The sequence below is a fragment of the Bos taurus genome, chromosome 3, assembly GCF_002263795.3.
Source record: "Bos taurus isolate L1 Dominette 01449 registration number 42190680 breed Hereford chromosome 3, ARS-UCD2.0, whole genome shotgun sequence".
In the NCBI taxonomy this organism is placed as follows: domain Eukaryota; kingdom Metazoa; phylum Chordata; class Mammalia; order Artiodactyla; family Bovidae; genus Bos; species Bos taurus.
This window is the reverse complement of record NC_037330.1, coordinates 31745173-31886484: the sequence shown is the minus strand read 5'-3', so window position 1 is coordinate 31886484 and position 141312 is coordinate 31745173. Positions and strand designations below refer to the sequence as shown.

The following is a 141312-nucleotide window of genomic DNA, read 5'->3' as shown; positions in this document are numbered from 1 at the left end:
ATAGATGCGGAAACAGTGGCTGATTTTATTTTGGGGGGCTCAAAAATCACTGCAGATGGTGATTGCAGCCATGAAATTAAAAGATGATTACTTCTTGGAAGGAAAGTTATGACCAACCTAGATAGCATATTAAAAAGCAAAGACATTACTTTTCTAACAAAGGTCCATCTAGCCAATGCTATGGTTTTTCCAGCAGTCATGTATGGATGTGAGAGTTGGACTATAAAGAAAGATGGGTGCTGAAGAATTGATGCTTTTGAACTGTGGTGTTGGAGAAGACTCTTGAGAGTCCCTTGGACTGCAAGGAGATCCAACCAGTCCATCCTAAAGGAGCTCAGTCCTGGGTGTTCATTGGAAGGACTGATATTGAAGCTGAAACTCCAATACTTTGGCCACCTCACGCGAAGAGTGGACTCATTTGAAAAGACCCTGCTGCTGGGAAAGATTGAAGGCAGGAGGAGAAGGGGATGTCAGAGGATGAGATGGTTGGATGGCATCACCGACTCAATGGACATGAGTTTGGGTAAACTCCGGGAGTTGGTGATGGACAGGGAGGCCTGGCGTACTGTGGTCCACGGGGTCACAAAGAGTCGGACACGACTGAGTGACTGAACTGAACTGAATAGGGCCAGATGTTATGATCTTAGTTTTTATTAATATTTAGTTTTAAGCTGGCTCTTTCACTCTCCTCCTTTACCCTCATCAAGAGGCTCTTCAGTTCCTCTTTGCTTTCTGCCATTAGAGTGGCATTATCCACACATTTGAGGTTATTGATGTTTGTCCCACCTATCTTGATTCCAGCTTGTAACTCATCCAGCCTGGCATTTCTCATGATGTGCTCAGTGTATAGATTAAACAAACACAGTGACAACAGACAGCTCTGTTGTGCTCCTTTCTCAATCTTGAACCAATCAGTTTTTCCGTACAGGGTTCTGACTGTTGCTTCTTGACCTGCATACAGGTTTCTCAGGAGACAGGTAAGATGGTCTGGTATTCCCATGTCTTTAAGAGCTTTCCACAGTTTATTATGATCCACACAAAGACTTTGGCTTTGAAACAGAGATAGATGTTTTTCTGGAATTTCCTAGCTTTCTCTGTGATCCAACAGATGTTGGCAATTTGATCTCTGGTTCCTCTTTCCTTTTCTAAATCCAGTTTGGACATCTAGAAGTTCTTGGTTCGCATAAGGCTAAAGCCTAGCATGAAGGATTTTAATCATGACCTTACTAGCATGGCAGATGAGTACAACTGTCCGATGGTTAGCACATTCTTTAGTATTACCTTTCCTGGGAACTGGGATGAGGCTTGACCTTTTTCAATCCTGTGGCCACAGCTAGGTCTTCCAGATTTGCTGACATATTGAATGCAACACCTTAATGACATCATCCTTTAGGACTGTGAATAGTTCTAGTGGAATTCCATCACATCCACCAGCTTTATTAACAGCAGCGCTTCCTAAGGCCCACTTGACTTTGTTGTCTCAAATATTTGGCTCTGGGTGGCTGACCACACCATCGTAGCAATCCAGTTCATTTGGATCTTTTTTTGTACAGTTCTTTTGTGTATTGGCCCCATCTCTTCTTGATCTCTTCAGCATCCTAGGTCTCTACTGTTTATGTCCTTTATTGTACTCATCTTTGGACAAAATGTTCCCTTGATAGCTCCAATTTTCCTGAAGAGATCTCTAGTCTTTCCCCTTCTGTTGTTTTCTTCTAGTTTTATCCACTGTTCACCGAAGAAGGCCTTCTTGTCTCTCTGTGCTGTTCTTTGGAAATCTGTGTTTAGCTGAATATACTTTTCCCTTTCTCCCTCACTTTTTGCTTCTCTTCTTTTTTAAGCTATTTGTAAGGCCTCCTAAGATAACCACTTTTCCTTCTTGCTTTTCTTTTTCTTTGTGATGGTTTTGTTTGCCACCTCCTTTGTATTGCCACAATATTATGGACTTCCATCCATAGTTCAGTGACTCTGTCTACCAGATATAATCCATTGAATCTATTTATTACCTCCACTGCATACTAATAGGGGATTTGATTTAAGTTGTATCTGGCTGGCCTAGCAGTTTTCCCTGTTTTCCTTAGTTTAAGCCTGAATTTTGCTATGAGAAGCTGATGATCTGAGCTACAGTCAGCTCCAGGTCTTGTTTTTGCTGACAATATACAGCTTATCCACCTTTGGTTAAAAAAATATAATCAACTTGATTTCAATATTAATTGTTTGGTGATGTCCATGTGTAAAGGTTGCTTGGTATCATGGAATAAAAACAGTAAGTGGTGTAGAATGTTTAGGGTGAGGATATTTCACTGAAACTTGGGAAAGCCTGAGGGAATATTCCACCCAACAGAAGCTGTGTCTCCATTTTTTCATCCCTCTTTGCCTGCCTTTATGTATTCAATCAATATTTGTTGAGAAGAGGCCAGGTCCTGATAGACACCCTAGGTACATGCTGATCAAGACAGTTTCTGATCAAGAAGCTTCCAGTCTAGTAACTACATGGATCACCTCTCCCAGAGCCTGTGTTTTCTCTCTTGTTTCTCTTGGAAAAGTGCAATGGGAGACATACAAGTTTTGCTTCAAAACAACCTTGCAATCAGGTTCCTGCTCACAGTATTGTTAGGTCCCCCCTGCATGTTCAATGCTGAACTCCAAACCTCGATCTCATATTAACCTGAATCAGGAGATAATTAAGCCTCCTGAATGCAATACTGGATCAGGTAGAGCAACAGCCTTCACGATTGGTTGGATTACCCCTGATGTAGCTCCTAACTCTAGTGACCAAGCTACTGTTTCCTAATTCCTAGCCCTTGTACCCTAAATCTTATTTCTAGGTCTCCCCTTGGGTTTTTCTTCCTGGTTTATAAACTGCAGGCACCACAGTTGGTTTCTAGGGCCTGGATCCTGACTCACTCTTGCCAGGCTCCTGGGGCCTTACTGCTGGCCTTTAAGACCTCCCTGATGTGAATGTTTGCCTCTTTCTGCTTCTGAGCCTCCTCTCAACCTACCTCCTGCCACCCAGATTCTACATCACTGAGATTTCCCATGAGGTTTGTGCTCTTCCACCCAGACTCCTGCCAGGGGGGCTGGCTGTTAATCCTGCCCACCATGAAGCCGAATCTGCCTGCCAGCTGAAGCTCCTTCATCTGTACCTGGGCCAGTATTCTGGGAGCCTGTTCTGCTGCAGTGGGCAAGACTGGATCCCAGACCTGCCTGTCCCATATCCTCAAAAGTGACTGATGATGCTGAGAAGAATGGCAAGATATAACAATGGACACCCAGGAGTGACCCTTGCTTCATTCAGGGGTGACTGTGCCAAAGAGTGGGCAGCTAAAGCTCTGTGTGTAGCAGATGATGAACAGTGAAATGCTGGGCTGTGTTGAAAACCAGTGTGCCATGTCGCTCCGGTCACTCCCGATCCTCCTCCTTGAGTTCTTGCTGTCAAAAGACAACCACTGCTTTGTATTTTTACACACCCACCCAGATACTTAGAAAACACTCCTTCCCAATGCTTAGCCTGTTCTCATGAAATGAGAAAAGACACGTACAAATGTCTTTTAGTTGACCTGCTGAAGAAATTCAACAGTAAACAGCCCCTCCCATATTCTTCAGCACTCCACTAGATGAGGGCAAGATCACAGATGTGAAGGGCTTTGGGTTTAACAAAGCATTTGGCAACATTTTTCATGATTCTTATGTGGAAGAATTAGAGAAATATGACTTAAACAAAAGCAACTGGTTGAATAATATAAGAACACAAAGAGTGTTGACTACAGGTCAGTGTAAACTTGAAAGAGCTTTACCACATCTCTAAAATGAAGGAGATGAACTAGAGCATTGTTTCCCAATAATTTATATAAAAGATTTTTGGTTGTGCCTTGGGATTTTTTAGTTTAATATTTATGTATTTATTTTAATGTCTACTAGAAAATGTTTACTATCCCAAAGTCCCATGATTTCATAGATATTGTTTAAGTGTAAAAATTGAAGCAATTCAAAAAGGAATATTTTAATAAAGTAGTAAAGGTAAAACCTATTCAATCTCCTTAGAAGTCATTTTGAGAACACCATAATTCGAAACACATCCTATAGCCCAGCAACTTCATTTCTAGAAATTTGCCATATACATATATCTGCCCCCAAGTAGACAAAGAAAGTATGTTCACTGCAGGTTTATTAATAACAACAAAGAAAAAACAAAACAAAATGACCATTATTTGGAGCACATCCATGTTTCTACACATCCATGCAATAGCCTCTTTCTTTGCCTTTTAAGCCAGTGTTCTCAACTGGGCAATAATTTGGTCCCCATAGGACATATGGCAATGTCTGGAGACAATTTTTGGTTGTCACAGTGGAGGCAGGAGTGCTACCAGGACCAGGTGGGTAAAGCCAGGGATGCAGCTAGTCATCCTACAATGCACAAGACAGACCCCCACAGCAAAGAATTATCCAATATTGATAATTAATAATCACAAGGATGAAACATCCTGGTTAAAGTACAATTGCTTTCATTCCTGTTCCTGTTCTTATTCTTTTAATTCCATTACAAAGGTATCTACTAATCCCTTATTCAGAGAAGGCAATGGCACCCCACTCCAATACTCTTGCCTGGAAAATCCCATGGATGGAGGAGCCTGGTAGGCTGCAGTCCATGGGGCTGCGAAGCATCAGACACGACTGAGAGACTTCACTTTCACTTTTCACTTTCATGCATTGGAGAAGGAAATGGCAACTCACTCCAGTGTTCTTGCCTGGAGAATCCCAGGGACGGGGGAGCCTGGTGGGCTGCCGTCTATGGAGTCGCACAGAGTCGGACACGATTGAAGTGACTTAGCAGCAGCAGCAGCAGCATCCCTTATTACCTTATATTTAAACAACAGTTTCATCTGTTGCAAAGTGAGCTCTTTTAGTGAGGATACATGGTCAATTTAACTTTGTAGCCCCAGAACCAACAATGAAGTGGTCTGCCTTTGGAATGAATGAACTAAGAAAAGGCACAGCCAAGGAGCCAAGGAGCATACTCTGGCTTAGAAAGAGGTAACTGGCATTGTTACAGAAGCAGGGGTTGTAACAGGTATATTTTACATTACTTGTTTTTATCTCCCCATTTCCCTCCGGCTACTTTATCTGAGGACACTAATGACGGCTTTAGGTTTAAGGTGAAAGTATGGACAAATGAACACTGTCCCATGATGATAAATAGTTGAGGGAACTTCGGGCATCTCCTGTGTTGAGGACATGAAATTTTACCTGCATCTCAGACAAGAAAGGACACTAGGGGCAAACAGGGTGGAACGTAAGGTATTTCCCGATCATCCCTCTACCCCCCCATCCCTCTCCACCTTGCTCTCCGACCCTGGAAGTCAGTCTCTTTGGACTACATCCGATTAGCTCAGTAGGCTCTACTTGACTGGGGGGTAGAGTGAGGAGGAGAGTGAGGTCAGGGTGTTTACTCCCTGATCTTTCCCTGTAAAGTCCCATCAAGGTGACTATATCCCTCCATCGAGGGTCACTGCTCCTCTCGAGGAAGACTGCTCTATGTGACTCTCTCTTCTTCCAGCGTCAGATAACCTCTTCCTGGAACAGCTCCACTGTTCTAGCCCTGGCTTCCTACACTAGCTCTGTGGTTCCCCTATGTGTGTGCGTGCAAGTTCAGTCTTAGTCGTGACCGACTCTTTGCGACCCCATGGACTGTAGCCAGCCAGGCTCCTCTGTTCGTGTAATTTCCCAGATAAGAATATTGGAGTGGGTTGCCACGCCCTGCTCCAGGGGATCTTTTCAACTCAGGAATCGAACCCATGTCTCCTGCGTCCTCTACATTGGCAGGCAGGTTCTTTACCACTGTGCCACTTGGGAAGCCTGTGGCTCCCCTACACCACTCCCAAAACTCTGTAATTAGTCTCTTTGTAAATAAACCCTCCTCAAATTACCTTAATTTGAATGTACATCTGTTTTCCTTAGGATACCACCTGATATACCATATAACTTTGATCATGTTGCTTATTATTTATGAGCCTGTTTTTTCTATAACATTAAAATAATAACTATCTTTCAGAGTATTGAGATTATTAAAATTCTTACTTTAAATAGAGTGTTTAAAGGACACATACACAAAAATATGGAGCTTCCCCAGAGCTCAGTAGTAAAGAATCTGCCTGAAATGCAAGAGACACAGGAGACACGGGTTTGATCCTTAGGTCAGGAAGATCCTCTCGAGAAGGAAATGGCAACCCACTCCAGTATTCTTGCCTGGAAAATCCCATAGACAGAGAGGCCTGGTGGGCTACAGTCCACAGGGTCGTAAAGAGTCAGACACAAGTGAAGTGACTGAGCGTGCACACACATACTCAAAAATATAATGCAACATTCACTATTTACATTTGTTAGGTGCAACAAAAACTTTACTAGATGCATTCAAACAAAATGAAAACTTATTAACTCACGTTAACAGAAACCCAGAAGAGGTGGATTAATCAGCACTGCTTAATTCAGTTGTTCAGCAGCATCATCCAAGACCCAAATTCTTCTCTAATGTGTTTCTTCTCTATAGGACAGGGCCACCTGCGTCTGGACAAGATCAAAGTTCTGTTAGTAAAGATGGAAGGAGGGAAAATAGATGTTAGACAGCCAAATGCACCTGCTACACTATTAGTAAAGTCCACAGTAATAAGCAGCCTCTCTGACAGCACACAAGAATGGAAGGGGACCAGAACGACTCTCGGGGAAGGGGAGGTGGAATCAGCAGAGCACAATCGGAACGAGAAAAAAAATACCCTTCACAGAAACCAACAAAGAGAGGCTGTTATTCCTGATGACAGTGATGAGCTCGCAGAACAACTCCATAACTCTTGACAACAGCTACTTCACTTCCAACCTCACAGAAAATGCACAAGCTGTTCTTCATGTGGGCCAGTTGTTCCCCACTGACCAAGACAGTAGTTGTCACGGGGCGGTGGAGTTGCAAACAACAGACAGCAACTCTGGCTAAATCATTGCAAACAGGAATTCAGAGGGAAGCCTGTTGGAATCAATGGGCATGTTGTACAACCAGTCTTTTTTTTTTTTTTTTTAAGATATAGCTGATTTATAATATTAGTTTCAGTGGTTCAGTATTTTTACAGGTTAAAGTCCATTTAAAGTTATTACAAAAGAATGGCTCTATGTCCCTGTGCTAATATGTCCCTGTTGATTATTGATTTTATACATAGTATTTTGTGTCTGTTAATCCCATACCCCTATCTTGCCCCTCCCTCTTCCTCCTCTCCATGTAGCCACCAGTTTGTTCTTTATATCTGCAAGTCTGTCTGTTTTGATATTCATGTTTTATTTTTTAGATTACACCTGTAAGTGATAACAAAAGAGTATTTGTTTTTATCCATCTAACATTTCACCAATCACTATTCTCTCTAGGTCCATCACATTGTTGTAAATGACAGAATTTCATTTTATGACTGAGTAAAATTCCATTGTATGTAAATATATCACAGTTTCTTTATCTATTCGGGTTTTTCTGATAGCTCAGACTATAAAGAATCTGCATGCATTGCAGGAGACGAGAGTTCAATCCCTGGATCAGGAAGATCCTGTGGAGAAGGAAACAGCAACTCACTCCAGTATTCTTGCCTGGGAAATTCCATGGACAAATTCACTTGTTGATGGACATTTAGATTGTTTCCATACTTTGGCTATTGTAAATAATGCTACTATGATCACTAAGGTGCAAGATTCTTTTCAAATTAGTGCTTTTGTTTTCTTTGGATACATACCCAGGAGTGGAATTCCTGGATCCTATTGTAGTTCTATTTTTAGTTTTTTGAGAAACTTGCATACTATCTTCCATAACAGCTACATCAATTCACAATCCCACCAACACTGTACCAAGATTTCCTTTCTTCCATATCCTCACCAACATTTGTTATTTGTAGACTTTTTGGGGATAACCATTCTGACAGGAGTGAGGTGGCATCTCAGTGTGGTTTTTATTTGCATTTCTCTGATAATTAGTGATGTTGAGCTGTTTTTCATGTGCCTGTTGGCCATCTAAATGTTAGGTAGGTAGAATAGGGAAAAGGAGTCCAAAATGGCAGTGGCTAAAAGACAAGGAAGGGAAAACCCCGTGAAAATAGAACAAAAGAAGGTCCGAGGACCGGAGTGAGGACCTCAGGTAAAACAAAAAACACTCCTGGCTGGCCCAATTTACATAGGACAGGCCCAGGGAGAGATAAACATATAAATAGAGGAGCCAAAGCTAGCGCGCTCTCTCTATCTCCCGCGCGCTGGGGTGCTCTTCTCCTCGTGTCTTTGGATTGACGTGCCCTCATGCCTCAAAGATGGATTTTCCTGCTATCTTCTAAATAAAACAGAGCTGTAACACTGAGCTGTAACACTGATTTGTCTAAGAGCTATAACATGGTCCATTAGAGACCTGAGAGCTATAACACGGTCTATCCAAGACCTGAGAGTTGTGACACGCCAAGGGCGCTTTAATGTCCGTCACTCCAAATCTGTGTTGTGACGAGACAAAGAACCGAGGAACATACACTCGCGTGACATAAGTATCTTTATGTAAAAATGCCTTTTCAGGTCTTCTGCCCACTTTTAATTGGGTTCTTTGTTTGTAATAATGAAAATTATCAAAGTAAAGAAAAATTAAGGAGAAACAATTCCATTTACAATCACATCAAAAATAATTAAGTATTAATAACTAGGAATAAACTTAACCAGGGACGTGAAAGACATATATTCTGAAAACTATAGAACACTGATGAAGGAATCTGAAAACAACACAAAGAAATGGAAAGATACCCCATGTTCTTGGACTAGAAGAATTAATATATTAAGACGTCCACATTACCGAAGGGAATCTAAAGAAGTAATGCAATACCTATCAAAATACCAATGACATTTTTCACAGAACTAAGAACAAGTAACCACAAATGACCCAAGTTGCCAAAGCAATCTTGAGAAAAAATAACTAGGCTGGAGGTATCATACTCCATGACGTCAGACCATACTACAAAGCTACATTAATCAAAGTAGTATAGTTCTGGCACAAACATAGACACATAGATCAATGCAACAGGATAGACAGCCCAGAAATAAATGCACACACTTTGTCAATCTACAACAAAGGAGTCAAGAATATACAATGGAGAAAAGATAGTCACTTTAATAAATGGTGCTGAGAAAACTGGACAGCTACATGTAAAAGAATGAAATTAGAACTTTCTCAAACACAATATACAAACATAACTTCAAAATGGATTAAAGACCTAAATGTGAGACCTGAGACCACAGAACTCCTAGAAGAGAAATAGACAGAATACTCTTTGACATAAACGGCAATATTTTTTTAGATCTGTCTCTTAAGGCAAAAGAAATAAAAGCAAAAATAAATAGGACCTAATCAAAAGCTTTTGCACAACAAAGGAAATCAACAAAATGAAACAAAAACCTACTGAAGGAGAGAAAATATTTGCAAATGAATATGGAGTTAATTTCCAAAATTTATAAAAAGTTCATACGGCTCAATATCAAGAATCCATCTTAAAACATAGTCAGGATCCAAGAAAGAATATTTATTAAAAACAACAACAACAATTTGGCAGAAAACAACAAAATTCTGTAAAGCAATTATCCTTCAACTTAAAAAAAAACACACACACACAAACATTGCCAGAGTCCTGCCATGGGAAGTCTGGTTAGGAATTCTACTGCTGGCTTTGATGCTGCTGCTACTGAGCTGTCCTCGTCATTGTCAGATAACCATTCTTTAAATCTTTGCAGCTCTGCCTCCAGATTTAAGTCCCAGATGGGAATAGCCAAATGGCCAAGTCTAGTTCAGCTGCCTACACCCTAGTGGCTGAGATCAGAGGAAAAAAATACATAAAAACCTCGTCACCTTTAAGCTTCCATAGTCTCCCCTCCACAAAGCACAGCAATCGAATCCATTTCAAAAGCACTTCCACCGTGTTACTGCTTTGAGATCCTCAGCATGGCTCACAGCACCCACCATCCAGTGGCAACTAGCCTCATCTTTTATCCTGCACCCTCCACCTCCATTTAACCCTAGTTGCAATACCTCCTTCTCTAGGGAACTCCAAGCTCCTTCCACAGCAAGACTCACATATCCGGAACTCTTCCCCAGCCCCAAGCAACAGCAACTCCACATTCAACCTTTAGGACTCAATCCAAATGTCACTTCATCTGGGAAGATTTACTTCTTCATGACTGGCTACAATCTCTGTTTTCCAGCAGTCTTCATTTTTTTTTTTTTTTTTTGGCTAACACTAAAACACTAATTCCATCATGTCTCTTTCTCTCTAGACTTAGCTGCTGGAGGCTGGGCTGACCATGTCTGTCTTGCTCACTATCACGCATCACAATGCCCAAAAGCTTGACACACCAAACTGTTCTCTCATGTATCGCTGGTGACTTCCCTGCCTGGTTCCTGACCATCTAAAATTCTCAGTGGATCATAATCAAAGTTGGTCCTTCTCCAACTTTAACATGCAGGAGTCACTGGGGAAGTTGTGAAAATATAAATTCTGATTTCGGTGGTCTGAATGTTTGGTCCTTCTAACAAGTTTCTGATGATGCCAACAGAAACTTGGTCCACGGACATTTTGAGGAGCAAGGCAACACCTTAGCAAATCAAATGATAAGACACATAGGAAAAACACTGTATAATTCCACTTATATGAAGTACCTAGAACAGTCAAATTCATGGACAGGAAAGTAGAAGCGTGGTTGCCAAGGTCTGGGAGAAGAGTTGTTTAATGGATACAAAGTTTTAATTTGGGATGAGGGATGGTGGTTGCACAACATAAATGAACTTAATGCCAATGAATTATATACTTAGTTTAAAAAACTGAGAGAAAACAAAAAGGCACACATTTATCTTGCCAAGTGGAGTCTGAAACAGGGGTCCAGGGTTGGCACTGGGCACAAGAGATTGTGTCTCTAGATGCCAAAGTCAAGGGTGGCATTAATGCAAACTCTGCCAAGCAACTGACATTAGATAATGGTCAGGGGACTAAACATCAGGCAGTTTCTGACCTAATCAGAGGGCTTCTGAGAGACACAGTTGCTTGTTAAAAATCTGCAGAGCTTAAAGCAGATTTAGCTTGTACACGTAAAGCACGTTTTCTGATTCTAACAAGCTTCACTCCTTTCACCTAAGATCCCAAATAAGGGTTACTATTGGAATGGAAAATTTTACCTTGAAACTGAAGCTCTTAATGCAGATAATGTGTGGTTCATCCCAAAGTGAAGCATACCAGCATCTGATACCCAACATTACAGTGATAATGATACGTCTACATTCACTGAAGGAACTCTCACCCAGCAGTGCCAGCTAAGCTCGCACCAGAAAGTTAAAAGGATGTTTGGAGGTGAAGCCCTTTATTACTGACCTTTCAAATTTTGATGATCTATTATATACTGAAGCAGCAGAACATCATTTACAAGACAAGCAGAGTTTTCAGAATACGTTGAGGACTACAGTAAACCTTACTCCAGATGATACAGATTTTAGGATCACCAATTGTACCTTAAATGCCTCTGTAACTTAAAATGAGTTAACATTACCTGTCCTTATCTTTGCACCTCCTTCACTCTCTGGATAGTACAAGTCCTATAACCACATAATGAAGATGAAAAATTCCGCAGCTATGTGATAGAGAACTCAGTAAGGAAACGTTGGGGTTCAAAACTGGTCTGCTTACTCTTCGAAAATCAAACTATATAGACTCCTGATGCTCGTCAGAAACTTTACTCACCTCAAAAATCAGATTAGAGCTTCCTTACCCTTTTGGGGAACAAAATCAGTTCCCTGCACAAGTGGTTCTAAAGTTCAGTGTGACCCAGATGTATAAACAGCAATTTGATGTGAATTCTTTCAGCTTTTCACACTATGTTGGCTCTCCTTAGATGCCCTAAAACTTCCCTAGACTGAGTACAAATATTTGGTGTATATCTTACTGAAAGAAATGCTTACATAAGAGTTTGGAATGAGCTTTTCTTTTTCTTTTCCTATTCTTTTAGTTTGTAGATGCAAGTCAAGCAACCACAGAAATACTGTTTATGCTGTCCAAATGCCAAAAATCTGCCTTTTAAAAACTCAGAACCCATTTTTAGGCCTAGATGTGGCAAGGAAGTTTTGAAGCCCTCTGTAACTGAGTGAGTGGAAAATAACTATATACACCTTCCCACTCTCGCTCTCCCAATCTTGTGCCCTACCACACTGTCCAGAGGACATATGACTGGAAGCCCAGTCAGAGCCTGGGTGATTCTGCTGCCTCAGTGAGACTGTGAACCAGCAGGTAATGCCTACAGAGCTAATAATTAAAGACAAGCCTCCCACTGTCTTGTGGGGCAGGACAGATCCTGGAGAATGAACCTGATGTCTGGAGCTACCTGAAACAGTACTTGAACTAACCTGTGTCTGTTGTTCTGAGCACTAGAAATCAGCAGTGGTATACGGTCAGCCAGGTTAGTGGACTTGAGTGAGGACAATGAAAACGGAGACAGATTTACTGCAGGTGTTCAGACATGTGAACCAGTGAAATTAAACACAAAATAGATGCTTGTATGGTTTTACACAAAACAAAATGAGCCTATTTCCACCTGTTATCAGCAAACCTGTGCTCCTGCTACTGAAACTATTCTCAAGTAAAAGACTAGTGAATAACCCCACATGTGATAGTACATTTCTGATTATTCTGAGGTCACCTTCTATCTTGAACAATCTTTTTTCTCACCATAGTAGACACAGTCAACCAAAACTGTGATGATCATTTCTAACATGACTTTGATTACATTTGCAAATGTCTTGGTGATGATCGTGGATGGAATTATTCTCATCAGCACAGGTTTATCTGAATCCTAATATTTTTTACATGAAGTAAAGTGGTTCTTCAAACTCTAGGTTTTCTCCTTTGGTGTCATTTTAACCATCTTGACACAATACATTCATTTCCCTGGATTATCTCTTTCACTGAGTTTTCTCTCCACTATTTGAAGTCCATGAGGAACAGGCCTATGCAAATTTAATTCCTACCTACCTCATTCTCTCTAAGAGATAACAAATTTTAAGCTTTTATCTCCAGGAAGAACTTAAAGAGTTTCTATCAACACACCCTATTACCTCTCTAAAGTCACACGGAAGAACAGTGAAGGCTTCATTCTCACCTCTCCCCAAACCCAATAGGTAGACCATCTAATAACAAAGTCCCATGTTTTTACTTGAGGGTAATTGTGAGACCAGAGCTCACGCTTAGCAAGGGTGAAACACAGCAGCTTTACTTACAAATACTTCGCCCATGAAACTACCCCAGTTTCATGAGATTTTAGCTAAACAAAACTTGCAAAGCACAAAAGTACATAATTGATTTAATTTAGTTTCAATACAATCAGTAATTGATCCATAACTTTTAAGTGGCAGCAGCCATCAATCCAGTAAACAAATATTTACCTTAAGTTTCAACTAGCTACTCTGGGGGGCTGGGGAAGCACACGAAAAAGTAACAGGCTCTAAGATAGATACCTTGATGACTCACGTAAGTGACATGTCTAACTGCACATAACACACATGCTTCAAAAGACAAGCCAACGATGAATCAACTTTTTATTTCACTGACCGGTACTTCTCTCTCTGATGCTGTATTTAAACTCTTCAGAGTCCCCCAAAATAGCATCAGGTTTCCTATGTCCAGAGATAGGGACCCAGAGGCAAAAGAGGTCAGGGCCCAGGCTGTTTTCAGGTGGGAAGGCGGCAAACATTCCTATGTAGGTCTATGTCAGTTTTTAACTGAAATGTTTTTAAGCTCTCCATCCTGAACCTCTTCTATGGCATCTATGACAGAAATACATCCATCCTCATCAACACAACTCCACAGGGGTGGCGGTAGTGAGGGGCCATTACATAGGTACCAGCCAAACTTCTCATTCAGCCAGAAACTGGACTTCTGGCTCGGTTTAATAACAAAGAGATGCATAAAACTGCAGTGAGTGTCCTGGCTCTTCCTTAAAGTGGGCTGGACTGGATGTAAATGGAAGTACTGCTCATGATAAAGCTGAATTAAGCTCTATAAAAAAATAAAGTTGCTCCTATCTCTATGAGCAGTTTCCAAGAATCCAGGAATGCCCACATCCCGTACCTCAGACATGGCCAATTCCTAATGCACAGCTACAGTGGGAAGCATAAAAATTCCTTGCTAATTTTTAGGGCATGGGGAGGATTGGGCTCTGGGAAAGACACAGGATGGATATTTTTCTCCCTCCCCCCACCTACAAAGACTACGTATCTACACACACACTCAGACACACACACACATCCATGTTCAAGGGAATTTTTCTTCCCTGACTACAGGACCCCAGGATCCAGCCTCCCCCAGGCTGAGACACAGCGCCTTTTAACTGCACAGATGTCGTGTACCAACATACTGCATAAGGCTCCTCTGTTGTCTCATAAATTGAGAGGGCAGGGGCAAAGGGCGTGGATACTCATAGGGGATTCACTTCTTGTCTGAAATCCAATCTACTCGGCAGCACTCTTAGGTCCAGGCTCTGGGAGAGGTTCTGTGGGCAGGATATGGTGGATGACCTGATGGTCCCAGCCCACTGTGGTAAGAAGGGAGTGATTGAGTGGAGACCAAGTAGCATCTCTCACAAAGTCTCTGTGGGCTCGGCTTCTAAACCTACAAGAGAACAAAGAAAAGTGGGGGCTTGGTAAGAGACAGAAGAAAAAAAAACGGAAAGACACTCCACTTCACCATATATGACCTAGTCATCAGGCTAGCAGTGTAGCCACACAAAGAAGACTCCATCATCCAACCCAATCCTATTTTCATAGAAGAAATGACAGCTAGAGCAAGGGTATGATGTGAGTCAGGGTCAGACAGCATCTTGTGGCAAAGAAGGCAGTACCCTCAGATCTTGGGTCTGGGGTCATTTATCCTATAGCAGGCTGCATTCCTACACGTGGTACTTTGTGCAAAAAGCACACAGTGTTCCTTTCTGAGAGATCACTGGAATGCCAGGCTCAGGAATCCCACCTAACACCACATTCCTCTACCAGGCACAGAGCTTGGGAGTCAGTCCCTGGAACAGGGAGACAGTCAACAGCTAGCCTGCTTCCATCACCAAGTCTCCCTGAAAAGAGACAACGTGCTTTTCCAAAGGGTAAAAAGACCCAGCCATCTGCTGGTCCCTCCATGACTCCTGATCATAGGGTCCGTGTCACACTTACACCTCGGAAAGGCCTGAGTCCAGCACAGCAAGTGAGCAGTCCTCACTGACAGAGGCCAGGAAGGGAGCACTAGGAGAGAAGGAGAAGGTTGTGAAAGATCAGTCCATAAGTATCAGGACAAAATTTGACTGGGCAGTCCCCAAACCCCTCTCTAAAGTGACCAGAGAAGGTAGCTTGATCCCCACTTTGGTTTAAAGCCTGACTACCACTCAAGTCTACAGTACAAGTTCCAAGGGAAGATGAGGAAGATGGAGCAAAGCTAGGGCAGAGAGCCATCCCTGCAACTAACCATCCCATCTGGTCCCTCCCTGTAGCTTCAGCAATAACCCAGAAACACAGGCTTTCCCAACCACACAGCCCAAGAAGCCCATAGTATAAGTCATTTGGGGTGTTGAGCAGGAGCAAGACCATGTTTTAGCCATTTGCAGTCAGAGATCATACAACCCAAAAAACGGACTACAGTCTTAAGAGATCTTTTACTAATTAAGGTCTTTAGCTAAAACAGTGTCTGTTTTAAGGAACCACCCAATCAGCTAATGCTATGCCAACACAAGTATTCTCCCGCACTCTTCCCTTTCCTATCTCCCAGGCCCTTGATGAAAAAGAGTAGTACCTGTGTGGGGAGAACACCAGCCCAGTGACACACTGCGAGTGCACAACAGAGCTGACGGCACAGCCTGCACTCTTGGTGTCCACAAGGGAGACAGTCCCATTCTCATCACCTGAAGGAAGAAGAGGGAGTATGTCAAGGGGGTTAAGAGAATGGGCTTTGAACTCAGCCAGATCTATATTTGAATGCTGGTTCTTCAATCTTGAAAAAGTTAACTGTTCTGAGCATTCATTTCCTCCTTGGTAAAGTAGGAATAATTAGTCATTTGAGGGTTGTGGAAATTAAAACTATTGGATGAGATAACTGTTGTGTTAACCACAAACTACATCACAGTATACACAGCCAGATCACCAAGTTAGCACAACTATTGCCTACTATGCAATAGGATTCCCTATGTAACAATCCTCCTGCTTTGTGGCCCACTGACTTCTAGCCATGAATATAAGAGCCACACCAAACAATCAGGAATCAAATCTTCTAGAATAAAAATTATCGTGTTCTTTAAAGCTAAACTAAAACTAGTTTTGGATCATCCTACTTTCGCACACCCCCATTAGCATAATTCACTGAGTGCTCAAGTGTGCTGACAGACTGAGCAGCCAGAGCCTCGTGTACTATGGAGTGAGCTTTCTTGCTTATTCTCCCCTTCCCAGAGTCAACACACAGTTGGACATGCTGCCTTACCAAAGACAAAGACTTCACTCTGCTGAGGATGCCAAGTCAGGGAGGTAGGAAGGTAGCCAGAGGCACTGCAGCCTGTGAAGGAGAGAAGAAGGGTCTGGAACAAAACTCTGACCTCAGCTTTGAGAAGAAGCTTCGGTGGCGAAGTCACTCTAAATCCCAGGAGCACCTTTATTCAGTTTCCCAAGTTCTGCTAAGGCAGTCCCATCCTCACTCTTGATCCTCACAACCTATCAGCCTCCTGATCTTTCCAGACCTGAGTCACAGGCAAGTTTCAACATAAAGCATGAAGTTGAAAACTCTGGCCCCTTTATTTGCCCATCCAGGAAATATCAATTACCCCCACCCTCAGGAATTAGCCCCTCCTCTTGGGACCCACTGCACAACATGAACCTCAGTGGGAAAGAAAGCAATTAGATCATTCATGTCAGTGACTGGACATCTGGTAGCTTTGCCTTTGACTCTGGCCAAGGAAAGTCTCTTCCAGATGGGTTCCTAGTACCATCATCCCACCACCAGCTCTCAGACTCACCCATCTGTGATGCTGGCTTTGGACAGCGGGTATCCCACAGTAAAATTCTATTGTCCTAGAAGAAGGAATAGAAAAAGGGCTTCACAATCCAAAAACAGCTGCTGGCCAGAAGCCGTCCGTGCTAGACTTAGGACTAAAGGGTTTGGGTGTGGTCAAGGGTGGGGAAAAGCAGCTATATCTTACCTCACCGCATGAAAGAAACACAGAATCCTTGTGGGGAGAGGCAGCAACACAGGTGACCTGCCCAGAGTGAGCTGTAGAGGAGAGGGAACAAGAAGTATGACAGAGGAAATGAAAGCAATCTTATCACGAAGCCCAGATACTATGAAGGGGTAGGAGGGAGGCTGTAAGAACTAGTCCTAGCTAGTCTTATGACGCAAATGAACAAATTCCGTGAGAGTCTGGATGAGACAAAACCTAAGAGGAAATGTTGATAGCATTATAAAACCTCAGTAGACTTGCAGGAAAATGAACGGCTACAGACACGAGTTTGAGTAAGCTCCAGGAGTTCATGATAGACAGGGGAGCCTGACTATCATGGGGTCATAGCGTCGGACATGACTGAGCGACTGAACGGAACGGAACTGAAAGACATGAATGATAAAGGCTGAGTCCGATCGGTGGAGGGATTTACAATAAAGACAGCCTAAACAGCACAAGCACACATGCCTCCAGGTAGCATACAAAGACTTCCAAGGGAGTCCTGGACACTCGGGAGTTTTAAGGGCATTTCTCCAGTGTTTTCTCTCCACACCAAACTAAGAAGCTGCCTGTGGTCTGCCAGCACTGCAGACCTCTACTCTCACAGTCATCCTTCTCCCATGTGTAGAAGAAACACACACCTCTCCTCCACCCCAAACTTTACCATGGTGTGATGTTCAGAGCATAAAAACCTACATAAAACAAAAGAGGGTTTTTGTAAGAGCCAAAGAACAAAAGAAAGAGCATCTGGGTAAAATTCTGTGAAGGAGGCTGACCTTTCTTGGCCACACCACGAACACAAGTATTTAGGTACTAATTTAAAAACATGTGAAAGGGTACAGTTTTTCACAATTCTTTTAGGGCTGCACGCTAAAAATGTTAAAGGTCACTCTAAATGTTAATTACAGGCTGTGGAAACCACCTTCTCCAAAGTGATTTAACCATACTCTAAGATAGATGTGGCTCTGCCTTGAGATAGAAAGGTGGGTTCAAGCCACCTTCCATAGAATCCACGGAAAGCCAACATTATGAACAAGAACATACTGCTCACTTGAAAGAAAGCTTTGGGGCAGCACCATGGTGGAGGATGAAAGATGAAAAACTACGTGAGGCCTCTGCCTTTAGGGAATTTGAAATCAGTGGGGGGAATACGAATAAACACAAAGAACTGTCACAACACTGTAAACCAACTATACTTCAATTTTTTTAAATTTAAATTAAAAAAAAAAAAAAAGAACTAATGAAAAAGGCTGAAAGGGGCAAGTGTTTATTTAGCATTAGCCAGAAAAACATATCATATGTCTAGGAAACAAAAGGCTAATATAGTAGACTTTGAACACTGGCATTTTAACATTATTGTCTAACTATCTGAAACTCCAGGAGACGTGTTAGTCTGTGGTTTTGCTTTGCACATATCTGAATCATACACTTTGCAGTTAGAATTGGCAGAGATAGGCAGTGAGGGAACCAGTTATCACCTATATCTACGTCTTTCAGTCACACATACATTAATGCCCTATACGTTATCTTCATTAAGATCTGGTATCTTCATGAAGAATGGCTCCCCAAACAAAGTTAACTGCTAGTGCTGTTAATGAAAGTGAGCAAAAAGGGGAAAGTTAATAGAAAATGATGGCTCTCATCTTCTAAAAATGAGATTTTTATGGAGGGGAATAATCAAAAAGTTCAAGATTCATGAGTATCAGAGTTTATACTTGAAGAATGCCTGAGATGTACTGTTTAGATAGCACGATATGCTTGAAGGAGGAATGACAGTAAAAAGGCTTGAATGCCATGACGTGAACCTGAGGTATTAACCTGCAAGCCACAAGAAACCAATGAAAGACCAAAGATGATGGGTCAAGAGATGAAATGAGTGCCACGGTCTAGGTGAGCTAAAGACTGAATGTAAATGGGAGCATAAGAAATGAAAAGGAAGGTCACTGACCAAACGGAAAAAAATTCCAAAGAACTTGGGGACCAACTGATAGATGGAAAAAGGAGGAGTGGAAGAGGACTGGGAGTTTGAGCCTCAGGTGATCAAGAAGGTGATGAGCCTGTCAATTAAAAAGATATAGGGAGATTAAGAGCTAGAGTCAACACTGGGACTTGACCATAGTTTTGGAAGAAAACTACCAGGCAGGAGAGCAAAGAATTGGTGTCCCTGCATCCAAGGAAAGCTCAAAGAGCACAAAGGAGAGAATAAAAACAAAATAGCTACAACAGGAACTAAAAAGGAAAGAAGATGCACTCACCTCGGTATGAATTCAGAACCATCTGCTGAGCAAGGTCCCAAACCTTGATGCTAAGAAGCAAAGGAAACAGAGACTTAATTTGACCTACACTATATATATAAAAACATGTATTCAAATGTATATTCCTACATCTTTGTCATCTACTGGACTTCTGGTACAGTCTACTTTTACAATGGACTGCAAAATCTCTAAGAAAACCTTGTAAGAAACCTTATGAAAGTGAAAGTGAAGTTGCTCAGTCGTGTCCGACTCTTTGAGACCCCATGGACTGTAGCCCACCACACTCCTCCGTCCATGGGATTTTCCAGGCAAGAGTACTGGAGTGGGGTGTCATTTCCTTCTCCAGAGGATCTTCCCGACCCAGGGATTGAACCCAGGTCTCCCGCATTGTAAACAAGATGCTTTACCATCTGAGCCACCAGGGAAGTCCAAGAAACCTTATAGGTATGCCGTAATTAGTCACTGGGTTCTTATAATGAGCCCAAAACATTACTTAATGAGGCTAATGTGACATCTAAGACACCCAAAGAAGGCCCAGAAACAGGAGCAATGAGAGCGGGGACCCACCAGAAGTCTTTGCTACCACTGACAGCATGTGTGCCAGAGCTCAGGACACTGACTGTAGACACGATGTCATCATGCTCATACTTGCAGAACTTGCTGACAATAAGCGTCTCATTCTCATCCAGCTCCCACAATTCAACAGCACCTATTGAGGGTGGGGAAGACGGTGAAGGAAACAAGCTGGGGTTACATCAAGACAGCATTTCACTTCTAGGATGCTAAGTTCTCGAAAGACAAGGATGACATCTCCATAATGATATGGATAGCAGACAGTTTAGTATGATTAAATAGTCCCAGTTATTTGGACATTAATTGTCCCACCTTTATCCTTCCATGCAATACCTGCCAACACCTCTATTCTTTTTTTTTAAAACATGAAACCCTCCACTGGTTTGTCCACTAAGTCTGACATTCAAAACAAAGAAAGCAGAATAAAGACATGTAAGAAACTGGGAAGAGATGGAAAGAGCATAGATTGGTTTCAGCATCATCTTTAAGATCAACATCATTCTTGATCTTGGGTGGATACAGAGAAAAACAGTTTCATTCATGTCTTAATTTTGTTATGAATTTTGCTAAAATGTCCACCAATTTAGAATCTTGGGACAGGTATATCCTACCCACACAGTTATTCTCCTTTGGGACCAAAACCTTCAAGCTCCCCCAAGCACGAAGTATGTTGTTGCTACCGTTCAGTCTCTAAGTCACATCGAACTCTCTGTGACCCCAAGGGCTACAGCATACCAGGCTTCCCTGTCCTTCACTAACTCCTTGAGTTTGTTCAAACTCATGTCCATTGATGAGTAAGTGATGCCATCCAACCATCTAATCCTCTGTTGTCCCCTTTTCCTCCTGCCTTCAGTTTTTCCCAGCATCTGGGTCTTTTCCAATGAGTTGGCTCTTTGCATCAGTTGGCCAATGTACTGGAGCTTCAGCTTCAGCATTAGCACTTCCAAAGAATATTCAGGGTTGATTTCCTTTTGCATTAACTGGTTTGATCTCTCAAAAGTCTTCTCCAGCACTGCAGTTACTAAAGATTAATTCTTTGGTGCTCAGCCTGCTTTACGGTTCAACCCTCACATCCACACATGACTAGAAAAAAACGTCGTTTTGACTATATTGGACCTTTGTGGGCAAAGTGATATCTCTGCTTTTTAATACTCTGTCTAGGTTTATTGTAGCTTTTCTTCCAAGGAGCAAGCGTCTTTTAATTTCATGGCTGCAGGCACCATCCACAGTAATTTTGGAGCCCAAGAAAATAAAGTCTGCCACTGTTTTCACTGTTTCCCCATCTATTTGCCATGAAGTGATGGGACCGGATGCCATGATCTTCGTTTTCTGAATGTTGAATTTTAAGCCAGCTTTTTTACTCTCCTCTTTCACCTTCATCAAGAGGCTCTTTAGTTACTCTTCACTTTCTGCCATAAGAGTGGTGTCATCTGTGTATCTGAGGTTATTGATATCTCTCCTGGCAATCCTGATTCCAGTTTGTGCTTCATCCAGCCTGGTATTTCCCATGATGTACTCTGCATATAAGTTAAATAAGCAGGGTAACAATAAACAGCCTTGACATACTCCTTTCCCAATTTGGAACCTGTCCAGTTCTAATTTTCCACATCCAGTTCTAACTGTCGCTTCTTGATCTGTATACAGGTTTATCAGGTAAAATGGTCTGGTATTCCCGTCTCTTTAGAATTTTCCACAGTTTACTGTGATCCACATAGTCAAAGGCATTAGCATAGTCAATGAAGCAGTAGATGTTCTTCTGAAATTCTCTAGCTTTTTCTATGATCCAGCAGATGTTGACAATTTGATCTCTGGTTCCTCTGTCTTTTCTAGATCCAGCTTGAACGTCTGGAAGTTCTCAGTTCACATACTGTTGAAGCCTAGCTTGAAGGATTTTGAGCATTACCTTGCCAGCATGTGAAATGAGTGCAATCGTGTGAATCTGAACATTCTTTGGCATTGCCCTTCTTTGGGACTGGAATGAAAATTGACCTTTTCAGTCCTGTGGCCACTGCTGAGTTTTCCAAATTTGCCAGCATATTGAGTGCAGCACTTTAACTACATCATCTTTTAGGATCTGAAGCAGCTCATCTGGAATTCCTCCACCGAGTATGGGACATTAAAAGTTGAGCCCAGCCCGAACCTATACCCCAAGCCTCCATTCCACCTGTACAGCTGAGGAGCAAGTGACTCACCTGAATCAGAAGCCACTAGGATACCTCGGTCCCCTACCCAAGTGAGGTCAGCCACTCCGGCCTCCGTCTGGACTCCAGCAGAGCAGAAACCTTCGTTGGGGGCGGCACAAGGGTCCTTGAAAAGCCAGAGAGAGCCAGCCCAGCAGCGGCCACTCAGGCTAGAAGCCCCGAGCAGGAGCGCCCCATCTAAAGGAGATACCAGATGTCAGCATGAGGAGTGGAGAGGCTCGTTTCCCTGGTAACAGCCCAGCAGCCCGCTAACTGGATCTGGACCCGAGCCCGGGAACGCGGGGCACGGTTGGGGTGAGCTCAGCGAAGCGAAGCAGGGGTCAGGTTGGCAAGCGGGGAATCGAGATGCGGGCTGGAAGGTTTATTCCCGGGAAGGGGCACTTCGGGGCGGGGTAAGGAAACTCCCCGGCCTAGGACCCAGGCTCACCAGACCGGTACCGCGCAGCCTCCAATTGCCGCTCCATACAGGCGGGAGCATTAGGGGGAAGGTTCCACTCCCGGGCTGCCGGGGGCACTAGGGGAGGCGGTGTTTCCTTCCGCATCTCCACGGTTCCAACTTCAATCTAGACCCAAATTGGATGCCCGCCTGAGATTCAGCTCCAGGAGTCCCCACGTGGTTCCTCTCGGGCCTCCGCCCCTCTAGACAAGCTACAGCCTCCCTACATCTCGCGAGACCTGCTTCTAAGAGCCCAGCCGGCTTTCCCGCCAGCACCTTCCCGCAACCGGCTCTCTGCTTCTTATCGCGAGGGGGAGAAAAGACCGGAAGTTGACGGAAAGGGCACGAAGTTCTCTTCTCGCGAGACTTCTGAGCGTCCATCTTGCTTCTGTCCCTGACAGATTCTTCTGTCGGGGTCACTGGGGCGGGAAGATTGCTGTGTGAACGCTACCTGACAATGCTGTCCCGGGTGGTACTTTCTGCCGCCGCCGCAGCAGGTGAGAGGTACACACCCTGGTCCTGGATAGCAGAGTGATCGTAAAACGAGGCGTCTGTGGTTGCTTGGAGCGGGTGGGAGGAAAGGGCGTGAAGAAAAGCGCAGTGAGACTTGGGGCCGAGGAAGAGACAAACCAGATTTCATCGTGACCTTGCTAACCTACGCTTTGTAATTTTGTAGCCCCCTCTCTGAAGAACGCAGCCCTCCTCGGTCCAGGGTAAGTGTGAGGGATGTAATATCTCCTTTGGTCCTTGCTTTATCACCTCATTTCACTTCTGGGTTAATCTGCCTTTAGCTTTAGGCCAGTAATTACCTTTGTTTTGGTTATATTGGAACGCTTAACGTCTCGTTTACGTGTGATCCTGTAACTGCCTGAAACACCATTGTATCATCTAATAGTAGAGGTTAAGAGAAAAAGTAATGTGTTCTAACTAAACTGTTTAGAAACTGCTTTTGGTGTCTCCTAAGCCCCGCCCCTCTCCCTTGTGACCTTCAGCTAGACAGAGCTGCCGCAGCCTGTATCGGGGTTACTAGATTGCATACCCAAGGGCAAGTTTTGTTAAATAAAAAAATGAAACGTGTAGTTTTTAATCTGTCTCCCAGATTCCAAATTTTACTGTCATATCAGAGAAATTATTCAGTGTTTCAGCAAATATTTATCTTGCACCTCCATAACCAAAGATAAATAAATGAGTATGGATAAGTACCTACCTTCACATAGCAGAGGAGATAGCTATGGAGTAGTTTACAATGAGGACTCCGAAGCTGAGAGTAAACTTGGCTCCTCTACTTAACAAGCTGTGGGACCTTAATTTCTCCATAGGCAAAATAGATATAATAGTACGTTATGGATTATGAGAATTAAGGGACGTTCCTGGGAACTCTAAAAACAGTGCTTGGTACATAATATGTGCTTATTATGTGCTTAATGTTAGAACCTGTTACTAATATTATGTCATAAAACGTGTCAGTTTTCTTTGTAATTTCTTTTTACTTCCGGACTTCATCCTAAATCTTGCAAAATTTGATAACAGTCCTGTGTCTTGAAAAGGTGGTTTAGGTTTATCTGTAGTTAAATAAAGTAAGACTCATTGGTTGCTTCCAACATTTCAAAGAAGAAAGATTCCATACAGACAGACAACTCTTTGTAGCATAGGTAATAAATACATGTATAAGATGTGAGGAACATCCTTTTTTTTCTCATTCACATTTCTCTAATGCGTTCATAAGGCACTTCTTTCTTCTTATATCCAGACTCTGACCATTCTTTCACTACCACTACTACTGGAGTGTGAACCACCATTACATTTCACCTAAGCTATTTCAGTTGTCTCCTATCTAGTCTCCTTGAATTTATATTCTTTTCCCATTACAGGCCATTCTCACAGGAGTCACAGGGATTATGTCCTTTCCCCACCCTTCCCTTGCAAGACCCTCCAGAGCTGCCTGTCCCACTTGAAATAAAATCCAAACTTAAAATAACCCAGAAGGTTCAACATGAGTTGACCCCATCCTACCTCTTGATTTGTCTTCTTACCTTCTGTTTTTAGCTCATTCTCAGCCATACTGATGTTCTTGCCATTCTTCCAAAAACTGCCAAGCTTATTGTTGCCTCAGGATCTTTATACTTGCTGATCTCTCTTTTCCCGGTCATTAGCTCAGATGTCACCTAATCTCTCCCAAAAAAGCCTCTCTCCCCACGACCCATTGCTCCTTAGCCCTTTCCCTTCCTAATTTACATGGAATTTACAGTTGTCTGAAATTGTGTGTGTGTGTGTATATACATTCTCACACTCCAAACCCCCACTAGAATGTCTAAGGCTGAGACTTTGCTTATTGTTATACTGTTGGTGCCTAACATAAGTAGAGAGTCTGTAAGTGTTTTGTTGAATGAATAAATGTTGGCCCACAGTTGGAGAAGCCTTTGTAAAGGATATATTTGAGATATTCTAAAGGCTGGTGGGTTTGGCAATCCTTAAGGGAAAGGCATACCAAGTTGAAGCAGCATCAGGCAGTCTTTTTTATTTTGAAAACTGTGCACGTTAAGTCTCTTCAGTCGTGTCTGACTCTGCAACCCCATGGACTGTAGCACACCAGGCTCTGTCCGTGGGATTGTCCAGGCAAGAATACTGGAGTCGGTTGCTGTTCCCTCCTTCAGGGGACCTTCCTGACCCAGGGATCACACCTAGGTCTCCTGCACTGCAGGCAGATTCATTACCATCTGAGCCACCAAAGAAAGCTGTCAGTTCAGTTCAGTTGCTCAGTCATGTCCGACTCTTTGCCATGGACTGCAGCACGCCAGGACTCCCTGTCCATCACCAACTCCCAGAGTTTACTCAAACTCATGTCTCGAGTCGGTGGTGCCATCCAACCATCTTGTTCTCTGTCATTCCCTTCTGCCCTCAATCTTTCCCAGCATCATGGTCTTTAAATGAGTCAGTTCTTTGCATCAGGTGGCCAAAGTATAGGAGTTTCAGCTTCAACATCAATCCTTCCATTGAATATTCAGGACTGATTTCCTTTAGGATGGAGTGGTTGGATCTCCATGCAGTCCAAGGGACTCTCAAGAGTCTTCTCCAACACCACAGTTTAAAAGCATCAATTCTTTGGCGCTCAGCTTTCTTTATAGTCCAACTCTCACATCCCTATATGACCACTGGAAAAACCATAACCTTGACTAGATGGACCTTTGTTGGCAAAGTAATGTCTCTGCTTTTTAATATGCTATCTAGGTTGATCATAACTTTTCTTCCAAGGAGCAAGCGTCTTTTAATTTCATGGCTACAATCACCATCTGCATGATTTTGGAGCCCAGAAAAATAAAGTCAGCCAATGTTTCCCCATCTATTTGCTGTGAAGTGATGGGACCAGATGTCATGATCTCAGCCTTCTGAATGTTGAGCTTTAAGCCAACTTTTTCACTCTCCTCTTTCACTTTCATCAAGAGGCTCTTTAGTTCTTCTTCACTTTCTGCCATAAATGTGGTGTCATCTGCATATCTGAGGTTATTGATATTTCTCCTGGCAATCTTGATTCCAGCTTGTGCTTCACCTAGACCAGCGTTTCTCATGATGTACTCTGCATAGAAGTTAAATAAGCAGGGTGACAATATACAGCCTTGACTTACTCCTTTTCCTATTTGGAACCAGTCTGTTGTTCCATGTCCAGTTCTAACTGTTGCTTCCTGACCTGCATACAAATTTCTCAAGAGGCAGATCAGGTGGTCTGGTATTCCCATCTCCTTCAAAATTTTCCACAGTTTGTGGTGATCCACACAGTCAAAGGCTTTGGCATAGTCAATAAAACAGAAATAGATGTTTTTCTGGAATTCTCTTGCTTTTTCAACGATCCAGCAGATGTTGGCAGTTTGATCTTTGTTCCTTTTCTAAAACCAGGTTGAACATGTGGGAAAGCTGTAAGTAGTTGCATATGGCTGGAAAGTAGGAGAATGAATGAAGAGGAGGCTATAGAACTTAACAGGTGCTGAATCATGTATACTGTATTAAGTACTTTGTTTACTATGGCCAGAAGAGAGCCTGTTGGAGAGTTTTAAAGTCACATTTGTATTTTAAAAACTTTAAAAGCAGCAGTGAGGGACTGGGTTGAAGGGGTATTTGAAGAGAAGCCAAGAGACCAGGTTTTGATTGTTAGCTTTCTTAGGCAAGAGTAGCTGAGGGCTTGAACTAAGGCAGCCAGTTAGGGAGAGGATTTGTGTCCAACTATTGTGAAGTCAAGTGGGCCTTAGGAAGCATCACTATGAACAAAGCTACTGGAGATGATGGAATTCCAGTTGAGCTATTTCCAATCCTGAAAGATGACGCTGTGAAAGTGCTGCACTCAATATGCCAGCAAATTTGGAATACTCAGCAGTGGCCACAGGACTGGAAAAGGTCAGTTTTCATTCCAGTCCCAAAGAAAGGCAATGGCAAAGACACTCAAACTACCACACAATTGCACTCATCTCACATGCTAGTAAAGTAATGCTCAAAATTCTCCAAGCCAGGCTTTAACAATACATGAACCATGAACTTCCAGATGTTCAAGCTGGATTTAGAAAAGGCAGAGGAACCAGAGATCAAATTGCCAACATTGGTGGATCATCAAAAAAGCAAGAGAGTTCCAGAAAAACGTCTGTTTCTGCTTTATTGACTAAAGCCTTTGACTGTGTGGATCACAATAAACTGTGGAAAATTCTGAAAGAGATGGGCATACCAGACCACCTGACCTGCCTCTTGAGAAACCTGTATGCAGGTCAGGAAGCAACAGTTAGAACTGGACATGGAACAACAGACTGGTTCCAAATAGGAAAAGGAGTACGTCAAGGCTGTATATTGTCACCCTGCTTATTTAACTTCTATGCAGAGTACATCATGAGAAACGCTGGGCTGGAAGAAGCACAAGCTGGACTCAAGATTGCCAGGAGAAATATCAATAACCTCAGATATGCAGATGACACCACCCTTATGGCAGAAAGTGAAGAAGAACTAAAGAGCCTCTTGATGAAAGTGAAAGAGGACAGTGAAAAAGTTGGCTTAAAGCTCAACATTCAGAAAACGAAGATCATGGCATCTGGTCCCATCACTTCATGGGAGATAGATGGGGAAACTGTGGAAACAGTGTCAGACTTTATTTTTTGGGGCTCCAAAATCACTGCAGATGGTGATTGCAGCCATGAAATTAAAAGACGCTTACTCCTTGGAAGAAAAGTTATAACTAACCTAGACAGCATATTAAAAAGCAGAGACATTACTTTGCCAACAAAGGTCCGTCTAGTCAAGGCTATGGTTTTTCCAGTGGTCATGTATGGATGTGAGAGTTGAACTATAAAGAAAGCTGAGCACCGAAGAATTGATGCTTTTGAACTGTGGTGATGGAGAAGACTCTTGAGAGTCCCTTGGACTGCAAGGAGATCCAACCAGTCCATCCTAAAAGAGATCAGTCCTGGGTGTTCAATGGAAGGACTAATGTTGAAGTTGAAGCTCCGGTACTTTGGCCATCTGATGCAAAGAGCTGACTCATTTGAAAAGACCCTGATGCTGGGAATGATTGAGAGCAGGAGGAGAAGGGGACGACAGAGGATGAGATGTTTGGATGGCATCACCGACTCGATGGACATGGATTTGGATAGACTCCAGGAGCTGGTGATGGACAGGGAGACCTGATGTTTTGTGGTTCATGGGGTCACAAAGAGTCGGACATGACTGAGCAACTGAACTGAACTGAATTGAAAGCAAGTTCTTTTTTAAAAAAATTATTTATTTTTAAATGAAACAAAAGATGAATATTTTAATGATAAAAGGTAAAATTCACAATAAAGCAAGTTCTTTAGTGCTGTAATTTAAATCTGTACTCAGCCGGGGGCAGTTTTGTTCTCCAGGGGACTTGTGACAGTGTCTAGGGATGTGTTTGGTTGTCAGCACTGGGTAGGAGGAAGGATGCTACTGGCACCTGGCATATAAAGGATGCTGCTAATTACAGTGCACAGAACAGCTCTCCACGCAAAGAATTGTCAGTTGTCCAAAATGTTGATAATGCTGAGGTTGAGAAACCCTGATTTTCCTAAGAATCTCGAGCATGACTCTAGGATTCCAAAAGTCAGTATGGTAGCTCATAATACATTAGGAAGCAGCAATAATATTTGGAAGACAAGCAATGAACCATAGTCTGTGAAATAATATAAACTCTTACATTGCAAGGAGTCGAGATAGAATGGGGAGGTGAGGAACAAAATCATACTGATAATCTGAAAGAGACTAAACTTGACAGCAGATATGAAAAGACTGGAGGATATTATTTCATCAGAATCTTAATAAGACACCAGTATGCTATAACTGTTAATCTTAAGTTACTTTAAGACCGGAATAGTTGGCAAATTCATGATAACAGTACAGTAGTTAAAACCCAATAATAGCAATAGCAAGTTCTCAGTATGTGTTTGTAGAATGAATGGATTGGTCAAGCTGTACTTAGAGTATCATGTTCAGTTCTGTATACTTCATTTTTTTAAACAAAATCAGATTGCTGCTTGTAATGGACAATCAGGTTTGTGAAGGAACTGAGATGTTTATTTAACCCAGATACATGGGTGTTATCTTACAAAATAAATGAATAAAATTAGAACTAATCAATAGAAGTTTTAAGGATGTACGTAGCAGTTCAAAGGATGAACATAGAGATATCCAACACTGCAAAAGCCTGTTTCACTTAGTGGTTGTTTAGCACCCCGTCACAGAATATTCAGAATGGTCAAAGTTCTTGCCATCAGGGAGCTCACAACACGGTAGCTATGTAATAACTAACCATTTACATAAAACTTAACATATGCTGAGCACCATTCAATATACTTTACTTTTTTAACTCAGTTAATCCTCACAACAACCTTCTAAGGTCATATTCTTTGTTTTACTTTACTTAGAGAAATCACAGATTACAAAAGTGTAAATTAGAATTTGAACCCAAATAGCCTGGCTGCAGAGTCTGTGTTCTTACATATTTTAGTGCTGGTAATAGATGTGTAAGGTGCTAGACAGATTATCTATGAGATTTAACAGAGGAATTCTAGTATTAGGTAGAAGATTACATAAAGCTTTAAGTAAGTTGTTTCCCCTTGTCACAGCTAATTATTGGACCCTGGCCGTCCTGTTCTTGGTTTGTTCTCTCTCCATCAGGACAGTGGGAAACTACCTTAATCCTCATCCCTATCCATTCTTTCTACAATTGTTCATATGTTGTGTTCTCTTTAAAGAATAAGCTTTAAACTTGTATAATTCCTACCTATAGGGTATTGCAGGCAACGAGGATCTTTCACACAGGGCAGCCAAGTCTTGCCCCTGTACCACCTCTTCCTGAACATGGAGGAAAAGTTCGTTTTGGGCTGATCCCTGAGGAATTCTTCCAGTTCCTTTATCCTAAAACTGGTGTAACAGGTGAGCATTTGCCCAGTGTTTGATAGTATGTTTGGATGCTCTGGTTTATGTTAATCTAGAATTTATAGTGGCTTCTTACCTTTTCCACATACACCAGAAAAATCAAGTCAGCTGTTTTCAAAAGTAGAGTGTGGGAGTGATTCAGTGTAACAATTGATTTGATTGCTTTAACTTGTCTTTGGAGTAATTTTGCTGGGGATTTTAACTTGATTTTATAGCATTGTCTCTATTTGTTGATACACCAAATTTATTGAATGCCTGCCCTATCCTAGGCACTGTTCTAGGCATACAGTGGTGAACTAAAGTGCCTGCCATCATGGAACATTCTTTTGTAGGATAAACAATAAAGAAATGAGAGTAACTGGGGAATTTTTGGCAATCCGGTGGTTAGAACTCGTGCTTTCACAGCAGGGGCCCAGTTTCAATCCCTGATTGGACAACTAAGATCCCTCAAGCCATGTGGAGTGCCCCCCCCCCCCCCAAAAAAAAGAATAACCATAAAATATACATTTCAGATGGAAAGAACTATGGATAAAAATAAAGCCAGGTAAGGCAATAGAGACTATGTACTGTATGTATAATTGTGTGTGTGATTATGAAAAAAGAACTGGACCGGACTTACCAGTTTTTTCCTTTTAAAAAGGTCTAAACTGTCCTGAAATCTTTCATTTTTGTAACGCCATATGCTTTCACTTTATTTAATCCGTAAAACAGTTCTATGAAGACATTTTTATTACCCAGAAGAACTAGAAGACAACTTGCTGAGGTTTATTCTCTCTTTAGTGACTGAGTAGTACTTAAACATGGGTCCTCCAGTTCAGTTTAGTGTACTTTTATTATACATGCTGCTTCTCTTGCTGTATCCAAATATAGCTATGACTGTGAAACACTGGATATCAAAGATTTTTTTTTTAATCTCTCCAAGGAATGACGTAAAATAGCTTTTCCATAATTAAAATTGTGAGAAACATCAGATCTCCATAGGTGATAAAAATGCTACATGTGATGGGCCTTTTTTTTTTTTTTAATAAATTCACATTTAAAATGTATACACTGAAGACAGGTGTTTTTTTTAAGTGAACTGTGTAAACTTTGTGTGGGAAACTGGGTAAAACACATTTGAGAATGTAACCCTTTTATTCTTATAGTATGTCCTAACATCCTTTGGTACTTGTATTGCATAGAAACACTGTAAACTGCTTCCCCTAAAGACCTGTCTTAAATCCTGCATAGCATCTTGTGAGTCACAGAGGAAAATCCTAAAAGGTACATGATGGTTTGTATCCTTTCAGAATTCATGACCTGGTTAAAGAAAAAGATGGCCATAATAGAAGCCTTATAATAAGGTACTACAGGAAGTGAAAGTCCTGTTACTTAGGTCTTTTACTTATATGTTGCTTTATAATTGTGTCTCTTTTGTTTTAATTGTTTATTACCAGTGTCAGATTCACATTGAGTAAATCGGCAAGAGTGGATAAATTTTATTCTGACCAGTGTCCCCCACTTAATAAATAGTGTATTTTGCTACACAAATTATTCTCAAAGTAACTTGACATTTTTATAAACTACTTCCCGTTTGTTAAGCAGTTGTACTAGACACTATATACATTGTTTTTCAGTTACATCAATTCTGTGAAGAAGGTACTATTCCCACTTGACAGTTCAGGAAACTAAGCTCAGAGATCTTCTGTATTGTCCAGCGTTGCTAAATTGCAAAGTCAGATTTCCCTAAGTCCAGATTATCGTCCTTTCAGTTGTACCTTACTGGTTCTCATATAGGCTTTGATCTTTGAATCTGATTATTTCAAATCATTATTAACTTTGCTTAACTGGATACATGTATATATATGGCCTATTCCCTTCTCTGTTCACTTGAAACTATTACACTGTTGTAAATTGACAATCAGTTCAGTTCAGTCTCTCAGTCGTGTCCAACTCTTTGCGACCCCATGAATCGCAGCACGCAAGGCCTCCCTGTCTATCACCAGCTCCTGGAGTTCACTCAAACTCATGTCCATTGAGTCAGTGATGCCATCCAGCCATCTCATCCTCTGTCGTCCCCTTCTCCTCCTGCCCCCAATCCCTCCCAGCATCAGAGTCTTTTCCAGTGAGTCAACTCTTCGCATGAGGTGGCCAAAGTACTGGAGTTTCAGCTTTAGCATCAGGCCTTCCAATGAACACCCAGGACTGATCTCCTTTAGAATGGACTGGTTGGATCTCCTTGCAGTCCAAGGGACTCTCAAGAGTCTTCTCCAGCACCACAGTTCAAAAGCATCAATTCTTCGGCACTCAGTTTTCTTCACAGTCCAACTCTCATCCATACATGACCACTGGAAAAACCATAGCCTTGACTAGATGGACCTTTGTTGGCAAAGTAATATCTCTGCTTTTCAATATGCTATCTAGGTTGGTCATAACTTTTCTTCCAAGGAGTAAGCGTCTTTTAATTTCATGGCTTCAGTCACCATCTGCAGTGATTTTGGAGCCCAAAAAAATAAAGTCTGACACTGTTTCCACTGTTTCCCCATCCATTTCCCATGAAGTGATGGGACCAGATGCCATGATCTTAGTTTTCTGAATGTTGAGCTAAGTTTAAGCCAACTTTTTCACTCTCCTTTCACTTTCATCAAGAGGCTTTTTAGTTCCTCTTCACTTTCTGCCATAAGGATGGTGTTATCTGCATATCTGAGGGTATTGATATTTCTCCCAGCAATCTTGATTCCAGCTTGTGCTTCTTCCTATACCCCAATACAAAATAAAAAGTTTTAAAAAAGAATAAAATAGGAAAAAAAATTATAGCATATCTATCATAAAATAACTTTTTCTTCCTTTTAGGACCCTATGTGCTTGGAACTGGGCTTATCTTATATTTACTCTCCAAAGAAATATACGTGATAACTCCAGAGACCTTCTCTGCCATATCAACAATAGGGTTCCTTGTCTATATAGTTAAAAAATATGGTGCTTCTGTTGGGGAATTTGCTGATAAACTCAATGAGGTAAGACCCATAAATCTTATTTCCTGTTTTAGACAGTACTAGAAACATCAAAGATATCAAGTGATAGGAACAAAGGATATAAAAATGAATCTAATTATAATGATTTCAATATAAATGTTAATTACTAATTTGAGATAAATTTTTTAAAACTACCAGACTTTCTCCAGCTTTTCCGTTGTTTTGTTCTTTCAGCAAGATACTGCATAGCTACTGTGAGCAACTCTTGTTAAGTATTTGTGCAGTTCTTGTGTGTGGGTATTTTCACATGTGAAGAAGTATAAAGTGAATCTTTTTATTACCCTAGATACCTTCACTGATCTTTGTTGTAAATATCATAATTGCAGCAAAAAATTGCCCAACTGGAAGAGGTGAAACAGGCGTCCATCAAACAAATCCAGGATGCTATTGATATGGAGAAGTCACAGCAGGCACTGGTTCAAAAGCGCCATTACCTTTTTGATGTTCAAAGGGTAGGTTTCAGAACTTTCTCAGAGGAGTGAAATTACTCATTTGTGTATATTTAAAACAAAAATTTACAATCATATGAAGGTTGTATAGTTTGAGCATATTTTACTTGGAAAAAGGAGTATTTGGGTGGGGATTGACTGTTAAAGCTATTTAGATATCTACGACTCCTCAAGTGGATAAATAATTAGAATTATTACTCTAAAACTAGAGAGAATAAAAAGTATAAAAGAACATATTTTTAAATCCACACAGAAAGCCAGTTTAAAAATGACATTCACTGTAAAATACAGTAGGTAAAATACATGCTATGCATTTCAAACATGCATGTTATAAGAAAGTCTTAAAATAGGATCCCTAAAGATACTTGGCACATTATGTTTGAAATCCTCAGAAATCTATTCATGCATAGGTTACAGCCGGAGAATTCTTCCTGCATCATAACTAATATGTCACACAAAACCTGGCTTTTGAACATGTAGCTTTTTGTAAGAATCAAATGATAGTGATTAAAATTTTTATTTATTCATGAAATACTTAATAGATATATTTTAAGTGTGGACACTGGTCAAGGCAGGGTGCTAGGATTACAGCAGAGAACAAAACCAAGTCTGCTTTCTTGGTGCCTATTTAGCCAAGGGTTGAGAGAAGGAAAAGAAAAAAATAGTAATAAGCAGATATGAATGTCAACTTGTGTGAAGTACCTGTAGAATAATGAACTTATGTTAAAGGAAAAGAAATTTTAGAAGGAGGGAGTTAACTGTTTTGTTCAGCAGTTTAGAAAAGCTTCTGATGTGATATTTGAACCTGATGTCTGAGGAAATAGTATTGCAGACAGAGGGAAGAACAATCACAAGGGCCCTAACCCTGGAAGCTTACTTGATATAGACAAAGGAAAGTAAGAAGGCCAACGTAGCTGAAGTAGAATGGGTGAGGATGAAGGTAAGAGGAAGCAAGGCAGAGAGTGGCCAAGGGCTGGATCATATGAAGTCTCATAGGCTTCTGTGAGAACTTTGACTTGTACTTAGGATGAGAGAAAGTCATTGAATCTTTTAGGCAGAGGAGTGATATGATCTCACTGATGTTTTAAAGAGTCACTCTGATGGCCTTGTTGTAAATAGCCTTCAGTCTTGCGTGTGTTGGTTTGAAATGCCTGTGAATTAGCCAAATAAGAGTTATTAGATACAAGAGTCTGGAATCACCGGGGAGAATTTGGAAATCATGAGCTTACAAGTGGCACTTAACAGCTGTAAGACCAGAACAAGAAGGAAAATAACTGGTGGAAACAAGGATTAATTTGTAGTTGCCCTGCTTAATGGTCAAGTAATAAAGGGCCTAAGAATTTGGCATCGGATTTAGCAGTATGAAGGTTGGAGACCTTGGTTAAGGGCTGTTTTAGTGAAGTGGTTGGAATAAATTAAAGGAAAAAAATGGAAGAGGAGAATTGGAGTCTGGGTGTAAATCACTGTCAGAATTGTGAAGGAGTTAGAATATTGTTGGGCAAAGAAATTAGTAGCTCGGAGGAGAGGATTTAGTAACCAAAAGATTTTTTAAACGATAGAAAGTATAATTACATGTTAGGATCTGATAGAAATTAGTAGAGAGAAAATTTGATGCAAGAAAGGGGTATGCATAGGGAGGAATTTGCTAGAGCAGTGTCCTTCGGTAGGGCTAGAGGGCTTGGCGTACGCAGGTGGAAGGGTTGGCTTCAGGAGCATCAGCAGTTCCATAGTTAAAGGAAGGCAAAGTATGTATGGGTTGAGGTAGATTAGCTGATAGAGTGGTACAAGTTTGTGAAGTTCTTTGTTTCCTTTTTCTCAGTGAAATAGGAAGTTAGGTCATTTGCTGAACAGGAAAGTAGTCAAGGCAGTATTTGAGATTTGAGGAGAAAGAAGATAGGGCCTACTTGAGCTTAATATCTCAAACCTTTATACTTAACAGGGAGATGTATAAAGATTCTCATTACAGGCTAGAAAATGACAATATCCCTGTTGCTTTATTGATTATTATTCTGGATACAGTAGCTAATATTAGAGAAGAAAAAGAAATAAGAGGTATAAAAACTAGAAATGAAACCTTAAGAAAAAGACAACATGAAAAACAATACAATACCTTTGGAAAGACAAGATGTTTCCAATAAGACAACAAAATCCAGAAACTTGGGTAGTGATGGATGTTAACTAAACTCATTCTGGTGATCCTTTCACAATATATACAAATACCAAATCATTGTGTTTGTGTACCTGAAATTAATATAATATTGTATATCAATTATACCTCAGTTTTCAAAAACCCAGGAAACTATAGGAGGAAAAATTGTTAAGTTAATCTCATTTTTAAAAATTTAAATTTTGCATGTAGAAATTACCATAAACCAAAGTTAGAGATAAAAGGACACTTGCATTCCATGTGATACAAAAGGGTAGTTACCTTAGGATAGACCAACATTCCAGTAGAAAACTAGGCATAGGACATGAACAATTTATAAAGATATAAGTAAATGTAAATGACTTATAAGTATATAAATTTTCTCCTTATATAACAACAATTAAAATTGATCATTTTTTTCTGCCTATCAGAATAGCAGAAAGTAAAGGTTTTATAAACACTGTTGATCAGGCTGTTTGTGTTGCTGATGAAAGAATGGAGCAGTACAACTTTTCTGTAGAATTTGACAATGTTAATCACAATTTAAAATGGATCTTTAAGAGCATGGGTTTTGTAGCCTGACCCCTCATATTCAGGCCTTGGCTTCATAATTCAATGACCCTGTAACGTTAGACAGATTCCTTGGTTTCTGCCTCAGTTTTCCTCACTGTAAAATGAATATAGTAACTATCCTATGGTGTGATTTTAAGATTTAATTGAATTGACACAGTGTTTAGAAGATAGTAGATACTCAACAGATGTTAGCTATTATTTAACCCAGCAGATATTCAGACATAAATGCAAAGATGTAAACTGCAATATGTAGTTGAAAGAATTAGAAGCAACCTAATCTGTTAATAGAGCTTAGTTAAATAAATTATGTGTTGTGAGACACAAAAATAGTAGAATCCAATATAAGTTTTAAAACTGAGATGGGTCTATATGTCATAACCAGTAAAAGTGATGTTTATGTGTGTACAATATGTATGTTTGTTGGGAGAAAATACAAGAAATATAGGAAGATGATAGCCTATGAGGGGGCTGGAGAGGGCTTAATTTTTTACGTATATACTTTTAAATATATTTTTACTATATGCTGTTAGATTTTCTTTTAACCCAATAGATGTATTACCTGTTCATATTAAACAAATGAACTTTGCATAAAATACAGTTAAGTGGTAGCTGTTCTAAGAGGCAGAATCCTCAGAATGGAAGTAATCCTTTGTGCAAGCAATTTTTCATCACTTCTTAATTTTGCTTCAGAATAACATTGCTATGGCCTTGGAGGTTACTTACCGGGAACGGCTGCATAGAGTATACAGGGAGGTAAAGAATCGCCTGGACTATCACATCTCTGTGCAGAATATGATGCGTCAGAAGGAACAAGAGCACATGATAAACTGGGTGGAGAAGCGTGTGGTGCAGAGCATCTCTGCACAGCAGGTACATGATGTTTCAAAGCTTCTGGAGTTGTATTGATAACTCTGATAGTATAGGGATAGCTGGCAGGGAGTCTTTAGCCTAGCAATAATGGGATAGCCCTGGTTCGTTTTTCTGGTTAGTGGTAACCTAGAAAGTGCTGCACAACTGCCATGGTAGGTTTCCTCCTTCCTCAGAGTTTGGTTACCAAAGAATTCTCACTCATAGTGGAAAGATCATTGAGAACACTTGTTATGGCCCACTTATGTTCAGGTTCCATCATCTGGGAAACATTAACCAACATCAGTTCAGTTCAATCGCTCAGTCATGTCCGACTCTTTGCGACCCCATGAATCACAGCACGCCAGGCCTCCCTGTCCGTCACCAACTCCCGGAGTTCACTCAGACTCACATCCATCGAGTCGGTGATACCATCCAGCCATCTCATCCTCTGTCGTCCCTTTCTCCTCCTGCCCCCAATCCCTCCCAGCATCAGAGTCTTTTCCAGTGAGATGGCCAAAGTACTGGAGCTTCAGCTTTAGCATCAGGCCTTCCAATCAACACCCAGGACTGATCTCCTTTAGGATGGACTGGTTGAATCTCCTTGCAGTCCAAGGGACTCTCAAGAGTCTTCTCCAGCACCACAGTTCAAAAGCATCAATTTTTCGGCACTCAGCTTTCTTCACAGTCCAACTCTCAACATCCATACATGAGCACTGGAAAAACCATAGCCTTGACTAGATGGACCTTTGTTGGCAAAGTAATATCTCTGCTTTTCAATATGCTATCTAGGTTGGTCTTAACTTTTCTTCCAAGGAGCAAGCATCTTTTAATTTCATGGCTTCAGTCACCATCTGCAGTGATTTTGGAGCCCAAAAAAATAAAGTCAGCCAATGTTTCCACTGTCTCCCCATCCATTTCCCATGAAGTGATGGGACCAAATGCCATGGTCTTAGTTTTCTGAATGTTGAGCTTTAAGCCAACTTTTTCATTCTCCTCTTTGACTTTCATCAAGAGGCTTTTTAGTTCTTCTTCACTTTCTGCCATAAGGGTGGTGTCATCTGCATATCTGACCAACATACTTCTCTGTGAAACAAAAACTGGGCAAGTCTATTTCTGAGCCTCTTCCATTTTCTAATTCTGTGATGTCCATTCCATTTCCTCTCCTCAGCTGCTAAATTCATTGAACTTTAACAGAATGTTTTCTATTTTCATCTATTTATTTATTTTTATTTACTTGTTTATCACTTGATTTCTTCTTTCCCAAATAAAGAGTATACTTAGGCATTTCTGGTCACTTTCAGCATAACCATGCAGGGCTGGAGAAAAACAGGGTCTATCAATATTTGATGAATTGGTTTTTTAAATTACATGTTTTTATATAGAAGTGATATACTTGTTTAAGAAATTTGGAAAGTACAAAAGAGACAAGAATTATTTTTATTCTTAACATTGTTTATTACTAATGTTTGTTAGGTTGGTCCTTTTCAAGCAACTATTAGCTGTAAAATATAACATCAGTGGCACATGATTACAGGATTATCTAGCTTCAACCTCTAGACAGGTTTCACTCATAAAAGCTATGAGCCAGGGCACTTTACTCCCTGGTTTTGCTTTATTAAATAATTGATTATCCCCTTTGTAAAGCTGGAATCAAGATTGTTGGGCGAAATATCAGTAACTTCAGATATACAGATGACACCACCCTTATGGCAGAAAACAAGGAACTAAAGAGCCTCTTGATGAAAGTGAAAGAGGAGAGTGAAAAAGTTGGCTTAAAACTCAACATTCATAAAACGAAGATCATGGCATCCGGTCCCATCACTTCATGGCAAATAGACAGGGAAGCAATGAAAACAGTGACAGACTTTATTTTCCTGGGCTCCAAAATCACCTCAGATGGTGACTATAGCCATGAAATTAAAAGACGTTTGCTCCTTGAAAGAAAAGCAATGACAAACCTAGACAGCATATTAAAAAACAAAGACATTACTTTGCCAACAAAGGTCCGTATAGTCAAAGCTATTGTTTTTCCAGTAGTTATGTATGGATGTGAGAGTTGGACTATAAAAGAAGCTGAGCGCCGAAGAATTGATGATTTTGAACTGTGATGTTGGAGAATCCAACTCTTGAGAGTCCCTTGGACTGCAAAGAGACCAAACCAGTCAATCCTAAAGGAAATCTGTCCTGATTATTCCTTGTAAGGACTGAAGCTGAAGCCCCAGTATTTTGGCCACCTGATGCAAAGACCTGATTCATTAGAAAAGACCCTGATGTTGGGAAAGATTGAAGGCAGGAGGTGAAGGGGACGACAGAGGATGATCTTTAAGCCAGTAATTCATCTTGAGATTCTTTAGTAACCTTAGTATCTTATAGGAGGTATCTTTTAGAATGACTGTTATTAGACAAGGTGATTAGACAAGGTCTAACCAGCTTTCTCTTGCCTTATCACAGGAGAAGGAAACAATCGCCAAGTGCATTGCAGATCTAAAGCTGCTCTCAAAGAAGGCTCAAGCTCAGCCAGTTATGTAAACACATCTATCCCTATTAAGACAGCTAGAAACAGTTGACTGACTAAATGGAAACCGGTCAATGTGATAAAATCTTTCTGTATTGCTATCTACTGAAGTTACAGTTTACCTTTCCTATAAATGAAAAGTTTTGAGTCTGATACAAGGAAAGAATTGAAACAATCTGTTGGCCAGTAAGATCTTTCTCTAATTCATCTTGCTGTACATTTTGAGTTGTCCTGTGACCACTTTTAAATAAGCATTTTCTTTGAATAAAATTTGGTACCTGGCTAAAAATTGTCAAAGTTATAGTTTAAATTTGTAATTAATTCAGCCATCTTAACAATAAAGTGACAATTGAAACAAAGTTTTTCAAGATGCATAATTTTCTGAAATACTATTTCAACATTTATTGGTAAAAATTAAAGATGTCACTGAACTGATAATCTTATTTATATAATTATTAATGGTAAGCTATTTCTTGCTGCTAGGTTATGGGGAATCTAAAGCTTTTCAATATTCTTAAAATGGCTAAAGGAAATCATATATCATTGACTTTATTTTTGCTTTAGTAGTATTTCTGTAGAAAATACTATGGGCTCAAATGTGTCATAAAATTACTCTCAAGAATCCAACAGATAGAAAATTCTGCCTTTCCATAGCTTTGTCTGCATTTAATTCTCATACTTTTATAAGGATTTACTTGTGAACAAATGGATAAAACAATCATTTAGGTCAGTATTGATGACTAATATATTCATCTTCTATAGAAATCAGATTGACATCATTATTAAGATGTTGCGTAAAGGAGAGTTTACTAGGGTCAGTAGGTATTCCAAATTATTCATTAAACGAAAAATTGCTAAGCACTATCCTACAATGGTCACACAGAGATAAAAAGTTCCTACCGCAAGGTATTAATCTGCTGGACAGGCAGAATATATGATACGGTACAGATTTTAGTACAAAATGTTTTGAGCGTCCCATTTCAGGTAGTCTAAATAGCCTCATCGCTTCACTTGTGTATAACTATCAGTCAGAAGCACAGCTACTAGGACATGTGTTTATATTTAAGAGATTTGACTTTATGCTCTCGTGGGAGCTGGTTAAGCAGTCTCTGTAAGCTCTTAATCTTTGTTTCTAATGAAGGAGCTTGACATGCATGGAGCGGGCATTTAAGAAGGGAAGATAGATGTGAAGTGGGAGAGGGTAGGAACAAGTGGAAACTACAAGCACAGACTGAAACCCTTGTCCATTTTTATTACCTCTGATCTTCATGGTATGATGGTCCTGCAAAACCCGAGGCCCTTCCTAATCCTGGTTCAAAGGTTAGAGAAGCTTAAAGATGACCCAAGGAGAGAAGTTGGGAAGTTAGAGCCCTGCCTGCTAATACTGCTGGATCAACAGATCAGCAGCAACGTGGATAAGCCACAAAGTAGTTCCTGCTTGGCACCTGCAAAGGCAGCCAGGCATGAGGCAGTCAGCCCTCAAGCCAGTCACTTCAGACAAAAGAGCTTCACCTGGGACTCCTTAGAAGGCCATTGGATCCGAGTAGAGACTGACAGTGTGCCCCATAGTTTCCAGAACCAGGCAGTGACATCCTGTATTCACACAGCACTGCAACATGCTGTGGGTAAGCAACACGATGTTCTGCCACCTGGACATTATTATAGTGGCCAGCTGTAGAGCACATGCTGCTCCTTTTGGACAAGAATGTGCTAGAAGAGTTTGTTTATCTATGTGCAAGGACTGGGGTGTCACAACCCAAAGTGAAGCCAGTCAGGAGTGAGATGGAGGTAATAAGCTGAGCAGGGATTTTTAGAGGCAAAACACCAAAGTATAGTACCAAATCTCTACCTTCTGAATATCAGTTTATATATACACTGTGCATAGCTCAGTCAGTAAAGAATCTGCCTGCAATGCAGGAGACCCAAGTTCGATTCCTGGGTCGGGAAGATCCCCTGGAGAAGGAAATGGCAACCCACTCCAGTACTCTTGCCTAGAGAATCCCATGGCCGGAGGAGCCTGGCAGGCTACAGTCCCATGGGGTCGCAAGAGTCAAACACAACTTAGCGACTACACCACCACCACCATGTGTATAATGGGAAGTTGCTGTATAACAGGGAGCTCAGGCCAGTGCTCAGTGACAACATAGAAGGGCGGTGGGGAGGGGTCAGGAGGGTAGTTCCAGAGACGGGGGTATATGTATACTTACAGCTGATTCATGTTGTACGGCAGAAACCAACACAATATTGTAAAGCACTTATCCTCCAGTTAATTTTTTTTTTATTTCTTTGTGATGGTTGTGGTTTAGTACATACAAATTGGTTGTGTGGTAATTGGTTGTGTAACCTCAAATTAAACATTGGAAAACCAATTATTTTTTAAATATTTGATATGAAAAGGTCAAATTGATTTGAAATATGTTTGTGTTAGCAAAAGATTGCATGTCAGTGAAAAAAGGGAAATGTTAGATTCTTTTGTTGTAAGTTTTATAATGACCATAAGAATAATTTATAATCAATGATAATACAAATCAAGATCTTTCTAATCAAGTGGCCAGTGACCTAGTTCACTGGTTATTCTTAGTATCACTCTGGTGGGATAACCAGATAAGTTTCCTGATTTGCTGAAATATGAAGTAGACAATATCACTTGTGGTATAATCTATCCAGAAATATTTCACCCGAGTCTATCAAGACTTAAGATGTAAATTCTAGTTTCCAGGAAATGCAGGAGGTAGAGGAACAAGATGAACAAGAGTCCCTTGGACTGCAAGGAGATCAAACCAATCAATCCTAAAGAAAATCAATCCTGAATGTTCACTGGAAGGGCTGATGCTAAAACTGAAGCTCCAATATTTTGGCCACCCGATGCAAAAATCCAGCTCATTGGAAAAGACCCTGATGCTGGAAAAGATTGAAGGCAGGAGAAGAAGGGGACAACAGAGGATAAGATGGTTGGATGGCATCACTGACTCAATGGACATGAGTTTGAGCAAACTCCGGGAGATGGTGAAGGACAGGGAAGCCTGGTGTGCTGCAATCCATCTGGTCACAAAGAGTCAGACATGACTGAGCAATTGAACCACAGCAGCCTCTAACCCACAGAAACTGAAGGAAGAAATGTGTACTGTTTTAAGCTTCTATATTTGTGATATTTGTTATACTGCAATAGAAAACTGATAGATTAAGGATCCCTACCACTTCAATCTGGTTTGCTTTTTTCTGATTCACTCACTGTGAGTTCCCTTTCAGGGGGCCTGATCCAATTTCCTACCTTGATGCAGGCTTTAGGTTTCCTGACCTCATACAAGGCCTGTAGACCCAATCTTCAGGTCACCAAAAGTTGGCTCTTCCTATAAACAGCAGCTCCAGGTCTCAACTCTCTGATTTTTGAGGATTTCCAACATCTAGTTCAGCCATGCATTTAAAAATATATATATATATTTTTTAATTGGAGGATAACTGCTTTATAATATTGTACTGGTTTCTGCCATATGTCAACATGAATCAGCCACATGTATACGTAAGTTCCTTCCTTCTTGAACCTCACTACCATGTTCCACCCCTTCCCACCCCTCTAGATTGTCACAGAGCACTGGATTGAGCTCCCTGTGTCACACAGTAAATTCCCACTGGCTATCTATTTTACTTATCAGTCATGCATTTTTAAATTGTGTGCTTTAAGTCACTTCAATATTGTGCAACCTTCTGGACTGTAGCCTGCCAGCTTCCTATGTCTATGAGATTCTCCAGGCAAGAATACTTGGGTGGGTTGTCATGCCCTCCTCCAGAGCATCTTCCCAACCCAGAGATTGAACCCATGTCTCTTATGTCTCCTGTATTGGCAGGTGGGTTCTTTACCAGCTGAGCTACCAGGGGAGCCCTTTTTATCACTAGCACCACCTTAAACTATGGTGTTTCAAATGTTTTATCCAGCCTTTGTTGGTGTTCTTTAACAAGAGGATCTCTTTAAAGATCTAATCTGCTGTACTTCTAGGGATTTCCATTTACTCTTTAACTCACTGAAGTCTTACTCTCCATCACTGTCATACCCCAAGCTGCTTTAGCAAAGAGATCAGGATCTCTTCATTTCTAAATCCGATCAACTCTTTCCAGTCCTCATCTTAATCAACCTCTCTCTCTGCAGCATCTGGCACTCTTCAGTTGAGTTCAGTCTCAGTCGTGTCCGACTCTTTGCAACCCCATGGACTGTAGCACGCCAGGCCTCCCTGTCCATCACCAACTCCAGGAGCTTACTGAAACTCGTATCAATAGAGTCGGTGATGCCATACAACTATCTCATCCTCTGTCGTTCCCTTCTGCCTTCAGTCATTCCCAGCATCAAGGTCTTTTTAAATGAGTCAGTTCTTAGCATTAGGTGGCCAAAGTATTGGAGTTTCAGCGTCAGTCCTTCCAGTGAATATTCAGTACTGATATCCTTTAGATGGACTGGTTGGATCTCCTTGCAGTCCAAGGGACTCTCAAGGGTCTCCTCCAACACCACAGTTCAAAAGCATCAATTCTTCGGTGCTCACAGCTTTTCCTTCTTTTCCTCCCTGGTCCCTACATTTGCTATTACTGCTGTCACTGTGTCCTCTCAATTTCCGTAACTGACTCCAGGTTTTTTTTTCTTAAAAGATTTTTTTTGTTAATTTACTTTTACATTTTTGGCTATGCTGGGTCTTTGTTGCTGTGCTGGCTTTTCTCTAGTTTCAGGGAGTGGGGGCTACTCTCTAGTTGTGCTCGGGTTTCTCATTTCGGTGGCTTCTGTTGTGGAGCAGGGGCGCTCGCGAGTGTGGGCTTCAGCAGTTGCAGCACGTGGGCTCTAGTGCACAGACTTAATAGTAGTGGCATACGGGCTTAGTTGCTCCACAGCACGTGGGATCCTCCCAAATCAGGGATTGAACCTGTGTCTCCTGCATTGGCAGGTAGACTCTTTACCAGCAAGTCACTAAGGAAGCCCCTCCACTTTTTCTGACTCCCTCTTAAGTGGTGGTGTTCCTCAGAGTTCTTGGAATGTTTTATTCTCATTCTACAAACTGTTCCTGGATAATCTTATCCACCCCCGTGGCTTCTACTGTCACGTGTATGCTGATGGCTTCCTAATCTATATCCCAAGTTGTATTAGCCAGGATAAGTCAACTGAGGTAAGAAACTGCCCCAAAATCTCAGTAGTGTAATGTGGAAAAGTTTACTTCTTGCTCACACAGAATCCACTCTAGGTCCAGGTGACCCACCGGAGAAACTATCCTCCTTATAGTGACTCGGTGATCCACTTTAGAGCTTTCAACCTTATCTTCTCATCACAAAATCTCTGTGATCACCCTGAAGGGGAAGGGATCAGAGGAGGTCTTCCTTCAGTAATTAAACGCTTCAACTAAAAGGGAACTACGTCACTTTCATCAGTCCATTGCAATTGCAATTGCGTTGCAGTTTCATTGGTCCAAATGCAAGTGAAATACTTGCATTTCGCTGAACATCACAAACATGATAAAGCATGTCTTTGCTCACATGGTCCCTCTGCCTGGAATACACTTCTTTCCTCTGTCTGCCTAGAAAATGTGATTCATCTTCCAAGAAGCAACTCAAACATCATCTCCTCTATGATGCTTTTCTTGACACCCACTTCCCCTCCTTATTGCGTGACCAGAGCTTATCACATGGTACTACTAAACCATAAGAGGGTCTGTGCCAGGAGAGATCTGGTTTGGGGTGAGAACTAACACTCTCTACCACACAGCTCTGGATCTTTTGTGAGCCCCTGACCTGTGCATCCAACTACCCTCTTGACATGGCTCAGTAGTACAATCCACAAGCACCCTAGCTCAATGTGTTCAAAGGTAAGCTCATTGTATATGTCCAGTCCTACACTCACCTTCTATATTCTCACCATTAATTGGTGATTCAAGACAGAAACCTGGAAGTTATCTTGAGCTCTCTCCCCCTTACCTTTCTCTCACAACTAGAAAAAGATTAGATTCATCACCTTTCTGCCCTGCCTCCTCTTCCCCAAGGCCAGTGTCTCCGATTAGATCATCCTTGTTTCTCACCTGGAACTCTGCCATACTAAAGGACTCCCTGCCCCCTGTCTGGCCCGCACAAGTCCCTCCTACACTCTATTGCCCAAACCAGAATGTGATCATGTTTCATCCTTCAGCAGTCTCTCCATTGTCTCCAAGGAAAATCTGTTTAAGACCCTCTATCATGGGGCCTTGCGCTTCCTCTACAGTCTTTCTTTTAACATTCCCCCACTGGAAAAAGATTCCACCCACTCTCAATCTCTGTAACATCAGCAATGATGAAATACTTGCATTTTGCGGAACATCACAAACATGACAAAGCATGTCTTTGCTCACATGTTCCCTCTGCCTGGAATACGCTTCCTTCCTCTGTCTGCCTAGAAAATGTGATTCATCTTTCAAGAAGCAACTCAAACATCATCTCTATGATGCTTTTCTTGACACCCACTTCCCCTCCTTATTGTGTGAACTGAGCCTTTTCTCTTGAGTCCCACTCCATCCTGTATGTCTGACACAGCTTATTTCCTTGTCTCTTTCTTTACCCACAGTTTATTTAATGTGATACAATCTTCCTTATAGGTCATGTTTGGAATTCACACAAGAATTCCAAAATCTTTAGTTATTCTTTATTAATACTTAAAATATACTTTTTGCTTGGATTTAAAGACCTCCACAGTATATCTCAAGTCTATCTACACAACTATTTTCTGTCTCTCCTCTCTCTTAAACCTTGCTGATGGCCCAGAAATTCATCACTCAAAGCCCAGCAAGCAGTCCTTGGGTTGGGAACTTCCTCACACCGTCCATTTCTTCTCCCCCAATCATGTTCCAGATCTCCCTGCTCGCAGCCTTGCCTGATCCCGCCTGCCCTGCCAGCTCTTCCCTTCTCCCACGCCTGCGAGTTACTCAGCCCTCTCCTGGAACTGTCTTCCCCAGGCTCTCTGCCCAACCAGCTCGTTCCCATCCTCTGGTTCTCAGGGTAAATATCACTCCTTGGACAGGAATTCCTGGGTCATCCATTTTATCCAAAGACATCCTCCCATCACTGACTCCCCAGCATGGCACTCTGTTTGTTTCCCTCATGTCCCTGAACACAATCCGTAATCAATCTGTTATTTCCTTTTCTATTGTTACTCTTCTCAGTTAGACAGTAGGCCTCATGAGCTTTCCTGCCTTCTCTCTAAAACACCCAGAGCACATGGCCCATTGTGTCTATTTAACGTGTATACTTATTATTTTATGGGTAAATGTTTACAAGTAAATGATCCACCTTCCCTTTGAAGCAATCTCCATGCCATATAAATAAATACATAAATTTTACTTATTTATTTATTTTGGCCTGTACTGGATTTTCACTGTTGCACACAGTTGTGTTGAGCAGGGGCTACACTTCCTTGTGGTGTGTGTACTTCTCATTGTGGTGGCTTCTCTTGTTACAGAGCGTGAGGCTCTAGTTTGTGTGAGCTTCAGTAGTTGTAGCACCTGGGCTCAGTAGTTGCAGTTCCCAGGCTCTAGAGTGCAGGCTCAGGAGTTGCGATCCACAAGCTTAGTTGCCACGCAGCATGTGGGATTTTCCCAACCCAAGGATTGAACCCATGTCTCCTGTTTTGGCTGGCAGATTCTTTGTCACTAAGCCACTGGGGAAGCTGGTGATTTCCATGGTTTCAAAACACTTAAAAATCTGTCTAGTCTGCACTTCACACCATTTGCTTTTCATTTTTCTCTATCAACCTTACTTCCTTGGCTGGAATAAACGAGATTATGACATGCTTGATGACAATTGTAATGTCACACCACTGTGATCCCCACAACATCTGACGTGGTAGTTCCATATTCAATTAATACTTAATTAGAAATAAACTTGTCTTATCCCCCCAATGCTCTGGCATTCATGTGTCAAAAGATATAAAATTCTCTGCTTGTGGAATGAAAAAAAATACAGTTTGCCACAAACAGGAAGTTGGCCCTTGAGTATAGACAAGATCTTTGCGACACACAGCTTGATGGTAGCAGTGGCAGTAATCACTGTTTCATCATTCTGAGAAATAGGAATGATAACAGAAGCAGCAAGTGAAAAGCTCCGTCTTAGACAATGACATCTTACAACTGGACTTTGTCTTAAAAGGTAAACGCATTTACCCCATCTTTTAATATAGATGAAATAATCACCAAAACAAAATGTTAATCTAATTTTTACTGGTTTCAGTTACTTTTTTTAACCTTATCTGGTCGGGGAAATGTTGTACGTGAATGGCTGCATTTAGTTGGTGGATTTTATGGTAATCAGTAAGATTCTCCAATGCTGGACAAAACATGAAAAAGTATGTATATAGAGTACTGTTTCTATTTTAATTTATGTTTCTGTCAAATGTTTGGAGTGTTGTTTTCAAAGGGTATATGCTTCCTGTTTTTTTCAGCATGGATTCATAACTAGCGTGGATTCATTAACTATTTCCCTGTGGCAACGTGTGAAGCTTTGTCTTTCAGGATGGGGGGACCCAGCTTTTGTTTTAGGTGACTGTGCTAACATTTCTTTGGGGTGGTTGTAAATTCAGAACCAGTCGTGGGAAGGTTAAGATTTTATGTAAACCTATGATCCTCCCCAGTTATACGGTCTAGTACAAATTCATAGGATAAATTCATACTATGATTAGTGCAAACACATATTTCAATATTTAAAAAACACTACATAAATTTTACAGTACTCTACAAAGAATACTGTTGACTTTTTGTTTATTTTCATTATGTTTAATTATGTTGCCTTTTATTTTTTATTGGAATATAATTGCTTTACAATATTGTGATGGTTTCTGCTGTACAACATGGTGAATCGGCAATATGTACACATACATCCCCTCCTTCTTGGTAACTGACTTTTAAATTAGAAAAGGAGCAAAAAGTGCTGGAAAATTTGTTACCCCTATGGATTCTGCTATGGATGATGGTCTTTCTATCCCTATGGCTCAGAATTCTCACCAAATTTCCCTATGGCATCTTTCTTGTTATCCTAGATTACATGATCTTTAAAAGTTTGTTTGATTGTAAGGCATTTGATTATTTTGCTGTTGTAACTGGTACATAGCAATGAGGTGTCCTTCTCCCAGTCTTTCCCTATATCCAAGGACTCAGAAATTAATTTACTTTTGACAGCTGAATAATTAAGTACAAATAATTGATGTCATTTATTATCTAAATAAATAACCTTAAAATACAGTAGTTATAGCAGAATTAAAAATCCTTCTCATGGGTTTGTCTAAGTATGTAGTAAAATTGTGGCCTCCTAAAATTGTTTGTTATTTTATTTTGTTTAAAGTAGAAATAATTTTTATCAACAGGCAGGAAACTAGAAAAGCAAGCTATAGTACATAGTTACAACAGAAAGACCTATCACCACTCAGAGGCTTATAGAAATTTTCCGTGAAATAGGAAAATGTTTATGATGAAACACTTAGTTAGAAAAGAAAAAGAGATATGAAGAAGTATCTCAACTAGCTTTTAAAAGATGCATGGAAGTACAACAAAAAGGAAATACACTAAAATATTAACAATGGATAGTGGAAGTTTGAGTGATTTTACTTTTCTGCTTTTAGGTACTCTATACTTTTTTGTACAAATAAATAAAAGAGGGGAAATACAGAAAGTTTAACATGAAAGAACCATAGCTTATATAAAGACGTTGTCACGCTTGAAAAGATAATATATGAACAAAATAGAAGCGTCTGATGCAGGACCTCCAAGAGCAAGTTAGTTTGCCCAGCACTGCTAGGGAAGACCGAAGCCAATGCATCAGACCTACGTGACACTCAAAATCATCGATTCTGCTTCTTTCATACTTCAATTTGATGTTTATCAATAAAAATTATGGTTTTAATTGGCTTTCTCATACATTTTGATGAAATGCACTAGCTATACAAACATGTTTCTTATGTTATTCTAGTTCATACATTAGTCTCCTATGAGCTGGTTGGTATGAGTCTGTTCTGGAACATTCAGTCAATTCTTGATGCCCTGATGAGATCAAATGTATGGACCTACAGAGCTGAGGCCTGCCTGCTGAACTGCTGTCCTCACACTGTGAAGTTTGGGATCACTGACCTCACAAGAACACCCTCCGACCATTTGCCTCTTTGATTAAGATCACAATCTCAGAATTGGCCCCTCTGCCTCCTCTCTTTTCCAAGCTTTCTAAGACCTACCTTTTTTTTTAATTCTCAGGGGAAGGCAACATGGGAACTCAAATGTCCAAACCTGAACCAAACGATAGTAAGTCTGCAACAGAACCCATTACTTGCCTCGATGCTGAGTTCAGATGGACTGGAATCACGGACACTGTGCTGAAGGGTTGTCAGGGGATGGTATTTCTGAAGTTGGAAGAATCAGATGCAGGCTCTAATGCCAAGAAGAGTGGAAATGGGAACCAGGGAGAACTATCTGATCCTCCAAATATGAGTAAAGGGAGTCTCTGTGCTCAACATTAGACCATCTTGGTAGTTTGAGAGCCTGGCTCACTTCCCTTGAGTGTGAGCATGCTCAGTCATTCAGTAATGTCTGACTCTTTGCAACCCCATGGACTGTAGCCCGCCAGGCTCCTCTGTCCATGGGATTCTCCAGGCAAGAATTCTGGAGTGGGGTGCCATTTCTTCCTCCAGGGGAATCTTCCTGACCTAGGGACTGAAGCAGTGTCTCCTGCTTTGGCAGTAAAATTCTTTAGCATTGAGCCACCAGAAAAGTTCCTTCACCAAGGCTGCCTTTGGCTGCTGCTGCAGCTGCTGCTAAGTCGCTTCAGTCATGTCCAACTCTATGCGACCCCATAGACGGCAGCCCACCAGGCTCCCCCATCCCTGGGATTCTCCAGGCAAGAACACTGGAGTGGGTTGCCATTTCCTTCCCCTAGTCACTGTTAATAGCTGCCCTAAAAAACAAATGAACCAAAAAAAGGCAGCGATTTCTAAGGTCATATGCCCTAGGACTTCAGGAAATGCTAGTTCTAGGTATCACTTTTGGTCTTTAACCCCTGGCCTTGAGATTCTCTGCTTAAGTCCCAGGGAGCATATGTCTCTAGGTCTCATTAAAATCTTTGAGAGAGAGCCCTGAAATGTTATTACAGGGACATATGGGAACTGCAGAAACACTAGGCTCTCCTTTCACTTGTGTATCTGATTATTGTTTAAGCTCCTGATCTAGTTTTCATGTTAAAAAATACAGGCTCTAAGAAACAATGTTCCCTTCTCTTACAGAGCTGTAGCCCCCATGGTTAAACTCCACTGGTTGCTTGGATAAGGGGGAGCACGTGGGGACCCTTGGGCTGGAGAAGATGTGGCCAATGCAGTAATCTCCTTTGTATTCTTTCACAGAGGGATCAGGCACCCACCCCAGCACAGCCTCGGCAGTGACCTCCGCACCTTGCCTCTCTGGCCACCCCAGGTAAGCAAGAAATGCCTCCCATTTCATCTCATACCACATGGCATTTGATTCTGAGTTGACCACTTTGCCTTATGGACTTGGAGAGGGAGGTCTGGGGAGCAGGGACCAGCAACAGCAGTAGTAGTAAATCAGTATTTTACCTTCAGAGTGTGGCTCTTAATCTAGGGTCCCCCATGCCTCAAGAGACTCATGAAGCCCCTAAACTTATAAAATTTGCTATGTGCAGTCCTATGAACATTTTTAAGGGGGAACAGAGCCCGCAGCTTTTACTGACACCTCAAATGGATCTAGAACCTGAAAGCCAAAAGTTGAAAACTGGGGGTGGAGATTGCAAGATGACTAACCAGTGTGAAAGCTATTCCAGAGGTTTACCCCTAGGTGGAAAGGGTCACCCTCTTGTCGTAAGGCCTTCAAAAAGTCCCTTGGGTCATGTTCCCTTTCTTCTCCACAACAGCAAAGAACATTTGGTCTTAGCCTTTTTTGCTGGGGTTATACTGACACTGCTGCTGATGGCCTTTGTCTTCCTCATCATAAAGAGCTGCAGAAAATGTAAGTCTCCAAGAGCTGAGACAGCCCTTCTTTCTCTGCCATCGAGAACAGTAATAGAGAATAGCTTTGAGGGGAGTAAATCAGACAGAGCCCATGCTATCCACAGATCAAGGACTTGAACCCCTTCACTTCTCTCCCGGCCCTCTTCATCCTCCACCCTTCCCACCTCCAGCACCTCCCCCCCTACCCTGTCCCTTCACCCAAGATTAAAGAAAGAAGCTTCTAATTCCTCCAGGCCCCATGGGTGAGACTTGTTCCTCTTCTTCCTGGCACTTGCAGCAGGTCATTCCAGTCCCCAGACCCTGGATCCTCCTTCAGATCATCCAGCCAAGGTAAGACAGCCACTCTGTTTCCTGGATATGGAGGCCTGATGCCACTGGGCACCTGATTCTTTGAAGGGTCTTCTGATTTCTTTGGGTCTTCTCTCACCCAAGCTTTCAAGTTGCTTTTAAATGTCACTTGCTAATAAGAGACACCTTCCTCCAAATCGAACTGACTCATTCCTCCTCTTCCTTCCTCCTCTGCAGCTTTCATCCTCAGAGGAGGTACATACCTATGCCAGCATGATTTTCAAAGCCCCCGAAGAAAACAGCGATCACCTGACCAAGAGTGTACAGAATGCTGTACACTTGGATCCTGTTGTCTATGTTCAGGTTAAAGTGACAAACTCACCTTGCCTCTCCAGTGAGGCTTGAGTCCAGTTCCTTTTGTCTCACCTCCATCTTCATCCATCACTTTCCATTTTAACAAATTTTGGACTACGACCAGACGAAACCACAGCTGGAGCTGTCTGGGTGTGCTCGGACAATGCTAGTCCCCAGTTTAAAGACCAAGGGTTAATCTTTTCCTGACCTGAGAAAAGATCTATGGCCCTCCCACTTGGACCAACAGCCTGTTAGACTGTTGAGAGCTGAGCCTACCTCCCCTGTCACCTTCTGAAAAGTGTGATACAGAGCTCACAGCACCAAGAGTGTTCCCTTGGCATCATCGATCTACTTGGGAAGAGTCAACCAAATGAACAATCCAGGTTGGATTACAAATAAAAGCAAACTCTGCAACGCTGACTCCTTCTCCATCATTGCTGTGTCTTTCCCCATCCCCTCTAGAGGTGCAGAGCTCATCCACAGCCAGAAAAGCCGAATGAAATCGGAACTCAGGATCGATTGGGGTCCAAGTCGCAAATCTACCACTAACTAACGTCCTTCAGTCATTGGCGCAAGTATGCTAAACTTTTGAAGCTTCAATTTCCTCATCTTGAAAACAGAACTAATAACACATCTCCTAGTGTAAAAATCAATGAGATATCGTTAAGAACTCTGTACATCCCAGAGCACTACACAAAATAAGGTCCCTGTTGGATAAAGCACTATTCAAATGAGGATGTCCATCTCCTTGCTATAGCATAAGAGATATGCATAACAACAGTATAGGGGAACTAAAAATTGATCTAAATTAGCCCTCTCCCCTGCCAAATTCCAATGGATAACCCCATAGGTGGTCCTAGTAAAAATATCAATAAAATTACTTTTTACTAGGTAAGATTATTCTAAATTTCCTTCGTAAGCCATAAACAAGAAAGATCATTCATAAAAGTAAGCAAATAAAAGATGGGAAGGCTGACCTGAACAGCTGAGAGTACTGTTTTATTAAGAATGGCTAATTAAAACATGTTAATGGTTTATGAGTGAAAAAATAAAGGGATAAAATATAAAGACCAGAAATAGACCAAAAATCCCACAAGAGGAAATTTAGAGTATGATGAAGTTGGTATATCAAATCATTTGGGGAAAATTATTCATAAATGGTGTTGAGAAAATTAGGTAGTCATGAAGGTGAAAATAAGATCAGATCTGTATCTTACTCCTTTTTTCAAAATTCCAGATATGTCAAAAATTTTACTAAAAAAATCATAAAAGTACTAGAAGTAAATATGGGAGAACTTTGGAAAACAACACAGTGAAGTATGCCTCTGAATACATGACGCATGGTCAATAAAACAGAAAGGACTGGTTAACCTGACTTACAAAGTACCGTTCAAAAGACAAATGGCAAGCTGGAAAAATACTTGCAGAGCATCTCATAGACAAAGGGCTGATTTTCTCAACAAATATAAGTTCCTATAAATCAATAAGGAAAAAAATCAACAGCTCAATAGAAAAGTAAAAGAATGGATAAGGTTAGGCTATTAGCAGAAAAGGAAATATAAATGACTTCAAACATACGAAGAGATACTCAACTTTACTCTTTAAGATAAATCATAATTAGAACTATAATTAGATAATAAGTTCCATCAGTAAGATCTGCAAAATTCAAAAAGTTTGCTAACAAACTGGACAAGATTGTGGGGAACTAAAACACACATATACTACTGGTGGGAGAGTGAGTTGATACAACTACTACGAAAGGCATTTTGGCAACAGCTAACATATTAAATTCTATTTCAAAGAATGTGTCCTACTTAAACATGTGGAAGTCACCTATGTCATTTGAATTGCACCATTCATCAAATAGACTAAAACTAAATTGAGGCTTGTTACTCTAAACACTATTCTGAGTGCTTGGCATGTGTTCATGGAACCCCCACAAAACACCAGGAGGTTGCAGCAGTTATTATTCTCATTTTTGGTACAGAAATGGAGGCACAAGAAGGTCAAACAACTTGCCTGAGCTCACAGTCACACACGAATACTGAATTCATACCTGTATTTACATATGTTTAGTCTCTCTCTGGAAGAAACATCATTAATGGTTTTAGTAATTGCTATTTTCTGGGGAGTCCCTCTGATAACTGAGGGACTGAGGGGCAGAGATGGGAGGAAGTATGATTTCCTTTAAAAACCTTTTTTTTTTTTTTTTTTTTATAACTTTTGAAGTCCTTAATTTACCTTGTTGAGGATTTTCAACGAGCCTGATACCTAGTGTTCCCATTCCCCACCTGAATTCTAGACCAAGTGAGAAATAAGAGGACTCGGCAGATAGAAATCAAAGCAGCATCTTTATTACAAACATAGGAAAATATAAGCATAAACCCATAGCTGCAGAACCCTGAATTTCGTGCACTAAGGCAAGTCCCTGCCCCTCCCCACACCCCAAACGGCAGCTCAGCTGCCCTTAGGGTTGCGAAAGACACCGTGTGCTCTTGAAATCTGCACCCAAGGAATTAAAAAAAGGAAGGGGAAGGGCAGCGCAGTCACTTCTGGTTCCTACCCCCAGACTCACTCATTAGACAAATCACTCCACCTCAGCCAGGGCGTCCCTCACTAAGGAGTGCCCACCAACGGAGCTCAGTCCACGGGGAGGAAAGCTTTTTTTTACAAATCTCTCTTAAAAATACATTAAGTAATATTTTTGAGAATCAAGGTAAGAAAATTAAGGTTCAAAGAGATGAGATAATTTACCCAGTGTCTCCCAGCTAGTAAGCGGCAGAACAAAATTTAAGTCCTCTGACTTCAAATTCCTTGCATCTGGCCTCCACCGCAAGCTGTCCCAGAGCCCATACAGTGGCAGAGAAACTAGAAAGGTCAAGTTAGATGATCTATTCGAGAGAGTATGTTCGCTCTGAGATGGAGCAGCTGCTCTTGACAGCTGGATTTTGAGGGGAATACAGAGGAAGTGAGAGTTGATAAAGGAAGGGCTCCCTCTGTGGAGACCCGGTTTGGGGAAGTAGTCTTGGGACGAGATGGCAGTGCCACAGCGCGGTCGGCCGCTCGAGGGCAGCAGAGCGCCAGGAATGCCCTCCCCCGTGCTGGCTGTGGGATGTGTTGGTAGAGGAGGACTCAGTTTTAGCTGAAACTCTGCTGCTGCTGCTGCTGCTGCTGCTTCTGCTTCTGCTAAGTCGCTTCAGTCGTGTCCGACTCTGTGCGACGAGCAGACTTCAAACAATTCTACCAACTCTGAAGTTAGAAGCCATATCAGCTTTCCAGTTTAGAGCCAGTACCTTATGAACAGCTTGCAAGAAGATGTATAACCATCGTCCTATGGCCACCCAATACATGAAACATCAGGTTAATTCCTCTTCCCTGTTTTATTGAAACTTCCTAATTTTAACAGCACAACCCTGCATTTTCAAAGTCTTGATTTTTTTGTCTCCCTATCATGAAAAGTGGCACACAACTAGCCTTGCTGAAAGACAAAATGAATATATAATGGACCACAGATTCAGCAAGTCTTTGGTATAGGATTCCCAAAGGAAATAGTTTTCCAGATAGGTAAGTGTGCATCTTCCAAGATGTCTATGGATGTCTTCATCTGTCGTGGAAAATTGATGTCTGCTCTCTTGACTTATGTAGTAGGATATCCTAACCCACCCAGCCAAGGATGGATTAAAATGAGAGTGAAAGTGAAGTCACTCAGTCGTGTCCGACTCTTTGCGACCCCATGGACAGTAGCTTGCACCAGGCTCCTCCGTCCATGGGATTTTCTAGGCAAGAGTACTGGAGTGGGTTGCCATTTCCTTCTACAGGGAGTCTTCCCGACCCAGGGATCGAACCCAGGTCTCCCGCATTGTAGACAGACTCTTTACCATCTGAGCCACGAGGAAAGTCCCAAGGATGGATTGCTGTTTGCAAAACCGGTGGACTAGTGGCTTCTTTGTACAAATTCAACACATGGCCACAGGAGAAGGATTAGGATTGTTTAGTGGCTGAGGGAAAACACAGCACTTTTGATGTTGTTTGATCTGGGACTGGGGAGGGAAGGGACCGGCTGAGTGGGCATACAGAGGATGGCAGGAATGGGGTCCCCCTCCCTGCTCTTCCCATCAGCCTGCTTGTTGAGTAGCTTTGGGTTCCCTACCTATGCAGAGAGGGCTTAGGGCTGAAGGAACTGTGTTCTTAAAAGACTGTGAGAGCCTGGACCTAAACGTGCAGGTATATATAGAACCCTGTCCCAGGCCTGCCCAGACCAGATGCCATTGAGTGTCCTGAGCATGGAGACTGGCCAAAACCCTCTCAGGAGGGACTGGAAGAGCAGGGTTTTTATGAGGGCAGCAGAAGCAGTGGGGAGATTCCAGGGTCTGAAATGCAGGAGACACACTCTAGGGGGAGAGAGGTGTAGACGTGCAGGTGGAAGCTAAGAGTGTAGGTATCCTGGCATTCGTGACAGCACCACCTCACTTGCACCCACAGCTGCTGATGCCCTCGTCTCAATTTGTTTCCTGATGTGAATGAATATGTCTCTTAACTTATCACACTTTGGTTTCTTACTGATAAGAAGCAGTGTCCATTCAGTCTGGTGGCAGTTTCCCATACACTTCCCCAAACGGGTGGCAGTTTCCAAATCTTTGAGTCAAGAGACTCTGAGAACCTCTGATGTAGCCTCTCTCCCTTTCTTTGGGTAGAACAGCATGGAATACTAATTCAGAAGTAAACTGGAATATTATGCTTTAAACTTTTCTGCAAATACTTTCCCAGTGGTATCCTGAGAGAAGTTAGTCATACCTTGGAGTTCATTCAACACTGGGTCAGAGATTTATTGGCTAAGGAATACAGCAGAAGTGATCTCCTGGCCCCCTAATCGAGATCTGGCCCTCTTCTTCACTTTTGACTAGCTGGTTGCGTGAGAACTAAGATCTTGAAATGTTATCTGACTGTGGCATTGCTCAGGAGTGGCCGAGCACAACCCCTTGACTGCCTCTGTTCTTACCTATCTGCAAATGATCATTGGCGAGGTTAAAGCGGCCTCCAGAACACCTGAGATCAGAATCAGTCCGCAACTTGTGGGCCAGTTGTCATGGTGATTCTATTGTAGCATCATTTTATTTATGAACTTAATAAAAGAAATCTGCAGCCCCATCTGTTCAGTATGAGCCATCGCCTTTGGAGTCAGGACACGTGGAAGGGACTTCAAATTGTCTACTTTGTTGGAAATAGAAAAGGAGAATTGAATTGAGATTTATTGCCTACCTCTGCTGGGTGTTTCTGCAGCAAAAATGGCAAACTCTGTCATAGGGGCTTCACAGGGGCCCAACACCAAAGGTTGTTTTCAGAGTGAAAATCAGATGTCATGATTGAAAGGTCATCAGCTAGTTAGCAGCAAAGCTTGGTGCACGGGGCCTGCGTTCAGCTCTCACCGAGCTCTGGTGACACGAATGCAGCTGACTCCTTCAGAGCCCAGAAGGGACCCTGACTCAGGCTGCACGTTCCCGTTGCCTGAGCGTGAGAAAGCTGGCCGTGGCTAAACCAGATTGCACAATGCCCTGCTAGATAAGAATGAGGGCTGGGTTCCGTTGCTTCAACTTACATAGCACCATGCATCTCTCCTTTAGAGTACTTAGAGTTGACAGTTTCACGTGTGTGTGTGTGAGCGTGTGTCTGAGACGCTTTGCCTGCCTCCCACTCTACATTATAAGCTCCATGAAGACAAATGCTATTTCTTTGATTCAGCTGTGTATTTCAGAATCTGGTATGGTCATTGTTTATAGAATGAATGAATGAGTGAATGAATAAAAAATCCTGGTGAGTACGGGGTCCTCAACTTATACAGAAGTAAATAGACAAGTAATAAGTTGCTCTAGGTCATGCCTTAAAGAAGTGAAAATGGGTTTTGCAAAAACCTAGACTCCAATTGTGTCCCAAAGGGAGTGTGTGTGTGCTTAGTCACTCGATTATGTCCAACTCTTTTTGACCCCATGGACTGTAGCCCAACACCAATACTTTGGCCACCTGATGTGAAGAACTGACTCATTGGAAAAGATCCTGATGCTGGGAAAGATTGAAGGTGGGAGGAGAAGGGGATGACAGAGGATGAGATGGTTGGATGGCATCACCGACTCAATGGACATGAGTTTGAGTAAATTCTGGGAGTTGGTGATGGACAGGGAGGCCTGGTGTGCTGCGGTCCATGGGGTCGCAATACACGACAGAGCAACTGAACTGAACTGGACTGTAGCCCACCAGGCTCCTCCGCCCATGGGATTCTCCAGGAAGAATACTGAAGTGGGTAGCCATTTCCTTCTCCAGGGGATCTTCCCAACCCAGGGATTAAAACCCAGGTCTCCTGCATTGCAGGCGGATTCTTTACTAAGACCCCTGGGAAGCCCCCCAAAGGGTGTGATCTTGGGCAAAACCAAGCAAGATGTTGCTTTGTCTATATCCCACACCTCCACAGCTCTTAGATGGCAAAAAGCCAGCAATGCCATGGAAGCCACTGCTTTGAGTTCTTAGAGCTCCTGCTCTGGCCCCGGAGCCAAATTATCACCAAGCTTTGGGTTTCAGATTCGTCTGTCTGTAGACCCTTGTGTTTCATTAACAGATGTTTCTGGTTTGTTCGTGTTCTCTCATTCTCTAAAATGCTGTTTTCTACATTTCCATACCCAGAGGAGAGTGGAGTCTGTTTTATAGTTATGCCCACAGTCTCTCCATCACCCAAGGTATTTCTTTGGCTTCTGAGCATAAAAACAAACAAAAACCTATTAGCCAACTAGTGGCGCTTGGGTCTGATGCTGTCTCTACCCTGCATCCACTTGAGAAGTTAGCCGATTCCCCACATGGTGGCCTTGGGGATTCTGGCTTCTCTGAAGCGGCCCCACAGGAAAGATGGGCATATCTACACACCCTCTTCTGAACACAGTTCCTGTGTTTAGGAACAGGGAGCCCTACAGGTCAGGGAGCAGTGGGTACGGAACCCAGGACAGAAGAATCGAGGAGGGAACTTACCAGCGGCGTGGGGCTCGCAGAAGCTTGGCTGGTTTTCTGGTTTCTCGTTAGGCCTTTACCTGCAATCGCCCAAGGGAAGAAGGAGGCACAAAGCTTAAGGGCCACCCCTCCCTTGGTGCGAGGCCAGGCCTGAAGCCCTTGGGCTTGTCCTTTTCCACTGCCAACCACTCCCAGCCCTTCTCAGGGAGACCTCTCTACGCCTACTTGCCCAGGTGCTGCAGAAGCTCCCCAGTGGCTTAGTCCCCCTCCTCCCTGGTCTGCACATGCCTCCACAGTGCTCTCGGCCACCTCTCAGGGTGCCTTTGTGACCATGAAACAGAACTGCCCTCAGCCCGTGGACAGGCTGTGTGGGAATCCGGGGGTCCGGGCAATAGGAGGAGGGTCACATTCACCCATATGAGAACTGTTCCTTGACCCCTTTCATTTTCCCCAATTTCCACCACCCCTGCCCCAAACTTCTACCTACCCCTTCTGTTTCTTTGGTTTCTCCTCCTTCGGGACAAACGGCTGAATATGGAGATGATCCCTAAGCCCGTGATCAGTATGCAAATGATGAGAATGGACATCCTGGAAGGAATCACAGACAGTATCCATAGCTCTTGGAAGAAACCACGTTTAGGTTCTCTGCTCAGGATCCCCTTTCCTGGGACCTATCCCCTCTCCCAGACCGTGCTCCCATTCAGTTCCAGCAGCCCCTAGAAACCAGATTCTTTTAGAGCACCCATCTCCTCCAGATCACACATGATCACGCATGACTGGACCTGGGTTGGCTATCTGACACCAAGCCAGGCCCAGCCCCCTCCTCGGAGACTAACATGGGAGTGTGAGGATGCGGTCTTAGGCTGGGGGAACAGGGGGAAAAGAAACTCAGCAGCTACAAGTGGACTATCTTCTCCCAGGGCAGGGAAAAAAAAAAAAAAGAAATATAAGAGGGCAGTGGGGAGAGAGAAGAAGCAAACACGCAAAAGTGAAGCAGATTGAAGACAGAGATAAATCCTGATGATGCTCCCCATTTCTGAGCGTGGCCAGATCTCTGCCCCTGCATTTCTTCAGACACTGCTTTCTCCTTATGATGAAATCTCCGCTTTAATCAAAGTAGCCAGAGGGCATTTTTGCTGCTTGCGACCAAGAGCCCTAAACTGTGTTCTTTTGAAAGAAAGCAAACAGTCACACTGAAGACGGATAGCTCAAGAGGAGAAACGATACACAGCTGGAAAGTAGAGGGTGCAAACCCAGGGCCGTGTTGCATTGTTACTGCCCACCCAAAGCCCACTTGTCCCCTAAAGTTGCTCACCTGGAGTGATCTGCCTTGTGGACAACCTTGGAAGCCCTGCAGCTTCTGTTCTTATTGCCCGACAGGTCTGTGTCAGAAAGGATTTGTTGAGAGTCAAATAAGGCCCAAGCTCAGGCCCTTCCTTTGCCTTCTGCATCTCTGCACCTCTGCCTACCCTTCTCTCAGTCTCCAGAGAGTGAGTGCCCTGGGGGAGTACTGGGTCACATTCACCTGCACAGGGCGGAGTGAGTGAAAGGCACTCAGTCATGTCCGACTCTTTGCAACCTCGTGGACTATACAGTCCATGGAATTCTCCAGGCCAGAATACTGGAGTGGGTAGCTGTTCCCTTTTCCAGGAGATCTTCCCAACCCAGGGATCGAACGCAAGTCTCCCACATTGCAGGTGGATTCTTTTACAGCTGAGCCACCAGGGAAGCCCAGTGGGTAGCCTATCCCTCCTCCAGAGGATCTTTCTGACCCAGGAATCAAACCGGGGTCTCTTGCATTGCCGGCAGATTCTTTACCAACTGAGCTATCAGGAAAGCCCGCAGAAGGCGGATGGAACAAGCCAAGGGCTGAAACCCAGCCCATAGAGTTTGCCAAACTATATACCCTGCCATTGAGTTCCATGCACTGGGAGGAAGGGCACCTTTTCCAGATTTGCACAAAGGTTCTATGTTGACTAAATATGGCCCTTGGTTAGAGAGGCTGACAGCTGTGAGAGGGGACTGTCAGAGGCACCAGAGTGCCAGTCCTGTCCTTAAGGAGCTGACCAGTAGGTAACGTAATTGCCACATTGTGTTTCTGACACCTATCAAAACCCAGCAAGAAAAGGCCACCATGGTCACCCGCCTTGCCCCTATGAGAAGATCAGGGGATGGGGTGTGTGTGTGTTTCATTTAAACTGAAGAGCTCATTTAGGTGGGACTTCTCTCATCCTGAGTCTAAAACTCAGGACAGACTACACATTTAATAATAACATATAATAATTAATTAATTTAATAATAAATTATTAATTAAATAAATATTAATAATTTATTTAATTAAATAAAAGCAGAACCACACAAAGTAGAAACACGGTAGGTGTGAAGGATGTCACATTTTCGGTAAGATGTGTGCTGAAGAAATTACCAGCTGGTCAAATGTGAGCAGGGCTCTCCAGTATCAGGAGGAGGCTTCCCCAAGCCTCCCTTATGCCCTTTGCTGTGTTTTCCTACTGGCATTGTCCTCTGATGAAGCTAGAAAAAGATCTCCCTTCTAATTTTTATTTATTTATTTATTTTTGGCTGTGCTGGGTCTTCACTGCTGTGAGGGCTTTTCTCTAATTGCGGCAAGCGGGGGCTACTCTTATTTGAGGTGCATGGGCCTCTCATGGCAGTGGCTTCTCTTGTTGCAGAGCACTGGTTTCAGGGCTTGTGGGCTTAAGTAGCTGCAATTCCAGGTCCACGGTTTGTGGGATCTTCCTAGACCAGGGATTGAACCCGTGTCTCCTGCATTGGCAGGCAGATTCTTATTCACTGAGCCACCAGGGAGCCCAAGACATCCCTTCTAGAAATGGAAATAAGGAGAAGCCACAGGGGGGCGGGGGTGGGGAGGGAGGAAAGGAAAGAAAAAAAGGTAGAGTAATGCGCCTGAGAGAGGTTTTCTGGTGTAAAGGGAGGTTTTCAACATTGGACAGAAGGACTTTGGGGAACAAATGGAGCCCCTATCCCTTCTGCCTGGCCCAAAGGAGCAACATACTAGCTTAGACAGACTTGCCCCTCCAGGCTGCTCCACCCATGCCCTTCCAGCTGCCTTCAGGAGAAAAGTGTACCCCTTAAAAGAAACCATTGACCTCTTGGACAATATTTCTCTGTATATTATAAAATTATTTAAGTGCACAATTTTTGAGGGTGCTTGCCCGGGTGCCTGTGTGCTTGCAAAGTCGCTTCAGTCATGTCCAACTCTCTGTGACCCTATGGACTATAGCCTACCAGGCTCCTCTGTCCATGGGATCCTCCAGGCAAGAATACTGGAGTGGGTTCCATTCCCTTCTCCAGGGGATCTTCCAGACCCAGGGATCGAGCCTGCGGTTGTTATGCCTCCTGCATTGGCAGGCGGGTTCTTTACCACTAGTGCCACCTGGGAAGCCCGGCCAGGTGCCTAGACCACTTTTTACAGCCTCAGCCACCTCTCAAGAAGCGAATATTCAAGATTCTAGTCCACAAGGCAAAGCTCTCACACTGGTGAGCCGCCCAAATCAGATGGCTGTGAGGGGAGAGAGGTCCTTAAGAGCACGCTGGGGCCCAGGCACCCTCCCCTTCCCCCAAATTCCCAGTTAATCATCAGCAGCATCAGCAGCCACCAACTCTGGAGGGAGGGAGGGACCAGGTTAACCCAGAGAACAGAGTTGGCGCACAATGAGTATTTACCTCACCAGCTGCCACCCACCGCCATGGGTCACCCCCAGCTAGACCCACAATAGCTTCCTTACCTTGCCCAGACCAGAAATTGTTGGTGATGGCTCTTCTGTCATCGGTCACAACCAGCTCTGTAAAGTCCATGTCATCTCTGGCAAAGTCACGCTGGATGCCACACCAGTACCAGCCCGTATCCTCCTTGGTCAGGCAGGACACAGTGACAATGAGTTGGTTTCCTGTGTCCCTCAGGGCCACGCGGTCGGTGCTGTTGGGTGTGAAGGCGATGATGTTGCAGTAGTACCGGAAATAGCCTCGACACCAGTACTTGGGGTGGTCCTTATAGTGGGTGTCGTAGTTGCAGATGGCGGAAGCTGTGTCCAGCACAAAGCTTTCCTTGACCTTCTCGTCCATGACCATGGCATCTGTGAAAACACACGGACAAACACCATCGTTCTTTTAAACACATCTCAGCCCCTGTACCCTGGAGGAAAATTAATGAAAGCATTGGAGGCAGATTTTTGCCTGTTTTGGGGTTGGCAACCAGCTATTAGAGGTTGAACAGTGTTCCCCTAAAATTTATGTGTTGAAGTGGTAACCACCCAGTGCTTTTTAAAAATAATCTTATTTATTTATTTTTGGCTGTGCTGGGTCTTCACTGTGGCACGTGGACTTTCTCTAGCTGCAGGGAGCGGGGACTACTCTCTAGCTGCGGTACTCGGGCTTCTCACTGTGGCGGCTTCTCTTGTCGTGGAGCACGGGCTCTAGGGCACGCAGGCTTCAGTAGTTTCAGCTCCCAGGCTCTAGAGCACAGGCTCAATAGCTGTGGCCCACGGGCTTCATTGCTTCACAGCGTTTGGGACCTTCCCAGATGGGGGATTGAACCCATGTCTCCTGCATTCACGGGTGGATTCTTGACCACTGAGCCACCATGGAAGCCCCACTCGGGACTTTAGAATGTGACTGTATTTGGACTTAGAACCTTTAAAGAGGTAATGAAGTTAAAGTAGGGTCATTAGAATAGGCCCCAGTCCAATCTGACTGGTGTCCTAATAGAAAAGGAGATCAGGACACAGACAACAGAGGGATGACTATGAGCACAGTGAGAAGGGGGTCCCCTGCAGGCCAAGGAGAGAGATCTCAGGAGGAAGCAAACCTGCTGACAGCTTGATCTTGGACTTCCAGCCTCCACCACCGTAAGGAAACAAACGTCTGTTGTTGCAGCCACACAGTCTGAGTTTGTTACAGGAGGCCTAGCAGACTAACACAGCAAGCCTGGAGAAGGATTTTCCCTGCTCTAAGAGCAGGGAGAATACCTATGCCCCTCTGAAAGACTTCAGGAGGCCTCTCCTGTGGTTTGCAGGGAGGGTGGAAGAGCCTGAGGCCTACTGTTAGTAGATTCTCTGCCCCTAGCTCCCACTCCCTGCCCCGCTTCACCTTGGCACCCTTGAAAGGAAAGTAAGGGGGTTTGAGACAGAAACAAACCCACAGACATAGGAAACACTACAGTTACCAAAGGGGAAAGGACAGGGGGAGAAGAAAATTAGGAGTTTGGAACTAACAGATACACACTACTATATATAAACAGCTAAACAACAAAGACCTATTGCATGGTACAAGGAATTATATTCAGTATCTTGTAATAACCTATAATGAAAAAGGATCTGAAAAATATATATATGTGTGTGTGTGTGTTCACTTAGTTGCTCAGTTGTGTCCAGCTCTTTGCAACCCCATGGACTGTAGCCTGCCAGGCTTCTCTGTCCATGGGATTCTCCAGGCAAGAATACTGGAGTGGGTTGCCATGCCCTCTTCCAGGCGATCTTCCCAACCCAGGGATGGAACCTGCAGCTCCTGAATTGCATGCAGATTCTTTACTGCTGAGCCACCAGGGGGGCCCCAGATCAACTATACTTCAATAAAAAATTTTTTTTTAATTTAGAAAAAGAAAAAGTAAGGCAGTTTTGAGGCTTCTGCCGGCTGTACAGGACTGAAGACAGAGGCGTCCGGTTCTGCTCTATCCTCAGGGGCTAAGAACTTCATGTTTCCTCTGTGCTAGACCGGTGTGGGCACCTCTGTCATCTCAAGATGTTGCATAAAAAGGAAGTCATGCAGGCCTCATCCAGCTTGACGGTGGCTGGGGAAGTGTTTGACCAAGGAGATGAGATGGCTGAGAGAGCCCAGCCTTCCCTTAGCCTTCCAGATGTGCAATGGGGCCCCTCAGTGCTGCCTCCAGAGTAGCCTGCAGCGGGTGTTACCAGCCCACAAAGCAGACTCGTGTCTTGATGTCACTTGACAGGCTATGATATTTTGTTCTCATATGGACCCCGTGAGAAAGATCATGTGATAATCAGTTCACCAGCCTCGATGCTGACCCAGAGAGAGGTGCAGTAAATTCAGAGATCACAAGGCTGGAGGAGGGCAGAGCTGGGGTCAGCCTGGTCCTCTGACCTTCTCATCTTTGGGGGCAGGTATGTGCAGAAAGAGGGAAGTCCTGTCCTCATATATCAGCACAAATGTTTTTAAAGGAAGAAGGGGAGAGGGAAGGGGAACTTACACTGAGAATACAGGGCCTTCATTTTAGCTGAGGGTTTCAAATTCCCTACAACCCTTTTATCGGATTGAAGAACAAGGACTAATTTGGACAAGATTTATTATTTCACCACCTTTTATTTTCTCATCCGGCTCCTTTGGTGGCTTGCACTTATTAATAAGCAGGAACTCCAGGTAGGAAAGGAAAAGCACTAAGTTTAGGGTTAGGATGCACAGCCTCTGGGAAGTTTGGAGGCCTGGAGATGATCCTTCCCCATCTCTTACCTGAAAAGACAGTCAAAGAGAGCAGAATGAAGAGCCTCATGACTGGAAAGAAGTGAATCCTCAACTGGGATGACCAGATGGACCCAGGGGCCTTAGGAATCCTGGATCTGTTTAAAGGAAACAGATATCTTTGAGTTGAAGATGCTTTTATCCTGTTTGGAGAGACCAGGAAAAAGAAGGACCAACCAGTTAATCCAAGAAGTGCTGCTACGTACAGGTATCCCCGTTGTGCACTGCACAAGGGCTCTTCAGCAGAGGGAAGCCATTTGCAGACATAAACTTACAGAGTAAAATGATAAAATTCTGGGCTTCCTGGTAAAGCCCAAAACACAGAAGAGCTCTCGCTCCTGGATACGTCTGCTCTGGCACACCAGGCACACTCCTGAATCCAAACCATCCCCGGCACGCCTTCGTCTGTGCAACTGTGCACTGTCCTGCACAGTGGTCCAGGCACCATCCAAGGTCAGGCCTCTTGTTCACCACTCTTGGAGGCCCAATTCCTATTTAGCTGAGAGGAAGACCAATAAGGAGATTCATAACTATCCTGCCTTCCAGGAGAACACTTCAGCCTCATCCAGGGAGAGTGGCTAGAGGGTAGAGCCTGAAGCAGACATGCTGGTGGCCGGAGCATGTGAGCAGGTGAAAGTGTGGGTTCTGGGGCATCAATAGCCAGGCTGCACCTACAGACATCCTGAAAGCCTTCTTGGGACACATCAAGGCTGTCCGTGCGATAGATGCTTCCCGTGATGGGACCCATATGGTCTGGCTACTGATTTTTAAAGTTGGAATTATGGAACCACGCTCAGGTGAATTTAAGCTGAATGCTTATGTATCACACCCAGAGCTAGCACTTCTCCTCAAGGGTTGGACGTGGTGATTGTCCAGGTTTTCAATAATGTCCGCTCCTGAGCAAGGAGAGCCTTTCTCTATTCACACCAAGTCAGCACTGGGCCAGCAGCAGGCCTGCATCAAGGGAGGGGTTTTGCTTATATTGCCTCATTTATTCTTCAAGAAACCTTTGTGAGGTCAACAATTAAACTGCCAGGGGGACAAAATGAAGCAGCACTCTGTAGATTCAAAGGGGCTTGAGAGGCATACTCCCTGGAGGAGGGCACAGCAGCCCACTCCAGTGTTCTTGCCTGGAGAATCCCATGAACAGAGGAGCCTAGTGGGCTACAGTCCATAGGATAGCAAAGAGTCAGACATGACTGAAGCAACTGAGCACACATGCAAGAGAAACATACTAACAAATAGTAATATATGGAACTTAGTAATAGGAGAAAATTCTGGATTTTGAATCCTGGCAGAAGCAAACAATTGAGAAAATGTGGACAGTGACTAGATAGATGATGATATTAAGAAATCATTGTTGTGGACACTGGGGGAAGGAAAGAGTGGGACAAATGGAGAAGGTAGCACCGACATATGCTCACTACCGTGTGTAAAATAGATAGCTGGATAACACGGGGCCAGCCTGTACTCTGTGGTGACCTAGAGAGGTGGGATGGGGAGAGGGACACGCAGCTCAAGAGGAAGGTGATAGATGTATAATTATGGCTGATTTTCACTGCTGTATGGCATAAACCAACACAACACTGTAAAGCAATTTTCCTCCAATTAAGAAAGAATTTTTTTTTAAGTGAGAATAAAAGAAAAGGAAACACTGTTACTCTTTTTCCAGATGTGATAATGACATTGTCATAGCCAGCCTCTAAGATGGCTCCTGATATACGTGCCACTGTGTAATTCCCTAGACTTGAATCAGGGCTGGCCCAGGTGATCAATAAAATACGGCAGAAGTGATGGCATACGGCTTCCAAGGCTAGATCATAAAAGATGTGCAACTTCCATCTCAGAGGTTGTACTGCTTTCTTTCTTTCTTTCAGAAGTCAGCTGCCATGTTGTGGGGACTTTCAAGTGGAACTGTGGAAAGGCCATGAGGAGAGGAACCAGCTTGCTAGACATGGACGACCCACCTTGAAAGTAAATCCTCCAGCACCATCGAACCTCCAGATGAATGCAGACCCAGCAACTTTGTGAGAGACCTCAAGCATGACCTGCCCAACCAAGATGCTCCTGAATTCCTGACCCATCAAAACCACAAGAGATAATAAAGAATTATCATGTTAAGCCTCTAAGTTTGGGGGTATTTCATTAAATCACAATCAGTAATTGATATTGTGGGTTTTTTGTTTTTTTTTTTTTTTAAGTAGGCCCTTATCTCTGAGAAAACCCACATGTAAAACATTCAGAATTGCTCAGAGCTTGTACCGTGAAACCAAAGAAAGTGCTAACCAAAGATTGTGCACAGTATCAGGAAAATACCTAAGACATGAAAAAGTAACATTCTAAAGCAAATGCCAGGCTCAGAGTGCAGAGAATAAACAGATGCATCTATTAGCATTCTATTATTTGGTATAATTAGTTCTATTGCTCCCTCTTAGGGGGAGAGTTAATTTTCACTCTATTTGATATGTAAATAAGAAAGTAAACAGGTAATAAGAATAAGCTACATTTTAAAAATACTTTTTAAAAATACAAACCAAAATGCTTACAGATGAAATAATCTGATGTCCAAAATTTCAAAATAACCAGGGGAGGGGCCATTAATGAAACAAGGTTGGCTGTGAGCTGATCAGTATTAAAGCAAGATAATAGTTATATGAGCCTTTGTTATTATAGTCTCTCCACTGTTGCGTGTTTGGAATTTTTCATAATAAAAAGTAAGAAGCAAGAAGACAAGCAAAACATTGACACAGATATTACTAGTCTCACTTTAAAAATAAGAAAAATTGAGGCTTAGTTTAAATAAGGCTAAGTTTAAATTCATACAGCTTCTATAGCCACCATGAGCTAATGCTAAATCTGAAAGAAAAAACTGCTGTCCATCTCTTGATTGTGCTTCCCCAGTAGTAACAAGACTGCAAAACTGTAGAGCACTTCAGAGATTACAGAGACTTTACATACGCCACGCCCACCGAGTGGCCGGGGCAAGATGCAACCCGATGCAACCCGACTTTTCTCATTTCCATCTTACCCATTATAGTAACTAAGGGCAGAGTTGCTGTAGAAAATGTGCATCTAGTTCTAAGAAACAGAAGGTACAAATGGACCATGGCCAAACCATATATAAAAATAGAAGTCTGGCCCACAACCAGCCCAGGAAACCAGCCCCTTATCTATAGTAACTGGCCCAGGAAGCCAGCCTGATATAAACCAGACGGATCGGAAGTCAGACCATTATTTCTAGTAACAATCCAGAAAGCCAAACAATAATCCCTGTAACAATTGGCTCCGCATGGCCAGGGCTAGATGAATAACTGACACCATCCCTAATTTTTGTCCTGCTTCCAACTAAAGACCAGCCCTAACTCACCATGCAGGATGCCCCACTTTTAGTCAGCCCACTGCAGTCTCCCCAGACCAATGGTCTCCAGTCAGGGTGCATCTGAAGCCTTCTTTCTTCCACCATAAAACCATCCCACTCTTCTCCTGCCTTTGAGACTCTGTCAGAGAGCAACGGGCAGTAGTTTCCTGGTGGCTCAGAGGCTAAGGGATCTGCCTGCAACACAGGGGACCTGGATTCAATCCCTGGATTGGGAAGATTCCCTGGAAAAGGGAATAGCTACCCACTCTAGTATTCTTGTTTATGGGGTCACAAAGAGTCAGACACGGCTTAGTGACTAAATCTTAGTGGCTGACTCCTTCTCTCTAGAAAGCTCAGAATAAATAGCCTTCATTTGTTCTCATTTTGTTGGCCTTCACTATTTTCTATTGTTAATAAAGAGAAAAAAATCGGGTAAATAAGCCAGCTACTCAACATCTACCTTTGGTCCAGTGAATCTGTGTGGAAGAGGAGGAGGAGGAAAAACTTGATTTTGTCTGGGTGGTCTCTTTACCTTATTCCTTTAAAATGAAAGCCCAACAGCCACCTTTGACAATATGGCACCCCACTCCAGTACTCTTGCCTAGAAAATCCCATGGACGGAGGAGCCTGGTAGGCTGCAGTCCATGGGGTCTCGAAGAGTCGGACACGACTGAGCGACTTCACTTTGACTTTTTACTTTCATGCATTGGAGAAGGAAATGGCAACCCACTCCAGTGTTCTTGCCTGGAGAATCTCAGGGACGGGGGAGCCTGGTAGGCTGCCATCTATGGGGTCACACAGAGTCGGACACGACTGAAGCGACTTAGCAGCAGCTGAAGGGAGGAGCCAGGAGACAGACACAGGGAAACTTCTGTGACGCTAATCTTTAAACCTGAAACCAGGGTGGTTCTCACTACCTCTAGGCCAACTCCTCACCAGTGAGTCTTGCTTCATCCTTTTTGAGTTCACGCCTAAAGATACTTCACTGAAAGGCTTCTTCTGAGCTGGGAGAGCCCCTGAGCTCAAGAGATTCTCACTGACTCCCAAGATATGACTTCCTACAAGGCTTCAGTGGGTTTGCTAAGCAGTGAATATCAGAAAGGAAAAGAGAGAGAAGGAGGGGAGGAGGAAAAAGGGAAATAAAAGTTTTTCTGAAACTCAGGAGCTGCAGCTTGTCTGATGACACCAAATGACTCAGGACAGACTGCTGCCTTATTTTGAGAGAAACAGTTCCTTTAAGTCTTCCAAAAAAGGCACAGGTCAATGTTGCTACAGCAACTGGGTTAGAGGCTGAGATCTAACTAGCATGTCCCTCAAGTCTCAAATTGAGTGAGACTCAGGTGAGTTGTTGGCAGACCAGTGTGCCAGGAATACCCATCACCCCCGAGTAAACCCAGGGCCTCATCCTGGAGGAACATCTTCACTAAACCATAAAAATTAATTCAGGGGGAAAAGGCTGAAATCAAACAAAGGGATACCATTAAGAAAAAATTGGAGGTAGCAGAGACTTGCTTTTTTGAAACAAAAAAGATCCCCCAAAACATTTGATGGGGAGCTTGTCGGGAACAAAGTCCCCTTCTATATATCCAGGGACCCTCAGGAATGGGGGTGGGCATTCCAGTCTTCTTCCTCTAATGCAGGAGTGTGAATGGTACCAGGAAGTGGGTGGGTGGGGTGACCAAGTGGGTTTGGCATTAGTAGAAAAGAACATGCAAACTTTAAACATCCCAGATAGTGCTGATTCTGCCTGGGCTGACAAAAGGAGACGCAAGAACATTTCCCTGAAGTGAAATGTTAACAAGATAAATATGGTTATCAGGCTCTGGCCTAAGATTAGGGTCAGGATAATCTCTCAGGACTAGTTGAGAATTAATAAGAAGCACATTTTCAGTACACGTATCCTCTCTGATGTGGTTTAACTGAAATCCCCAGCTTGCTGTTCTCATCACGTTAACATACGTACTGTATTGACTTGGGACTGAGCATCCACAGCTGCAAATTTAGACTGCCTAATCAGAGATGCCACCTCCAAATTCCAGGGCCACACACAATGCCCAAATGACATGACTAGCATTCTATTCCTGTCTGGTGTGTCAACAGGAAACAGCAACTAAGGCAAAAACAAACAAACAAACAAAAAATAAAAAAACCCAGCAGTACTCAAGTATACAAACCATAGCTTGTACTCGCAATTCTGATAATTGTACATAAGGTGAACTTAAGAGTTTGGGCTTTGTAGAAGTTGCAAGTCCCGCTGCATGTCTAAGGATAGGTAGCAAGAATGTTGGGTTCTCCCATAAAGCAGGGCTGCCTTGAAATCCTGGTGCTCATACTGATTAATTATGTGATTGTGGACAAGTTACTTAAACTCTCTGTACCTCAGTTTTTTCTTCTGCAAAATAGAGATGGTAGTGAGGATGGGACCTCAAAGACTATCAGGACCAAAAGAGAGAACACATGTAAAACAGTACATAGCAAGTGAAAATGTTAGTCGCTTAGTTGTGTCTGACTTTTTGTGACCCCTTAGGCTGTAGCCCACCAGGTTCCTCTGTCCATGGGGTTTTCCAGGCAAGAATACTGGAGTGGGTTGCTATTTCCTTCTCCAGGGGATCTTCCTGACCCAGGAATCGAACCCGAGTCTCCCACTTTGCAAGCAGACTCTTTACTGTCTGAGCCACTAGGAAAGTATATACAACATGCTCAACAAATAATATTAATAGCTGTCTGGTGTCTCTTTTTGCCCCTCTCCCACTATTCCTATTAAAATAAAATACCAGAGGAAATAATTTAAGACTCATGTCTAAGAGAGAATTGTTTCTTCTCTAACCCTTGATGAATGGTTCAGAAAGCTGACAAATACTCTGATCAGTCCAGGAAAAAGGTGCAGAGTGTGCTGGGGCCAGGGGTGAGGGTCTCAGAATTTACACAGAATTTATAGGAGAAGGTGTCACATGGCATCACATAGCAAGCAGGCTGAGTGCCAGGAGCAGCCAGCTGGGTTTTCCAGCCCCAAGTGACCCTGACCCTCAGCAGAGAGTTATAAAAAAGTTAGTTATCATGTTTTATTCATTCCATACATTTACAGCTGAATCCAGAAAGTTAAGTTCCCCTTAAACGTAATTCAGTCCTTGCATTCCATCATCTTCCAGGCAACTGCTGAGAGCAGGGTTCTCTGCTTAGTTCCACAGTGAAGCGGAACTGAGTCACCATCATGTACATATCAAGCCCGATCAGTCCCCTTTTGTCAGTAAGTCAATGAAGGATCCTTCAGATTCCATAACTTCTGTTAGAGGAGAAGACACGTAGCAGTAACAATGGAGCACTGTCCTCAAGTCAGATACCCAGAAAAGAAGGACATGAAAAAAAGAAAAAAATGAATTAGAGAAAGAAGACATTGGGAAGGACATAGAGGCAACCAGCCAAATGCTTTCCGCATCAGTAGGAGGAATCAAAGACATGAGCGGGAGACATCCCAGGTAGAAAGGCCCTCAAGTGTTGATGCCGAATCTGAAGGTCAATGAGATGGACAGCCATCTTTCGTGGATAGCTACTCAGAAGTCTGCTCAATGCTTGGGTCCATGGACTTAGAGGGCTGGCAGATCACACAGGCTTTGAGGATCAAGAGATAGGTTTCCTTGAACTTCTTTATTTTATAAGCATAGACGATAGGGTTCATCATGGAGTTGGCGTGGGAGAGCAGGATGCCCAAGTACAGCACAATTTGTGGCACTTCACCGTTAAAGTAGATGATACAGTTGATGATGGACAAAGGCAGCCAGGACAAAGCAAACAAGAAAAGAACCAGTGACAGAGACTTGGCTGTCTTGAACTCCCGTCCATAGAATGCACCTGTCTCTTTGGAGCCAGAAAAGTTCTGACTGAGTCGGTTCCGGATGACATAGAAGATATCGAAGTAGATGGCACACATGACAACCAGGGGAATGAGAATCCACGTGAAGAAACTGAAGTAGACCATGTAATCCATCCTCATGACCGAACGGAATTGGCAGGGTAGGAAGGTAAGATTTTTGTCTGCTGAGCTCAGTTTCATGTTCCAGCCAAACATGGGGGTCAATCCCACCAGGAATGACACCAGCCAGCAAAGGCCCAGAGCCAACCATATTCTTCTTTGCGTGGTGACTCTCCTGTATCTGTTTGCATGGAAGAGAGTCAGTGAGTTCACAGCAGAAATTGCTAACGGGTGGGGGGAGATGGAGCTGGACTGTTGGGATTCTATGGTTTCAACTAAACTCTACTGGATATGAAGACAAGATGAGAAGAGAAAAATCCAGCAAAGTTTTCTGGGCACTTTTCTAAAGAAGTACAATCTACAATACATCAGGAGTATGTTGCCAAGGGCTTCCCTACTGGCTCAGTGGTAAAGAATTCACCTGCCATGTAGGAAATGCAGGTTCGATCCCTGGGTTGGGAAGATCCCCTGGAGGAGGAAATAGCAACCCATTCCAGTATTCTTGCCTGGGGAATCCCATGGACAGAGAAGCCTGGTGGGCTATAACCTATAGGGTTGCAAAAGAGTCAGACACGACTTAGTGACTAAAGAACAGCAACAATATGTTGCCGGCAATTGGGGTTTGCATGTCCCTCTCACAGCGCCATTTCCAGCCCAAGAATTCTTCAATTCCTGGGAGGTAAGAGTTCTTGAAGTCTCCTAGGATCACCTACCTGAGAAGAAGTAATCTGCTCAAAGCATGTTTTCCTGCTGCGTTCAGCACTATTTTTTTTGGCTGTCATGCTGACATCCATCATTCAGACTCTGCCTCTCCCACACTTCCCCTCTACCTGTGTCTGTCCCTGCTTCTCTATGTTTTTCAAACACTTGATGTTTGAATTAGAGACGCTGCTGCTGCTGCAGCGTCACTTCAGTCATGTCCAACTCTGTGCAACCCCATAGACGGCAGCCCACCAGGCTCCCCCGTCCCTGGGATTCTCCAGGCAAGAACATTGGAGTGGGTTGCTATTTCCTTCTCCAATGCAGGAAAGTAAAAAGTGAAAGTGAAGTTGCTCAGTCGTGTCCAACTCTTAGCGACCCCATGGACTGCAGCCTGCCAGGCTCCTCCATCCATGGGATTTTCCAGGCAAGAGTACTGGAGTGGGGTGCCATTGCCTTCTCCGGAGTTAGAGTCTATGGAGCTGCAAAAGTTGTGTTGAAGTTCTTCCAGGACCTTAAAAGACTCACCCAATCAGAAGTCACCATTTCTCCTTAAACTATTCATCCTGATAACATTCTACACAGACTACAAGAAGAAAGTGGATTTTATTAAGTACTGGCTATGTACTCAGTAGACTTTCTCTCAATGAAATCTCATGACAAACCCGGGATATTCTTATGACAATCTCCATTTCATTGTCGGTAATGCTGCAGATGAGAGTAGTGACAGCTACGATTTACTGAGCACAGACTCTTTGTTGACATTTTTCAAAGAGCTTTACATTTATTAACTCACTTGACCTTACCAGGAAGGTGCAATTATGATCCCCATTCTATGGGCAAAAAAAATGAAGCAGACAAGCAACTTGTAGAAGCTTAAAGTGATGGAACTAAAATTGAATGGAGGACAGTCTGAGTTCAGAGCATTGCAACACCATGCTGAAGAACTAAGACACAGAAAGTTAAATAACTTGCCCAAGATTAGACCTCAAGATCTGAGATTTGAACTAATGCTTGTTTGTATCCGAAGTCGTCTATAGCTCCCTCACCATGCTCTTTCCCCAAGAGAAGAGAGGAGCAACAAGGGAGCAGTGTGATTCAGGACACCTGGGGAATTAGTCATTTGGCACTCTATTCTGTTCACATGGTCACACGAAAAGTTGTTACTACTTTCTGCAATGGAGAACTTTTTTGGTCCCCTTCGCATCATGGAAGAGGAAGCAAAATTACAATAACTTTAAAATAGCCTACATTTGTAAATGACAGAACCATCAGTGTATCTCTTTTTTTCTCTCAGCTTATCATCCAGCATGTTTCTATCATTTCTAATAATCAAGAGCATTTTTCACTAATTAAAGATGGATCAAGTTTTTATCATCTTTAGCCTCTGCCCCAGGGGATATGGAGCAGGTACTCCCTATCAGTGGGGTAGGGGGGACTGGAGGATTCCTCATTCCTTGTTCCCAAGTCTCTGCTTATCATTGCTAAACCCTTCACACATCAAATGGTGAAAAGAACCACTTTCAAGCTCAGAGGCCAATTTGGATTTGTTTCCACTTAAAGTCTTGGATCTGGACTTGTAGCTCCATTTCCCAGACACTTATATCACCACTGACACCACTCCTCTTTAGGCAAGTTACCTGACTGTGAGCTTGACCCGCAGGTATCGGTCCACGGCAATGGCTAGCAAGGACATGATGGATGCGTGGGTGAAGATCATCAGCAAGCAGGTCATGAGAAGGCAGCTATAAAAGTGGATTGTGACACCCAGGCTGATGACAATGGCCAAAGGCATAACCAGCACCCCAACAGCAATGTCAGCCAGAGCTAGGGAGACAATGAAATAGAAGGTGGTGGTCTGTAGGCTGGGGTTCAGTTTGACCACCCAGATGACCAGAACGTTGCCCACTATGGCGCAGAGCCCGATGAGAATCTCCACAGAGATGTAGGTGACGCTGGCCAAGGACACGGCAGTACTGTTGACAGGCATCTCGTTTTCCAAGAGGAAACTCCCAGGTGAGTAGTGTCCCAACAAGATCTGTGTGGGCCAGTCCACCTAGCTCTTGCCACACATCCTGCCAGAGGTCCAGGTGTAGCAGCCACAGTCCAGAACTCACAACTCACCCATTCCTTCTCTTCTCTGGTGGCACCCTGCCTCCTTAGAGAGATTTCATCACACGGCCATCATTTCCAGCCCTGACACAGGCGACACATCTCCAAGCTTGCAGAAGTCTGGGGAGGACAGTTCTCTGTGATAGAATGTGAAAGTGCAGCTGCTCTTAGTTCCCCTGCCCCTGGAGGGCTACCCACACTCCATCGAGATAAGCAACGCTCTTTAGTGGTGTTTCAGGAAGTGAGATGGGCCAAGAGGAAGCACAGAGCTAGGAACACTCAGCAAGAAGATGGAAAGTAGGGGTGGAAGGATGTTTGCAGCATGAAGAATCCTCAGCGTTTATTTACTCAGGGACTAAATAAGAATGTCACACTGGGTGGAAAAGGAACTGGGAGCACTGACTATGTAATAATATTCTGGCTTTCTGCTGACTTAGCAGAGGCTAAAAAAAAAAACACAGAAGAAAAGAAGTAGACTCTGGTTTTGTTGTTGTTCAGTCACTACGTTGTATCCGACTCTTTGCAATCCCATGGACTGCAACACACCAGTCTTTCCTGTCCTTCTCTATCTCCCAGAGTTTGCTCAAACTCATGTCCACTGAGTCAATGATGCCATCCAACCATCTCATCTTTGGTCGTCCCCTTCTCCTCCTCCTGCCCTCAATCTTTCCCAGAATCAGGATCTTTTCCAGTGAGTCAGCTCTTCACATCAGGTGATCAAAGTACTGGAGCTTCAGCTTCAGCATCAATACTTCCAGTGAATATTCAAGGTTGATTTCCTTTAGGATTGACCTGTTTGATCTCCTTGCTGTCCAAGGGACTCTCAAGAGTCTTCTCCAACACCACAGTTCAAATCATCAATTTTTTGGTGCTCAGCCTTGTTTATGGTCCAACACTCACATCTGTACATGACTACTGGAAAAACCATGGGTTTGACTAGATGGACCTTTATAGGCAAAGTGATTTCTCTGCTTTTTAATATCTAGGTTTGTCATAATTTTTCTTCCAAGGAGCAAATGCCTTTTAATTTCGTGGTTGCAGTCACCATCCACAATGATTTTGGAGCCCAAGAAAATAAAATCTGTCATTGTTGCCATTTTTTCCTATCTATTTGCCATGAAGTAATGGGACTGGATGCCATGATCTTAGTTTTCTGAGTGTTGAGCTTTGAGCCAACTTTTTCACTCTTCTCTTTCGCTTTCATCAAGAGGCTCTTTAGTTTCTCTTCACTTTCTGCCATTAAGGCAGTGTCATCTGCATATCTGAGGTTATTGATATTTCTCCTGGCAATCTTGATTCCGGCTTGTGATTCATCCAGCCCCACATTTGCATGATGTACTCTGCATAGAAGTTAGTCAGGGTTACAATATACAGCCAGATGTACTCCTTTCCCAATTTTGAACCAGTCTGTTGTTCCATGTCTGGTTCTAATTGCTACTTCTTGACCTGCATACAGGTTTCTCAGGAGACAGGTAAGGTGGTCTGGTATTCCCATCTCTTTAAGAATTTTTGCAGTTTGTTGTGATCCACATAGTCAAAGGCTTTAGCATAGTCAATGAAGCAGATGTTTTCCTGGAATTCTCTTACTTTTTCTATGATCCAACAGATGTTGGCAATTTGATCTCTGGTGGCAGGTTCTTAAACTTAGACAGAATTTACTCCATCTGAGTACATGCCATAGACTGACTGACTGTGTCACCCCAAACTCACAGGTTGAATTCTGACCTTCAAAGTCAAGGCATTTGGAGGGGGAGGCTTTGGGAGGTTATTAGGTCATGAGGGCAGAGGTTTCATTAATAGGATTAGGGTCCTTATGACAGATACCCCACAGAGGTCTCTTGCCCCTTCCACCATCTATGCACCAGGAAGAAGGCTCTCATCAGACACAGGTTCTACCGACATGCTGACCTAGGACTTAAGAGCCCTCCAGAACTGTGAGAAATAAATTTATCTTGTTTCTAAGTCCCTTAGACTTTAGTATTTGGCATATCAACCCAACTGACTAAGACAGTGTATAACAGTTAATACGGAGAATTCAGTCACATGAGTTGACCCTGTTGGGCATGGCTGAACATGGCAATACATGGCAAGCCTTTGTATTGAAGATCTTTTGCCAAAGGGACAAACTAAGATTCTCTGTTCAGATGAACAAAACTTCAGCACCTCCCATAAGCCCCTAAAACATCACATCTGCTGACCCTCAACTCCCCTTCTCAGCCCACACTGTGGGCTCGCTCACTCTAGCAACCAGCCTGTATCAAATCTATTTGAAGGACAACAGGGATGACCAGCGACGCAGAAAGAGGGAAAGAGCGGCATGTGCACATAATTACATGGCGGACCTCCTGCCCCAAGCCCTGCCCCCACCCTGCAGAAATAGCTATGAATTCTCTGTACCTATGTTGTGCACTGTCTTAGTAATTTGGGCTGATATGCCAAACACGAAAGCTGAAGTTGCTCACCTGGTTTCAACTCCTGGGAATCAGACACTTGAAATGCAATTGTGATTTGGAGTCCACCCTGATGGCTCAAACTGTAAAGAATCTTCCTGCAATACGGGAGACCTGGGTTTGATCCCTGGGTTGGGAAGATCCCCTGGAGAAAGAAATGGCAACCCACTCCAGTATTCTTGCCTTGAGAATTCCATGCACAGAGGAGCCTGGCGGGCTCCAGTACCCGGGGTCACAAAGAGTCAGACATGACTGAGCAACTAACACTTACTGGTTCAGGGATTTCTCCATGCTGCCCAAAAGGGTTATTTAGAGAGCCAGCAAAAGGAACAGTTGAACCTAAGTCCACACTGTGGACTGAAGGATTTTATAACATTTACCTTTAAGCACCAATCTATGGAGAGCCACAAATAAAATTCGACCATCACAGGAATGCTGTTCTGGTGTTTACTAACAAACACCTCTCACTGGGGCACGGGCGAGATGCCTCGGCATGGGGCCTGCCAGGGTCTTCTTAAGTTGTTCTGTTTCTGTATCATCCATTGATACCCTACCAAGTCTGTCTGGCATGCCTTGCTCATTCCTGCTAGACTTGCCACATATCCCTGAGCAGACACCCCAGGTAATAAGGGGCAGCCCTCTTCAACTGCATTTCTGTCACCCCAGCATTTTCCAGCATTAGCTGTGCCTCCACCCCTGCACTTTGGGAATGCGAACGGTGTCGCCAGCCTCCAACATAAGTAAGTAAGTAAGTAAGCCACTCGGTCGCGTCTGATTCTTTGCCACCCCATGGACTATACAGTCCAAGGAATTCTCCAGGCCACAGTACTGGGGTGGGTAGCCTTTCCCTTCTCCAGGGGATCTTCCCATCCTGGGGATCGAACCCAGCTCTCCTGCATTGCAGGCAGAATCTTTACCACCTGAGCCACCAGGGAAGCCCAAGGATATTGCAGTGGGTAGCCTATCCCTTCTCCAGTGGATCTTACCGACCCAGGAATCGAACTGGGGTCTCCTGCCTTGCAGGCGGATTCTTTACCAACTGAGCTATCAAGGAAGCCCTAACCTCCAACATGGTGAATGTCTCTACTGCGGCTGCTCTCTCTATCTCTGTGCTCAGGAGAAGGAAGTCATAGAGAGCGATTTCTAGGAGGCTGCATGCTCCCAAAACAAGCCTTTCTGTAAGTCCACTATAAAGCAGTTGTTGAATCTTGGTTTGTTGTTGTTTAGTCACTCAGTGGTGTCTGACTCTTTGCCCACCAGGCAAGAATACTGGAGTAGGTTGCCTTTTCCTTCTCTAGGGATCGAACCCGCGTCTCCTGTGTCTCCTGCCTTAGCAGGTGGATTCTTTACCACTGAGCCATGTGGGAAGTCTGCTGCATCTTGGTAACTCACTGCAATAAAAGAAACCCCGGCTCTTGGCCCTTGGCCACCCAGTAGCACCAAATAACCTTATATAAGAGAAAGACCCTCTGGGGAAGGTATGAGACGCTAACTGGTTGTGGTGATGGGATAGCTAAGGAGTACTTTTCCTGGAGGACTTGGTAACCCCTGGGGTTACCTAGGGTGACCAAGGACAGAGGGAATTGGCTCATGGCAGAGCGGAGCACAGAACTCTGCTCCATCTTGTGACTGGTCAGAGAGTGGCCAGCTTCTGCATTTAGAAAGAAAAAGGTTGTGGCCCTTGTATGGTTGTGGGCCAGAAGCTGTGGTAGGGAAAGGTAGTAGAGGCCAGAGAAAGTCCCTGAACCACGGGTCCATCACAAGAGAAGTGGGCTGAGCCCTGAGGGATGGATGTGACAGCTGGAAACCCGGACTGGTGTGTGTTTTCAGGTTCCAGCCCATTTCCTCTCCTTTAAGACCCAGCTGAGTCCTTCTGGGTTTGAGAAACCAAGGACAGGAGGGTTTGCCCAAGGACCAGTTGCAAGGGCAGTGTGGTGGGGACAGGGTGGCCTGTAGGAGAATAACCCCCAGGAAAAAGGGGAAGCAGGGAACAAACTTGCAGCCACCAACTCGGCCACCTCACCCCTTAGGAACTGTTCCTTGAACCCTCTGCACAGATCTGGGGAATTCCCTCTCTGTGAATAACAGAAGCCCTTCCTTTGTATTTTCTGAGTAGATAGAGCTCATCTCTGCTCAGGGGGGCTGAGCTGAGGGGTGGTGCCGAAAGGCTTTCACAGTGACTTAGCCCCCCAGGAAGGGGCACTGAGTGTCCTTTTCATTCTAGATTAAATATCAAAGAGCAGCCAGGGAGAGGACAGAGAAACCAGGAGGAATGGTCACCTTCCCGCATTCCCCACCCCTGCCCACAGCCATTCTTAGTCAGGGAACCGGCCTCATCACCGCTGAGCTGCCTAACCCAGCCCCAGATTCGAGTCCCTCCACAGCCTCCGTGTTGCCCTCGGGATCAAGCGCACACTGCTCATAATGGCGTCCAGACTCTGCTGCGGGCTCTCCCAGCCCCTTCAGCCTCCTGTTGCCTGGTTCCCGGGGAAACCTAAGTGCCTTGGGGGCTCGGGGCGTGCTCTTTCACTTCCTCTGCCCCGCGCACTGCTCTTTCTGTCCAGGAAGACCCTTCTCCCTTGCATCTACCCAGAAAACAAGCCCCTCTCCTTCCAGCCTCTTCTCAAACAGAACTTTGAAGAAAACTTTGCAGACACCACCCCTCCTCCCATGGCTGGGTCTATACAATCCCTGTGAGCTCTTGGAGGGCAGGAATCTCCTCTTTTCATTTCTTTCAACCGCGTACCACAGCGCCTGGCAACTACTAGGTGCTCAGGATACTGACAAATGGATAGGAAAGCACCTCAGTGAACCAGGGGCATAATAAACTCGGCACTAGGTATAGAACACCAGGAAGCCAGCTAGGACCTGTGAAGCACTTTCTATTCTACAGCTGCTATGTTGATGTGTGTGTGCGTGTGTGTGTGTGTTGATGTTTTTATACACCTAATCTCTTGCAGTGTTATCTGATGAAATATATGCTGTCATTACCGTTGAGGCTCAGAAGTGTGAAGTAACTTGCCCCAGGATACTGAGCTAGAAAGTGGCAGAGCTGGTGGCAAACCCAGGCTCCTGGCTTCAGTAAATCAATAAGCAAGTGAACAAGCTTTCACAAGTATAAGCTGTCCCTGGATTTACCGTTGCCATATTGTCAACTAGAGGGTCTACACTCACGTTTGGAAAAGAAAGTGGCGACCAAGATCACCAAAACACAGAACAAGAGTAACATAGGCCAAGCACCAAATCTGAGTGAGAAAGAGATGGAGGAAGCAGAGACCGCTAGAACAGCCTGGGTTCCCAGGGGAGCTCTGTTCCAGGAAGAAAACCTTTTGTTGGACTGAGGTCCCATACACAAAAAATTTAATAATAAGATAAATTATAAATGAAACATGGCTCAGGTCGTTTTCCCATCTAAAAGAAGGCCCATGTCTGTTTCAGATCTACTGAAAGAAACCTGAAAACTCTGGAGGAGAGAAGACTCTGGGAGGAGCCATGAGCCTGAATGGGGGAAACAGCAACAGACTTCTAGGAAAGGGCTCGAGTGTCCCAAAGCCTGCCCTGGCGCCACCTTGGGCTGATGCAGCTGGACTTAGGTCAGCCACGATGCTGGAGTTCTGCTTAAAATCCTAAGAGCCTGGCCAGAGATGATTCATCGGATCCTCTGCAGCTTCTCAGAAAAGCCTGGGAAACCCCAGCAACCAGCCTGCATTAACCACAAAGTGCAGTGTTAGGAGGCACCAGAGACAGCGCTCTGGAGCTGCAGGGCTAGTACAGGTGGCGCTGACACAGGATGTCAGGCGGCAGAAGGTGGCGGCTTCTGCCCGGGGCCTGCTCTCACTGACTCCACCGCTGCCTGCGGAGCTGCACAAAACCACCTTGCTCACTTCCTCTTGGCCCCATTGCCACTTCCCCAAAGCCCTATAATTTTACAGAGCTTGATGCTTGCGAGCCAACAGCCGAGGCTTAGGAAGAACGAGTGCTCAGAGTCACCCCAGGACGGTGGCCAGCCCTTACTACCCCCCTCTCCCAGGCCCCCCTCGCTTCTCTGCCTCTCAGTTAAGCCAGAGGGTGGAGACTGGGCTTATTTGAAGCCACTATCCCCTGGATGCTTCCGACTAGGGCTTCAGTTATGACCAAGGAGCCAGGGACTCCCTGGAGTCTGAGTTCAGGAGGCTCACATAGAGCCAGTGTGAGAGGGGAGGAGAGAGGTCAAGGTTCCTTCACTCTGAGCAACAGGAAATCCTGCCCAGCCAAGAACTGTTCCTGGCGCCTACGTCCCACCCACCCCTACTGAGTGTGTCAGAAGTTCTCTGGGCTCTAGTGGAGAATCTGAGAAGGGTTCAGCTAACTGTTTGTTCCAGGTTCTAGGCACTTAGGAAATGAGGAGGTGTTCCAACTGCAGGAGTCTCAGTGGATAGAGGCTTTTTAATTCTTGTGTCCCTGTTGGGACGCTATGTGCAGCAATGACCAGCAGGTGGCAGCACATTTCCATTGTCATTCAGGATGCTGGCTGAGCAAGAAAATAAAGCAAGAACTTGGGGGTTCCACTTCCGCAATGTCTAGCCAGCCCCCTCAGATTGTTCAGAGAAGGAAAGAGAAGACTAAGGGCAAGGGAGACACGGAGAAGACTTCCCTGGAGTCCAGTGGTTGAAAATCTGCCTGCCAATGCAGGGGACATGGATTTGATCCCTGGTCCAGGAAAATCCCTCATGCCTCAGGGTAAATAAACCCGCATACCCATGTTCTAGAGCTTGAGCTCTGCAGCAAGAGAAGGCACTGCAATGAGAAGCTCGCTCACTGCAACTAAAGAACAGGCCCGGCTCTCCACAATAGAGAAAAGCCCAAGCAGCAATGAAGACCCAGCACAGCCAAAAATAAATATATAATTTTTTTTTTTTAAAAAGAGAGACATGGAGAGATTGCCGTCTGTTTACATTCTTTCATTTTAGACAGAATATGCATTTTTATTAATAGATCACAGAAATGTGTGAATTCCTGTTATTAATATGTCTGTCACTGAGTATAAAATCAATGAGTTAAATAGCCTGTTCTTTGATTAAGCTATTATCCAAGATCTAAACAGAAAGTTGGACATATAGCAGGTAGTCAATTAATACACTGAGTTAATTACATAAACATTGAAATTAAACAACTAAGCTTTTGAATTATTTTAAATGAAATTCTGAAAAAAAAATTTGCTAATATATTATTGAACAACTCATGAAAGTTAGCATGCTTTATCAGACTCTGAAGGAGACTTTTAATTGACTTTGAAAAGACTATCATAACTTTTTTTATTAAAAAATGTTTATTCTCATCTAGAATAGTTTTAATTGGTTAAAAGTAAGATGTAAAAATATAAGCAAAGTTTCCCGTGGGGGGTGTGTGTGTGTGTCTATATCTATATCTACCTATCTAATATATATATATATATATATATATATATATATATACACACTCTTAAATCAACTTGAGTTGACATTCATTTGCCATCTGCCTGCATTCAATACAATCTCAAAGAATATTCCTGGGCAGTACCAAATTTCATTCTCTTGACTCAAGGAGACTAAGAAGCAGGTTCTCCTTTCAAATCTGTGTGTGTTCCAATAAAAGCAATATTTGTTGTTTCATGTGCAAAGCACCTCACATGTCCCACCTCACTAAATTAATGTAACAATCTCACTGGGCAGGTATCATTCGTCTCACCTCCCAGCAGAAGAAACTGAGGCAGAGAGACAGAGGAATCTACTCAAGGTTGTCCATCTGGTCAGAGGCAGTGTGAGAATGGAGCCATCTCACTCAGAGGGGGACAGAAACCCCCAGGGGAGGTCCCATCTGGATGTTTCCCTCCTTATACTTGTGTCACCAGACTCTCCCTCACTGCCTGCCAATCTCTCACCTATCCTGTCCCTTCTATGGACACAGGGCCCGTTTGTCCGTTTATTTGACCTTTGTTGAAGAGCATCCTGTCTTTTGGAGCCCATTTCTCAAAACACCTTGGATCTCTTCATAACCCAGCCTCCTCTTCATCACAGCTCCAGCCTCCTATCACCTGGAGTCCCCACAGTCGCCATGGTGGCTAACTGCATAGCCTGCTGTTGATCCCCAGGCCCTAAACACCAGAAGGTGTAGAAACGAACTCCAGATAAAGCAACTGTGGATCCTAAATGTTTCCAGCAAGGCCATGCCCTGGTCCCTTCTTTTTACCATCTGCCTAACAAATGTGATGCCGCTCCTGTAGTAACTGGGTGAGAGCTCCCCCGTGTTGATGACATATGTGTCTCCCCCTCCTACTCCACAAGGCCTCTCATATTTATGCTCATGAGAGCTGCATGAGATGGTGCCAACCAACCTGTGCCAGGCACCCTGCCAGGGATTATACACACATCATTATACAGCGACCCTGTAAGTGACTTATTAGATCCATTTCACAGATGAGGAAACTAAGGCATGGTGGCCACTGAATGATTTGCTCTGGGCAACACAGCCAGTAAATGACAGAACTGGGCCCAAACCCAAGTCCGTCTTGGCTTCAGTGCCCTGGCTTGTCTCAGTGAACCACATGAGGACAGTACACATCAATTATGCCAAAACCCCAATTGTCACTTTGGGCAGACATTCTTCAGTGTCTTAATGGATAAGACTTGCTTCATAGGTCAGGCCAGCTGCTAGGGGCAGTGTGTCACTGGGTCAATTGTCTGTGCTCCATCTCCCGCCAAAGCTCAGCTCAGCAGGAGGTTACCCTGGGCCAGTGGTGGAGGGAAGCCAGCCCCCTCTCCCTCCACACTCTACGTGCTGCTCCTGCAGGGAGCATATTAGACAATGCTGTCCTAGAACCATGTCACTTTAGTTCCCTGCTGAAACGTATTCCCAGACAATCTTATCCTCTCTGCTTTTTATTAAAGGTAAATATAGAAAGCTGTCAGTGGAAGTATGTCTTGCATTTCATCATGACCCAAGATACTATCTACTGCTGTGTTCCCTGCAGAAATTTCCTAAGGATACATTTCGCCAAGCAGTTTAGTGCTAGGGGAAAAAAAAAAAAAAAAGCTGCTTTCCTTAATAAACTAGCCTGCTTTGTTGAACTGCTGAGTGGGAGAGTTTTGCATAATTTGGTTTTCCGTGGGCAGCCAAGAAGCTCAGCACTGGGGTCCTGTCTCAGTAATCACTCTCTGCTTACGTCTCCCGTGACATCTATATGCCCCATACCAGGGGCATGGAACTCTTCATGCCCCTCCTTTTACTATCAACGGTTCCCAATCTTTTTATAAGTAGTTACTGCTGCTGCTAAGTCACTTCAGTCGTGTCTGACTCTGTGTGACCCCATAGACGGCAGCCCACCAGGCTCCGCCATCCCTGGGATTCTCCAGGCAAGAACACTGGAGTGGGCTGCCAACTCCTTCTCCAATGCATGAAAGTGAAAAGTGAAAGTGAAGTTGCTCAGTTGTGTCTGACTCTTAGCGACCCCATGCACTACAGCCCACCAGGCTCCTCCGTCCATGGGATTTTCCAGGCAAGAGTACTGGAGTGGGATGCAATTGCCTTCTCTGTTTTATAAGTAGGCAAGGTGTAAGGTGGGCTGCCATCTATGGGGTCGCACAGAGTCGGATACAACTGAGGAACTTAGCAGTAGCAGTAGCAGCAGCAAGGTGTAAATGATAATTTCACAGAACTATCATTATAAGGAGGGGCCTCCCTGGTAGCTCAATGGTAAAGAATTTGCCTGCAGTGCAGGAGACACAGGTTTGATCCTTGGGTCAGGAAGACACCTTGGAGAAGAAAATGGCAACCCACTCCAGTATTCTTGCCTGGGAAATCCCATAGACAGAGGAGCCTGGCAGGCTACAGTCCATGGGGTTGCAAAAGAGTGGGTTCATGACTTAGCGACTGAACAACAACATTACAAGGTCTGTTAGTGTTTATTTCAAAGGCAGGCCTGAAGCTTGATTATCTCACGCTGTTATACAAGATTCTTGTCATTCCCTGCCCCCCCATGATTTTGGGGTAAGGATTTTATTTGAAAAGTGGGCCATAATCATATTTTACATTATCAGTTTGGACTAAAGAGAAAAAAAACTATTGAGACTGGAAATGCCCTCTGGGATTAAGTGAGCACTTTGGGAAAAGCTTTCAATACAATGCTTGAAGCCTCAGTATCTAGCAGGATCCAGTAAATGCTCCCTTAGGAACGATGCTTATAGAGCATAATATGATGACTCCCCAGGTAGAACTTGTTTTTATTTATGTAACCCCTCCCACTTCCACAAAGGATTGAAGTTACTACAAGCTGAGTCAGTAGCTTCCTCTTGTGTCCTCCCACGTCAGCTCACACATTCCTCTGTTGGAGCATTCATTACACCACTCTGTAGTTATTTATTTACATGACTGCTCCTCTCACTAGCTGGTAAACCCCCAGTATATAGTAAACTCCTTGAATACACTCCGTAAGAAATTATGTCTATTCATGTTTTTGTCTCCCTCCCAATCCCCTTATCGCAAAAGTACCAAGAGCCTGAAACAGTACCTGGGACATAGGAAACCTACAATAAATTCTCACTGAATGTGTGATGTATTATTATTCTCAGGTCTTTCTGCTCCTTACATTGCAAGAATGCTGACCATACCTCTCTACGGCCAGTGAGGCATCAGAACGGATCTAGGAGACCGCTTCCTCAACAAAAATAGCATTTTGCATCTAAGTTCAATTGCACACCAATATAGATAGACAGCAGCATTTCTCTGGTCAAAGTTTGGGTCTGGTCAAAAGGACCCTCAGACAAACTGTCTGATATTTACATTAGAGTTTGTGGTTTCAGCATTTAAACATGCAATTGTCTGTTTCATTCTCTCATCTCTGTGATATGTCTAAAATGGTGCCCTCTACAAACACACACACACAAACGCACACACTCTCTCACACATGCACTCGCTAATGTGTTTCCTGTATTACTCCTTTCACAACCAAAATTCTTTATCAGAGTTTATTCCTTTCTTCACTTGTCAGGTCACTGCTCTAACTGCAGGACCCAGAACCACCTCTGGCCCTGACTGGCCCATCTAATGTGACACATGATGTAAGGGGCTCATGAAACCCTGGATCATTGTGTTTGGTGTGAGGTTTCCAGGATGTGAGGACTTGGGGTAGGAGGAAGCACCAGAGGAGTCTGATGCCCACAGTCTGATGTTCAAGGTCAAACCTGGAACAAGCACTCCAGGTTCTTCACTAGAAGAAATGTTGATAATCCACATGGTTGGGCATCCATAAGGATGTTACGTCCCCAGGTCCTGTGTTTTCTTAGGGTTGATTCAGTCTCTCGCTGGAAGGGCTCTATCGGTGTTCTGCTTCACTGGCTCCTCTGTCACTTTGGTCCCCATCTCTCTGAATCTCCAAACAACCTTCAACCTTCCAATCAAGCCTGTATTTGATGTTTTTTTTCTTCTTTCCTGGCTGCACTTGATCCTTGACCAATCTGCCGATCAGCAGCCCATGCAGTGGGTGCCACAGTGGGTGCTAATGAGTCACACCTAGAGCACCCCAGATGTGCTGAATGGATGCTCAGTTGTGTGGAGACGCTTGACAGCACTGCACACCTGTGCCTCTTCATCCCGGTGCCAGGCCTGTCCCCACTCTGCTCCCGGAGAGAAATCACTGGCGGGTCCATCCCTGTGCTGTGAAACACGCCCATCTGTCTTTTTTGAACTCTGTTTCTAAATGGATGATGGTGGACAAATTCTTCATTCTGAGTCTGCCTTTTCCCCTTGATAACTTGAACAAGGGCGGAGGAAGCAATGTGGGCATGGCAGCTGGCACAGAACTGGGCCCACAGCCTGGCTTACCACCCCCTGTGCCAGTGTGTGAGCGCTACTGGGGAGGGTCTGTGTTGCCCCATTAAGGCTACTCCAGACCCAGCCCAGTGCTCCCCTTAAGAGGTGCTTGATGAATATTGAACAGAAGGAAAATCATTCCATACCTACCACCCTCCGCAACTGTGAGATACAGGCCTGCTGGGAAGCACTGAGGACACGCTCCCCAGACACTGGTCTCTTCAGGGCTGACTCTCCCAGTCTCACAGGAGCAGCTCTACTCACACCCAGCTCCCCTGTCGGTGCTCCTGGCTTCTGAAACAGGAAGCTCCCAAGGGAGATTTGCAGGAGGCAGTGCCCTCTTTTTCTCTCTTCTCCGTGCTTGCCAGGGTAACCTTGCTTACCCTGTTCCAAGTGGTGTGTCAGCACTGGGAATGGTGCCCACCCACCCAGGGAAGCAGAAGCAAGGGACCTTGTTGGGCTCACAGAAGTCCCACCCATGACTCTTCGGAGTGCCTCAGATCTAAAAATGCTCAGTTCCAGACATGCAGCCTGCTGGTCACTAGCCCCTAAGAGCCACTCAGGCCCCCCACTTGCCACAGGTGATGCTCTCCCAGTGCCGGTCTCAGATTACCCCAGGCACTAATCACAGTTTCCATTTCTCATGTGTCGTTCATTCTGGAGGACCATGCACATCACTCGACGCTGTTCACCACTATGAGGGGCCCCTCCCTCGCAGGCTGTGAGGGTTGCTGAATGTTACAGCCACCTTCTGTCAAAACAGCTGCACGGCACAGGAGGCACATGAGGTTCATCATTTAACTTGAATTACATTTATTCATATTTGTTCTTGACCCTAAACACCAAACATCATCGACTCTTTCATTACCCCTGGAATATTTCTTAATTTCAAAGGAACAAAGAAATAAATTTCTTTTAGGTCATGGGTTTAGACTCAGAGCCAGGCTGTGGAGCCAGTTCCAATCACTCCAGTCTTCCAAGATAACATCTCGTTCTGTCCCTGTCCCTCCAAGATGAGTCAATTTGCTCTGGCCATTCCCAGGGGAAGGCTAGACCTTGCTTTAATGACCATGACTTCAGCTGGGGCAACAGAACTCTAGGTCACTGCAAGATGGCCCAGCCCGTGTTCCCCCCTCCCCCTACTCCCACCCCGCGCTGAGTGCCCATGACTAGGGCTTTTTGTGTGATTTGGCAGTTGGCACCCTCTCCCTTTCCTGCCAATAATGGTGGCTGTTGTTTCTGAGCAAATGGAACAAATGACCAACGTGAACTCCATGCAATCTATGAACTGAAAACATCTGCAGGGAGGCGAGGGCAGCCACTGGCTGGGGTGGGACTTGGAGAGGCAGAGGAGGGGCGGGGCAGGGAGATTCAAGAACCCCTGTACCACCTGCCCTGGGCCGCTCCTTCAGTCCCACTGCAAACTTGAGAGCTGGGTGTTGCCAGTCTCTGCGCATGAGAGACAGAGGTGAGCAGCTCAAATCCTGAATTGGATAGTAAGACGGCCCCAGGGGCTGCTCTTCTCCTAGAGACGGAACCTCTAGAGGAAAGGGCGTGTTCTTGACCTAGACTCTAACCTGGAAAGGCCTTTCTGAGCATCCTGTGGACTGGTTACTGTCCCCGGGGCAGGTGAGGGGACCACACGACACGATACGACATAGACTAGGTCACAGGGGCTGCCCAGCTAGGACTCCCACCAGGTAAGACTGAGACTCGGTCCCTGGGTCTGGGAGAGGAGGCACCAGTTTCCTAAACTGCCCCCTGCTGGTCCTCAGCCGGGCTTATTTGATGAAGGAAACACCAGCTGAGAGTTTTCAGGCCCTGGATGTTGGGTCAGCTAGGAGAAGAGCAAGGATGGGGCTGCGTGCTCCCTCATGTCAGTCTCCCCCAGCAGATGACAAGGAAGGAGGTCCCTGCAAAGATCCAACGATCCCTTGCGCCGAGGCCGCAGGACCCGTTCTCACAGGCAGCTGAGCTCAGCCGTGGGCCTGAGAACTAGAGGGAGGCAGGAACACGGAAGTGAATGAAACTCACGGAGTCTGGTGTGTGGGGGGGAGTGGAGGGGGGGGGGGTGTCAGGGCGCGAGGGTGAAGATTCGTGCCCCGGGCACCCCCCAGGAGTCACAGTACCATCAGCTCAGCTCCCTGGCTCTAACGCGGTGAGGAGGGGTGGGGCTGTGAAGCTGATTCATTCGCCACACAATCTGAGGATGCTGGTGGTTCACCCGGCCGCAAGTGCTCCTCCGGAACTCTGAGAGAACTGGAAGCCGGAGGGGTGTTCCCCGAAGACCGCGTGCGTGAGCTAGTCCGGTCCGCATAACCTGGCCCAGAGAGCGGCGCCCCCGTCAGGATCAGGTCCAGCCGGGTGCTCATGCTTTGCGGGCGGCCCCAAGAATCCTGGAACTGCAGTTTCGCAATGCCCGCGGTCTGCAGTCACCGGGATGGGTGACTGACTTGGAGGCTGTGTCTCCTTTCCCCGCTCCCATCCCCAGAACCGGGGATCGTCCCACAATCCTCTTGTAAGAGGAGCCAGGCTTGGCCTCTGCCTGTCAGGACAGGGCCCTGGGCAGCTGCCTTGCCACACGGCCCGCCCTTGCCTTCCACGACCCTGCACACATCACCTGTAGTCCAGTGGCCTAAGCAGGAAGCTGCTCTCAGGGCCTCTGAGAAAGGAGAGCAAGGAGGAGGGCTGAGAGGAAGTCACAAAGATCAGCTTAAAAATAACTCTCCTCTCCATGTCAGACGTGCGCGTGGAGCCAAGTTCTGACAGCGGTGGCTCGAGGCGGGGTCTGAAAGCCCCAAAGTGAACCAGCAGACACCCATCTGGGAGCACACGCTGTGTCCTTATCAGCCTTAGCAAGCCCCTGCCGAAACCCTGTCTTCTCAGAAACTTCCGCCCAACCAGCAGCTGTTTCCTCCCCTATATTTAAACAACCAGGTTAGTGAACTGGAGAGAGCACTGCTGCCCGCCCCAGGAAGAACACAGTTTCCCATGGAACACATAGGGCACAGGATGACCCTGAGGGCCTGTGGCCTGTGCTGGGCTCCTGCCTGGCTTCTGCTGGGTGAGTGGGGCCCAGAGTTCCAGGGAAGGCCTCCAGCCCCATGGTCCCGGCAGTGAGGCAGGAGACCTGGGGGGAGGGTGTGCCCAGATGGTTTTCTGGGTGTGAGCAGTGTGTGATACCTTCCAACACTGAATGGGGTGAAGGGGACCCCCAAGAAAGCCAGAGATCCATGAAACAATGCCTATGTCACAGCCCCAGCCCCGAGCACCAGGGAGTGCAACTCCTCAACGAGTCTTGGGATATAGTCAGGCCTCTTGGCTATTTTGGGGGGCTTCCCAGGTGGCGCTAGTAGTAAAGAACCTGCCTGCCAATGCAAGATATGTAAGAGACCTGACCTGGGTTCAAGCCCTGGGTCAGGAAGATCCTCTGGAGAAGGGAATGGCAATTCACTCCAGTATTCTTGCCTGGAGAACCCCGTGGACAGAGGAGCCTGGCGGGCTACAGTCTATGGGGTCGCAAAGAGTTGGACATTACGGAAGTGACTTAGCATGCATGCATTCTCTTGGCTATTTTTAGCTGCCATTTCCACCCTTATCTAAACAGAGCTGTTTGTTTAGAGGAAGACACATCTTTACCAGGGACCTTTTCCTGGTTCTGCTGGATCCCTGGGCCCAGGCTACTGTGGTCTCATCCCACTAGACACACATACACACACACACACACACACACACACACACACAGTACTAGCCTCATGAAACATTTAGTGAAAGGAAGAGCGTTTTAGGAATCCTCTAGAAAATATCCTCACATGGCAGAAAGTACTAGTGCTGAGTAATGGTCTACATCTCTCTTAGGATGCCCGGCCTGTGCCATTACCAAGAAATGTTCTCTATGAGCGGCTTGATGCTGCTCAGCAAGGCAAGGAGACTTTGCTGGACTTACTAGTTGTCATTGTACAAGAGCAAGAACTGCTCCTATCACTTTCGTGCTGCTCCCCTTCCCTTGTCCTCACGTACCCCAGGCTGTTTCTCCCAGCTGGCACTAGAGATAGAGACTTGCCTTTACGTTGTTCTTTCCATCCTTAAACACAGAACGCGCCAACTAACTGAATATAAAGTAGGATATTTTATATCCTGGAATCCGCCCTGAGGTGAGCATTTCTAAATTTCAACCTCTCAAAGCACAGGCTAGAGTCCTAACTGGGACTTCCTTGATGGCTCAGTGGTAAAGAGTCTGCTTGAAATGCAGGAGACCTGGGTTCAATCCTTGGGTTGGGAAGATCCCCTGGAGAAGGGAATGGAAATCCACTCCAGTATTCTTGACTGGAGGATCCCATGGACAGAGGACCCTGGTGGGCTGCAGTCCATGGGAGTCACAAAAGAGTTGGACATGACTGAGCTTCTAACAACAGAGTCCTACCTGAATTCAGAACCCCAGCTCTACTCCTTAGGACTGTGTGGGTTTGAGCAAGTTGCTTTGTTTGGAGCATCTTTCCATATGTGTAAAATAAGACTGAAATCGGCTAATGAGAGAGCCATATCAAAGGTTGTCAAGGGGATTCAATGAGGTGATATTTATAAACACCTGGCAACTTGCCCAGCACCTCATACTGGGTCCTTCGAGGGCTGATGAACTTGATATTGCTGTGCAAATTGTCCGTTTCTGTTTGGTTTGTGTTCCCCTTCATGGTTCATATAAAAAAGTTCAGAGCTTCTGATTAAAATCAGTGCCCCTCTCAGCACTGTCTCCATAACTACTCCCCTTGTAATAACAGAAAATATCAGTTGAGCAGTTGCTAAACTATGCAAATACGTCCTTTGTATGTGTTAACACATCTCTGTGAAGCAGGTATCACTGTTGTCCTCATTTTATAGATAAGTAGACTAAGGTTAAATGACTTGACCAAGAATATACAGGTAGTAAATGGTTAAGCCAGGATTTGGATTCAGGCAGGCTGGCTCCAGAGTCAGTACTTAAAACCTCTTTGCTACCCCTGCATTAACTACTGAGTGCACTTCAGGTAGCTCTGCTGGGGACTTTTCCAGAACCTAAGACAGACTTGCACAGCCCTTTCTTCCCCAGAATCTGGTTTTCAGTTAGCCCCACTGAATTGATCGTTGGGTGATGATAGTACCACTGATCTAGCACCTTCATATTTTATGCCAGACACTTGTATACATTATCTCTCAACCAGGATTTCCAAGCCTCAGCTCTATTGACTTAATTTTTTGCTGTGAGAAGCAGTCTATGCATTGTAGAATGTCTAGAAACATCCATGGCCTCTACCTGCTAAATGCTAATAACACTTCCTCCCCCAAGTCAAGATGATCAAGGATGTATCTAGATGTTACAAAATGTTCCCTGGGCAGGGTGGGGATGGGGGTGCAAAATCACTCCCAACTGAGAGCTACTGCACTAAATGAGAAGGCAATGGCACCCACTCCAGTACTCTTGCCTGGAGAATCCCATGGACGGAGGAGCCTGGTAGGCTGAAGTCCATGGGGTCACTAAGAGTCGGATACGACTGAGCAACTACACTTTCACTTTTCACTTTCATGCACTGGAGAAGGAAATGGCAACCCACTCCAGTGTTCTTGCCTGGAGAATCCCAGGGGTGGGGGAGCCTGATGGGCTGCTATCTATGGGGTCGCATAGAGTCAGACGTGACTGAAGTGACTTAGCAGCAGCAGCACTAAATGAGAAGTCTGACCTTCAGAGGTTAAGCAGTTTTCCCAAGGTCATAAGGCTGGCAGGCAGCAGAGGTAGAATCTGAACCAAAGTTTGCCTACACCAAAACCGGGTGTTTTCCAGTCTGTCGTGCTGTCTCAGTAAAGAAGGCAGAATACCAAAGAACTGATGCCTTCGAATGCTGGAGAAGATTCCTGAAAGTCCCTTGGACAGCAAGGAGATCAAACCAGTCACTCTTAAGGGAGATCAACCTTGAATATTCACTGGAAGGACTGATGCTGAAGCTGAAGCTCCAATGTTTTGGTCATCTGATGCTAACAGCTGACTCATTGGGAAAGTCCCTGAGGCTGGGAAAGATTGAAGGCAGAAGGATAAGAGGGTGTCAGAGGAGGAGATGGCTGGACAGGATCACCAATGCAACGATCATGAATTTGGCAAACTCCAGGAGATGGTGAGGGACAGGGAGGCCTGGCTTGCTGCAGTCTATGGGGTCACAGAGTCGGACACGACTGGGCAACTGAACAACAACATGCTGTCTACTGTATAAAGTTAAAGTTAAAATGTTAGTCATTCGGTCATATCCCACTCTTGACCACCTTGTAGACTGTAGCCCGCCAGGCTCCCCTGTCCATGGAATTCTTCAGACAAGAATACTAGAATGGTTAGTCATTCCCTTCTCCAGAAGATCTTCCCAACCTAGGGATCGAACCCATGTCTCCTGCATTGCAATCAGATTCTTTACCATCTGAGCCACCAGGGAAGCCCCAGGTCTATAAAAGGAAGGTGTGAACTCAATACTGAAATCTATGGGCCCAGAGGCAATAGCATCAATAAACCGGTTCCCCAATCCCTAAGACTGTTCAAATTCTGAACTTACAACTTCTGGCTACTGCTTATCCGAGCAAAATCTAGATCTTAGACTTTGGGAGTTAAATCAACTGAGATTTAGGCCACTCTGCCAAGGCTGGGGATTTAAGCTCTTCTTTACAATCCCATCTCCCCTTCATGTGCCAAGAGCTTAGTTTGGACATCCACCACACTGGTTCTTCTGGAACCATGGGAAGGCTGCATTCTTTGGAAAATCATGGCAGGTCTTCCAGCAGCTTGTCCACAGCCACTTTCTGGAAAAATGCTGAGGCCGGAATCCCAGCCCAAACTTCTCCCTGAGTTCTATCTCCTTTGGCTCTGAGTTCATTGATTAAAACCTTCATGGGCATACTGTCGTACTGAGTGAAGTAAGTCAGACAGAGAAAGATAAGCATCATACGGTATCGCTTATATGTGGAATCTACAAAATATGGTACAAATGAACTTATTTACAAAACAGAAATAGAATCATAGATGTAGAGAACAAATTTATGGTTATCGGGGGAAAAGGGGAAGAGGGATAAACTGGGAGTTTGGGATTGACATATACACACTACTATATATGAAAAAGATAACTAATAAGAACCTACTGTATAGCACAGAGAACTCTACTCATACTCTATAATGGCCAATATGGGGGGAAATATCTAATAAAAAAAAAGTAGAACTTAACTGTATAAGTAGAACTTAGTGTATAACTTAATGGTACACCTGAAGCTAACACACCACTGTAAATCGACTACACTCCAATAAAAATTAAAAAACAATAAAATAAAATCTTCATAGACATTAAATGGACTGAATTTGCACATTATACCAATTCCTGTGACGCAGAATGATGCCTAATTGAACAGACACTGCCAGGCACATGAAGATAAGGTTGCATATGGAAACATCCTTCATAGCAGAACTTCAAGCCTAGATTTCTTTCATCATTTGTCATTCTTTGCTTCCCTCCCCTGGTTTTTTCTCTTCTTTGCTGAACCCTGTCGTGCACAGATAGCTATCACTGTTAACATGGTGGAAGCTAGAAAACAAAGAACCCCTTTTCATATGGCCTTCTTTATGCAAAAATAACTACTAAAAGTAAATTCTGCTGAAAACTAAGTCCTCACAAAGAATAGGTTCACCGCCGGAGCCCACTTGCTTACTTTGATGAGGGAAATGATAACAGCAGCTGCAACCCATGTTCATAAAGCCCAAAAGCCTCGGCAGCCACAGTAACTGTGTGGCCAGTAGCTGCCATCTCACGTTTCCTCAAAAGCCCCCTATAGTGTTCCTCTCGCCTGGAGTCATCACAGAAGAATTTTCATTATGAGATCATAAGATCAGCAGTCTCCAGAACAAGACAGTGGGCAGATGGTGGCAAAAGAATGAGAGTAAGTCTCAGGTTCCAATGCAAGAATTGGAAAGACTGGGACTTTTACTTTATAAAATTTTATAGTTTCTCAACCATGTTAATAGAAGGGGAGATGAAAGTCAGTGGTAAAGACATAGAAACGGACTCAGAGGAACTTGTCAGTGTAAGAGACTGTTTGGGACTCACGCCATCCATTTTTCAAACATATTTTAAAGCAGTATTTTTCAAACTGCAGATCCCAATCCCCTGTAGAAGTACGAAATCAATTTACAGTTGATCTGATCAGAGTATATTTTCAATTAAATGGAATGGAATGAAATGTGTGTATCAGATTACACTGCACATAGCAAGAGTAATTTTGTTTCAGTTATGTTCCAGTGTGCAGTGGATAGCAGTCGAAAATGAATTCTTTGGTTTTACACCCTTATTGGAAGATAGTTAACATGCTAAAAATTTCACATACGTAATGTACAAAATCTGATAAATTTTTACATATGTGAAACCATCACCATAATCAAGATAGCATATCCATTGCTCCCAAAAGTTCTCTCATGCCCCTTGATAATCCCTCCTTCACTCATTAACTACTGACCTGCTCTTTTTTACTATAGTTTGCACTTTGTAGAAAATTATATAAATGGGTTCAAACAGTAAGTATGCACTCCTTTTCACTGACTTTTTCACATAATTACTTCAAGATTTATCAATGTTCTTATGAGAATCAATGGTTCATTCATTGTCATTGCTGTGTAGGATGCTGCTGCTTAGATCTATCACAATTTGCTTATGCATCGCCTGTTGATGGACATCTGGATTGTTCCCAGTTTGGGATTCTTACAAATAAAAGCGCCATAAACATTTACACACAAGTTTTTATGTGGACACATATCTTCTTGGATAAAAATAAGATTATAGAATAAGTGAATCATACAGTAGATGTAGATTTAGCTTCCTTAGAAACTTCCAAAGCATTTTATTTTTTTTTACCATTTTACACTCCCACCAATAATGAATGCCAGTAATTTTTGCCAGTGCTTGGAATGGCCAGTTGATTTAATTTGGCCATTCTAGTGGTTACACAGTAGTACATCATTGTTTGGATTTGTCTATCCCTAATGACCAATGAGGACTTCCCTGGTGGCTCAATTGATAAAGAGTTTGTCAGCAATGTGGGAGACCTGGGTTCGATCCCTGGGTTGGGAAGATCCCCTAGAGAAGGAAATGGCAGCCCACTCCAGTACTCCTGCCTGGAGAATCCCATGGACTAAGGAGCCTGGTAGCCTACAGTCCATGGGGTCGAAAAGAATCCGACACGACTGAGAGACTTCACTTCACTTCACTTCATTTCACTTCACTTCATCTCTAAGTCAAACTAAGGTCATGGCAACCCACTGGTATTCTTGCCTGGAGAATCCCCATAAGGAGCCTGGCAGGTTACATGGGGTTGCAAAGAGTCAGACACAACTGAGCGACTAAGCACACAATGACTAATGAGATTGAGCATCTTTTCGTATACTTATTTGACATTTGTCTCTATTTTTAATTAGATTTCTAATCTTCTTATAGAGTTGTTAGAGTTCTTTATTTTAATTACAAATCCTTTGTCAGACATATATTCTGCATATATTTTCTCCAGTCTTTAGCTAAACCTTCTACTTTAAAAAAAAAAAAGAATGCCTTTGGAAGAACAAAAGATTTAATTTTGATTATTTATTTTTACTTTTATACCCAGTTTCCTTATTTTTGGTTGTGTCTTTTGTGTTTTTTGCATCATATTTAAGGAATCTTTGCCAGGTCCAAGGCTACCAAGACTTTCCTCTGTGTTTTCTCCTACAAATTTTATAGTTTTAGCCTCATATTCAAGTCTATGATCCATTTCAGGTTGCTTTTTGTATAAGATGTTAAGTAAGGGTTGAGGGTTACTTATTGCATTTGTTATTGTTGTTTAGTTGCTAAATCATGTCCAATTCTTTTGTGACCCCATAGACCATAATAGCCCACCAGGCTCCTCTGTCCATTGGATTTTCCAGGCAAGAATACTGGAGTGGGTTGCCATTTCCTTCTCCAAGGGATCTTCCCAACCCAGGGATCAAACCTGTGCCTCCTGGCAGGTTTGATCCCTGGGTTGGGAAGGCAGGCAGATTCTTCACTGTCTGAACCACCAGGGAAGCACCATTTATTGCATATGGCTATCCAATTGTTCCAGCACCATTTGCTGAAAAGATGGTCCTTTTCCCATTCAGTTGTCTTGGCATCTTTCTTGAAAATCAATTGACCATACAGTTCATGGGGTTGCTAAGAGTCGGACACGACTGAGCGACTTCACTTTCATTTTTCACTTTCATGCATTGGAGAAGGAAACGGCAAGCCACTCCAGTGTTCTAACCTGGAGAATCCCAGGGATGGGGGAGCCTGGTGGGCTGCCCTCTATGCGGTCGCACAGAGTTGGACACAACTGAAGCGACTTAGCAGCAGCAGCAGCAACATGATATCATCTTAATTGTTGTGTTTTATAGTCAGTCTTGAAATTAAGTAGTGTTAGTACTCCAACTTAGTTCTTCTCTTTCAAAGTTGTTTTGAGTAGTCTGTCTTTTTGATTTTCATACACATTTTAAAATTAGTTTTTCAATTTCTTCCAAAAAGTCTCTGGGAATTTGATTGAGATTGTGTTGAATTTGAGAGATTAGTTTGGGAGAGAGAACTGCCATCTCAACAACACAGAACCTTAAAATACAGTATCTGAAGACAATGTATCCATTTTATTAGGCCTTCTTTAATTTCTTTCAGCAATGATCTGGCTTTTAGTATTCAAATTTTGCATATTTTTTGTTAGTTTTATCCTTAAGTATTGTTCGTTGCTATTACAATATTCGTTGCTGTTACAAATGGTATTGTTTTTAAATTCAATTTTCTAATTGCTCATTACCAGAGTAAAGAAGTACAATTAATTTTTGCGTATTGAACTTACATAAGATTTTCTACATAGACAATCATGTCATCTGCAAATAAAGATAATTTACTCATTTTCTAAACAGAATATCTGTTCTTTCTTTCCTTGCCTTATTCTGCTAGCTAGGACCTCCTTTACAATGTTGGATAGAAACAGTGGCGGTGGCCATTTTGCCTTTTTTCTGATCTTAGGAGGAAGATTTTAGCCTTCCAATGTGATATTTGTTGTAGGTTTCTCATAGGTGCTTAATCAGATTAAGGACGTTCCCTTCTGTCCCTATTTTACTAAGAATTTATGTCAGTGATATTAGACCTTTGTCAAATATTTTTTATGCATCTATTGACATAATATGATTTCTTTTTATTTCTTAGTCTGTTAATATAGGAATTAAAAATTTGGTTTTGAATTATAGACTGGGCTCTAGGATAAATCCCACTGGAAATCATATATGCTATCCTTTTCAAGTACTGTTAGATTCAATTTACTAAAATTTTAAGAATTTTTGCATTAATTTCATGAAGGGTATCAGTATATAGTTTTCCTATAGGGCAAACCTGATTTCAGTATCAAAACAGCACCAGTTTCATAGACTCATTTGGGAAGTATTCTCTTCATTTTGCTGAAAGAGCTTTGGTTAAATTGATGATATTTCATCCTTAAATATTTGATAAGATTTGCTCATGAAGTCATCTGGCCCCAGGGTTTTCTTTATAGGAAGATTGTTTAACTAGAATTTAAACTTATTTAGCTTTGTCTTTCAAAAATTTTAAACAATTTTACTTAAATTGTTGAATTTATCAGTAAAGCTGTAAATAATATTCACAGATCAAACCAGTCAATCCTAAAGGAATTCAACCCTGGATATTCATTGGAAGGACTGATGCTGAAGCTGAAGCTCCAATACTTTGGCTACCTGATGCAAAGAACCAGCTCATTGGAAAAGACTCTGATGCTGGGAAAAACTGAAGGCAAAAGGAGGTGGCAGAGGAAGAGATGGTTAGATAGCATCACAGACTCAATGGGCATGAATTAGAGAAACTACAAGAGATAGTGAAGGGCAGGGAAACCTGGCATGCTGCAGTCCATGGAGTTGCAAAGAGCTGGATACAACTCAGAACTGAGCAACAATAACAATACTTTTAATGTGTGTGGACCTGTGGTGATGTGTCCCCACTTTGGTAATTTTGTTTTGTCTTTTTTTCTTGATTAGTCAAGCTAGAGGTTTGTCAATTTTATTGATATGTTTAAAGAGTCAGCTTTTGTTTGATTGTCTCTATTATTTTTGTTTTCTCTTTCATTGCTTTCTGCTGTTATCTTTATTATTTTCTTTCTTCTGCTTGCTTTGGGTTTAATTTACTCATCTTTTTCTAGTTTCTTAAGGTCTCATTGATTTGAGACCTTTCTTTCTTTGTAATAGAGATGCTTACTTCTATACATTTCTTTTTAAACACTGCTTTAGCTGTGTCTACAAATTTTGATATTATATTTTTATCACTCATTTCAATATACCTTTTAATTTACCTTCTGATTTCTTCTGTGACTTATAAATTATTTAGAAGTGTGTTACTATCTAAATGTTTGGGGATTTTCCTAATATCTTTCTATCATTTATTTTGAACTTAATTCCATGTGGTCAGGAAAATGTTTGTAGGATTTAAGCCCTTTTCAGTTTTTTCAGGATTTGTTTTATGTTTCTGTGGTAAATGTTCTATGTGTACTTGGAAAGAGTATACATTCTACTGTTGTTGCATAGATAGTTCTATAAATGCCAATTAGGCATAGTTAATTAATGGTTGTTATTCAGCTTTTCTGTATACTTGCTGACTTTCTATTTGTTCTAATAATTATTGAGTGAGGGGTGTTAAAATTCCAGCTATAATTTTGGATTTGTCTGTTTCCTCTCTCAGTTCTATCAGTTTTGTTTAAGTATTTTAAAGCTCTATTATTAACTGCATAGATGTTTAGGATTACTGTGTCCTCTTGATGAATTGACCCTTTTTATCACTATGAAATAACTCTCTTTACCCCTAATTATATTCTTTGCCCTGAAATCTACTTTGATATTAATAGAGTCTATCCAGATTTCCTTTGATTAGTGTTTCCATGTTGTATTATTTTCCATCTTGTTAATTTTATTCTATTTTTATCTTTATATTTAAAGTGGATTTCTTTGGAGGCAATATGTAGTTCATTCTTGCTTTTGTACATAAACTGATCATCTGTGCCTTTTAATTAACATTTAATGTAATTATTGATATGGTTAGATTCAAATCTGCCATCTTGTTATATGTTGTTATAACATCTTGTTATATGTTTTCTATTTGTTCCATTGTTCTTCATTCCTTGTTTCCTCTTTCTGTGTCTTCTTTTGGACTATTTTTTAAGAAGGTTTTTTAAAAATAAGCTACTTTATAGAGCAGTATTAAGTTCATAGGAAGAATGGAGCGAAGTACAAAGTTCACAAATATCCCCTGCCCCACAGTACACACAGCCTCCACCACTACCAACAACCACAGTGTGGGGCTTTTTTGTTATAATTTGTTACAACTGAAGAACCTACATTGACACACAATTATCACCTAAAGTTCATACTTCACTTTTCCCTCTTGGTGGTGTACATTCAGTGGGTTTTAACAAATGTATAACAATATATATCTACTATTATAATATTATACAAAATAGTTTCACTGCTCTAAAAATCCTTACTGTTCCATCTATTAATCCCACCTGCCAACCCCTGACAACCACTGATTATTTTTACCATCTCCACAGTTTTGCCTTTTCCAGGATGTGATATAGTTCGAATTATGCAGTATGTGGTCTTTTCAGATTGGCTGTTCTCACTTAGTAATATGTCTTTCATGTTCCTTCTTTTCATGGTTTGATAGCTCATTTATTTTTAGTGCCAAGTGATATTTCATTGTCTGCATGCACCAGTTTATTTGTCCAGTCACCTCCTGAAAGTCCTCTTGGTTGCTTCCATGTTTTGGCAATATGAATAATGCGGCCATAAAAATCCATATGCAGGTTTTTGCATAGACATGTTTTCCAACTTGTCTGGGTAAACACTAAGGAGCACAATATCAGATCACATGATAAAAGTATGTTTAGTTTTACAAGAGCCTGCCAAACTGTCTTTCAGAGACAGTGCAGTTTTGCATCCCCACCAACCACCAGCATCTGGTGTAGTCAGTGCTCTAGATTTTGGCCATTTACTGTACGTGTGGTAGTGCTTCACTGTTGCTTTAACTGGCATTTCCTCAATGATGTATGACATAGAGCATATTTTCATGTACTTATTTGAAAATCTGCATATTTTCTTCAGTGAGTTGTCTTTTGCCCTTTTTTAATCTGATTTTTCATTTTCTTATTGCTTCATTTTGAGTTTGTTTCTATTTTCTGATTAACAGTTCTTTACCAGATACGTCTTTTGCAAATAGTTTCTCCCAGACTCTGGTTTGTCTTCTCATTCTCTTGACAGTGTCTTCAGCAGAGCAGAATGTTTTCAGTTTAACAAGGCTTAGCTTACGGATTCTTTCTTTCATAGTTGTGCCTTTGCTGCTGTATCTAAAATCTCATCACCATACCCAAGGTCATCTAGATTTCCTCCTATGGCATCTTCTGGAAATTTCATAATTTTGCATTTTACACTGAGGTCTATGATCCACTTTGAGTTAATTTTTGTGAAGGGCACATGGTCTGTGCTAGAGACTTTTTGCATGTGGATGTCCAGTTGTTCTAGCACCACTTGCTGAAATGATTGTCTTTTCTCCATTGTATTGCCTTTGCTCCTTTGTCAAAGATCAGTTGACTATATTTTTGTAGGTCTTTTTCTTGGCTCTCTTTCCCGTTCTATTGATCTATTCATTTGTTCTTTTGCCAATACTGTGCCGTCTCAATTACTGTAACTATATAGTAATTTCACGTAGTATCAGTCTTCCAACTTTGTTCTTCTCTTTCAATGTCATGTTGGCTATTCTGGATCTTTTGCACTTCCACATAAACTTTAGGTTGTTGACAAAATAACTTGATGAGATTTTGATTGGGATCATTTTGAGTCTACAACTCTAGACAGAAGAATTGATATCTTGACAATATTGAGTCTTCCTATCCATCAACATGAAATATTTTTCCACTAATTTATCTCCTTTTTTATGTCTTTCATCAGAGCTTTATAGTTTTCCTCACATAAATCACATAAATATTTTTGTTAGATTTATTCTCAAGAATTTAAGAATTAATAAAAATATTAATATTAATTATTAAATTAATTAGGATTAAAGGTCTAAACGTAAGACCAGAAATTATAAAACTCCTAGAGGAGAACATGGGCAAAACACTCTCCGACATACATCACAGCAGGATCCTCTATGACCCACCTCCCAGAATATTGGAAATAAAAGCAAAAATAAACAAATGGGACCTAATTAAACTTAAAAGCTTCTGCACAACAAAGGAAACTATTAGCAAGGTGAAAAGACAGCCTTCAGAATGGGAGAAAATAATAGCAAATGAAGCAACGGACAAACAACTAATCTCAAAAATATACAAGCAACTCCTACAGCTCAACTCCAGAAAAATAAATGACCCAATCAAAAAATGGGCCAAAGAACTAAATAGACATTTCTCCAAAGAAGACATACAGATGGCTAACAAACACATGAAAAGATGCTCAACATCACTCATTATCAGAGAAATGCAAATCAAAACCACTATGAGGTACCATTTCACACCAGTCAGAAATGGCTACGATCCAAAAGTCTACGAGCAATAAATGCTGGAGAGGGTGTGGAGAAAAGGGAACTCTCTTACACTGTTGGTGGGAATGCAAACTAGTACAGCCACTATGGAGAACAGTGTGGAGATTCCTTAAAAAACTGGAAATAGAACTGCCTTATGATCCAGCAATCCCACTGCTGGGCATACACACTGAGGAAACCAGAAGGGAAAGAGACACGTGTACCCCAATGTTCATTGCAGCACTGTTTATAATAGCCAGAACATGGAAACAACCTAGATGCCCATCAGCAGATGAATGGATAAGAGAGCTGTGGTACATATACACAATGGAGTATTACTCAGCCATTAAAAAGAATACATTTGAATCAGTTCTAATGAGATGGATGAAACTGGAACCTATTATACAGAGTGAAGTAAGCCAGAAAGAAAAACACCAATACAGTATACTAACGCATATATATGGAATTTAGAAAGATGGTAACAATAACCCTGTATACAAGACTGCAAAAGAGACACCGATGTATAGATCAGTCTTATGGACTCTGTGGGAGAGGGAGAGGGTGGGGAGATTTGGGAGAATAGCATTGAAACATGTATAATATCATGTATGAAACGAGTCGCCAGTCCAGGTTCGATACACGGTACTGGATGCTTGGGGCTGGTGCACTGGGACGACCCAGAGGGAGGGTAGGGGAGGGAGGAGGGAGCAGGGTTCAGGACGGGGAACGCAGGTATACCTGTGGCGGATTCATTTCGATATTTGGCAAAACAAATACAATATTGTAAAGTTTAAAAATAAAATAAAATTTAAAAAATAAAATTAATTAATTAATTAATTAATATTAAATTAAATATTAAATTTAATTTAATAATAAAAATTAAGATTATTACTAATATATAGAGAAACAACTGAGCTTTGTATATTGACTTTGTATCTTGCAACCTTGCAATAATTGTTATTTTAATTCCAGGAGCTTTTTGTTGATTCTTTGGAATTTTTTACATAGATTATCATTTTATCTTCAAAAACTGACAGTTTTATTTCTTCCTTCCCAGTCTGAATACTTTTTATTTCCTTTTGTCTTATTGCATTAGCTAGGATGGGCTTCCCTTGTGGCTCAGCTGGTAAAGAATCTGCCCGCAATGTGGGAGACCTGGATTTGAATCCTCAGTTGGGATGATCCCCTGGAGAAGGGAAAGGCTACCCACTCCAGTATACTGGCCTGGAGAATTCCATGGACTCTATAGTTCATGGGGTCCCAAAGAGTTAGACACGACTGAACGACTTTCACTTTTCGCTTTTCCAGTACAATGTGGAAAAGGAATAATGAGAGGGGGCATCCTTGTCCTGTTACTGGAATTATAATTTAAATGATTCCATTTAATATTCTTGGTTGGCTTACTAGCCATAACTCTGTTTTATTATTTTATAACAAAAGATTTGCAAAATACAGTCCACCTTCAAATAATATTATACCATTTAACACATCATATAATGACCTAGAGACACTATATATCCATTTTCCCCTCCCTGGCCTTTGTGCTATTGCCATACATTTTACTTGTGCAAATGTTATAAACCTTTCAATACATTGCTATTATTTTTGCTTTCCAAAGTCAATTATTTTAAAGAGCTTTTTAATAATAAAGAAGTTTTTTTATATCTATATTTACCATTTCTACCACCCTTTGTTCCTTTGATTTCTGTCTTGTATCATTCTCCCTGTAGAAATTCCTTTAACATTTCTGGTTGTACAGGTCTGCTGATTGTGAATTCCTTCAGTTTTTGTATGCCTGGAAAAGCTTTTTTTTTTTCTTTTTTTTTTTGAAAAGCTATTTTTGAATTATCTGCAAGTTATTTTTTAAAAACATTTTTGCGAGGTTTTGACAGATTTTTTTCCCCACATTTCAAAGATTTTGCTCCATGGTCTTGTGTCTCATTGTTCCTGACATTCATCTTCTTTCATTCTTTGTTGCTCAATATGTAATGTGTCTTCTTTTTTTCCCTTTCTGGCAGCTTTTAAGATTTTATCTTTATCTCTGGTTTTGAGCAATTTGTTTTTTGCTGTAATTATTTATGATTGTTTTGCATGGGGTTCATTAAACTTCTTGGGCCTGTGGCATTATAGTATTCAGCAAGTTTGGAAATTTTCAACCATGACTTTTTAAACATTTTTGCTGTTTATCTCTCCTCTCCTTCAGAGTCTCTATTCACACGTATATTGGGCTGCTTGAAGTTGTACAACTTACTGATGTTCTTAAATTTTTTAACATTTCTTTCTCTCTGATTCATTTGGCATCATTTCTATTGCTAGACCTTCAGGTTTATTGCTCTTTTATACTGTGGTATCTAATCTGTTAATCTCATCCAGTGTATTTATCTTTTTTGTTTTTAATATTTTTTCATTTACTTTATTTTTGACTTTTTGCCATAACTTCATGACAAATAGATGGGGAAACAATGGAAATAGTGACAGACTTTATTTTCTTGGGCTCCAAAAACACTTTGGACAGTGACTGCAGCCATGAAATTAAAAGACGCTTGCTCCTTGGAAGAAAAGCTATGACAAACCTAAACAGCGTATAAAGAGCAGAGACATCACTTTGCCGACAAAGGTCTGTCTAGTCAAAGCTATGGTTTTTCCAGTAGTCATGTATGGATGTGAGAGTTGGACCATAAAGAAAGATGAGCACCAGAGAATTGATGCTTTTGAATTGTGGTGTTGCAAAAGACTCTTGGGAGTCCCTTGGACTGCAAGGAGATCAAAACAGTCTCCTTGCAGTCTCCTAGAGACTAAACCAGTCTGCTTTATTTTCCTAAAGGAAATAAGCCCTGAATATTCTTTGGAAGGACTGATGCTGAAGCTGAAGCTACAATACTTTGGCCACCTGCTGTGAAGAGCTGACTCATTGGAAAAGATTCTGATGCTGGGGAAGCTTGAGGGCAGGAGGAGAAGGGGATGACAGAGGATGAGATGGTTGGATGGCATCACCAACTCGATGGACATGAGTCTGAGCAAGCTCCAGGAGATGGTGAAGGACAGGGAAGCCTGGCATGCTGCCAGGGGTTTGCAAAGAGTCAGATATGACTGAACTACTGAACAACAACATTTTTGGCTTCACTTTGGCTTTGCATAGGCTTTTCTCTAGTTGCAATGAGCAGGGGCTTGTCTCTGTGAAGCTCTCTCCGGTTCTCTCCCGGCTCTCTTCTGCAGATTCTAGCCACCTTGTCCTCCCTAGGCTCTCCACCTCTGTTCTCCTCAATCATCAGGCTCTGCCTGGATTTCTCCTCCCTGCTTTGAAACCTAGACACTCTCCCAGAAGTAAGCTGGGAGTAACTGTGGAGCTAACTTCATTTGTTTTCCTTCTCTCAGGGACCACTGTCTTCACAGCTTGATATCCAGTGTTCAAATATTGTTGTTTCATATATTTTATTTGATTTATTACTCATTTCTGGCAGGAAACTAAATCTGCTTCCTTTCACTCCATCTTGTCTGTAATTAAAAGTCTATTATGTATTTTTATATGGGTTGTGGGGTGGGGGAAGTATAAAAATGCTATCTTTGAAAACATATTTCCATACATAATAAAAATTCCATCCATTGCAGAGTTTGGTCTTATAAAGGTCAACCAGCTTTAGAAAATCACTTCTTTAACAGAATGCTCCCAAGTTGCCTTTGTAAATGCACTCAGTAGCTTGCGTAAAGATTGAAAACCTGAATTCAAGTAGCATAAATAATCATTAAGATCATGTACTTCCCTGGTGGCTCAGATCTTAAAGAATCTTCCTGCAATGCAGGAGACCCAAGTTCAATCCCTGGGTTGGGAAGATCCCCTGGAAAAGGGAATGGCTACCCACTTCAGTATTCTTGCCTGGAGAATGCCAAGGACAGAGTGGACTATAGTCCATGGGGGTCGCAAACAGTCAGACACGACTGAGCATGAGCACGCATGCATGCATGTGGATACACGGGGATAACCCTCTTCTAGGGCCTCGTGGTATTTAGTAGCTGAGTAAATATAGCTTCCAAAGTTTCCATGTGCAAGTGCCATTCACACATAGTAAGGCAGAGGAGAATCTGAGGTGTCAGGCAAGGTACAACTCTGCATTTATGCTGCAGCTCTGACCACTTATTAAGGAGCTACTTGATTAAAAATATAGTTCCCGTGTATAACCACAGCTTCCCAGAAACTAGCTATTTTACACATGGTGGTATATATATGTTAGTGTTACTCTCTCAGTTTATTCCACCCTTTCCTTCCCCTGCTGTGTGCACAAGTCCGTTCTCTATGTCTACTCAGTGCTCTGCGATGACCTAGAGGGGTGGGATGGGGGCGGGGAGGGAAGCTTAAGAGGGAGGGAATATATATATACTTAACAGCCAATTCACATTGCTGTACAGCAGAAACAAACATTGCAAAGTAATTATCCTCCTATTAAAAAAAGGAAACACATAGTTCCTATTTGCATTTGAAAGGGCAATCTAGCATATTGTATAACGTGTATGGTTAATATATGAGTTTACCATCTTTGGAGTTGAACAGATCTGGGTTCAAATCCCACCTCTGCCACAACTGAGTGGCTTCCCAGTAAGACTCCTAACTTCTCTGAAGATCAGTTGCAGCCACTTGTAAAATGATGCAATACTCTCTATTGCAGCATTTTGTTGTGAGAAATGTTTAAGTATGATTTCTGGCACATCATATTCACTTAGTAAATACAGCTATAATTAAAGTTATGCTAGCTATCTGAGGATGAAACAATGATCATAGGAAGAAGATAGAAAGGTGGGACCTCTTCTTACTTGTCAAGATGAAAATATGTCATACTCTAAGATGGAATCCATCCAATCCAGTCCTAAACTTTTTTTTTAGGAGGGGAAAAAAAGAAACAAAGAAAGTCTCATGTACTGTACTCCAAAATTGTCAGAAACATCAGCATCTCAAGTTCTCAAGTGAGAATGGCTATTTTGGCTTTTCTTTGTTGTTGTTTAGTCCCTAAGTCATGTCCAAGTGTTCTGCGACCCCATGGACTGTAGCCCGCCAGGGTCTTCTGTCCATGGGATTCTCCAGGCAAGAATACTGGAGTGGCTTGCCATTTCCTTCTCCAGGGGATCTTCCCAACACAGGATCAAACCTGCATCTCCTGCATTGGCAGGCAGGTTCATTACCTCTGAGCCACCAGGGAAGCCCAGTTCTTTAGAGGGTAGCTTTTGCAGACACAAAAGTGCTCCCAACACCCGGCCCTGGGAGTCACTCAGGGCTGAGCACCACCTGTCCACTGTGTATCACGAAGGCCTGATATGAAAGGCAACTGCATGCTTCTTCCTCCAGAGACCTTGGCTTGAGCTCAAGAGAAAACGTGGAGGAGCTAATAGCAGGCCTGGCAAAGGAGCTGCTGGGGTCTGCTGGAACACGGCCACCTCACAGAGGCTTGTCTCCAGGCCAGCAAGGTGTCCCAGCAGCTGAAACCTGATCCCTTCCCTCTCAGGCTGCTGTGGTTGCAGGCGGCCCTGTTTATCCGTCTGTTTTTGAATCAGTCTGTTTTGGAATTTTTCAGAGACTGAGAGCCCACTTCTGCTTTAAAACAGCAACCTTTCCTTTAAACCAGAACACTGGATCTCAGGGTAGAAACAACTGTGTTATGCGTTGGAATTCTCCACGGGACTCTCCAGCCATCCACCAAAAGGACAATTACCGGTTAACTTAAAAAATGTGTAAAATATTTCATTTCTGTACATGGAGATGACAGGTTTTCCCCTCTGTTGAGGCCTTATATTTAAGTGTGGCTCATTAGTCAACAGGGTTAGATGCCCAAGCTTCTCATCACACCTCCATGCACCGATTTCAACTCCTTGCCTTCTTTGTTGCTTCAACTGGCTCCTCAGTCATCTTTCTCCCTTTTCTCTCTTTTCTTCTCTTCAATATTTTTTACTGTAGTAAAATACTCTTAACATAAAATTTACCATCTTAAGTGCATTACCGTTTTCAAGTGCACAGGTCAATAGTGTTAAATACATTTACATTGCTGGGCAACCATGCCATCACCCATCTCCAGAACTTTTCATCTTGTAAGATGGAAACTCTATACCCGCTAAGCAACAGCTCCTGATTCCCTCTCCCCCTAGCCCCTGGTGACCACCACAACACTTTCTGTCTCTATGAACTTGACTTCTCCATGTATTTCACATCCCCCCTTCTCTTAAAGTCACATCCATACTCTTTCCTTTTTACTTATAAATCCAGTGCAGTTCCCATTCTCTCCTCTAAAAACAGAATCTTCTTAATCTCTTCTCTCGATATTGTTGTTGTTTAGTTGTTAAGTCATGTCCAACTCTTTGCAACTCCATGGACTGTAGCCCACCAGGCTCCTCTGTCTAGGGGATTTCCCAGGCCAAAATACTGGAATGGGTTGCCATTTCTTTCTCTATGGGATCTTTCAGACCCAGGAATCAAACGTGCCCCTCCTACACTGCAGGCAGATTCTTCACCACTGAGTTACCAGGGAAGCCCGCTTTCTCTTGACTAGGCTACTTCAAATTCAGTGGTTGTCTGCAGCTCTTAAAGGTTTTTTAAACTGTAATTAATTGGACAGTGTAAGAATAATGCCCCAAAGTACAGCTGTGTGTATTATAAAAATAAAATTTCCTCTCCTGTCCCTCATCCAACCCCAGATTTCCACATCTTTGCTAACCATTGTTAACACTTTGCTGTGTATTTGTCTAGAAATGTTCTCTGTTTCCAAGGCATTTAGAGTATTGCATTCTGGTTAACAGTAGACACTCTGGAGCCAGGATGCCTGGGTTTGAATTCTGACTTTGACACTTAGCTGAGCAACCTTGAGCAAGTTACTTAACTTCTCCATACTTAGATTTCTTCATATAAAATTGAGCTAATATTAGTATCCATTTTATAGGAATATTTGAAAGATTAAGTTAATAAGTGTAAAGCACTTTGAACAATGCTTGTGTATAATAAGCATTTTTATTATTGTTATTATGTGTATGCTTTTATCTTTGTAACATAGAGTATACAATGCATATTGTCCTGCAGGCTTATTTCACCTAATGAACACACCAAGAGTAACTTTCAGTATTAATACAATCTCATTTGTTGTAATGACAGCATATTGTCCCACAGAATGGTTGCAAGAGTTGAAGTTGTTTTTAAATCCAGGGTACAAGAGAGAATATCATGGAAATGTATATATTTCCATATGTAAAACAGATAGCAAGTGGGAGTTTGCTGTGTGACACAGGGAAACCCTGGGTTCTGTGACAACCTAGAGGGGTGGGGTGGCGAAGGAGATGAGGGGTGTTTCAAGAGGGAAGAGACATATGTATACCTGTGGCTGACTCATGATGATGTATGGCAGAAACCAGCACAGTATTGTAAAGCAATTCTCTTCCAATAAAAGAAAAAAACCTATAGAGTACACAACCACATTCCACAGAATATGTCCCAAGATGGGGTGTGGGGATGACATATCAGAACTGAGGTTTGCTTTTGTCAATGCTGAGTTCCTCAAGGGCAGGGCTGGTTTCCTTCTGTGATCAGATAGCTGGTGATGGCACTCTCTCACTCAGAGAGGTTTGGCTTTCACAGTTGCTATTCTTATTGATCAAATCTTATAAGTGTGTCTCTCCAAACATGGCCTTCTGGCAGACCCTTAGAAAGGAAGTCATCTCCTTCCCACCCCTCCCCATGACCTGGAGTGGGAAGGACTGAGCCCTTAGGGAAATGCTATGTAAAACCTGGCAGGAAGAGAGCATTTGAGAGTACATGAGTGATGTGAGGAAAAAATAAATAAACTTTATTGTGAGTGTGTATGTGTGTGTAACAGCACGTGTAGCCTTGATATCATGACTTCTTCCCTTCCTCTCCACCCCTATTTACTCTCCCATGATTTTCTGCTCATCTTATGTTGGGGAACCAGAGTATAAAGGCAATGACTAGTCCAGTCCTGTAACTAGAACAAAAATACAACATAGCTGTCAGGAAACCAAGAGGCATGTACATTAGGGAAACACACTGCTCACAGGAAATCAGTGTAATGTCCAGCTCTAAGGGGGCTTCCCTTGTGGCTCAGCTGGTAAAGAATACACCTGCAATGTGGGAGACCTGGGTTAAATCCCTGGTTAAATCTCCTGGGTTAAGATCCCCTTGGAGAAGGGAAAGGCTACCCACTCCAGTATTCAGGCCTGGAAAATCCCATGGACTATATAGTCCATGGGGTCACAGAGTCGGACACGAATGAGCGACTTTCACTTTCACTTCCAGCTCTAAGGACTGTGTTTGAGAGCCTGGCTCAGTTACCTATCAGCTTCATAATTTAACCTTCCTGTGTCATGGCTTCCTCATTTTTAAAAGTGACAAAGATAATAATATCTATTTTATAGAATCACTTCAAGGATTAAATGAATTAAATTTGTAAAGACCCACACCAGTGCCTGGCACGACATGGAATGTCAACTATTATTATCCTGCGTGTCATTGTATTCTACTACCCTCATCTCTAAGCCCCAATTTCCTATAATGTGAATTCCTTAAAGTTCATCTATTTGAAGAGAAATCACATAAAAACTACAAAGGTTTAGCAGAAGAAATAATTTATCATTTTAGAAATTTTTCACCAAAGAAAGGGTCAGATCCCATTTCAGGAAACATCTGATTAGATCCTATAAAGCAGTAGGCACAGAAATACCTCTGGACTTTTGAAATCAGATGGGCATTTATTCAACACATTCCTGTACAGGGTAGTTTACAAAATTAAGCTAACACAGCAAAAGGACCCAGCACTGCAGGAGCTCACCCACCTAAAGTGGTCATCAGAGGCAGGGCACATGTTCAGGTGAAGGTAGAGGGTTTCATGTTCCTTGTTTTACTGAAAGTCATTATTCACGTATTCACTGAAGCCTCATGCTAATGAGAGCTGGCAAGTCCCGCTCAGGATATGTTTCTTGTTTTCTAGACTTTAGGATATGGGACTGACTAGCATTTTTCTCTCCAGACCAAAGTGTCCTGTGGGGTGTCTTTAAAAGAGGAGAACCAAAAAAGAATAAAAAAGGATGCTGGCCACTGAGCTCTAGAAACCCAGCTGCCTCCTCCCAGCTTCTGGACACACAACGGTGTCATTGTGTACGGAGAAAAAAATTGAACTGGAGCTTTCCTGCAAGCATTTTTGAACTTGGACCTCCAGTGCATAGCTTAGCAGCCAGCTCCCGGCCCAGGCACCCCCTCCTTTTCTCCCCTCTCCTTTCCATCTTTGCAAGAGAATTTAGTTCCATTTAAGTCCAGGGGACATGGCAAAAACACACTCGAAACGCCACTTCCATTTTTGGCAATGGGATCCTTCAAACAGTGAGAAACAGCCCTTCAGCTCGCTGGCCCTTTTGATTCTGTAACTCTTACACTAGTTTCCTCTGCTCACTTCAGAGAGAAGGGGCGGATCTGATGAGTTGGGGTTCATTTTTTGAATTGCTTTCTGAGAAAAAAGATAGCAGCAAAAAAGAACAGTCACTGATTCTTAACGCTGGAAGGGTGTTATCTAGCTACCAATCAATTTCCACGTTCTTCAGAGGAGGAAACTGAGGCCAATGAGGTTAACAACCCGGGCAGCACTTTGAGCAGTAGCTCCCAGACAAGCCATCTTAGGACACGGGAGATACTGAAAGCCACACCCTCATGCCCCCATTTACTTGCATTACTAACTTCCCGTCAACACTTATTGGTAAATTGTTACATACTGAGTCCTGTGTTCAGGAGGAGGCAAAAGTCTACCCTGCAGGAGTTAATGGTTTTACAGAAAACAAAAAAATTCTGTAAAGCAATTATCCTTCAATTAAAAAATAAATTTTTTTAAATCTCCTTTTCTTTGAATTCACTTTCTCTCTATCTCATTCCTGTCAATAAAATAATAAATCACTCGTTTTGTCCCTTTGGTTCAAAATTTTAGAGTCATAGTTATTCATTAAATATTCCATCTTTGTTTCAGTGGACATTTGTCATCTACCTTGAGCCCAGCACTGTCCCTTTCCACTGGGACACCTTCTTTTTCTCTCTGTTCCTTCTGTTATCACCCCAATCCAGGTTTTTCCATCTTCCAATTGACTGGTATTTGCAAGAACTACCCAGCTACCTCCAGGCCACCCTCTGTCTCCAGAACATCAAGTCTGGTGAATTTTCCAAATGTTCCTTAAACAGTCACTTGTTAAGTCATCTTTCTGCTCCTCAACCTACAGTTGCTTGCTTCCTATTGTCAATCAATTCAGGGCCAAATTCTCCCCGCTGGTTTTCAAATCTTCCTACAATCACCTTATCTACCCAAATTTATTTCCCCTTCATTCTCACCTAGCTCTTATTTTCTTTAGCAAAATTTCACTCCTTGTTCCAGACCTGGGATCAAGTATCATCTACTCTCTGAAAAGTTCCTCTTCCCCAGCATCACAGCAATCACTCCCTCTTAGACCTCCCTGGGCACTCACCTCTAGTACAAGACTACTCAGATTGCCGCACGGTTATTTGTTCCTCGGCTATATCCTTACCTGGACTCTGAGCTCTTTGAACACAGGGCCCATCCTTTTGATATCCTGTTCCAGTGTCCAGCAGAGCAAAGGTGCTCAATAAATGCCGTGAATACAATGAAGGAATAGCTCCTAGAGCAGCACCGAGTGCACTGCAGGTGCTTAGTGAAGACTTGCTGAGCACTTGAAGGTAACCTGACGTCAGACCTCAACATCCAGTGATTCAGGCAGGGATGTAAATGGCAATTATGACATCGAAACTATGTTCATAACAGCATTGTTGTTTAAAGGGAAACTTCCCTTTTGGGATAACCTGGGCCAAAGAGGCTCAAGGTTCAAGCAGCATTTTTAAAACTGTTCCAAGGACAAGCTGCTTTGGGACACGGGAGAATTATCCTTTCAAGGGGAAGGTTCCCTTTTTGACGTATTATTTTAAAGAGTTAAAAAGATGGGAGTCTGAACTCACTCACTAATGCTAAGGAATAAAAATATTATGTTTCCAAAGGAAACAATCTCTCTTCATCAAGTCTAAGAAAGACATATTTAACTTGAAATTAATACATTTTAAGAAAAAGTAAAACAATATAGTTAGCAACATGAGACAACATGAGGGCTATGATAACTTGGATAAGAATAGATGTGATCTTTTTCACTGAACCCCTTTAATAGCTATATATTTACTCAAGAGGGTGTTTATTATTCAAGATGTTATCCCCATGCCCTTACTACCAGAATGGCCCTCTTGCTATTTTCTTTACTTTCCTTAAATACCTAAGCATTTAAAATTATCAATGACTTGTTTGCTGTTGGTCAGCTCATACAGCATTTTCACGATTTTTTAAAGTTTATTTTTGGCTGCACTGGGTCTTCATTGCTGTGCATGGGCTTTCTCTAGTTGTCATGAGCGAGGGCTACTCTTCATTGTGGTAGTCTACCTCTGCTTCATATTGTCCTAAATGCACGCGCTTCTCCTTGTGTGGCTTCTCTTGTTGCGGAGTGCGGGCTCTAGGCACACAGGCTTCTGTAGTTGCGGTGCATGGGCTTGGTAGTTGTGGCTCTGGGGCTCTAGAGATCGGGTTCTGTAGTTGTGGCACACGGATTTAGTTGCTCTGTGGTATGTGGGATCTTCCCGGACGAGTTATTGAATGGGTGTCTCCAGCATTTGCAAGTGGATTCTTATCCACTGTGCCACCAAGGAAATCCTTTCACAGTGTTTAAGAGAATGATTGAATCAGAAAATTTAGCATATCACAATGATACCATGGATGATGCCAGCCATTAAAAATATACTTCCCATGATAAGCAGAAGACTAGAGCAATGTCACTGGAAAATTTAATTTGTTCTTCTCAAATAGTTCTTGTATCAGACATGATCAAATACATATTTATGGACAAGATGCTGTGCAGAAAACCAAGCAGTACCTGAGCAACTCCTTGCTGTCAGGTTGACCAAATACAGGAGGAGAATTGGGAAGTTCATTACTCACACCCTTCATGCATCTACAGAAATGGCAAGGTCTTTCCATTACCAGGCTCATTGTTTGGATCCACCTCATGTCTGTGTGTGACTGACTCTGAGAAGGCTGTGAGAAGGAGGTTCTCAGTGAAGATGTCTTTTTTTCACTGGAACTGCTGGATCAGCCTGCTCCCAGCACCTGGCCCTGCCTAGTGCGCAGCACCTACTGCTACTTCATATTTGTTCTAAATGCCCTGGCTCATTTCTGATCCCAGGAACCAAGCTCACTGGGTCTCCTTCGGGTTTGGAACTATACTATCGACAAATAATGCTGAAGCTGAAGCTCCACTACTTTGGCCACCCTGTGTGAAGAGCCATCTCATTTGAAAAGACTCTGATGCTGGGAAAGATTGAGAGCAGGAGGTGAAGATGGCGACAAAGCACAAGATGGTCCAACTCAAAGGACATGAGTTTGAGCAAACTCCCAGAGATAGTGAAGGACAGGGAAGCCTGGCATGCTGCAGTCCATGAAGTCACAAAGAGTTGGACACAACTTAGTGACTGAACAACAATAACAATCTATAAAATAATTGCAGCATCTACAGTCATTGAAATGCATTTGGAGAAACCTTCTCAAGAGTTAAAGAACTGAAGTTTAATAATAAAAAAAAAGTTTTTTAAGCTTTTCTTTTTTTTCATCCAAATGCACTGGAGAATTAAAAAAAGAAAACTTCCCAGGACCTCTGGCTTTCCTCCAGGAAAGGACTACCACACCACAGAGGAATTGGATTTTTGCCTATTTGCCTTTGGAATGACCTGTAATTTATATTCTTTTCAAATAGATGCCCTGCACAATGATCTGGCAACAGGAGCATTTTCCCAGTCTATGGTACAGAAGTCATGTGATAATCCTTTGCAAGAGTCCATACATTCTGCACCCTAGTGAGCCTGATCCTCAAGACCAGTGCTGAAGGGTTCCTCCCACGCGAGGCTTTCTTTGGCAATGCCAGTACTATCCCACTCTCAGCAGCAGGCCCTTGCCCTTAAGACACAAAATTTCCTTCAGTTCTGTTAAATTAATTTTAACAGATGTTACCTATGTGCCAAAAATTGTATTTAGCCACTGGAAGTTAAACAAAAGAAGACGATCTGGTCTCTGAGCTTGAAGAGCTTATAAACAATTGCTATACAATATAATGTCTTAACCAAACAACACAGAACACTGTGGGTGGAGGGCATTGGAACTCAGAGAGAATCATAACCTGACATGAGGCTTTGGGAGTTACTTCTCAGAGAAGATGACATATAAGCTGATATTCTTAAAGGAAGAACTAGGGGGTGCCAATCATGAAAGGGTGTTCTTGGCAGAGTAAAGAGTATAAGCGGAGGACAGCAGTATAAAGAGAATGGGCTGTGATAAGACACACACACAGTTGGGCATTAGTTGAGAAGTTATAAAATAACTACAAAATGGAAGATTGGGACAGAGATGAGACAAAAGGGAGGGACAATTTACAGAAGAGAGGATATGGAGAACCTTGGATGCCCTGTTAAAGAGTTCAGACTTTATTCAGTACATAATGGGTACCCATTGGTGAGTTTTGTTTTGTTTATATAGGGTGTTGTTTGACTGAACAGTATTTTTAAATTTCTTTTAATGTTTTATTGTCAATAAAATTAGTATTCATTATTTAAAAAAAAAAAAAAAGCTAGGAACAAAAACCCTCAATAGACAAAGTAATCATGACAAAAATTAAAATTTTGGAGGTGTCACACTTCTTGATTTCCAAACTTAATACAAAGCTATAGTTATCAAAATATTGAAGTACTGGCATAATAACAGACATATAGGTCAAGGACAGACACTTTCTGTCAAGGAACAGAAAGTCTAGCAATAAACCCTCACATATAGGGTCAAATGAAAGGCTGTGGAGACCATTCAATACAAAGGACAGTATTGTTAGCAAATGGTGATGGAAAAACTAGTAAATAATCTGCCTACCAGTGCAGGAGATGCAAGAGACCCAGGTTTGATCCCTGGGTCAGAAAGACCCCCTGGAGTAGGAAATGGCAACCCACTCCAGTATTCTTGCCTGGAAAATTCCATGGACAGGGGAGCCTGAGGGCTACAATCCATGGGGCCGCAAAGAGTCAGACTTGACTGAATGACTGAACACACACACACTTACCTTACACTATAATACTAATTCAAAATGGATCAAAGATTTAAACATAAAACTAAAACTATGAAACTCTTAGAAGAAAACATAGGGAAAAGCTTTGTGACATTGGATTTGGCAATGATTTCTTGAATATGACACAAAAGCATAGGCAATAATGTAAAAAATGGCTAAATTGTACTACATCAAACTTAAAACTTTTGTGCATCAAAAGACACTGTCAACAGAGTAAAAAGGCAACCCATGAAACTGGAGAGAATTTTTGCAAATTATATATCTGATAGGAGGTTAATACATAAATATATAAAGAATTCCTACAACTCGGCAACATAAAAACAAACAACCAAATTAAAAAATGAGTAAATTGAATTGAAAACATTTCTCCAAAAAGATATGCAAATGGCCAATAAGCACATACAAAGATGCTTAACACCACTAATCATTAGGGAAATGCAAGTTAAAACCACAGTAAGATACAACTTCATATCCAGTAAGATGTCTATTACCAAAACAAAACAAGCAAACAAATGAAGAAATCAGAAAATAACAAATGTTGGTGAGGATACAGAGAAATTAGAACCCTTGTGCATCGCTAGGATTGTGAAAAAAAGTATGATGGTTCCTCAGAAGATTAAAAATAGAATTACCATTATCATCCAGAAATTCCACTTCTGGTTATATCCCCCCAAAAGAATTGAAAGCAAAGATTCAGGCAAATATTTGTACACTCATGTTCATAGCAACATTACTTACATTAGCCAAAAGATAGAAGCAACCCAAAGGTCCCTCAACAAACAAATGATGTGCATACAATGGAATATTATTTAGCCCTTAAAAAGGAGATTCTGATACATGCTGCAATTTGGCTGAACCTTGAGGATATTATCCTGAGTGAAATAGGCAGTCACAAAAAGACAAATATTATATAGTTTCACCGATGTGAAATACCAAGAATAATCAATAGTCAAATTCATAGAAACAGAAAGTAGAATGGTGGTTGCCAGGAGGTAGGCAGAGGGAGGAACAGGGAGTTGGTGTTGAATGGATATGGAGTTTCAGTTTGGAAAGATGAAAAAAATGTGGACATGGATGGTGTTTAGAGTTTCACAACAATGTAAGTGTATTACTGAACTTCATTCTAAAAGTGGGTAATATAGTAAATTTTATTTAACCTTTACCTCAGAAAAAGCCCCTAGAAACACAGAAAAGCAAGAAAGCTACTCATGGACTTCTGTGGTGGTCTAATAATTAAGACTCCACCTGCCAATGCAGGAGACATGGGTTCAATTCCTGGTCCAGGAAGATTCCACATGCCATGGGGCAACTAAGCCTGTGCACCCAAACTACTGAGCCCATGCTCTGCAGCAAGAAAAGCCACCACAGTGAGAAGCCCATGCACCACGACGAAGAGCAGCCCCTGCTTGCTGCAACTAGAGAAAGCCTGTGTGCCTCAGGGAAGACCCAGTACAGCCAAAAATAAATAAACAAAAATGTAAAATTCAGCCATATCTCTTTTTTAAAAAATAGTTACTCATAACCTTACACAATATTCCCAATCTCCAGTACCAAATATAACACTTGAGTAGTGAATGGGAGAATACACGAAGTGTTTCAGTTTGAGTCTGAGGTAGTTTCCTCCAACTGTAGAAAGGAGGATGGCTTTAAGCAGGACAAAATGAAAGGCAGAGAGAGAGGTTAGGTAGTGAAATAAAGCAAAAGATAAGGAAAGCTTGAACTAGGGAAGCACTAGTTAACTGCTGAAGAACAGACATATTAGAAATATACTTAGGACTTGAAGAGTGAGCAAGAGCTGATGAATGACCAGTGACAAGGATGGAGAGGAAGACATCCAAGTACCCAGTTTCAGGAATTTACTGACTAGGGCACCATTATTTAAGACTGCATACACAGAAGAACAGAAAATATAATTTAATTAGAAAAATTTAAATGTAATATAATTTAATTAGAACTTGAAATATTTGAAAGAAAAATTTGATAATTGGGAATGTGATTGGGGTGGTCTGTAATTTGTTAAGTTGGTTAGAATAACTATTTCCCAGGACTCTCTTCCCTGCGTGTTTCTGGTTAGGGTAGCCCACTGGGACATGTTGCGCGAGCGTTGGAAGGTGGAGGGGAAGCAGAGCCATAATGTTTGGATTTACAAAGGGTTGGTGCAGGAGGCACTGCTGGAGCTCATGCGCATTAGTTCTTATCTGGGAGCTCAGAAGGAGCTGGCACCCTTTGTCCTGGCGCTAGACATTCGCCTGACTGAGCAGTCAAAACAGCTGAAGATCAGGAGGAGGCGGAGCAACTGCAGGACTGGATGCTGGTCTCAGCTGGGGAGATGAGCACCTAGGAAAGAGCCTAAGAGGTATAAGACTGCAAGAAAAGAACAGCCTCACAGAGGCTGAGGAAATCGATCTATCAAGACGCTGGGAGTGACTGCAGCAAACCTGGGTCAACCGAGCTGGAGAATTTGGTTAAATCAGACTTGAAATAGACAGGAACAAGGCCAATGCCTTCAAAAGAAACATTTAATGAGGAGAAGCAAGATGTGAAATTTTATGAAGTCTAGTCCCAGAGCAGGGCTTCCCGGGTAGCACTAGTGGTATAGAATCCACTTGCCAATGCAGGAGACACAAAGAGACGTAGGTTCCTTCCTGGGTGGGGAAGATCCCCTGGAGGAGGGCAGAGCAACCCAATTCAGTAGTCTTGCCTGGAGAATCCCGTGGACAGAGGAGCCTGGCAGACTACAATCCACAGGGTCGCAAAGAGTTGGACATGACTGAAGCAACTTAGCATGCACGCACGCAGTCACCAGAGTATGGTCATTCTGTCAGCATTCCTGTCTTTATATTTTTAAATCTAGTTTATTGAAGTATAGTTGATTTATAATGTTGTGTTAATTTCTGCTGTACAGCAAAATGATTCAGTTATACATATATGTATGTATATATACATATATAGTATATATATATGCTATATATATACATATGTATAGTATGTATATATACTTTTTCATATTCTTTTCCATTATGGTTTATCATGGGATATTGAATATAGCTCCCTGTGCTATACAGTAGGACCTTGTTGTTTATCCATTGTATAGTAGCCTACCAGGCTCCTCTGTCCATGGGATTTTCCAGGCAATAATACTGGACTGGGTTGCCATTTCCTTCTCCAGGGGATCTTCCCGACCCAGGGATCGAACCCAGGTCTCCCACAGTGTAGAAAGACGCTTTACCGTCTGAGCCACCAGGGAAGTCCTCATATGATAGTTTACTTATGCTAATTTCAACTCCCCACTTCCATCCCTCCCCTTCCCTCTGCAACCACAAGTTTGTTTTCTATACCTGAGTCTGTTTCTGTTTCATTTGTGTCATATTTTAGGTTTCACATATAGGTGATATCATATGATATTTTGTTTTCACAGTCTCTAGTTTCTCCCATGTTGCTGCAAATGACATTATCTCACTTTAAGGCTGAGTAGTATTACATTGTGTGCATGTATGTATGTATATATATATATATATCTCACAACTTTTTTATCCATTCATCTGTCCGTGGACATTTAGGTTGCTTCAATGTCTTGGCTATTGTGATTAGTGCTATAGTGAACATTGCAGCATTCCCTTTTTTAAATACTTGTTTAGCCTGGGGACCACGCAGAAGTTAGATACGGGAGAAGCGGCTGTGCAGCTCCTTCCTCCCACAGGAGTGGAGAGGACCGTGCTAGGGGAGAGGCAGCAGCCCCAGGGAGCTGCCTGGTGGCCTCTATTTATTTGATGAAGTGCTAGGCACAGTCATTGAGAGAGGAAGTGTGGAGAGTTTGAAGGGAGAAGCAAAGTTAGGGAACAGTCCCCTGGGCATGGGAAAATTTAATTTAAAAAAGTGCGGACTTCACGCAGCACAGCCATATCAATGTCCTTTCGTCTGCGGTTTACAGTGTGAAGGAAGCGTTTCTCTTATGCTCGACTTCACAATACTGGGAATGTTCGACCATATCCAGACCAGTTCCTAGATTCAAAATTTATATGAGTGGTTTTCTTTTTCAGTCACTATGGATAATGAAAAAACAAAAGAGAATTTTCCTGGTCTCTAGAATCTCTGAAAGTATCATTTGAAATTCCTAATTCTCTGAACACTCACACAGAAAAACTAACCAGACCTGCGTTGATTCAACAGTATTGACTCCCACAGTATCTTACCAAGTATTACTTGCAGATGTCTGTTTATTTCACTTGTTCTAGGAGACCTCCAACCAGCCCTGCTGAAGTGCCAGATGAGTAACTGCGTATGTCTATTCCTTCACAAACTCAGTTTCCTCCTGATAAAAGAAAACATAAGAAGTATAATTTGGAATGTGTCGGGAAACTGAAATCAAAAGTCTATTTGCAGATTTCTTCTGTTGGATTATAATATCTGGAACAACTCTAAGGAAATTCTTTATGCCAAATACACACACACACACACACAGCATAGGGTTAAGAATTTTTTGGTAACCCAACTGTGAAATGGAGTTTTTATGGGTATTTTTACTGATGAACCAAAAAACAGCAAACTGAAGTTGTTATGTGTGAACTCAGGTGTATGTATATTATTAAACTTACGATCAGAGAACTTGATTTTGAAAGAAAAACTGAAGAATTTCATTTCCAAGGAGAGTCACTGCTTAGAGGGAAAAATTCTGTGTTTGGTCTCCCTGTTTATGGTCTCCCATCCATTCAACTCACAGCAACTGAAGTGATCTCAGAAACATAATCGGATAACATCACTCTTCTACTTCAAACTCACACTGGAGAGTGTTCCCCAAAAATGTTAGCACAATCATTTCTCGATGTGTCAATGCTTTGAGGAAATTAAAAATAATTTTCCTTCTTTGAAAGACCAGTCCTTACCTTGAAGAAGAGCAAGGGAAAAGTTGTAGCACAAATTGGAAAACTTCATATTAAAATATAATTAACCTATCCCTGTATGTATCTTGCTAACCTACAGTGAGCCATTTTTGGCGTTGCTGGGGTTGTGTTTGTTTTAAAGCATCTGGCCTTCTCAGAGAAAAAGACAGAGACAGAAAAAGTAGGCTATGATCTGCAAGGGAAGTGCCCTTTTCTTGGAGAGGGCTTCATTCTCTCAACATCTACTACATCCTATGCTGGAGAATGCTTAATCTAATGTCTGGCCCCGAACTCTCATTAGACATCTCTCAGAGGTCACAGTTTCCAACCCAAGTTGAGTCTCGAAATTGAAGCCAACATGTTTAAAGTCGAATTTGCCGTTTGTCCTCAAAACTAAGTCTCTTTTTCTAACTTATTCATCTCTATCAAAGTTATTATTCTCTTAATTACCCAGACTTGAAACCTGAAGGGGATTCACTCACCTTTGATTCATTCCTTCTAAAAAATTGCAATCAAATGGACATGACATAAAATTCATTTTCCCAGTTTTCAAGTGTATAACTCAGTAATTTTCAGTATATTTGCAATGTTGTATAACCATTACCACTAATTCCAGAACATTTCCATCTCCCTAAAAAGAAACCCCATACTTTTCAATACCCTCTTCTCCCTGCTGCTGCTAAGTCACTTCAGTGGTGTCCGACTCTGTGCGACCCCAGAGAAGGCAGCCCACCAGGCTCCCCCGTCCCTGGGATTCTCCAGGCAATAACACTGGAGTGGGCTGCCATTTCCTTCTCCAATGCATGAAAGTGAAAAGTGAAAGGGAAGTCGCTCAGTCGTGTCCGACTCTTAGCGACCCCATGGACTCCAGCCCACCAGCCTCCTCCATCCATGGGATTTTCCAGGCAAGAGTACTGGAGTGGGATGCCATTGCCTTCTCTGACCCTCTTCTCCCTACTACTCCGTAATGGGGAAACTACTAATCTACATTCTGTCTCCATGGATTTGACAATTCTGAACATTTCTATAAATGAAATGATAGAATATGTGACCTTCTATATATGAATTCTTCCACTGAGCATTGTTTTCAAGCTTCATCCACATTGAAGCAGTACTTCATTTCCTTTTTTATGACTGAATAATATTCCATTATATGGATATACCACATTTTCTTTATTTCTATTGTTCTGACCATCACCACTATCCATCTCCAGAACTTTTTTCACCTTCTAAAACTAAATTTCATATCCACTAAACAATAATTCCCCATTTTCTTCCCCCCCAGTCACTGGCAACCACCATTCTACTTTTAAGCTCTATGGATTTGACTGTTCTGGGTACCTCAAGTAAGTGAAACCATACAGAATTTGCACTTTCATGACTGCCTTATTTCACACAGCATAATGTCTTTAAGATTCACCCTGTTGTAATGTATCAGGATTTCCTTCCTTTTAAAGACATGTATACATACAATGTATATTAGCTATCCCATGTTGAATGTATATATAGCTATCCCACATTGAAGGTCAAAAGGGCGGCAGTGAGGAGATACCCCTTGTCCAAGGTAAGGAGCAGTGGCTGCGCTTTGCTGGAGCAGCCGTGAAGAGATACCCCATGCCCAAGGTAAGAGAAAACCAAGTAAGACGGTAGGTGTTGCAAGAGGGCATCAGAGGGCAAACACACTGAAACCATACTTGCAGAAAACTAGTCAGTCTAATCACACTAGGACCACAGCCTTGTCTAACTCAATGAAACTAAGCCATGCCCGTGGGGCAACCCAAGACGGGCGAGTCATGGTGGAGAGATTTGACAGAATGTGGTCCACTGGAGAAGGGAATGGCAAACCACTTCAGTATTCTTGCCTTGAGAACCCCATGAACAGTTTGAAAAGGCAAAATGATAGGATACTGAAAGGTCAGTAGGTGCCCAATATGCTGCTGGAGATCAGTGGAGAAATAACTCCAGAAAGAATGAAGGGATGGAGCCAAAGCAAAAACAATACCCAGCTATGGATGTGACTGGTGATAGAAGCAAGGTCCGATGCTGTAAAGACCAATATTGATAGGAACCTGGAATGTCAGGTCCGTGAATCAAGGCAAATTGGAAGTGGTCAAACAAGAGATGGCAAGAGTGAACGTCGACATTCTAGGAATCAGCAAACTGAAATGGACTGGAATGGGTGAATTTAACTCAGATGACCATTTTATCTACTACTGTGGGCAGGAATCCCTCAGAAGAAATGGAGTGGCCATCATGGTCAACAAAAGAGTCCAAAATGCAGTACTTGGATGTAATCTCAAAAACAACAGAATGATCTCTGTTTGTTTCCAAGGCAAACCGTTCAATATCACAGTAATCCAAGTCTATGCCCCAACCAGTAACGTTGAAAAGCTGAAGTTGAACTGTTCTATGAAAACATACAAGACCTTTTAGAACTAACACCCAAAAAAGATGTCCTTTTCATTATAGGGGACTGGAATGCAAAAGTAGGAAGTCAAGAAACACCTGGAGTAACAGGCAAATTTGGCCTTGGAATACGGAATGAAGCAGGGTAAAGACTAATAGAGTTTTGCCAAGAAAATGCACATCTCATATCAAACACCCTCTTCCAACAACACAAGAGAAGACTTTATACATGGACATCACCAGATGGTCAATACCGAAATCAGATTGATTATATTCTTTGCAGCCAAAGATGGAGAAGCTCTATACAGGCAGCAAAAACAAGACCAGGAGCTGACTGTGGCTCAGACCATGAACTCCTTATTGCCAAATTCAGACTTAAATTGAAGAAAGTAGGGAAAACCACTAGACGATTCAGGTATGACCTAAATCAAATCCCTTATGATTATACAGTGGAAGTGAGAAATAGATTTAAGGGCCCAGATCTGATAGATAGAGTGCCTGATGAACTATGGAATGAGGTTCGTGACATTGTACAGGAGACAGGGATCAAGACCATCCCCATGGAAAAGAAATGCAAAAAAGCAAAATGGCTGTCTGGGGAGGCCTTACAAATAGCTGTGAAAAGAAGAGAAGTGAAAAGCAAAGGAGAAAAGGAAAAATATAAACATCTGAATGCAGAGTTCCAAAGAATAGCAAGAAGAGATAAGAAAGCCTTCTTTAGCGATCAAGGCAAAGAAATAGAGGAAAACATCAGAATGGGAAAGACTAGGGATCTCTTCAAGAAAATCAGAGATACCAAAGGAACATTTCATGCAAAGATGGGCTCGATAAAGGACAGAAATGGTAGGGACCTAACAGAAGCAGAAGATATCAAGAAGAGATGGCAAGAATACACAGAAGAACTGTACAAAAAAGATCTTCACGTCCCAGATAATCATGATGGTGTGATCACTGACCTAGAGCCAGACATCCTGGAATGTGAAGTCAAGTGGGCCTTAGAAAGCATCACTACAAACAAAGCTAGTGGAGGTGATGGAATTCCAGTTGAGCTATTCCAAATCCTGAAAGATGATGCTGTGAAAGTGCTGCACTCAATATGCCAGCAAATTTGGAAAACTCAGCAATGGCCACAGGACTGGAAAAGGTCAGTTTTCATTCCAATCCCAAAGAAAGGCAATGCCAAAGAATGCTCAAACTACTGCACAATTGCACTCATCTCACACGCTAGTAAAGTAATGCTCCAAAATTCTCCAAGCCAGGCTTCAGCAATATGTGAACCGTGAACTTCCTGATGTTCAAGCTGGTTTTAGAAAAGGCAGAGGAACCAGAGATCAAATTGCCAACATCTTCTGGATCATGGAAAAAGCAAGAGAGTTCCAAAAAAAACATCTATTTCTGCTTTATTGACTATGCCAAAGCCTTTGACTGTGTGGATCACAATAAACTGTGGAAAATTCTGAAAGAGATGGGAATACCAGACCACCTGACCTGCCTCTTGAGAAATCTGTATGCAGGTCAGGAAGCCACAGTTAGAACTGGACATGGAACAACAGACTGGTTCCAAATAGGAAAAGGAGTTCGTCAAGGCTGTATATTGTCACCCTGCTTATTTAACTTATATGCAAAGTACATCATGGGAAACGCTGGACTGGAAGAAACACAAGCTGGAATCAAGATTGCCGGGAGAAATATCAATACCCTCAGATATGCAGATGACACCACCCTTATGGCAGAAAGTGAAGAGGAACTCAAAAGCCTCTTGATTGAAGTGAAAGTGGAGAGTGAAAAAGTTGGCTTAAAGCTCAACATTCAGACAACAAAGATCATGGCATCCGGTCCCACCACTTCATGGGAAATAGATGGGGAAACAGTGGAAACAGTGTCGGACTTTATTTTTCTGGGCTCCAAAATCACTGCAGATGGTGACTGCAGCCATGAAATTAAAAGACACTTACTCCTTGGAAGGAAAGTTATGACCTAGATAGCATATTCAAACTCAGAGACATTACTTTGCCAACAAAGGTTCATCTAGTCAAGGCTATGGTTTTTCCAGTGGTCATGTATGGATGTGAGAGTTGGACTGTGAAGAAGGCTGAGCGCCGAAGAATTGATGCTTTTGATCTGTGGTGTTGGAGAAGACTCTTGAAGAGTCCCTTGAACTGCAAGGAGATCCAACCAGTCCATTCTGAAGGAGATCAACCCTGGGATTTCTTTGGAAGGAATGATGCTAAAGCTGAAACTCCAATACTTTGGCCACCTCATACAAAGAGTTGACTCATTGGAAAAGACTCTGATGCTGGGAGGGATTGGGGGCAAGAGGAGAAGGGGACGACAGAGGATGAGATGGCTGGATGGCATCACTGAGTCGATGGATGTGAGTCTGAGTGAATTCCGGGAGTTGGTGATGGACAGGGAGGCCTGGCGTGCTGCGATTCATGGGGTCGCAAAGAGTCGGACACGACTGAGCGACTGATCTGATCTGATCTGATACATATGATATTCCATTGTGTGCATATACCATACATTGTTAATCTGTTTATCTGTCAATGGGCACTTGAGTTGCTTTTACCTTTGGGCTATTGTGAATAATGCTATGAATATGGGTATACAAATGTGTATCTGAGTTCCTACTTTCAATTCCTTTGGCTCTATATCCAGAAGCTGGATCATATGATAATTCTATTTTTTAATTTTGGGGGGAACCACTGTGTCATTTTCCATAGCTGTTGAGCAATTTTACATTCCCACCAGCAGTGCACAAGAGATTCAGTTTTTCTATATCTCCACTAACACTTATTTTCCCTTTTTTTGTTTTAGTTATCTTTTTTGCTAGTAGTCACACTAATGAGGGGTTTGAAGTGGAATAATGCCACCTTAACAATGATTTATTCCTGATTATTTTATTCTGATGGCATTATAAATGAAATTGTTTTCTTAATCTGATTTTTGGATTGTTTATTGTTAGTGTATGGAAACACAGCTTTTATATGTTAATTTTATATCTTTCAACTTTGCTGCTCATTTACCAGCTCTAATTGTGTGTGTGCGTGTGTGTGTGCGTGTGTGCACATGTGCACATTTTAAAGAAAACCTAAAAGGTTTTTTATGTTTAATTTGTACCCAGATCATATCAGCTGTGAATAAATATAGTTTTAGTAATATTTCTTTCTTTCCAAATTCAATGCCTTCTATTTCTTTTGGTTCCAAAATGCCCTGTCTAGTACTTCCATTAGAGTATTGAGGGTGATCATTTTTGTCTTTTTTCCCGATTTTAAGGGGAAAAATTTCAGCCTTTCACCATTTAAGTTTGATGTTAGTTATGAATTTTTCACAGGTACCTTTATCAGACTGAGGGATTTCCCTTCTATTTCTGATTTTGTTAAGTGTTTTTATGGTGAAAGAATATTGGATTTTGTCAAATATTTTTTCTATGTTTCTTAAAATTATCTTGTTTTTACTTCATTGATTTCTATATATTAAACCAATTTTTCATTTCTGGGATAAATCCTACTTGGTCATGTTTTATAATATTGTCATATGCTGTTGAGTTCAGTTTTCTAGTGTTCTACTGAGAATTTTTACATCTATGTTTGAGAGGAATATTGATATGTAGTTTTTTCTTCTGATGTTTTTATCTGGTTTTGGTATCATGGTAATACCGTCCTCTTGAGCAAGTTAGGAGGTATTGCTGCACTTTATTTACTTATTTTGAAGTATCTGTGTTGGATTGGTGCTAATTCTTTGAGCACTTGATAGATGTAACTAGTGAAGCCATCTGATACTGGGTTTTTCTTTATTGGAAGTTTTTTGATTACTAACTCAATCTCTTTACTTTTTACAGATTTTCCATTTCTTCTTCAGTCAGTTTTGGTAGTTGACATGCTTCTATAAATCTCTCCATTTCACCTAGGTTGTCTACTTTGTTGGCATACAGTTGTTCATAGAATCCTCTTATAATTCTCATATCTCTAAGGTCAGTGATAAGGTGCTTATTTTTATTCCTGATTTTAGTAATTTGAGCCTTCTCCCTATTTTTCTGGTTAGTCTAGATAAAGGTTTGCAATTTTCTTGCTCTTTTTAAAGTACGAACTTTTGGTTTTGTGGATTTCCTCTATTATTTTTTTTCTATTCTCTATTTCATTTATTTCCACTCTGGTCTTTATTATTTCCTTCCTTCTTCTTGATTTAGGCTTAGTTTGCTCTTCTCTAATTTCATAAGATGGAAGATTGTTATTAACTTGAGGTCTTTCTTCTTTCTTACTGAAGGTAAGGTGTTTACAACATGAATTTCCCTCTGAGCATTTCTCTAACATTCTCTATATTCCATAAGTTTTATTATGTTGTGTTTTTGTTTTCATTTATCTCAAAGTATTTTCTAATTTCCCTTGTGATTTCTTCTTTCACCCATTGATTGAGTACATTTTCAAATTTTCATCAATTATCTAGATTTGCTTCTGTTTTTGATTTCTAATTTCTCTTTATTGTGGTAAGAGAGCATATTTTGTATGACTGCAATCTTTTAAAATCTATTGGAATTTGCTTGTGGCCTAGCAAATAGTCTAATATAGAGAATGTTCCTTGTGCGCTTGAGAAGAATGTTGATTCTGCTGTTATTAGGTAGTATTCTATAGGTATCTGTTAGGTATAGTTGGTTTATAGTGTTGTAAAGTCTTTTACATCTAAGGGACTTCAGTCTTTTTGTTTTATACATTATTGAAAGTGGGATATTAAAGTTTCCAGCTATTACTATAGAATTGTCTATTTCTCCCATCAATTCTGTGAGCTTATATTAGTTCTGTTGTTAAATGCATATGTGTTTATAACTCTTGTATCTGATTGAAGGGTTGATCCCTTTATCATTATAAAATATCCTTTGTCTCTGGAGACAATTTTTGTCCTAAAGTCTGATATCTTGTTTGATATTAGAACAGCTACTCCAGCTCTCTTATTACTGTTTGTGTGGCATTGCCATTCTGCCAACCTCTCTTCTAATTGAGAGTTTAATGCATCAATCAATTTCAATATTGTCCAGAATTTTGCTTCATATATCCCAGTCTCTCCCTCACTTTATTCTGTCATTGTCACAAATTACATCCTTATACATTGCTTGGCCATCAATATGGACTTATAATTATTGTTTTCACCATCTTTTAAATCAGATAGGAAAAAAGAGGAGTAAAAATCTGTTAATATTGTCTTTTGTATTCATCCATGTGTTACCATTACCAATGGATTTGAATTACAGTCTAGTATCCTTTCATTTTTGTCTAAACGATTGCCTTTAGCATCTCTTGTTGGGCAGCTTTGCTAGAAACAAACTCCCTCAGTTTTTGTTTATCTGAGAATATCTTGATTTCTCCTCCATTTCTGAAGGATATTTCTGCTGAATGTGGAATTTTTGGTTGACAAATTTTTTCCTCAGCGCTTAAATATATCTCCCCTCCGGTTTCTGGCCTCCATGTTTTCTGATGAGAAATTAGTTTAATGTGGCAAATTTCTTCTTGTTGCTTCCAAGAGTATCCTTTTGTCTTGAAAGCTCAAGACAGAAAGATTGTGATTTATCTCAGTGTGAATCTCTTTGAGTTCATCCTTCATGAAGTTCATTGAGCTCTGTGGAGGTATACATTCATATTTTTTCAGAAAATCTGAGAAATTGTGGACATTATTTCTTCAGTCATTTTTTCTGCTCTTTTCTCCCTCCTTTCCTCCTGGAATTTGCCATTATACATGTGTTAGGTCACTTAATGGTGTCACACAAATTTCTTAGGTGCTCTCATTTTTCTTTCTTCTTTCTTCTTTCTGTTCCTGATTCTGTATAATTTCAGTGACCTCTGTTTAAGATGTTGATTCTTTCTTCTGCTTCCTCGGACCTGTTTGCTGAACCCTGTTAGTGACTTTTCATTTAAGTTATTGTACTCTTCAACTTCAGAATTTCTGTTTAGTTTATCTTTATGTCTACCTCTTTATTGATATTTGATGAGGCATTGTTTTCATACTCATGTTTAATGCTTTAGATATGGTTTCCTTTAGATCTTTGAGCATATTAAAATGGCTAATGTCAAGTTTTTGACTAGGAAGTCTAATACCTGAGGCTTCCTCAGGAACACTTTCTATCGATTGTTTTTTTCCTATAAATGGGCCATAACCTTTTGTTTCAGGGCATGCCTTATAATTTTTTATTGAAAACTGGAAATTTTGGTTGTTACAGTTTGGCAACTTTAAAAACAGAGTCTACTCCCTCCACAGGCTTTGTTGCTGTAGCCGTTGTTTCTTAATTGACTTCTCTGAACCAGTTTTGTGAAGGCCGTATTCTTCATCATGAGCAGCCACTGCAATTTCTGATCTGTTAATTTAGTATACAGTTAATGATTGTACAGAAATTTTCTTAAACACCTGAAACACCAGCACCAAAAGTACTCCTGGTCTTTGCACAGAGATTCTGTGTGCTTATTGGGGCATGCCTTCCATATTCAGCAAGGCAATAACAACTGCGCCTTGGCCTTCACTTCCTGCTTGTTCAGACCAACTAGAGGTCAGACCTCAAGAACTTCTTTGGTCTTTCCTTGAGCATGAGAATAGCTTTGTAAATTTCCAGAAATGTGTTAGAACTTTTCGAAGCCCTTATTCTCTAAATGCATTTCATTCCCTAGCCTTTCCTTTCCAGGTATTTGATTAATCTATTGTTTACCCAACCATTATCCCTTGCCTTAGTTGCTGCTAAGTCACTTCAGTCGTGTCCGACTCTGTGCGACCCCATAGACAGCAGCCCACTAGGCTCCTCTGTCCCTGGGATTCTCCAGGCAAGAATACTGGAGTGGGTTGCCATTTCCTTCTCCAATGCATGAAAGTGAAAAGTGAAAGTGAAGTCGCTCAGTCGTGCCGACTCTTAGTGACCCCATGGACTGCAGCCTGCCAGGCTCCTCCATCCCTGGGATTCTCCAGGCAAGAATACTGGAGTGGGTTGCCATTTCCTTCTCCAATGCATGAAAGTGAAAAGTGAAAGTGAAGTCGCTCAGTCGTGCCGACTCTTAGTGACCCCATGGACTGCAGCCTGCCAGGCTCCTCCGTCCATGGGATTTTCCAGGCAAGAGTACTGGAATGGGGTGCCATTGCCTTCTCCATTTGCCTTAGTAGCAAAGGCTAAAATGTTTGCCTCTGTGTTCAATAAATGATCCCAGGCAGTGGCTTCAAGGCTGAGCAAGTTCTGCATTAAGTGAGATAAAACATGCCTTTTGAGCTGGTCTTCACCAGTCAGACTAATCAAAGGCAAATATTTCCAAATGATATTTATTCTACTCCTTCCAGTATTGCTACTATAACTTGTTGTTGTTTAGTCACTCAGTCGTGTCCAACTCTTTTGTGACTCCATGGACTATAGTCCTCTAGGCTCTTCTGTCCATGGGATTTCCCAGGCAAGAATATTGGAGTGGGTTGCCATTTCCTTCTCCAGGAGATCTTCATGGCCCAGGGATGGATACTGGGTCTCCGACATTGGCAGGTGGATTCTTTACCACTGCACCACAATGGTAAAAAATCCACCTGCCAATGAAGGAGACACAAGAGATGTGGGTTGGATCCTTAGCTCAGGAAGACCCTTTGGAGTAGGAAATGCAACCCACTCCAGTGTTCTTGCCTGGAAAGTTCCATGGACAAAGGAGCCTGGGGGGCTACCATCTGTGGGATCCCAAAGAGCCAGACATGACTGAGCATATGCACAGAGTATTCCATCTGGTGTTACCACCAGAATGCAGGTTGCTATTTTCAAGGCCACCATGGAGCTGGGGACCTGCAGATGGGACTAGGGCAAGTTAAAATGCCACAAAATTAGTTGTTCTTCCCAAAAAGCCAGCTTTTTTTTCTGGAACGTGTGCTCCTTGAATTCCTGCAAGCATCTGTTTTCCAGAGTTCTGAAAAAAGTTTATTCTGACAGTTTGGGGCAGATTTTTAGTTACTGTTACGGAGGGGTGGACTTTTGAAGTATCCCACTTCACCCTTGTCACTACGATCAAAACTCATCCCTTTTTATTCATCCCCTAATCCAGGAAATCACTGAAACCAGTCTACTCTTCCTTTAAAACTCCTTTTTTATCTGTTTTTCCCAGTCAGCACCACCACCAGACAGTCACTGAAAGGTAGTTTATCATAGTAACTAAAAGCAGATTCTGGAATCACATGCTGGTGTTTGAATCTCAGCTCTACCACTTCATACATACATGATCTGAAGTAAGTTAATTAAAACTTTCTATGCCTCAGGACTTCCCTGGTGGTCCAGTGGTTAAGAATCCATCTTGCAATGCAAAGGACATGGGTTTGACCCCTGGTCGAGGAATTAAGATCCCTTATGCCACAGAACCCAAAGGAAATCAGTCCTGAATATTCTTTGGAAGGACTGATGCTGAAGCTGAAACTCCAATACTTTGGCCACCTAATGCGAAGAACTGACTCATTGGAAAAGACCCTGATGCTGGAAAGATTGAAGACAGGAGGAGAAAGGGATGACAGAGGATGAGATGGTTGGATGGCATCACTGACTCAATGGTCGTGAGTTTGAGCAAGCTCCGGGAGTTGGTGATGGACAAGGAGGCCTGGCGTGCTGCAGTCCATGGGGTCACAAAGAGTCAGACACGACTGAGCAACTGAACTCAATGCCACAGAGCAACTACTGAGCCCGCAACCTCTGGAGCCTTTGCACCACAGCAAAAGATCCCATGTGATGCAATGAAGATCCTGCATGCCACAATTAAGACCTGATGCAGCCAAATAAAATTAATTAATTTAAAAATTATATAGTGTTAAAAAAACTTTCTATGCTTCAACTCTACCCTCTGTAAAATGGGGTACCTATTGTTATGAGGATTAAATGAGTTAACACTTGTCAAGTGATTAGTGCTGGGTCTAGGAAATGATAAACATTAAAAAGTTGGTACACACTAAATACATTCAGCAAATATTTATTGATGGGCTGGTATATACTTGTCTCTAAGACTATTACAGTGAATGAGACTGACAACAGATGTCTCAGCCTGGGTTGTTATAACAAACTACCATAGATTGGGTGACTTAAATAATAACCCTTTATTTCTCACAATTCTGGAGGCTGGGAAGCCCAAGATCAAGGTGTTAGCAGATACAGTGTCTGTGGAGGGCCCTTTTCTTGGTTTTCAGATGGCTTCCTTCTTGCTGTGTCCTCACATGGCAGACAGAGAGGGAGATATCTTTCTGGTGTCTTTTCTTATAAGGGCTCTAGTCCATGCATGATTATGACCTAATTACCTTCCCAAAGGTCCTGCCTCCCAGGTATCATCACACTGGGCACTAGAACTACAAAATACAAATTTGGTGGGGACACAGACGTTCAGTCTACAGCAACAGGTAAAATCCCTGGTCTCACAGAGCTTACATACAATGTTGCAAATACTTCATGGTCATATTGCTATTTTTCAGATTCCTTCTGTTGGGATACAATTTTTCATGGGCTTCTCATGTTGCTTCCATCTTGCAAGCAGAAGCACAGATGGCCTTACTTTTAGACTGTCTCTCTTGAGCACAGAGAACAGGTTTGTTCATTGTCTAATATAATAAAAATTATGTTTCTCTCCAGGAAGAAATCAGGCAGGTCTTCTTGTAGCCCATTATAAAAGATTTGGGTTCATTAGGCCTGAGGTTCCTCAGCTGTGGTACAAACCCCTGGCATATAGAGCATTAAGTCTATCAATATATCACTTCTGTGGAACTCTGGGAACAAGGAGAAAGAATGTGAAACTGAAACTCATGCGGCTTACTGTGCCACAAATAATTTAATCCTTTGTCTCTGACTCAGGAGCCTTGTGTCTTCTGCCTACATCCATGCAGCAGGCTAACTTTTCTGGCTTACGGGTAGAGTAAAATGTCAGACCCACATGTTTTTTATAACTTCCATCTAGTAAGCTACTATCAGGGTGTTCTCCTTAAACCTAAGTTCTACCTCTTATATCCAATTTTTTTTTTAAATCTGACTTTCAGGCTCCTTATACCTGTCTAACTGAATTGCTCATTTCTTCTTCAAGAAGAGCTTCTGCTTCATGAGCCTGGGTGTTCGAACATATATTCTTATGTCTCAGTTTCATCATTTTAAAAATGAGAACAATGATAATAATAACACCTACCTCACAAACCTGTTTTAAGAATTAAAATAATACACCATACACCAAAGGTAATAAGAACATAGTAAAGTGCACCAAAGATCAAGTTAAAAACCCAGGATTCAGAGCTATGAGAACCTATAAATTAGGATTTTCATATTTGAAAAGCTTTTCTACTATAAGTATCTCATAACCACCAGACAAAATGTAAACATCTGTTTAGAAAGAAAATTTTAAAAATATTCAAAAGTCAAAAACGAAACCATAGGGGGGTGAATGCTAAAGCTGGGGGGCTGTTCTAGAGCGTTTGCTGATTCATGATAATCTAGAGCATTTGTTTTTAAAGGCCACTTGGAGGCAGCACAGTAAGTCTCAAGTCCACATAATTTCTAGAGTAACAGAAGAGACCCAAACATTATCTAAGAGTTGAAAAGGACTATCTGTTCGCAAAGTAAATAATTAAGAGAAACACACACACACCAGTCAAAGGAATACAGTTTAGTGTGTGTGTGTGCTGCTGTTGCTAAGTCGCTTCAGTCGTGTCCGACTCTGTGCGACCCCATAGACGGCAGCCCACCAGGCTCCCCCATCCCTGGGATTCTCCAGGCAAGAACACTGGAGTGGGTTGCCATTTCCTTCTCCAATGCATGAAAGTGAAGGGTGAAAGTGAAGTCACTCAGTCGTGTCCAACTCTTTGAGACCCCATGGACTGTAGCCCACCAGGCTCCATCCATGGGATTTTCCAGGCAAGAGTACTGGAGTGGGGTGCCATTGCCTTCTCCGTGGTAGTATCCTAGCTTCTAGTAAAAGCAGACACAAGTTCTCTCCACTCAGTTCTCTCAGAGTTCCCACCAAGCTCCAAAGGATGTTAGCTCACAATGAAAAATCACAAAATAGATGAGTACGCAAAATTCTGTGCATGAATTTTAAGTATGAGTATTAATGGTTATAGAATATTTAATAAGTATGTATAATATGTTTTAAAAGTATGAGGATTAATTAAAAATATGAGCAAAGGATAAGAGACTGTCAAAAATGACAAGACATATTTGGGAAAGAACTAAATAGAACTTCTAGAAATTTTTTAAAAAATGAAATAATTGAATTTAAAACTCAGTGGACAGGTTAAATAGTAGACTAACCCAAAGAATTATTACAATTGAAAAACAAAGTAGAAGAAGTTAAACAGAATAAGTATTACAAAAATAAAGGAAATTGAGATTAAGTAATAAGAAACATGGAAGATGAAGTGAATCTGTGTCTATGTAGCTTTCCAGAGGAGGGACTAGAAATGAAAAATGGAGAGGCAATATTTAAAGAGACAATGGGCTTCTCAACAAATAGTGTTGGGAAAATTGGATATTCATATGCAAAAAAAAGTGAAGTTTTATACTGTATATCAAAATTAACTTAAAACAGATAAAAATCTAAATGGAAGCACTAAAATTATAAAACTCTTAGAAGAAAACATAGAGCAAGATTTTCAGTCATTGGATTGGGCAATGATTTCTTAGGTATGACAGCAAAAATGTAGGTAACAGAAAACTCGCTAGCAGTCCAGTGGTTAGGACTCCAGGGTTAGTCTTCCATTGCAGGGGACAGGGGTTTGATCTCTGGCTGGGGGACAAAGATCCCAAAAGGTCTGGCCAAAAAAATTAAAAAAGACATAGGTAACAAAAAAAAAAAAAATTGGACCATATCAGAACTTTAAATTTTTGAGTATCAAAAGATACTATTAGCAAAGTAAAAAGGCAACTCATAGAATGGGAGAAAATATTTGCAAGTCATATATCTAATAAGGAACTAATATCTAGACTAGATAAGGAACTCTTAACAATTCAACAACAACACCAAAAAAAAAAAATGGGCAAAGGGCTTGAACAGATATTTCTCCAAAGAAAATACACAAATGATCAATAAGCACATGAGAAGATGCTCAATATCATTAATCATTAGGGAAAAGCAAATCAAAACCACAATAAGAAACCACTTCACACCCATTAGGATGACTATTATCAAGAAAGAAAACAAAAACGGAACCACATCAGGCGGAAAATAACAAGTATAGATGATGATGGGGAGAAATTGGAAACTTTGTACACTGCTCAGAGAAATGTAATATGGTACAGTCACTGTGGAAAATAGTATGGTGGTTCCAAAAGATTAAAAATGGGATTATTATGTGATACTTCTGGTTATACAGCCAAAAGAATTGAAAGTAGGGACTCAGATATTGGTTTACCCATAGCAGCATTCTTCACAATGGCCCAAAGATGGAAATACAGTCTAACCTGGGTGAATAAATAAACAGAATGTGGTAGATTCATACAATGAAATGAAATACAGTAAAATCAGTCTTAGAAAGGAAAGGCACGCACGATAATACTAATGAACATAGAGGAAATTATCTTGAGTGAAATAACACAGTTATGAAAGGACAAATACTGTTTGATTCCAGTTACATCAGATCCCTAGAATACTGTAGTCAAATTCACAGAGACAAGAAGTAGAATGGTGATTGCCAGGGGTTGGGCTAAGAGAGGGTTAGTGTTTAATGAGTACAGAATTAAAGTTTTAGAAGATGAAAAAATGTTCCAGAGACAGATGGTGGTAATGGTTGTACAACAATGTGAATGTACTTAATGCTGCTGAATTGTACACTTAGAAAGGGTTAAAACAGTAAATTTTGTTATGTATGCTGCTGCTAAGTCACTTCAGTTGTGTCTGACTCTGTGTGACCCCATAGACAGCAGCCACCAGGCTCCCCCATCCCTGGGATTCTCCAGGCAAGAACACTGGAGTGGGGTGCCTTTTCCTTCTCCAATGCAGGAAAGTGAAAAGTGAAAGTGAAGTCGCTCAGTCATGTCCGACTCTTCTCGACCCCATGGACTGCAGCCTACCAGGCTCCTCCATCCATGGGATTTTCCAGGCAAGAGTACTGGAGTGGGATGCAAAGAAGGATATGGCTGATAATTTTTCAGAACCAATAAAAAGACAGGGATGTTAAACTTAAGAAATCACAATTAATCCCTAGTAAAATAAATACATATCTCGGTCCGTTGGAGTGAAACCACAGACTAACAAAGAGACCATGTTAAGACCTGTCAAAGCAAAAAGATATCACCTACAGAGGAATGATATTAAGATTGACAACTGATTTCTCAACACCACTGTGGAAGCCATAAAAGAGAAATACAAAATTTTCCAAAATCTGAGATGAAAAATAACTCTACCTAAAAATCACTGCAGATGGTGACTGCAGCCACTAAATTAAAAGATGCTTGCTCCTTGGAATAAAAGTTATGACAAACCTAGACAGCATATTAAAAAGCAGAGACATCACTTTGCTGACAAACATTCATACAGTCAAAGCTATGTTTTCTCCAGTAGTCATGTACAGATGTGAGAGTTGGACATAAAGAAGACTGAATGCCGAAGAATTAATGCTTTTGAACTGTGGTGCTGGAGAAGACTCTTGAGAGTCCCTCAGACTGCAAGGAGATCAAACCAGTCAATCCTAAAGGAAATCAACCCTGAATATTCATTGGAAGGACTGATGCTGAAGCTGAAGTTCCAATACTTTGGCCACCTGATTCAAAAGAGCTGATTCATTGGAAAATACCCTGATGCTGGCAAAGATTGAGGGCAGAAGGAGAAGAGGGTAACAGAGGATGAGATGGTTGGATGATACCACCGACTCAAGGGACATGAGTTTGAGCAAACTCTGGGAGATAGTCCAGGACAGGGAAGCCTGGCATGCTGTAGCGCATGGGGTCACAAAGAGTAGAACACAACTTAGTGACTAAAGAACAAAAATATGTACTCATTTTTTATAATTTACAGAAATAAGTAGAAAATATACCTCATGTAATTTTGTGCAGTATTTTAATTCCATTGGTTATGTGTCTGTCTCCTGCATCAGAATACAAGGTCAAAATCTGTGCCTTGTCTTTGACAGCAAAAACCTACTATGGAGCTCAGTAGTTCAAAAACTGTTTATTGTGTGGATAAATTAAACAAATAGCCAGACAAACAAACATAATGCTAATCATACTTTTGCTGATGTACAATAATATCTACATTTGTATCCATCAAAATTTCTGAACAAGAATCAAGATGCATGGTCCGGAAATGGGGCAGAATGATTTGTAATAGGAAAATACCTCGAAAATATGCTGCCTCCTATGTACATCCATCAACATCTCAGTACTAATATAGCCAATATCCCCTTCTGCCCAAACGTACTGCCATATTTCAAGTGAGATTTATCAGTTGTCAACCCAAGAAAATAAATTGCCTTAATATTATTGTTTAAGTCTCTACCTGTGTCAGGAAGCCATAATGCTTTCAGTTTCTACTGATAGGCTGGAAGATTAAAACCAAAACTGGCTTTGAATTATTGTTTGCTTTCTTTTCTTCACTTCCAGTTCTCAGTTAAGTAGTTTGGGAAAACCCAGCACTAGTATGTGCCAAGGGTTTTGCTGGCAACTCCTGTTCAGAATATTGACTAGGCTCTTACCACATACTAGGTATTGGGTTAACAACTTTAGATGCATTATCTCTCTGAATTCTCACGACAACACTTCACAGTACAAATGATATTATTATAACGTCAATATTGTAGATGAAAAGAATAATGCTTTAAGAGATTAAGTAACCCCACCCAGAGTCCTACAGAGTAAGTAAGTAGCAAAGCCAAAATTTAAACCCAGGAGTAAATGTCCTCAGTAAGTCTGAGTCCTCAGCACCAAACAGCTATGGTCTATCTGGGGGTAGAAGAAATTCACATATGAAATCAATAAAAAACAGTATCCAGTGAAATGCCAAAGTGTAGTCCATTAAGTCACAAATTATGATGGTTCTCCAAGCCAGGCTGATATTTCTCTGAACCCTGAGGGACATTCAAGAGGAAAGGGCTGAGTTTTATAACAAAATAAAAGTTTATAAGAGCCCTGAGTTATAAACAATAAAGAAATTCAATGATTGAATGTGTTGTCCAGGCAGACAAGAGAACTCATGGGAAAATGCCTACAGTGCTAAAAACTTGTATTTCTCTGCTTACAGAGCACTTTCATATATATCATGTGATGTCATCTTCACAACAACCCTGTGAGATACAAATTATCTCTATTCACAAGTGAGGACGAAGCATTGATTGAGTAGTTTACCTCACATCACCGAGTCGTGTTTCAAAGTGATCAGTGTGCAGACACAGAGATCTTTGCCTCTAGCTCATATTTCTGCTCTGTCTTACTGCCACTCAGGACCAGTGTCGCTCTGACTGCTTTTCCCAGCATCTTTCCTACCTTGTCCCTTTCGCTCCCAAGCAACCTGCTGGAGTCCCTGCATCGGTCCAACTGGTGTCCCTTACCAACTGCCGTGAAAGCTTCCAACAGCCACATTCTACTCATCCAACCCTTTTGCCGTTAGAGGATCAGGGGTTCCCTGGTTCTAGGGGCAAAAAACAGGACTTACTCATAAAGACTACCTCTTAAAACTCACAATTATCCTTTTTCTCCTGCAGCAACTTTTACACCATAAGCCAAAGAAAATCTGAAAGTTGAATAACTTTCAAGCCATTTGGACTTTTTAAAATTTAAAGGGAAGAAATACTGAAATTTCTGGAACTCTGCTTCTGAGTGCCTTTTCCATTTCCCTAAGCTCCCCTCAGATAGATAGTCTAAACTTGCAATCAATAAATGTTTAATAAGCACCTGTTAGGTGCCATGAACAGTTCTAGGTTCTGGAAAGACAGCATTGAACATCACAGAAAAGTGCCTCCTCTCATGAAACTTGTGTTCTAGTGAAAAAGTGAAAGTGTTAGTCACTCACTTGTGTCTAACTCTTTGTGACCCCATGGACTG

General features: G+C 42.3%; 5 protein-coding genes across 8 annotated transcripts; 2 read left to right on the top strand and 3 right to left on the bottom strand.

Annotated features, from left to right (window-relative positions):
- Window positions 1–4147: 4147 nt before the first annotated feature.
- WDR77 (WD repeat domain 77) lies at window positions 4148–22912 on the bottom strand. 2 transcript variants are annotated; one of them, XM_015463714.3, is made up of 11 exons: window positions 22725–22912; window positions 22289–22474; window positions 20091–20232; window positions 19524–19573; window positions 17251–17321; window positions 17068–17122; window positions 16539–16610; window positions 15858–15966; window positions 15245–15313; window positions 14515–14693; window positions 4148–6561 (listed from the first exon to the last, which is right to left on the bottom strand). In XM_015463714.3, the coding sequence occupies exons 1-10, from the start codon at window positions 22837–22839 to the stop codon at window positions 14534–14536; spliced, it is 1029 nt and encodes a 342-aa protein (XP_015319200.2). In that variant the 5' UTR covers window positions 22840–22912; the 3' UTR covers window positions 4148–6561; window positions 14515–14533.
- A 242-nt stretch (window positions 22913–23154) lies between these two features.
- Window positions 23155–40063, top strand: ATP5PB (ATP synthase peripheral stalk-membrane subunit b). Its single transcript, NM_001038501.2, has 7 exons — window positions 23155–23230; window positions 23410–23446; window positions 30010–30155; window positions 32991–33154; window positions 33499–33624; window positions 37031–37210; window positions 39641–40063. The coding sequence occupies exons 1-7, from the start codon at window positions 23191–23193 to the stop codon at window positions 39716–39718; spliced, it is 771 nt and encodes a 256-aa protein (NP_001033590.1). The 5' UTR covers window positions 23155–23190; the 3' UTR covers window positions 39719–40063.
- Window positions 40064–51164: 11101 nt separating this feature from the next.
- C3H1orf162 (chromosome 3 C1orf162 homolog) lies at window positions 51165–52758 on the top strand. Its single transcript, XM_002686143.6, has 3 exons — window positions 51165–51694; window positions 51974–52026; window positions 52222–52758. The coding sequence occupies exons 1-3, from the start codon at window positions 51217–51219 to the stop codon at window positions 52387–52389; spliced, it is 699 nt and encodes a 232-aa protein (XP_002686189.2). The 5' UTR covers window positions 51165–51216; the 3' UTR covers window positions 52390–52758.
- Window positions 52759–57425: 4667 nt separating this feature from the next.
- TMIGD3 (transmembrane and immunoglobulin domain containing 3) lies at window positions 57426–140836 on the bottom strand. 2 transcript variants are annotated; one of them, NM_001079645.3, is given in 8 exon segments: window positions 57426–57549; window positions 59350–59408; window positions 59816–59916; window positions 60644–60710; window positions 63096–63443; window positions 65836–65942; window positions 122235–122353; window positions 140755–140836. In NM_001079645.3, coding segments are annotated over 6 exon segments (618 nt in total). In that variant the 5' UTR covers window positions 65876–65942; window positions 122235–122353; window positions 140755–140836; the 3' UTR covers window positions 57426–57546.
- Window positions 72250–76124, bottom strand: ADORA3 (adenosine A3 receptor). 2 transcript variants are annotated; one of them, NM_001302768.1, is made up of 3 exons: window positions 75996–76124; window positions 75512–75698; window positions 72250–73353 (listed from the first exon to the last, which is right to left on the bottom strand). In NM_001302768.1, the coding sequence occupies exons 1-3, from the start codon at window positions 75997–75999 to the stop codon at window positions 72750–72752; spliced, it is 795 nt and encodes a 264-aa protein (NP_001289697.1). In that variant the 5' UTR covers window positions 76000–76124; the 3' UTR covers window positions 72250–72749. The 2 variants fall into 2 exon arrangements, with proteins under 2 accessions (NP_001289697.1, NP_001098081.1); NM_001104611.2 differs by having other exon boundaries at window positions 75512–76124.
- Window positions 140837–141312: the final 476 nt, after the last annotated feature.

Excerpts from the sequence above, each read along its gene's own strand:
- C3H1orf162 (XM_002686143.6), top strand. The coding sequence starts at position 51,217 with ATGGACTTGGAGAGGGAGGTCTGGGGAGCAGGGACCAGCAACAGCAGT. Across the intron at positions 51,695-51,973 it reads CATAAAGAGCTGCAGAAAAT|CAGGTCATTCCAGTCCCCAG; the intron begins GTAAGTCTCCAA and ends TGGCACTTGCAG. Across the intron at positions 52,027-52,221 it reads CTTCAGATCATCCAGCCAAG|CTTTCATCCTCAGAGGAGGT; the intron begins GTAAGACAGCCA and ends CCTCCTCTGCAG.
- WDR77 (XM_015463714.3), bottom strand. The coding sequence starts at position 22,839 with ATGCGGAAGGAAACACCGCCTCCCCTAGTGCCCCCGGCAGCCCGGGAG. Across the intron at positions 20,233-22,288 it reads CCTAGTGGCTTCTGATTCAG|GTGCTGTTGAATTGTGGGAG; the intron begins GTGAGTCACTTG and ends CACCCTCAATAG. Across the intron at positions 19,574-20,090 it reads AGTGGTAGCAAAGACTTCTG|CATCAAGGTTTGGGACCTTG; the intron begins GTGGGTCCCCGC and ends TTTGCTTCTTAG.
- TMIGD3 (NM_001302767.1), bottom strand. The coding sequence starts at position 75,861 with ATGCCTGTCAACAGTACTGCCGTGTCCTTGGCCAGCGTCACCTACATC. Across the intron at positions 65,943-75,511 it reads CGGGTCAAGCTCACAGTCAG|ATCCAGGATTCCTAAGGCCC; the intron begins GTAACTTGCCTA and ends TCCTTTAAACAG. Across the intron at positions 63,444-65,835 it reads CTCTTTGACTGTCTTTTCAG|ATGCCATGGTCATGGACGAG; the intron begins GTAAGAGATGGG and ends GTGTTTTCACAG.
- ADORA3 (NM_001104611.2), bottom strand. The coding sequence starts at position 75,861 with ATGCCTGTCAACAGTACTGCCGTGTCCTTGGCCAGCGTCACCTACATC. Across the intron at positions 73,354-75,511 it reads CGGGTCAAGCTCACAGTCAG|ATACAGGAGAGTCACCACGC; the intron begins GTAACTTGCCTA and ends CCATGCAAACAG.
- ATP5PB (NM_001038501.2), top strand. The coding sequence starts at position 23,191 with ATGCTGTCCCGGGTGGTACTTTCTGCCGCCGCCGCAGCAG. Across the intron at positions 23,231-23,409 it reads TTCTGCCGCCGCCGCAGCAG|CCCCCTCTCTGAAGAACGCA; the intron begins GTGAGAGGTACA and ends GTAATTTTGTAG. Across the intron at positions 30,156-32,990 it reads TCCTAAAACTGGTGTAACAG|GACCCTATGTGCTTGGAACT; the intron begins GTGAGCATTTGC and ends TCTTCCTTTTAG.